At 35.4% G+C, this 144179-nt stretch overlaps 7 protein-coding genes and 1 long non-coding RNA gene across 8 annotated transcripts; 6 read left to right on the forward strand and 2 right to left on the reverse strand.

The window, feature by feature from the left end:
- Positions 1–12622: 12622 nt before the first annotated feature.
- On the reverse strand, positions 12623–31444 carry LOC138322518 (uncharacterized). Its single transcript, XR_011208413.1, has 3 exons — positions 31344–31444; positions 13538–13608; positions 12623–13068 (listed from the first exon to the last, which is right to left on the reverse strand). It is a non-coding gene; the product is annotated as an uncharacterized lncRNA (long non-coding RNA).
- A 3226-nt stretch (positions 31445–34670) lies between these two features.
- On the forward strand, positions 34671–36808 carry LOC138322305 (alpha-2C adrenergic receptor-like). Its single transcript, XM_069266341.1, has 2 exons — positions 34671–35474; positions 36701–36808. Exons 1-2 carry the CDS (start codon positions 34671–34673, stop codon positions 36806–36808), a joined length of 912 nt encoding a protein of 303 aa, XP_069122442.1.
- Positions 36809–40764: 3956 nt separating this feature from the next.
- Positions 40765–42117, forward strand: LOC138322306 (uncharacterized). The gene has a single exon (XM_069266342.1). The coding sequence runs from the start codon at positions 40771–40773 to the stop codon at positions 42115–42117; it is 1347 nt and encodes a 448-aa protein (XP_069122443.1). The 5' UTR covers positions 40765–40770.
- A 4873-nt stretch (positions 42118–46990) lies between these two features.
- On the forward strand, positions 46991–48558 carry LOC138322519 (uncharacterized). Its single transcript, XM_069266541.1, has one exon. The coding sequence runs from the start codon at positions 47003–47005 to the stop codon at positions 48338–48340; it is 1338 nt and encodes a 445-aa protein (XP_069122642.1). The 5' UTR covers positions 46991–47002; the 3' UTR covers positions 48341–48558.
- Positions 48559–53442: 4884 nt separating this feature from the next.
- Positions 53443–89834, forward strand: LOC138321723 (peroxiredoxin-6-like). The gene is made up of 6 exons (XM_069265629.1): positions 53443–53616; positions 79842–79998; positions 81801–81944; positions 85956–86029; positions 86728–86800; positions 89451–89834. The coding sequence occupies exons 1-6, from the start codon at positions 53531–53533 to the stop codon at positions 89574–89576; spliced, it is 660 nt and encodes a 219-aa protein (XP_069121730.1). The 5' UTR covers positions 53443–53530; the 3' UTR covers positions 89577–89834.
- Positions 89835–97654: 7820 nt separating this feature from the next.
- LOC138322307 (uncharacterized) lies at positions 97655–118353 on the forward strand. The gene is made up of 4 exons (XM_069266343.1): positions 97655–98321; positions 98561–99218; positions 117859–117894; positions 118218–118353. Exons 1-4 carry the CDS (start codon positions 97907–97909, stop codon positions 118351–118353), a joined length of 1245 nt encoding a protein of 414 aa, XP_069122444.1. The 5' UTR covers positions 97655–97906.
- A 4477-nt stretch (positions 118354–122830) lies between these two features.
- Positions 122831–130917, forward strand: LOC138322521 (proton-coupled amino acid transporter 3-like). Its single transcript, XM_069266542.1, has 8 exons — positions 122831–122905; positions 125657–125745; positions 126737–126829; positions 127281–127365; positions 128023–128298; positions 128829–129007; positions 129743–129918; positions 130239–130917. Exons 1-8 carry the CDS (start codon positions 122831–122833, stop codon positions 130502–130504), a joined length of 1239 nt encoding a protein of 412 aa, XP_069122643.1. The 3' UTR covers positions 130505–130917.
- Positions 130918–139000: 8083 nt separating this feature from the next.
- On the reverse strand, positions 139001–140320 carry LOC138322308 (neuronal acetylcholine receptor subunit beta-3-like). Its single transcript, XM_069266344.1, has one exon. The coding sequence runs from the start codon at positions 140318–140320 to the stop codon at positions 139001–139003; it is 1320 nt and encodes a 439-aa protein (XP_069122445.1).
- Positions 140321–144179: the final 3859 nt, after the last annotated feature.

A 144179-nucleotide genomic window follows, 5' to 3' on the forward strand; every position in this document is an offset into this window, starting at 1 on the left:
AATCAATTAAGTAAATACAGGTCTGAGTACATTTTATATGACCAATAGAGTAAAAATAGAGATTAATTTGACAGTAACAATAAAATAAAATATTTATACTATTTAATGTTTATATATATTCTCCCTCTGGAGAACTAGTATTTGAAAGCATATTTTCATACATTTCCAATTATTTTTTGCATGCATATTTTATGTATTTTGAGTGTAAATTTCATCTCTTTGATTGAATAAAATATAATTATCATTGTTAAAAAAAAAAAAAAAAAAACCAAGAATAAAATAGTACTGATGGCAATCTGATTAAAATGCAGATCATTATAACCACTTCGTTCAATAGAGGATCTGACAACATTCCATCAGGGGTCATGTTCGGATGACCTTTTTACCACATGTACTTCAAATTAAATATATTGATTCCATTTTTGAACCAATTTTTCGAAGGTCACCTGAACATGGCCCCTAATGGGATGTTGCCAGATCCTCTTATCCAACGTAGTGATAATTAATGACATGTATTTTAATGAGATTGTACTGACGGAAACGTGTATCTATATGTACTTGAAACGATATCAAATTGTTGTTTTTTTTAACATTATACTGATCGGAAATATTAGTACATAGAGTAAAATCATAGTCATGGGGTAGGTTTCTAATACATAGCTGTCTTGTTTGTTGATAGTTTAGACAATGGAGACTGAGGAAATGATTCATCAGATTGGGTAAATGAGCGGCTAGGATTAAACACAAGATTGCGATGATGTAGATGAGAGTTAAGGGAACTGCATTGTATTCTAAGACGGAAGGGATTAATAGAATCTTACATGGGTCTGTCAGGTGGACACGGATAACTCAACTCCGAGTGAAAGATTTTGGTTGTCAACCCGAAGCTTGCCGAGAGTTGATGGTCAAAATCTTTCACGAGGGTTGAGATATCCCTGTCCACCTGACAGGCCCAAGTTTGATTTTTTCCCCCATACTTTAACGAGAAATAGTGAAACTTTAGTTGATTTGAATGTCGCTGTGCGTAAAAATGGTCGCCGCATGTATTGATGACGTCACTGTCTAGCGCGTGTGAGATGTCATGTCCCAAACCCTGGTAAAAGACAGAGTTATCTTTTCCCTATCAACTGCGGAATAACCCTGTCAAGTAAGGGAGAATAATCTATCCATGTCTAGTTTTACAATGATAGTAGTAGAGGGTGACAGTTGGGATATCAGTATTGAGAAAGTTCTTGAGACTGGTAATAGAAGGATTAATTCTATAATGCCCGGAACAGAGTTAGCACTTAACATAGGCTAATTTATTCGAGAGTGTTATATTACAATTATCCCATACTTCGCAGGCATATTCAAAAGTGGTCATAAAAACAGGAATATTTTTATGTTTTTTTTCTTCTTAGGATGTATTTTAGTTTCCTTAGAAATGTACTTGGTAGAATTTGTTAGTATGTGTTCAATGTTTTGTTAATTAAAGTTCATTAGCCAAGCCCGAGATACTCTGGCCCTGACACCAGACTTAGACATTTATGACAGATAGATGTCTGGTTTAGGGCCAGGCGCAGTAGTACACGAAAACCTGGAATAAGCCGACACCGTTTGGTATCGGGCCAGGTACTCTCCGTTTACTTAAAATATTACCACGAGAATCGCCACTTACCTTGGTCTTTTCAACAAATGAATAATTTATCTACTGTAGCCATCCATTTCATCACGCATTTCCTTAGTATTTCTTTTCCGCAACTTTAAATTTCCCTCGTCGTCATCGCCATTTTCTCGTATGCAAATCATCTTTAATCTCGACGGATTGCTATATTTGGGTAGATATGATATTCATTTGTTGTATAGACTAAGGTTAGTGGTGCTTCTCGGTGGTCAATCTGAATCGGAGAGTACCTCGCCCGATACCAAACGGTGTCGGCTTATTCCATGTTTTCGCGCACTACTGCGTATGGCCCTAAACCAGACATCTATCTGTCATAATGTCTAAGTCTGGTGTCAGGGCCAGAGTATCTCGGGCTAGCCATTTCTGTGACCAGAGGTGTAGTTGTTCAATGTCATAGTTTATTACTTGTGTTATATCATGTACGTTTTTAGAGCAGTATGCTAATGTGGTGTCGTCTACAAAAAGTCTAGTAATTGATAATAGTGTATTTGAAATATCGTTAATGTAAACAAGAAAAAGAAGTGAGCCTAAAACTGAGCCTTGGGGGACTCCTGCTTTGATAGATTCTTCAGAGGATATAATATAAAAAGAAGTGTTTTCTTAGTCTGTTACTACGTTTGATTTCTTTCCTTATATCTTCGTTCATCCATGGTTTGTCGTTTCTGTTAACAGTTACATTTTTTAGGGATATGTTTTTCTAAAAAAGACATTTTTATGACAAGTTTATCTGAGAACAATTTACACTTATCGCTTACGTTATCCGTTTGAGAAATTAATCAGTCCAATTTGCATGCTATTCCTCTGTTTTTAGATTAAGAATATCTGTTTTGTTATACAACCATATTTTCCTCTTAAAAGACTTATGCATAGGTAGACAGGATGACAATGACACAATAATAGCTCTATGATCACTAATAGTTTCTAAAACCGGTATAACCATGGATGATTCGGAGGATACAGTATCACTAATGTAGAATGGGTCGATAAGAGATTGAGTTATATGTGTTTTTCTAGTTGGGCTGGTTACAAGGTTAGTCAAATTATATTGTTGTGCGAGATTGCTAAGATCATTATTTGTTGCTGTTAATAGGTGAATATTTATGTCCCCTGTTAGTATAACCCGAGGCTTATATATAGTCAAAAGCTTTGTCCAAAGAATATTTCAGTCGTGTCCAAATTCCGGAGTTAGATTTCTGCCACTTTTGTTTGTATAATAAACCTAAAAGATACTTCTTATTGTCAGTAAAAAATTAGATCCACATTATTTCGTCATTTGGTGATTCTAGGTCAAGTCTCCGTTTAGTCAGTATGTCGTTAGAAGAAAAATCATAATACCTCCACCAAAAGAGTTTCTGTCCTTTCTGTATATTGTTGAAAAATTGGTAAGAAGAAGATCAGAATCGGGGATGGAAGGGTCGAGATAAGTTTCTGTCAAGCACAATACGTCTATGTCGTCGGTAAAACTTTCAAGAAAGTGAATTTTGTTTCTAACGTTGCGGATATTTAAGTGCATAATTTTTAGTGAGTTCTCTTCAGAAAAAGAAGAAGATATATTGTCGGAGTCGGAATCGTTAAATGAAGAAAAACTGTCCACTGGCCCTGGATTTTATGTATGTCCCCTGACAAGAGTAAGATGAGGATTAGTACTAGGGCAATGTTGTTAGGGTTACTTTATGTCTGTAGGAAAGTAAGGAAAACGAATGTTATAGGCAAATGTATGAACTGTAGTTTGAAGTTACCGTAGTAAGAGGGAATGCTGTTATAGAATATGTATGTTATGTATATACGAGTTTGCTTAGAGTAATATAGTCCGATAGAACATCTCCATGTGGATACAGAGCACCCTGTCATGGGGGATCGAAAGTGTAAAGTAGGAAAATGGAGACAGCTAACGGATAGGTTTATTGTTGTTACGTGTACATGTCGGACAACAAAGATAACTAAGAGGTAGGAGCGAGGGTTAGAGAGAGAGGGGAACGGAAAGGAAAACAATAGGTAGAGAACACTATATATATATTTCTTTCATACCTACGAGTGTAATACTGGCTGGTCCAGGGCAATACACTCATGTCTCCTGAGGCTGTATTGCATGGCTACCCATGCAATAAAGCCTCGTGACGTCACGGCGTCAACAAAATCTCTATTTCCCCGGTAAAATTTTAAACGTTTTTTCACAAATATAACTGGCTTTACTATAAAGGATGCAAATAACGGAATTTGGTATGAAATTATCACGTAATTTTTCATGTATGGAAAATTGACTTCCAGTCGTCGATTTCTTCGAATTTATTTCAAAATGGCGGGATATTATATCTGTAAAATTGCAATAAAACATCGAGGTATGAAAGAAAAATACTCTTTCATAAGTGGCTATGAAGGATAGGGATATTCTACCCTCGGGATCACAAAATGTTGCAAAACCCTCGGCAAGCCTCGGGTTTTACTACATTTTGTGACCCTCGGGTAGAATATCCCTATCCTTCATAGCCACTTATGAAAGAGTCTTATAATATAGGACATGGTTATACAACATTGGAAGAAAAATAATGCAGTTATGATACTACAATAACGTGTCAGCGGGTGATCAATATGAGTATGACACTGGAGAAAAATTTGCTTGTTGATATCGAACAATATGAACCTTCATGAGGCAGGCATTACTGTACATATGGTTTTGGGTAGGTATGGAGGAGCCAGTAATATATATATATAAACGATCTACAAAACATGAAAATATGAATTTTAGAGTGTCAACAAGACACATCCAGGAGCCATAATGATGTTAACATAGTCTGAGGGCTGAAAAGGTGTAAGAACTTATTCAAGAATATGAATTAGAGAAAAAAAAATATATATTTATGTATATAGATCAATAGGCAGGTGTTATATACATATGAGCGGTAAAAACATGTGAACAATGATAATGCAATTTATACGATTTTTCTCAATGTTATCGACATGGATTTTGAAAATACACCAATAAAATTTTTCCATGGTTTTAAGGAATTTTCAACATGGAAAATTAAGTTTGGGGAAGTATAAATCCTGGTGGCCATGGGCAGGGATAGGAAGTGTAAGACTACATATATATATAGAATTCGATTATCACAATTTTCTAACAAGTTTGTTAGTTATATGTTCAAGTATAGAAACAGAGCTCCGATACTCAGGGAGGACCGGTGAACTGATAGGTACCCATAGGAAACCTTAGTATTGGAGCGCAATTTAATATAAAAAAAATGTACAAGCGCGTGCTCACATTCATAAAATACAGGTGAAAAATTCCGGTCCCCTCTGGAGCGTCGGGTAACTGTTTCTAGTATAATGTATTCAGTTTATATAAATAGCATTATTTCATGTCGTTATGGACAAAATAGATTGCACGTATTGTAACTAAATGCATTTCGAAATTCATGTAGGAATTAGTATACTTCACTACATACAGAAGATAAATCAGTTATAAATCAGTTATTTTTTGCGGTTGGGAGATTTTGTGGCTGGTTATATGTTGCTGCTGCTGCAGATGTTGCGGGGAACAAATCTCGGTTTTCCGAGAGGTGGCTGGTTTTTTTTTACAAAATATTCGACCATCAGCTGTCCTGAACGAATGGATGTTGCCATCTTTGCGTAACCTATTAACACCTGTCTTGGTCGCGTAAGACTCTCTGTTATAAGGATGTCATCTCGGTGATTTTTGAGACGGAATCTACCTTCGTAGACACGTTGTCTGTCTGTGTAATATGGTGGCTGATTACGGCCATCTCGTGTTTTGTTGTGTTGTCGCCTTGTCGTGTTGTCGCCTTGTCGAGTTGTCGCGGTCTCAAACTGCGACAACCCGAGATTTAACAGTTAAAATGTCTACTAGTCGCGTTTTCGAACCGCGACAAGTCGACAACACGACAAGACGACAAGTCGACAACACGACAAGTCGACATTTCAAACACGCTAATTAGCGCGTACAGAATCTCGTGTTGTCGCGATAAAATGTCGACTTGTCGTGTTGTCGAGTTGTCGACTTGTCGTGTTGTCGCCTTGTCGTGTTGTCGACCTGTCGTGTTGTCGAGTTGTCGACTTGTCGCCTTCCTGTTACACATGCGCAAACAATGGATAACACTCGCAATATTGGATTGCTAACGAAAATAATTGTGTGCATGTGTTTGTAGCTAGATGAAGATATTTGATAGCATTTTCTTTACCGAGAGTTGTAAAAGTATTTTTCTCTGAACTATGAATTTCAATAATATGTTTATTATATGATAATCGTGTAATAATGGTCTGGTCACGCCGTCTGATTAGTACGCAGTAATCGTCATCTGTTAATTTTAAGGTCACTTGAACCGCTAAGGCCTAATATTTCGAAGGCCCGTTAATCCGAAAATTAGAAAATATTGCAATTTTCATAGTATGGTGGCATATTTCTGCCATCGAGTTGCCGACTTACGACTTAATGATGTCGACATAATTAAGTCATTAAGTCGACATCATATCGGAAGATGTCGACATAAACAGAAGAATATGTCGACTTACCACATGAACCTGCCCACATGATGATTCCAAGATAATTATGTAGAAAGTCAGTAACTCGGCGATTAATCGTGTTTATGCTCGGGTGTGACACCGACTCGTCAGTTATTGATGTCGACATCTAAACTAAAAGATGTCGACATCTGGTCTTGAAAGTGGAATTCAAAGGCCACCCTTTCATAGGGCACTGTGTATATGCAGCAAGGCACCATAAAGCAGAGTTCGACGTTGATTTTGTTAATTCAAAAAAGTTTTTATTTATTTGATTTCAAAATTAAAAATTGTGATCCTGCACATCCCGGCCATGCAGCTGTAGCCTGCGTGTACGTACACATTGTAGCTGTTAGTCCGAGCTGTGGAAGTTAGAGTGCAAAGACTCTGCTTTGTACAACGAATTTTCATCCTCTTGGCCATAATCATTTATTAATCATGATATATAACCGTGGGTTGAAAATTCGTTTAAAAGCTGTGTGTGTGCTTTGTGGATTGGCATTCATACATGTACCAAGTCCATTAGGTACATACCGTACTATACTATATTACAATGATTTTTTCAAGATTTCATTTTTTTGCGAATCACGAAAAATACCAGTTAGTAATTTAAAAGCCAAAAAGGTCACAGTACAGATACACAATACCCATTTGGAAACCAGCTTTACTTGTTAGCTTAGCATGTCCATATATATACATAAATATTTGCAGCCCTCGATACACTTAAATAAAGGCACAACGATTTTTTGTTACGGTCTTAATGGCCAGATTCAATGTTTGGGCTAAAAATCCTCCCGCGGGACGCGGTTTTAGCTCCAAACTCGGGATATATCTGCATCTATTTTTTGTAGTAAAAACGTAGTAAAAAAGTCACGTGCTTATACCTCATTCATGCCATTGGCCGGAATATACAATTGTATCATGGGTAACTAGTGATCACGTGATTGTGTGTTTACTTCCAAATATGGTGATACTTTGCTTGCCATTTCTTCGGAGAAATTGATTTATTTGAAAATATTTAGACTCCAAAATGTTATTAATATTGCATGCATATCATTTTCACTTGCACATATGTATTATTTTACTATAAATAATGAACTGAAATGAGTTATAAAACTGTTATTTCCACGTTTTGTAAATAAATGATATAATGCGAATTGACCAATTCAATAGGTCTAACCGTCTAATCTAGGATCAGCGAAGATCGGCTTCTCCCGGCTAAATTCGTAGAATTCTAAATTTATATTTATATATATTATTACCTGCTTTAGGGTTCAGAACATATACATATAACACAGAGAAAATAAGATCTTCTTCAAAAGGCCTAATTATGTATAAATACCAGGTCAGATAAATCACTCTATTTGGAAGTAAACACACACTCATGTGATCACTAGTTACCCATAATACAATTCCATATTTATTTCGGCCAATGGCATGAATGAGGTATAACACGGGACTTGTTTTACTTAAATGTTTGACTACAAAGAACGCGTGTTTTGTACCATTATTGGGAAAATCCCCCGCGGATCGTGATTTCATTTCCACCATTTGAAACAGAAGGCTTAGAATAGACTTTGATTGTGAAACATTGATAAATTGAAGATTACATGTTGTGCTATGGCAGATGTCAAAGTTCATGTATACAACTCGACAATTACTTGAAACATCATCTAATAAATTTGTGTTGAAATTATAATTGATGTTGACCAGGAAATGTACCAGTCTAAATTTTGGTTGAATAATGCATGGAAAGTGAATTAATCTTAACTTTTCCACTTTGTGGAAAATCCTTCAAAACGGATTTATCTCCCTTGTACCATGTACCTTTGCTATGATATAAAGGTTTTTTTCATTTTTTTTTCAATTCAATAATGAATGCAGATCAAATATATTAATCAAATATGTGTATTAATTTAATTTGAAACATGTTTGTTTTGCTGAAAATTTGCAAAAAAATTAATATCAATACAAAATATTCATGATTGTAATTTGATTGTTGTTGTTTTTGTACTTGCTGTAAAATGAGAAAAACCGTGTTGGGAGAAGAAGTTTGTTAAAATTTGAATTGTTTACAAATGGATGAGAGTTGAGAATGAGCAGAAGGCAATAAGGATATATATGTCTAACAGTCACCTGAATTCCAATATGCACAGTTATAAATAATGTTTTGCTTTTAAACAAACAAATAAATATGTCTCAGCCCTGTGACTTGGCACATAGGTCAAGATCATTGATTTGAACAAACTTTGTATCCCTTCATCCCAGCATGCTATGGCCAAATAACATGTCCATGTATGAGGTTCTTGGTTATTAAGAAGATTGTAAATTGTTTACAACAGACACTGGATGATGCCGGCCAAAAGACAATTGCAATAGGTCACACAGGAGGAGATTAATTCAACACACAACCATATATACTTTATATACTTTTTCTCATATATCATTACATATAATCCTTGTACACATCTATATCAGTGGCGACACTAACAGGAAATTAATGAATATGCAAAATGGCGTGCAAGCGTCGAAGGGTCGAGATTTTGGTGTTTGGAGGTCCGGGGGTCTCTCCCGGAAAAAAATATTACGATTTAGAATGGCTGAGATAATTTTTACGATGTATTTTGATGATTTTGCGAACGCCGAATGCGCGAGATTTTGGTGTTTGGGGGGTCCGGGGGTCTCACCCGGAAAAAATATTACGATTTTGATGATTTTGCGAGCGCCGAATGCGCGAGACTTTGGTGTTTTGGGGGTCCGGGGATCTCCCCCAGAAAAAAATTACAATTTTGATGATTTTGCGAGCGCCGAATGCGCGAGACTTTGGTGTTCTGGGGGTCCGGGGGTCTCCCCCGCGAAAAATATTACGATTTGGAATGGCCAAGATGAGTTTTACGGTGTATTTTTAGAATTTTAATGCGTTCTTAACGTGGTAATTTTTCGATTTACATTTACCTGCATTTAGAAATTATAATTGTGAATGTCGTCATATCATTATTCAACCCTGCTCGATCTGAACATACGACTTCACACCATCAGCACATTGTTGTTTAACTAAAAAAAATAATGAATTGATTTAATTGTCTTGCTTAGACATATAAACAATTTTATATTTTAAGAAACATTTTTGAAATAGTAGAATCCCTTAATGGACATTTTTAGTCTAGTTCATGTGTATTGAATTTTTATTATTAAAGGTTTGAACATTACGTGCTTGAACTTTTAGGAAATGCGCCGCAAAGCGGCAAAATTTTCTAAAATGAAGTACGAAAAATGTGCAGGAGGACCCTTTTCTTCCTACGCCCTGCAGTTGCACATTTAAAAAGTTTAATGAACTTGGTACCCACTACTGACTGATGTAAATCATGCCAATAAAAGATGGATATTTTCTCTATTTCTGTAATTCTTTACCTTTTTCTTTCCTCTTGGAAATGTTTTATAACATGGGAAAACTAAAAATGAAGTCTATATAGCAGGAATAACAAAACACATAGCCACCTGTCAGCAATGTTTTTTTTCTGATTGGTCACCCTAGTTCGGATACAGAATGAAACAAATACATACACTGTATATAAGCACCATATATTGGCCTATCAGGCCCATGAAATCAGCCAGTGATGATATCCATTTAACCTTTTAATATATGAAGAGTATTTGATTCCATTACATCTGTTTCCTATGAAAATTGAGCAAATAATGCTCATAAATGTGTTTCCCTATATAAACTATGGTAAAGACCCTATCCCCTGGGGAAAATTCCGAGACCCCAGGGCCATGAAATTCACAATATTGGTAGAGGGCCTTGAGACCTTTCAATCTATGAAGAGTAATTCTGACAAACAAAACGATACATTTTCGTACGGAACCTACCGAAGCATAATGAGTTAGGTCCTAGGTCCCAAATTACCAGGCGGGAAGCTGCCATGTAAGCACATAAGCCCGTGTTTGTATTAGATTCCCAAAAAGCTTAGTGGGCTATGCGGAAGCTTATAACTATTTGTTTGAAAATAATATGGAAAATAAACTATGATATGATAGTATTGCTAACAATTTCAAATGGTGGAAATGAAACCACGATCCGCGGAGGATTTTCCCCAGAATGGTACAAAACACGCGTTCTTTGTAGTAAAACGTAGTAAAACAAGTCACGTGATTATACCTCATTCATGCCATTGGCCGAAATAAATATGGAATTGTATTAGTGGGTAACTAGTGATCACATGAGTGTGTGTTTACTTCCAAATAGAGTGATTTCTCTGACCTGGTATTTATACATAATTTGGCCTTATTTTCTCTGTGTTATATTTATATGTTCTGAACCCTAAAGCAGGTAATAATATATATAAATATAAATTTAGAATTCTACGAATTTAGCCGGGAGTAGCCGATCTTCGCTGATTTTAGATTAGACGGTTAGACCTATTGAATTGGTCAATTCGTATTATATCATTTATTTACAAAACGTGAAAATGGCAGTTTTACAACTCATTTCAGTTCATTATTTATAGTAAAACAGTGCAATTGTGCAAGTCAAAATGATATGCATGCAATATTAATAACATTTTGGAGTCTAAATATTTTCAAATAAATCAATTTCTCCGAAGAAATGGCAAGCAAACTATCACCATATTTGGAAGTAAACACAAAATCACGTGATCACTAGTTACCCATAATACAATTGTATATTCCGGCCAATGGCATGAATGAGGTATAAGCACGTGACTTTTTTTTACTACGTTTGACTACAAAGAACGCATGTTTTTACTACGAAAAATAGATGCAGATGTATCGCGAGTTGGGAGTTTAAAACCGCGTCCCTGGAGGATTTTTAGCCCAAAGGTTGAATCTGACCATTAAGACCGTAACAAAAATTCGTTGTGCCTTTATATAAGTGTATCGAGGGATGTAAATATTTATGTACATGTATGTATATATGCACAGGCTATGCTAACAAGTAAAGCTGGTTTCCCAATGTGTATTGTGTACCTGTACTGTGACCTTTATGGCTTTTAAATTACGTAACTGGTATTTTTCGGGATTCACAAGAAAATACAACATAAAAAAATCTTTTTTTATTTTATTTTTTTTTTTAAATTTTTTTTTCATTCATTCTTTTAATATAGTATAGTACGGTATGTACTACATGGACTTGGTACGAATGCCAATCAACATAACACACACACAGCTTTGAAACGAATTTTCAACCCACGGTTATATATATTAATAATTCGTTGTACACTTCCTTAGCTCGTGCTAAGAGCTACGTACACGCAGGCTACAGTTTCATGGCCGGGATGTGCAGGATCACAATTTTTTTTATTTTGAAATCAAATAAATAAAAACTTGAATTAACAAAATCAACGTCGATCTCTGCTGTATGGCTTTTGCTGCATATACACAGTGCTCTATGAAAGGGTGGCCTTTGATTTCCACTTTCAAGACCAGGTCTCGACATCTTTCAGTTTAGATGTCGACATCAATAACTGACAAGTCGGTGTCACACCCGAGCATAAACACATTAATCGCCGAGTTACCGACTGTCTACATAAATATCTTGGAATCATTATGTGGGCATGTAGTCGACATATTCTTCTGTTTATGTCGACATCTTCCGATATGATGTCGACTTAATGCCTTAACGATGTCGACATTATTAAGTCGTAAGTCGGCAAATCGATGGCAGAAATATGCCACTACTATGGTACAATAAAGTGGCTATTTCATATGATTTGCGCATGTGTAACAGGAAGGCGACAAGTCGACAAGTCGACAACACGACAACACGACAACTCGACAACACGACAAGTCGCCATTTTATCGCGACAACACGAGATTCTGTACGCGCTAATTAGCCTGAAATGTCGACTTGTCGTCTTGTCGACTTGTCGTCTTGTCGACTTGTCGCGGTTCGAAAACGCGACAAGTCGACATTTTAACTGTTAAATCTCGGGTTGTCGCAGTTTGAGACCGCTACAACTCAACAAGGCGACAACACGACAAGGCGACAACAAAACAACACGAGATGGCCGTAATCAGCCACCATAGTGTAACGTACAAAGCGGGCAATAACAGTGATTCTCTGGTTTCTAGGTGTTCCGATCACATGGGATCGCGAAATGTCCGTAGCGCTTAGATTGGCTCCGATGTCGCTGGCTATTGATGACAATGCGCTGTATGGATCGAGGTATTGGACCCCCCGCGAGGGGAATTGGCACGTTACATATAAGGAATGATTTTTATTTCATTTTATTTTTTTGTTGTTGTTTACTGATGTGTAAACTGCATTTGTTGGACTGATATTTCAACATGATGCCTTAACGCGCTTAATTTAAATATCTGTCCAACAAATGCAGTTTACACACCAGTAAACAACAAAAAATAAAAATCATTCCGTAACACACCGCATACATGGGAGACCGTCCTTACATGACCCTGGCTGTTAATAGGACGTTAATTAATTCAACAAACAAGCAAAATGGATGTTGACAGAAAGAGTCGGCTCCCCTCGTGCTGTATGAGTTAATATTATGATGGCGAGATGGAAGCATGTTAGCTAGGAAAGAGGGACAATGACCATAAACAAGCTGATGGACTTCAATGATTTTGGGCTTTCACCTTCTATTGATAAGTATATCTAATCCAGATGCTGTATATAAAAGATATCGATCATGACTGATGGCTTTGGCAGCACCGGTTATGATCCAAGCTGCTTCAAGTTGAATGTTTCCTAAAAGATTTTTTTATCCTAATGTTATGTTTTTCCAGACAATATCTCCATATTCAATCAATGGTCTAATAAAGGATTGTTTTTTTTAATATTTTCTAATAATCTGCTGTCGATGATCAGACCAAGTTCCGTTAGCCGACAGGGTGATACCAATATGCTTCCACTGTAACAGACAATGATGTATCGTCAGCGAACAGTTTGATGGAGCAGCTGATACTGCTAATGATATCATTAATGAAAATTTACAATAACAATGGGCCTAGAATAGATCCTTGAGGAACATCCGCTGTAATATAAGCTAAATGAGATAGTATATCGTTAATAACTACACTTTGACAGCGATTAGCCAGATAATTTGAGAACCAAGAAAAATATTTCCTGTGATACCGATGGATTTTAATTTGGATATGAAACCTCGGTACCATTCCCGGTCAAATGCTTCGCTTATATTACAGAACACCAACCTTATTACGCTACCCATATCGAGGTTATAACATGTTTCAGGAGAAAGGAATGAAAGTTGATTGATAGTGGAATGACCTGATCTGAAGCCAAATTGAATGGGAGTAATAGAGACATATCAATAAGAAAATTTTAGACTTCCTTGTACACACTATTTTCTATTAACTTACCGACAATCATCCTCGATACTCCAGGAGTCACTGTTACTGAAGTTATACCCCTGGACTACCTCATAGTGAAACTGGAGGCATCAGAACAAACAGGTAATTTAGTTCTTTGAGGATTATCAAGATATAGAGGGGGATTATCTCATACCTTAATCCTTTGTCCAATTTATTTAAGATACCGTACGGTAGACCAAAATGTCCAATTAATGGTCATAGCCGTCTTCGGAATTTCAAAAGCATTTGCAAAAACAAAAAAATGAAAACACTCTAGAAGTCTTTACAGAAATGAGTCATATCAAGCGAACAAAATATATTCGGAGGATGAGTTTGACAGAGAAAGAATTATTTGACTCTATCATTACTCATTCGATTCCCTCATTATTTAATATTTTTTCGATTTTCTACATTCTAGAACGTTTAGAAACGCGTACAGTTACAAAGATAGGTTACGTTCCCTGACATCTGCGCCTAAGAACGTTCTCCGCAAACCAGTTTTCCTAGGCAATAAGTTATTGGTTTTTTCCATGTGACTTTCAATTCAACCAATTAGTTACTAATTGCATTATTATGTGTATGAAATAATTATGATTTAAGATATGTATCTTATAATTCAATTTTGCTTGTTACGAGCATTTTCATTGGCTTAAAAATTTACTTTATCAGCCCATAAAGGAAAACATGGCGTCGCCGTTTGAAACGTTGCTTCTGGTAGGCTGAGATGACGGCGTAATGATTTGATAGACAAAAGAGTCTCAAAATGAATTTTGAATATTGAGGAGATTATCTTTAGTAAATTGAATTATAAGGATTAATTTGAATAGATTTTTTTATGTTATGGAGATATATAACACAAAAATCTGAGTGTACTCTCATCATAAACCGGTTTATTTAGAGTACACTCAGATTTTTGTGTTATATCTTCATAACATAAAAATCTATTCAAGTTAATCCTTAAATACATTTCAAAAGAAAAATAAAGATCTCGAACTGATCACATGTATTAGACATGGACCAAATACATACAATCATGCAAATGGGGTCACTTATACATTATGTATAGCGAGAAATTATGTTATTCCATGTGTTTGAACGGACTCGATATTATAAAAAACATCCTTGAACCTTAAATGACTTAATAAGAAATAGCAGAGCACACAAAAACTAATCATTGTGCCTCTGTGACATCTATTGATCAGAAATGCGAATATTCACTATTAGAAATTCCAATCTCAAACTTCTATCTCACCTAATAAGGCGACGACAATGGAACCACTGCCGCATATCTTTATCAAGTCCAGAATGAATTCAAAGTTTTGCTAATGATGATTTATATTACTGTCTTAACAATATACCAGATATATACCAGATTTCGGTCTATTTTAAGCAAAGCTTCTTGACCACCTAAATCTATAGTCTGTACATAATCATAATTATATTTGCGCAAAACTCAAAAACTTGAACTAATGAAATATTGAGCACATCCAGTTCTATACCTTATATACAATATATACACTATATGTCCCTTGTTTTAGCCTGCTTATAGTAATGTCTTCAATAACAGCTAGGGTAAAACTTAATGTCACAGTTCTTCCAATACGTGTTTATGAGGGTCTTGAATCTGTTCACCGACTCGGCATTCACAATTTCCGAAGGTAGGGAGTTCCAGTCGTTGATCACTCTTATTGCAAATGAATGTTTCCGAATGTTAAGTCTCGTATGAGGTTTCAGTAATCTTTTATTGTGTCCCCTTGTTCTGTAATGGTCTTGTTTGGTCAGCATGCTTCGGCCTCTATCACTGGTTTTGTCAATTTCATTAATAATTCTGAATACTTGTAGAACATCAGCTCTTTTACGTCTGTACTCTAGAGATGGTAATCCAAGTTGACGTAATCGGTTTGAATAGGTTAAGTCGGAAAGTCCTTTTACTAGTTTGGTGGCCCGACGTTGCACATTTTCTAGTTGCTGAATATCCTTAAGTAGCAGTGGACTCCAAACTGTAGTAGCATATTCTAACTGTGGCCGAATGAGAGATTTATATAATGGCAGAAACATGTCTTTTTCGAGTGGACCAAACGTTCTCCTAATCATCCCCAGAAGTCGATTTGCTTTCTTGACACAAGTTGATACGTGTATGCTGAATTTGAGAGTTGGATCAAATATCACACCTAAATCCTTTTCTTCGCGTGTAATACTTAATATACTTTGTCCGTTGTTCCCCAACATACTGTACTCGGTTTCTGTGTTGTTATTTCCAAAATGCATAACTTTACATTTGTCAGCATTAAATTTCAATTGCCATTTCTGTGACCAGTTGTCCAATTTATTGAGGTCTCTTTGTAATTTTTTCGAATCGTCGATGTTATTGGCTGTCCCATACACTTTGGTATCATCCGCGAAAAGTTTTGTTATGGAATGTGTTGTTTCTGGAAGGTCATTAATAAATATCAAAAATAAAACAGGTCCGAGCACACTACCTTGGGGTACTCCACTTATAACCGGGATCCAGGATGATGTTGTTCCGTTTAAAACAACCCGTTGTTTTCTATCTGATAGAAACGCCTTTATCCACGCGGTCATTTTACCATTAATCCCCAGAGCTTTAAAAGAGCCTTTCCTACCGAGATATCTACGGGTTATCCTTAATAGCTTTTGGGTTTATGAAGCCATAGACAAACAAGAGGCCCAGAGGGCCTGTATCGCTCACCTGGTTTGTAATGTCATGTTCTGAATACAGGTTCATTATTTCTTTTCTGAAGGAATTTGAATATTTACCTCTTATTTCCCTATTGGGCCCCGCCCCTCCTGCCCCTGGGGGGGTCAGAGCCAAAATTTATACAAGTTCTGTTCCCCTTCCCCCAAGGATGTTTGTGGCCAAATTTGGTTACAATCCATGTAGAACTCTACGACAAGTAGCGATTTATAGGATTTACCTCTATTTCCCCTATTGGGCCCCGCCCCTCCTGCCCCTGGGGGGTCAGAGCCAAAATTTATACAAGTTCTGTTCCCCTTCCCCCAAGGATGTTTGTGGCCAAATTTGGTTACAATCCATGCAGAACTCTAGGACAAGTAGCGATTTATAGAATTTACCTCTATTTCCCCTATTGGGCCCCGCCCCTCCTGCCCCCGGGGGGTCAGAGCCAAAATTTATACAAGTTCTGTTTCCCTTCCCCGAAGGATGTTTGTGGCCAAATTTGGTTACAATCCATGTAGAACTCTAGGACAAGTAGCGATTTATAGGATTTACCTCTATTTCCCCTATTGGGCCCCACCCCTCCTGCCCACGGGGGGTCAGAGCCAAAATTTATACAAGTTCTGTTCCCCTTCCCCCAAGGATGTTTGTGGCCAAATTTGGTTACAATCCATGTAGAACTCTAGGACAAGTAGCGATTTATAGGATTTACCTCTATTTCCCCTATTGGGCCCCGCCCCTCCTGCCCCTGGGGGGGTCAGAGCCAAAATTTATACAAGTTCTGTTCCCCATCCCCCAAGGATGTTTGTGGCCAAATTTGGTTACAATCCATGTAGAACTCTAGGACAAGTAGCGATTTATAGGATTTACCTCTATTACCCCTATTGGGCCCCGCCCCTCCTGCCCCCGGGGGGTCAGAGCCAAAATTTATACAAGTTCTGTTCCCCTTCCCCCAAGGATGTTTGTGGCCAAATTTGGTTACAATCCATGTAGAACTCTAGGACAAGTAGCGATTTATAGGATTTACCTCTATTTCCCCTATTGGGCCCCGCCCCTCCTGCCCCTGGGGGGTCAGAGCCAAAATTTATACAAGTTCTGTACCCCTTCCCCCAAGGATGTTTGTGGCCAAATTTGGTTACAATCCATGCAGAACTCTAGGACAAGTAGCGATTTATAGAATTTACCTCTATTTCCCCTATTGGGCCCCGCCCCTCCTGCTCCCGGGGGAACAGAGCCAAAATTTATACAAGTTCTGTTCCCCTTCCCCCAAGGATATTTGTGGCCAAATTTGGTTACAATCCATGTAGAACTCTAGGACAAGTAGCGATTTATAGGATTTACCTCTATTTCCCCTATTGGGCCCCGCCCCTCCTGCCCCTTGGGGTCAGAGCCAAAATTTATACAAGTTCTGTTCCCCTTCCCCCAAGGATGTTTGTGGCCAAATTTGGTTACAATCCATGTAGAACTCTAGGACAAGTAGCGATTTATAGGATTTACCTCTATTTCCCCTATTGGGCCCCGCCCCTCCTGCCCCCGGGGGGTCAGAGCCAAAATTTATACAAGTTCTGTTCCCCTTCCCCCAAGGATGTTTGTGGCCAAATTTGGTTACAATCCATGCAGAACTCTAGGACAAGTAGCGATTTATAGGATTAACCTCTATTACCCCTATTGGGCCCCGCCCCTCCTGCCCCCGGGGGGTCAGAGCCAAAATTTATACAAGTTCTGTTCCCCTTCCCCCAAGGATGTTTGTGGCCAAATTTGGTTACAATCCATGTAGAACTCTAGGACAAGTAGCGATTTATAGGATTTACCTCTATTACCCCTATTGGGCCCCGCCCCTCCTGCCCCTGGGGGGTCAGAGCCAAAATTTATACAAGTTCTGTACCCCTTCCCCCAAGGATGTTTGTGGCCAAATTTGGTTACAATCCATGCAGAACTCTAGGACAAGTAGCGATTTATAGGATTTACCTCTATTACCCCTATTGGGCCCCGCCCCTCCTGCCCCTGGGGGGTCAGAGCCAAAATTTATACAAGTTCTGTTCCCCTTCACCCAAGGATGTTTGTGGCCAAATTTGGTCACAATCCATGTGGAACTTTATGACTAGTAGCGATTTAAATCAAATGTTGACGGACGGACGGACGGACGGACGGACGGACGACGGACGGACGGACGGACGGACGGACGACGGACGCCGCGCCATGACATAAGCTCACCGGCCCTTCGGGCCAGGTGAGCTAAAAACGGAAGGAAATTCTTCATAGACGCGAAGCGTGTATGGAAAAATAACCTAAAACCTCTAACCAATAGAAATGAGTGTAACGTATGAAATTTCGTTAATCTAGCCTATCATCTTCCAGGTAAGCCTCTTCTTGGAAATTTGAATTCTATTTTTTGTCTTTTTACGTAGCTCAACGATCACGTCACTAACTAGTTACCTACCAGCAACTGACGGCAGAGAACAGGTAAGAAAATACTCTTAACTCTGAACATTGTACGCTATAAACGTCGAAAACATCAGGAGGGGGGAAGGATTTAGAAGTTTAGAATCAGAATTAAATATCATCGGAATACGCATTTTTGATAGACATTCGTAACGTTCTTATTAAAAAGGCATGTTATATTCAATAGACATTTTTTAATTTTTTATGTATGAAGAACAATTGCGGGATATTTTAAGTAAATCTGTATATTATTTATGAGAAAAAGAAGCTCCGTCATAATAAATATTCAATAATGTAATACAACATTTGATTGTATATGGTAAAACCCGAGACTTGCCGAGGGTTTTGCAACATTTTGTGATCCCGAGGGTGTGCTGAAGAGCGTTCTATGGAAAGCTGTTTTTTCTTGGTTTCCAGTTATGTGTTTGTGCTTGTTAGAACCTAGCTGCAATATTGTAGCTCAAAAGACTTTTTGACAGAAAATGGTGTCGTCTTTAGAGCTACAATTGGTGCCTATTACTGCTAATGGAGCAAAGTAATGATTATGCAAACAATTATAAAACGTTTGTTTGCATTTTTATCGTACTTGTTTGATATCGCTTACCTACTAGGCAATAAAACTGAACCACATAAAATATCAAATTCTCATCTAGGCATTTTTTTTTACACAATACATATGAAGGTCTTTCTGATGAGAATTTATACGGCAAGTCCACAAATTGTGAATTTGACGTCTTGTGAGCGGTATGGTAGATATTAAGAATGGTAGTTATGTTTGTTTTGGACAAAAATAATCTGTTAATGCATGTATACGCATAAAATAATTCGAAACCTACAAAAAAGTATAGAAAACTATGCCCGAGTGATTTTCGGAGGCAGTGCTCCACTACGACACATAGGGACCAATTCGTACCCGGCCGAAAGGTATAGTAGGCCGGGTACGTATATTCGTTCTAGTTAGAACCATATTTTCAAAGGGACTTTCAATCCAACTAATTAATTATAAATTGTATTATTATTAATTTTAAATATTTCTGATTGAAGGTAAACTTACCATGTACTAGAGGTATGCTTGATAAGCTTACCATTTTTAAATTCGGGTACAGCTAAACAGAATGAACTTGATCAATTGTCAGCATGCATCGTATCTCATTATATATCTTGTGGTTGACGTGCATTAGTTTGTTAAGATGTGTATCGAATAGGATATAATGTATATAATTATACATTTCAAGAGAAAAATAAAGATATCATGCTCATCACATGCATTGCATGTGCCCCAAATACATGCAATCATGCGAATGGGTTCACTTGTACTTGTATCTATATTATATAAAGCGGGTACTTTGCCATTTGTTTGCCTCTGACGATATAAACATTCTTGAACCTTACATGGCTTTATAGAAATAGCAATACAATAGATTAAACAGCACAAAAACTAATTACCGTGCCTGTGTGACGTCTGTTGAACCGAAATGTGAATGTTCACATTTAGAAATTCCAATTTCCTATTTGTATTTCGCCTAATAAGGCGACGACAATGGAGAACCTACCGAACACCTTTATGAAGTTCATAATGATTTCGTAAATTGGTAATTACTTAAATCTTACTAATGATGATTTAGATCAGTATCCGTCTTAACAAAAGCCTTTCCTACGAAGATGTCTAACGGTTAATCTTAATATCCTTTGGGTTTATGAAGCCATAGACAAAAAACGGAAGGACATTCTTCATATACGCGAAGCGTGGATGGAAAAATAACCTAAAACCTCTAACCAATAGAAATGAGTGTAACACATGAAATTTCGTTATTCTGACCTATCATCTTCCAGGTAGGCCTCTTCTTCGAAATTTGAGTTCTATTTTTGTCTTTTTACTTAGCTCAACGATCACATCACTAACTAGTTACCTACCAGCAACTGACAGCAGAGAACAGGTAAGAAAATGCTCTTAACTCTGAACATTGTACGCTATAAACGTCGAAAACATCAGGAGGGGAGAAGGATTTAGAAGTTTAGAATCAGAATTAAATATCATCTGAATACGCATAAATGATAACCTACGAAACGTTTCTATTTTGTAAAACAAGAGGCCCAGAGGGCCTGTATCGCTCACCTGGTTTTTTGTTAGTAATTATCACAAGACTCTGACAATTAGAAAAATAAGCAAATTGACTCCCAAAGTTTAATTTTGAATCACAACCATACAATGATGCTATTGATACCATACAAATATGCTATCCAATACATAGGTTCAGAGACAAAGTAATTTATATGAAAATAGTAGCCTAATTGACCTTTTGACCTCGCATCTATTGCCGTCTAAGGCCCCGGGGGTCAGCCCTATCATTTGTACAATTTCAAATCCCAGCCCTATAAGGATGCTACCATTGCATTATAAGTGCTCTTCCATTCTTAGTTGCAGAGAAGAAGTCGTTTATATGGAAATAGCTAAATTGACCCCTTTTGACCCCACCCTTCAGGCCCCCGGGGGGTCAGCCCCATCATTTGCAAAATTTTGAATCCAAACCCTATAAGGATGTAACCATTGCATTATGAGCGTAATCCCATGTTAAGTTGCAGAGAAAAAGTCATTTATATGGAAATTGACCACTTTTGACCCCGCCCCTCAGGCCCCCTGGGGGTCAGCCCCATCATTTGCACAATTTTGAATCCCCACCCTATAAAGATGCTACCATTGCATTATGGGTGCTATACCGTGCTTAGTTTCAGAGAAGAAGTCGTTTATATGGAAATAGCCAAATTGGCCCCTTTTGACCCGCCCCTCAGGCCCCCTGGGGGTCAGCCCCATCATTTGTACAATTTTGAATCCCCATCCTATAAGGATGCTATCATTGCATTATGGGTGCTATCCCATGCTTGGTTTCAGAGAAGAAGTCGTTTATATGGAAATAGCCAAATTGAACCCTTTTGACCCCGCCCCTCAGGCCCCCCGGGGGGTCAGCCACATCATTTTGTACAATTTTGAATCCCCAACCTATAAAGATACTACCATTGCATTATGAGTGCTATCTCATGCTTAGTTTCAGAGAAGAAGTCGTTTATATGGAAATAGCCAAATTGACCCCATTTGACCCCGCCCCTCAGGCCCCCGGGGGGTCAGCCCCATCATTTGTACAATTTTGAATCCCCACCCTATAAGGATGCTACCATTGCATTATGGGTGCTATCCCATGCTTGGTTTCAGAGAAGAAGTCGTTTATATGGAAATAGCCAAATTGACCCCATTTGACCCCGCCCCTCAGGCCCCCGGGGGGTCAGCCCCATCATTTGTACAATTTTTAATCCCTACCCTATAACGATACTACCATTGCATTATGAGTGCTATCTCATGCTTAGTTTCAGAGAAGAAGTCGTTTATATGGAAATAGCCAAATTGACCCCATTTGACCCCGCCCCTCAGGCCCCCGGGGGGTCAGCCCCATCATTTGTACAATTTTGAATCCCCACCCTATAAGGATGCTACCATTGCATTATGGGTGCTATCCCATGCTTGGTTTCAGAGAAGAAGTCGTTTATATGGAAATAGCCAAATTGACCCCATTTGACCCCGCCCCTCAGGCCCCCGGGGGGTCAGCCCCATCATTTGTACAATTTTGAATCCCCACCCTATAAGGATGCTACCATTGCATTATGGGTGCTATCCCATGCTTGGTTTCAGAGAAGAAGTCGTTTATATGGAAATAGCCAAATTGACCCCTTTTGGCCCCGCCTCTCAGGCCCCTGGGGGGTCAGCCCCATCATTTGTACAATTTTCAGTTAGTAGCCCATAAGGATGCTACCAGTCAAATTTTGTTGAAATCCGACCAGCGGTTATGGAGAAGAAGTCGATTGTTGACGGACGGACGGACGGACGGACGACGGACGACGGACGACGGACGACGGACGACGGACGCCGGACGCCACGGTATGGCATAAGCTCACCTTGGTCCTTCGGACCAGGTGAGCTAAAAAAGGCATGTTATATTCAAAATAATTATTACAATCTTAGTATCATAGACATTGTTTTAATTTTTAATGTATGAAGAACAATTGCGGGATAATTTAAGTAAATCTGTATATTATTTATGAGAAAAAGAAGCTCCGTCATAATAAATATTCAATAATGTAATACAACATTTGATTGTATATGGTAAAACCCGAGACTTGCCGAGGGTTTTGCAACATTTTGTGATCCCGAGGGTGTCCTGAAGAGCGTTCTATGGAAACCTGTTTTTTCTTGGTTTCCAGTTATGTGTTTGTGCTTGTTAGAACCATATTTTCAAAGGGACTTTTAATCCAACTAATTAATTATTAATTGTATTATTATAAATTTTAAATAATTCTGATTGAAGGTAAACTTACCATGTACTAGAGGTATGCTTGATAAGCTTACCATTTTTAAATTCGGGTACAGCTAAACAGAATGAACTTGATCAATTGTCAGCATGCATCGTATCTCATTATATATCTTGTGGTTGACGTGCATTAGTTTGTTAAGATGTGTATCGAATAGGATATAATGTATATAATTATACATTTCAAGAGAAAAATAAAGATATCATGCTCATCACATGCATTGCATGTGCCCCAAATACATGCAATCATGGGAATGGGTTCACTTGTACTTGTATCTATATTATAAAAAGCGGGTACTTTGCCATTTGTTTGCCTCTGACGATATAAACATTCTTGAACCTTACATGGCTTTATAGAAATAGCAATACAATAGATTAAAGAGCACAAAAACTAATTACCGTGCCTGTGTGACGTCTGTTGAATCGAAATGTGAATGTTCAAATTTAGAAATTCCAATTTCCTATTTGTATTTCGCCTAATAAGGCGACGACAATGGAGAACCTACCGAACACCTTTATGAAGTTCATAATGATTTCGTAAATTGGTAATTACTTAAATCTTACTAATGATGATTTAGATCAGTATCCGTCTTAACAAAAGCCTTTCCTACGAAGATGTCTAACGGTTAATCTTAATATCCTTTGGGTTTATGAAGCCATAGACAAAAAACGGAAGGACATTCTTCATATACGCGAAGCGTGGATGGAAAAATAACCTAAAACCTCTAACCAATAGAAATGAGTGTAACACATGAAATTTCGTTATTCTGACCTATCATCTTCCAGGTAAGCCTCTTCTTCGAAATTTGAGTTCTATTTTTGTCTTTTTACTTAGCTCAACGATCACATCACTAACTAGTTACCTACCAGCAACTGACAGCAGAGAACAGGTAAGAAAATGCTCTTAACTCTGAACATTGTACGCTATAAACGTCGAAAACATCAGGAGGGGGGAAGGATTTAGAAGTTTAGAATCAGAATTAAATATCATCTGAATACGCATTTTTGATAGACCTACGTAACGTTCTTATTAAAAAGGCATGTTATATTCAAAATAATTATTACAATCTTAGTATCATAGACATTGTTTTAATTTTTAATGTATGAAGAACAATTGCGGGATAATTTAAGTAAATCTGTATATTATTTATGAGAAAAAGAAGCTCCGTCATAATAAATATTCAATAATGTAATACAACATTTGATTGTATATGGTAAAACCCGAGACTTGCCGAGGGTTTTGCAACATTTTGTGATCCCGAGGGTGTCCTGAAGAGCGTTCTATGGAAACCTGTTTTTTCTTGGTTTCCAGTTATGTGTTTGTGCTTGTTAGAACCATATTTTCAAAGGGACTTTTAATCCAACTAATTAATTATTAATTGTATTATTATAAATTTTAAATAATTCTGATTGAAGGTAAACTTACCATGTACTAGAGGTATGCTTGATAAGCTTACCATTTTTAAATTCCGGTACAGCTAAACAGAATGAACTTGATCAATTGTCAGCATGCATCGTATCTCATTATATATCTTGTGGTTGACGTGCATTAGTTTGTTAAGATGTGTATCGAATAGGATATAATGTATATAATTATACGTTTCAAGAGAAAAATAAAGATATCATGCTCATCACATGCATTGCATGTGCCCCAAATACATGCAATCATGCGAATGGGTTCACTTGTACTTGTATCTATATTATATAAAGCGGGTACTTTGCCATTTGTTTGCCTCTGACGATATAAACATTCTTGAACCTTACATGGCTTTATAGAAATAGCAATACAATAGATTAAACAGCACAAAAACTAATTACCGTGCCTGTGTGACGTCTGTTGAACCGAAATGTGAATGTTCACATTTAGAAATTCCAATTTCCTATTTGTATTTCGCCTAATAAGGCGACGACAATGGAGAACCTACCGAACACCTTTATGAAGTTCATAATGATTTCGTAAATTGGTAATTACTTAAATCTTACTAATGATGATTTAGATCAGTATCCGTCTTAACAAAAGCCTTTCCTACGAAGATGTCTAACGGTTAATCTTAATATCCTTTGGGTTTATGAAGCCATAGACAAAAAACGGAAGGACATTCTTCATATACGCGAAGCGTGGATGGAAAAATAACCTAAAACCTCTAACCAATAGAAATGAGTGTAACACATGACATTTCGTTATTCTGGCCTATCATCTTCCAGGTAAGCCTCTTCTTCGAAATTTGAGTTCTATTTTTTGTCTTTTTACTTAGCTCAACGATCACATCACTAACTAGTTACCTACCAGCAACTGACAGCAGAGAACAGGTAAGAAAATACTCTTAACTCTGTACATTGTACGCTATAAAAGTCGAAAACATCAGGAGGGGGGAAGGATTTTGAAGTTTAGAATCAGAAGTACAATATCATCTGAATACGCATTTTTTAATATTCAAAACAATTTTTACAATCTTATTATCATTTTTTCTATTTTTAATGTATAATTGCAGAATATTTTAAGTAAATCTGTATGGTATTTATGAGAAAAAGACGCTCCGTCATATTAAATGTTCAATGATGTTACAACATTTGAATGTATATGTATATATGTTATAGAACATGCGTTTGATACAATACATTTATTATCTATATAAAGCATGAATATACTTATGTGCGTCATAGGTCACTGTTTGCAGGACATTTTTATCTAAGTGAACACTCTGTATGTATTTAAATGTGTGACAGGAAAATAAAATACATATGTATTACTTATTTTCGCATTTCAAGACATTTTAACGTTAAAAAAATCCCCATGCGTCATACAACGTATTTTGTATATATAAGAAACTATAGTTTGTAAAAGGTGGTGTTCAAGCTAATGTTAAATATCCCATAGAAACTGCCCACAGCCCAATTTTCTTTAAACTTTGCATATCGAAACTACTACTAGTTATTTCTCTAAAATAGGGCCACTTTTTCCTTTTGTGATTTTAAAAAAACCCAAAGGGCCTGAAATCTGTTTTCATTTTCATTAAAACTACCTTCACAAATATGTCATATTAGGTCATCCTTTGTTAAATGTTGTTTTTTTTCTAAATCTGGGATAAAAGTTGTCAGGCTTTTTTGTACTGTTAGGTAAAATACAATCATAAAAATGCACTAATTTTATGGAAAAATATTAGTTTTACGTACATTGTAATTCTATTACTAATTGTTGTTTTATAATGGTAACTATGGCCAATTTTTAATTTACAGCCATCTAGGATATCCTGTTTCGCTACATTTCAGCCTTTGAAATACTATTTTCCCGGATTTCAATATTTTTATAAATGGGTATACAATAAAGAATGAAGTATCTTTCATTAACAAAAATAATAAAAAATGAAAAAGATCTTCAAAAGCTGGTCACAAGGGGTCTAATTGACACATATTTTTAGAAACATCATTTCAGGCTCATTATGCCTTTTTTAAAAAGTCAAAATAGATAAAAAAAACACAAATAAAGAAGTAATGACATAGACTTAAAAATTTGAAAAAAAAATCTGAGCTAGAGCAGATTTTGCAACCCCGCCTTTATCGCGAAAGTAACAATGTCGCGGAATGTTTACAACATATACATAAAGCAAAATTAAACACTCGAGATTTTCTCCATGTCTACAGCATGCTGATCTTTATACATTATACATCAAGACGGTACTTTTTGCTTACACATGGATTACGATCACGTATTGTCTCCGCCGATATCTGTTATATATATTTCATATATTATACATATGTACATTATTAAAGTAATTAAACATGAATAGATATAGATTTCATTTCATTTCAGAAATATTTTATTAACAATACAAATATACATAAATACAGAGTATACATATACATTATATTGTCAAAAGAATAAGACAACAGGCATATTGCCTATATTAGTCTTCTTCTGTTACCTCCGGTTAGGCTTGAAAGAAATATGGTATGTTTCACTCTATTACAAAAACATGGCATTACGTGTTTGGTATTGAACTCAGGAAAAAGGGATTTATGTTCATCGTGTAATTAAATGGACTATGCATTATAATTAAAAGGATAATTTCTACTAAAAAAAAAAAAAAAATCTTAGCAAGCAAACGAAGTTGATACATGTAATTAATAGAGTGAATGCAAAACACATTTCCAACAAGCCTTAAATGAAGAAATATACGTTTCAATATTTTTTTTATATAGAACTACTCATTCACGCTCTTTCATTCCTTTCCATTCATACTAAATGTTATATAAATTTATTATAGTATAATAATGACTTAATTGCTATAATATCATAGTAAGTAAATGTAAGTAACTGAATTACTACTACTTAGTATTGCATATACTTCAAATTATTTGTACATAGAAAAACGTTTTGAGGATTTAATATATAAGTTTACATGAGAAAGAATAAGTGTATTTATTTGATCAGGTACATGTACATTACGGATGCCACACAGTAGGCATTGTAGATTTACATAACCTAATAAATTGTAGATGGATAAAATGTGGTGCCTTGAATCATTATACAATGGACATTGAAAGAAAAAATGAACTAAATCTTCACTGGGAGCACCACATACACAGGATGAGTTATCAATCAGGTGATCAGAATATTTATCAAAATTAAGGTCACTTTTAAAATTTCTAAGTTGGCAAAGGATTATGTTAAGTTGTCTTGGAGAGGAATCCATGAAGACTTCTGAAACTATCATATCGTGAGCAATTTTCAATTTACATTTAAAAGAAGAAATTGAAACAGAGTCTCTAATGGAACTGTCAAGTGAGTTCCACATATCCATGGTTGACGGAAAAAAACTTTTCTTATAGCTATTAGTTCTTGACTGTGGAATATTAAATACTCTGTTATTTCTAAAATTGTATACATTGTTTAGATTTAAATATGGTTGTATAATATTATAAAGATACATTGGAGTATAATTATTAATAATTTTAAACATTAGTATAAGTTTGTGATCCTGTCTTCTTTTACTTAATGGTTCTAGTTGTGTTTCGTTATATAAAATATAGTGAGATGTACCTCTTCTAAGTCCTGTTATTAATCTCATAGCTTCCAGTTGAATGGATTCAAGAAGATCAGCTTCAGCTTGTGTACAATTGTCCCAGACTACATCAGCATATTCTAATATTGGTCTTATGTAGGAAGTATATAAAGTTTTCAAAGTTTTTCTATCAACTAAATTTTTCAATACACGAAGTAAACTTAATCTAGCGTTAGCTTTTTGATATATATTAGAAATATGGTCTGACCATGTTCCTTTACTATTGAAGGTAAGCCCTAGGTGGTTATGGAATTCATTTTGTGCTATTATATTATCATTAAATAAAAGATGTGGATAATCAATATTTTGTCTTCGACTGAGGTTCATAGCTATTGTTTTATTAGGGTTGAAGAGAATTTGCCATTTAAGTGCCCATTCTGAGATAGAGGCTAAGTCATTATTAAGCAGTGAAGATGGTGTTTCCAGATCATTATTATTTTGTATTATTACATAAAGAGAAGTGTCATCTGCAAATAATTTTATATTACTGTTAATATCATTAGTAATATCATTAATAAAGAGTAAAAACAAAAATGGACCAAGGACAGATCCTTGAGGGACTCCTGCCGAAATAGGTTTAGTGCTGGATTGATACCCTTCAAATATTACCCTTTGTTTTCTGTCAGATAGGTAAGCATTGAACCAATTATATAATTTACCTTTAATACCATAAGATTTTAATTTATGTAAAAGACCTAAATGCCATACGCGATCAAAAGCTTTACTTATATCACAGAAAACAAAGCGCAAATCTTTACCTTGATCTAACATACTACTTATAGTATTATATATATCAGTTAACTGATTAACTGTAGAGTCAGTGGGTCGAAAACCTGACTGATGTTCACTTAACATATTATTACTTGAAATATAATTAAACGTGTATTTAAAAATAATTTTTTCTAAAATTTTAATAAAGACAGAAGTGACCGCTATGGGTCGATAATTATTAAGGTCACTGGTTTCGCCTTTTCCTTTATAAATTGCAGTAACATTAGCAACTTTTAAAATATCTGGTATTTCTCCAATATTTAATGTTTTATTAAATAATAATTTAAGTGGATATACTAAAGATGGCGAGATATTTTTAATAATAACTGGTAAAATACCATCTGGACCAGCTGGTTTATTTTTATTTAGAATGTGAAGTTGGTCAATAATATCTTGTTCATTTATATTTATTTCTGAGAGTTCAACATGAGGCAGGGGAGGTAATTCCGGTAGATCAGAGTCTCTGATGTCAGAAGCAATACTAGTAAAGTGATTATTCAATGCCTCAGCTTTATCAAGTGGATGAATAAGAATTTCATTGTTGTTTATTAATGGAGAAGATTGGCTATTATTAATATTGATTTTTCCCATAGCTTTAGCAATTTGCCACCACTTTTTAGGATTAGTAGACTTATCAGCAAGAGAGCTCTGTAATTTTTTCATATAACTTTCCTTTGTTTTCCTAATCAAATCAATTACTTCATTCCGAAAGTTCCTAAATTTTGCCCAGTCCTGAACCCTATTTTTTTGTTTAGCAAGACGATGTAATCTGTTTTTTTTTCTCAATTTATGTCTAATTTCACCAGTCATCCACGGCTTATCATCAGGATGTACAATAACTGTTTTATGTGGTAAATGTTTGTTAGTAGCAGTGTTTATTTTCTCTAACAGAATAGAATATAATTCGTTAATATTATTACTATCATTAAAAATAACATCCCAATCAGTATTACGCAATTCACTATTAATATTTTCCCAATTTGCTTCATTGAAATTAAAAACATTTTTTTTATAAGGTTTGCTTCTACAAGTTTTAAAACAGATATAAGCTAGTATTGGGCAGTGATCACTACAGAGAGGAGAAAGTACTTGTGTTGAATTAAAAATAATCACATTATTGGTAATAAAAACCTCTATCAGTGTAGCAGTGGTATCAGTAATACGTGTGGGTGTTTGTATGAGGTTTATTAATTGATATTTAGTTAGTAGCTTAGAGAGATGAGAAGAAGTCTTCATTTTTAGCATGTCAATGTTAATATCACCAGTAATGATAATGTTATGAGTAGTATTGATAAGGTTATCTATTACAATATCAAGTTTATTCCAGTAATCAACTGCAGTATTGGGAGGTCTATACAAGCAACATAGAAGTATTTTTTTGTTTGAGGAACTTATCTCTAAAATAATATGTTCAATATTCTCAGTCTCTAAATCATTTCTGCGATTAACCTGAATATTACTTTTAGTATAAATCAAAATACCTCCACCATGTTGAAGCTGCCTATCTCTTCGATATAAATTAGGATGGGATTTCAATTGTAGATCAGTATTCAATACATTGGGGCCGAGATGAGTTTCAGTTAGGCATATGATATCATTATCACATAATTCAGCATCAATTAGATCAATTTTATTCCTGAGAGACCTAACATTTAAGTGTACTATTGATAAATCATTGAATAAATAATTTTCAACAGAAGAAGCTGAGGATGGACCTGGATTTGTGTGAATATCACCTGACATGATAAGTAGAATTACAATAATTAAAAGGTAATACTTTAAATTAGAAGTAAAGGGACATAAGATGCAAGTCATATTTAATCTGTTACATTCATACACACTCATACTTACAAAAAAAATATAGAAAATCATAATTAACTTTAAAGTACTTACTAAAAATGAATTAGAGAGGGAAGATCAACACAACGATGAGGACAAAGTTGCATATGTCTCCTCCGTGTACTTTATGAATTATATCAAGGACTTAGAAATATATACGGATATAATACATTATAAATGTATGTCTTGGTTATAAAATATAAGCAAGGTTTTATTTAATTTTAGTTGATAATAATTTGATCAAATTAGATATAATCTGTTGCGTACAGTACTGCATTGACAAAAAAAATATGTCAATCAATCAATAAGTTTAGGGGATTTACTAGAGAGAGAGAGATATAGAATTAATTCTTATACTGTAAGCTTATATATATATGTGTGTGTCATTGGGTAATCTATGCATTAGCCCGAGAGACTCTGGCCCTGACACCAGACTTAGACATTATGACAGATAGATGTCTGAAGCCAGACATCTATCTGTCATAATGTCTAAGTCTGGTGTCAGGGCCAGAGTCTCTCGGGCTATCTATGCATGAGGTACAGTACCGATTAGCAAACTGTTATTTAGTAATGTCATGGTATCAGGAACAAAACAACATCATAAATAAAAAAAACGGATATGTTTAAAAGGTATTTGCTGAACTTACATCTTGTCTGGAGTTCATACAGGAGACTAATCAATAAGTAATCATCAGGCAACACTTCGAAGTTCCCATGTGTTTACAATCGAATAACATGATTAATAAACGCACCTCACCCGTACAACAACGTGTTCAGGTTAAGATAGCCGATAAGACCATTGATATGTATATCAGACAAAAGTATCGAAAAATCAAACTAAGTGTATAAGAATTAAGCACATTACACAGGGACACGGCACATTAGCTGACTTTGATAAATATTGTAAAACAGTGTATTCGACTAGTATACACTATACGGTAGTCAATGAATGTGATATGACAATATATTTTAGCGTGTGATTCACATAACTTAGATAAAATATGTACTGCATTTAGCATACACGTGTATACGTATAATACAAGTTACAGACACAGTATTTTGATGAGATACATGTACGTGTACACATGCAGTAGATTTAGACTTATATATACTATTATTTATTTTATATTCATCTCTCAGTTCAAGTTAGACATAGCTAAATTTGAGCTATCAGGCCAAGAATTAGACATACAATGTAATATGGGTTTATAGTTATGGCCTTATTACGGTATGTATGGTCCAAAAAAATATATATATATTAAAAAAATTCAACAGCTCATCAGTTGCAAGGTTAAATATAGTTGCGGTACGTGTACATATATGAAACTCTGTTAATAGATCTACTATACAGATGTATATAGCAACATGCTATGAATGAAGAGAGGATCTATCGGATCAATTCTTAAAATAATATACCAAGTAGCACCCACATACAAGAGAAAAGTCACTATATTATTAATCAATGGAGAATCAGATAAATCCACATGTATATAAAAAGGATACTTAAATTGATTTTATTAGAAAGATTTTACCAACAAGATCGTATCCATGTGTAATTATACTGTTAAGTAGTAATAATAATGAAATATTTAACTGTCTCGAGTGACCAGTTTCAGGAAAGGAGCTTCCTTCCTGAACACAAGACGAGTTCTTTTTCTCTCGGATTCATGCATTTTGGATCTTTTATGTAAAAGTTCTCCCCTCAGTTTGGACAATGAAGGTGGCAGGTCAGTAATAACAGCTTTCCCACATCCTGGTCTAAGTACACTGATTGCCTGGTTCAGGACTGTGTCCCTGTCTATTAGGGACACAAATCGAACAATGATATTCTTTTTGTCGTCATCTCCAGATTGCAAGCGATGTATGGCTTGTACCAAAATGGAATTCACATAAGACTTGTCCAGCTTCAATTCATCGACAAGGAACTCACGAAATTTATCAAGGGTATCTTTAGGCAGTTCCTTACTGGTGCCTGGAATCCCCCTCACCACGAGGTTCCATTTCCTCCCCCAGAGATCCAGAGCTAAACGATCATTTTTCTCTTCCTCTAATTTGTCTCTTATAGACGGGAGATGTTTACTATGCAGATCATTAATTTCGGAGTTGACCCAAGTAGCTGCCGAGTCAAGCACGTCGACCTTTTCTTTCAGGACACTCACGTCTTCCTTAAGGTTCATGTAATGGCTTTAACCAGTGATATTTTGCAAGCCTAAAACGCATTACTGTGCTGCAATTGAACAGAACTAATTTCATTAATTGTTGGTATATACCCTGGCTAACTGTCAGTCTTACTGTTGATAAGTAATTTGTGAAGCTGCTTGTAAATTTCAGTAAAATAAGAGAAAAATGTATATTTCTGGAGAAGACATAGAACTCGTGTGAATTGCATTGATGGAACCAAATAAACATGCTATCGTGTTCAGTAGTGACTATGCCAGGTACTCCAACAGTTTGTTTGGCAAAATCGGACCAGCGAATAGCGCAGGAGCCTATTGTTGTAAATGCAAATGGCTGCTTTAAATGGCGGATCACAAATATAGCATATAAAAAGACATTTTAATTGATACAAGTGCTCTTATATACACTATAAGGTACTCTGAACATGACAAGAAGAATATTTACGAAAAAAATAGTTAAAATGTGGACTTTGAGGCTCTTTCCGGAAATTTGCATTTTTCGCCCCAAACAGATTGTTTGAACTATTTTTTTTCGTGAAGAGTCTTCTTGTTATGTTCAGAGTACCTTTTGGTGTCTATAAAAACATTTGTATCAATTGAGATGGCTTCTTATATGCGATATTTTCGATCCGCCATTTATAGCAGCCATTTGCATTTATTACACTAGGCTCCTGCGCTATTTGCTGGTCCGATTTTGCCAAACAAACTGTTGGAGTACCTGGCATATTCACAACTGAACACGATGGCATGATTATTTGGTTCCATCAATGCAATTCACACGAGTTCTATGTCTTCTCCAGAAATATACATTTTTCTCATATTTTACTGTATTTCACACGCAGCTCCACAAATTACATATCAACAGTAAGACTGACAGTTAGCCAGGGTATATACCAACAATTAATGAAATTAGTTCTGTTCAATTGCAGCACAGTAATGCGTTTTAGGCTTGCAAAATATCACTGTTTAAAGCCATTACATGAACCTTAACATTTTTTAATTCTTGTGAAAAGGAACGGTGAAGACTTTTAAAACACTCAGATATATCTGAGAAATTCTCACACTTGTACTCAGGTACAATACATTGGTTGGTATCCATACTAGCCTTGGCAAGGTATACTTCAGGAGCGCACGTGAAGAAAGTGACACGTGTACGTATAAATGTTACACAGGTGCGTGTCCAGGTAAGAACTATTAAATAGCTCTATAAGTCATGAAATTATGACGAAATTATATAATTTAGACAGTCAAACAGACATTCCAGTAAAATGATCAAAGTTTGAGGTGAAACACTTGCACAAATCTGGCTTTAAATTAAATCACTTACGGAGGCGATAACAGCACGTCCTCTCACCTGGTCGTCATAACCGGAAGACAATAGATATAGATGAAAAATTGAATTATAAAAGTAACTTTGAACAATAAAAGACATAATCATGAAGAAATCTTAATCAACTCAGAAATTGATACCGTGAACAGTATTACCTTACATAAAGCTTTATTTATAATTTGAGCATTGACAGATCGCCAGTTGTTAATCAGACCGGTTGGGTAACGCACGTGACTTGTACATTTTGTATTGTGTTGTATTGTGTTTGCTATAACATTGTACTTAACGCACGTTTTCAAGCACGAGCCGTGGTTACGTAAATTGCTTGGCGATCGGTGGATTTATAGTCATTCAAAATATGTACTCAATCATTACCAATTCCACCAAAGAATTTTCATGTTTGATCGTAACTTAATCAGAACAAAGAAATAAAGGTGCATTTTTTTCTTTACAGATTTTCACTGAAAATGAACAACACACTCAGAAACAGCACACCAAAGAACGAACCATTTTCGCTCACCATCAACCAGTCGGTGACGTTATGGAGTCTTGGCGTGGGTGCAGTATTTGCCATTGCTGAACATTCTACTATATTACTTATGACATGCAGGAGTAAAACCTTACGACAGAAGCCTTTTGTTGTGTCCATTCTGCTGCTAAGCTGTAGTGACATTTTACTGAGTTTGGCTTTGCTTCTTTATTCTTTGATTAATCTTGCATCATTGCGACAAACCTGGATATGCGGATCATTATGTTTCTTACCGCAGTTGGGACTGACATCGTCCCTTGTGCATACCTTGGTAATTTGTATAGAACGATATCTAAGTACGCGACCCATTCAAATGAGGGCTTTCTCCGTGGGCAAGCGTCAATTGCTGACAGTTATAAGTATGGGGATATGCTCTGTGATTCTTGGAATACCTTACCTGTTCACAGTTAAAGAAGCTACGGTAGTGCTACCATGTAAAATCACGACTTTATTTCAGAAGAACAGGCCGTACGCTTTAGTGCCTGTTAGGTCTATATCTTTGCTGATTTGGATATGTACGGTCATTGTTTACGGCGCAACTGCTAAGAACATTCGAAATGCTCAACGAAGAACAGAACAGCTAAGAGGAAATTCAACACATAGAAACGGGATCAATGCTGAGCGGATACATCGGAAATATGGTAATGGTCGTAATGCACACATTTCTCCTTCAACTAAAGATGCAGACGACATCGGAGCGAGTACATCGACTGAAACCAACAAACCAAGGCATAATTCAAAGGTAAATTTTGGGGAACAATGTACAGCTAAACCATCCTCTGGTAATATTATAATAAAGAGCGATTTTAGAACACGGGGCACGCTTCTAACGATACCAGAAAACAAGTTCCAAACTGATGAGAAAAACGTCGCCTATACACAAAATGCAACAGGTGTAAATAAACGAAAAGAATGTATCCTTGAAACGGACCGAATTGAAAACACTTCGGCCAAACAGAACATAACACGATCTAAACCATCAACCGACATACCAAATGATACCGATTCTTGTTTCAAGTCTGTTCGTTTCCAGAGGCAAATGAAATCCAAATTATCTCCCCCAGCGCCGGAAATTAAAGCTTTTCGAATCGTGTCGGTCGTTTTTCTGGCTTTCTTTATAACTATGACTCCGCAATGTGTTGCTGGATTTGTGATGATATTTTTTCCTGTGTCACAAACGGTCGATTTTACTTTCAACTTCCTAGCAGTTTCTTCTATTCTGACAAACCCTTTCATGTATGCATTCTTGCTAAAAGATTTCAGAAAAATCCTCAGATGCAACTAAATCTTAATCGGGAACCTTCGACAGTTCCTGTTTACGAGATTTTATTACAGAAAATGCTGATTCGAACGCCGATTAATCGATTTTCGACTGTTTTGTTTGGTCCCGAATGTCCTCGCTACATTGTATATAGCTCTACTAACGAGCCCATCCATGATTCGAATTTTATGTAAGGTCTATGTCTACCATTTTTTTTGTGTCATAGTGAAAACTGCTTAAGTGTTATACATATTTTTATGAGTCTGTCTGATTTTTAAACTTTCTAATTTTACCACTTTTTATAAAGTTGCAGCACTGGAAGTATATTTAATTATCAAATTAAAAAATCTTTTTAACGTGAACACGTGAAAAATAGGTTCGAAAGGTGCTGAATCATTCCGAACTCTTACGAACATCGTCGCGACAATCTCGAAGTAACACGAGAGTTGTGAAACCAAGAGAAAATGTCAATATTTTTTTATAAACAAAACATGTGGTCGACCTCAGCAGACTGGATCTTCAAAGAACATTATGCTCGCACATTACAATATTAGATAAACACAATATTTTACGGCAATGTGTGAATTGGATGTTTCAAATGCTCATTCTGTGGACATATACCACCATGATTGCCTCAAATTAGCCAGAAGGAAAACGTAAACAAACACATGTGCGCTTACGCTAGTTACCTGTTTCACCACCTGCAGGTCGTGTCGAACGTCAGTCACGTGATACGATTCGGAATCCGAGAAAACCCGAAGTCACTGAACATGGCGGTGATTGAAGGCGCTTCATTCAAAACCAGGAATGTATGATCCAAAGATTTCGGCTCTCGTGTAGGCCGACGTATACTTTTGGGAAGCTAAATTACATGTTACATGTCAATGTTCAAATATAAAATGTATAATTGACATATTGTTACAGTTAAATAAGCATGCAATATAACTTTAAAGTTAAATTGCAGTAAGAACGTTTTATTTACTACCGTACGTGTGCAGGTGAAATCAGCAGTGTCATCCATAGCTGATAGAAACAGACTTCATTAATACCTGAGGCCAATGTTGTTATGTCGACTAATATCTTATTCACTGATCAAAGTATAATGTATGGTCTATGGCGTGCTCTTTTATGTCATAGAAAAACAAACATTTAAAGTGTTATACATATTTCCCATTTATATTTTTTAAACATTAAAATGTATACTTCATTCAACATATCTCCTATCTCTATGTTATGTTGGTGCGTTCATGGATCTGAATCAGCATCGAAATACATCCATATTCACACCTTGTAGGATTTTACAACATTTTGTAAGAGTGACAATTACATGAAACTTGCATTGGACAGCAGAAAAGTGTTGATATTATGAACACTATGAACACTAACGTATGTTAGATGTAGATATCAAGACATGATTAATCATATTGGGATGTTATTAATTCAACAAATTGTAACTCCTGTATTGCTGTAAATTATTTTGTGTACATCATTAAAATGTGTTGCATTGTAAAGCGAAGTTTTATATTTTGTGACTTAACCATTTCAATTTTTTATCAGTTGAAAGTGTTTTTTTTATGAAGAAATATGCAATGTACAATCGATCATAAGAATACAACCGATTAGCCTGGAGTTTTCACCATCAAAATCCTTATCATGGTATATTTGTAGCTACCTCCTGTACACGATCTTAAGAGGCGACTAAATCTGGGATATTATTTTTTTCCTCAGTATGTATATCTTGCGTGTGATAAGTCCGTGTGTGATTTAGGAAACTGTGACGTAATCTATTTCTGGCTTCATTTCACAAGTGTGAAGTTTTAGTTTGTGATATCTAAGTGATTAGTGTCCCTATGATTATACACCTGTAGTGTTTGTATTGGTAAGATGAGTCTATATATGATGTATCGTGTCGGGTCAGTTTATGGTCGGTGATAATTGTATTAATTAGTCTCTAATTAACAATCGGAGAGATAAGAGTTCATGTAGTGCTCTCCGTGTTAATTAGTAGAGACAGTGTCATCAGTAAGTTCGGCTAATTATATGGCAGTGTAATTACGCACACAGAAACTTATCATCGTGCCTCTGTGACGTCAAACGATCAGAAATGTGAATATTCACTTCAAATTATAATCACATACATATATTTCAACTAATACGCCGGCAATAGAGAACGCCGCCGAATAACTTTATGAAGTCCAGAAAAAGAGTTTTACTAATGCTGATTTAGATTAATATTCGTCTAAACAAAAGAGCCTTTCCTACCAAGATATCCTCGCGTATCATCTTTCACGGCAGTATCTTATTCCAAATTAGACTATTAATGTTCTGTCTATATATACGTAAACCAACGCTCATCTAGTTACCAGAAGCTGACAGCAGGAAAAAAGGTAAGAAAAAACTTTTTAAAGTTCTGATTTTTTCCCGACGGCTTTTAATTTTTAAAATGGGAATGAAAACGAAACTGATAATTTTGTCGAGTCGCAAAATTTATTAGATTACTATTAATATTACATTGATGATAACTCTCTGAAGAATTTACTTATTTTTTATAACGCAGGTTATCTTATATGTTTCCCGAAGTCAACCTAATTAGGAGGTTAGTTGACTACAACTGCAACATATGTAGATAACGCAGGAATCGTGCATTTGTTTGGTGTTGTATTCCCATATAAGGCCATCGATGTAAATTTTTAATATCATTATTGTTTTAAAGAAACGTTTATTTTTTGTTTTGGAAAGGTAGTGGACCTTTAACACCGTATACTGTATTTAACGTCAAAAACACGAGGAGGAGATTTTGGAAGATTAGAATCAGAAGTATATTTGTTATGTGAGTTCGAATTTTATATAGACATTCGTAATTAATGTTCTGAAAAAGCATGTATTATTCAACCTTTTTTTTGTTTTTGTTTTTTTGTTGCTGTTTTTTCTTTTTTTCTTTTCTTTTTTCGCAGTTTTAGTCCTATATGAAATATTCAATGTTTAATGTATGAAGAGCAATTGTAAGATAGTTTAGGTAAATCTGTAATTATTGATGAGAAAAAGACGATCCGTCATTTAAGAAATGTTTAATAGTGTGATACAACATTTGAATTTATCTCTGAGGTTATCAAACATGCGACACGTTTGACATTAATCATTAATATGAATATATGTAATGCTTACGTATCTCACTGGTCATTTTTGGCTGGTTATTTTTTGAAGTACACTCCCTTTGTATTTGAACTGTGTGACACCATTATAAAATATGTATGTACAATAAAACATGTCTTTAATGAACACGCTTTCATCGAATTCATGGTTATAACGAAGTAAACTTATTTCAGGATTAATTTGAATAGGTTTTTTATGTTATGGAGATATAACACAAAAATCTGAGAGTACTCTAAATGAACCGCTTCGGTTTATTATGAGAGTACACTCAGATTTTTATGTTATATCTTACTCTAAATAAACCGCTTCGGTTTATTATGAGAGTACACTCAGATTTTTTTTTATGTTATATCTCCATAACATAAAAAATCTATTCAAATTAATCCTTATAATTCAATTTACTAAAGATAATCTCTTCAATATTCAAAATTCATTTTGGGACTTTATGAAATCATTACGCCGTGATTTCAGCCAATCAGAAGCAACGTTACAAACGGCGACGCCATTTTTTCCTTTATGGATTGATAAAGTAAATTTTTAACCCAATGAAAATGCTCGTAACAAGCAAAATTGAATTTTTTTCTGTCAACGTTTATATAATATTTTTGTAATAAGTGTATAACGAATGTGCTTTAAACAAAGTGATTTCATTGGTCTCCAGTCGGTCGTTAAAACCGCGTTTTACTGTATTATCAATTTACGCAAAGACATTTTAACACAAAAAACCTATATGTGATGTTTTGTGTACATAAGATAATAATTTGCATTTTATAAGATGATAATTTGCATTTTAAAGTGTTTTTATAGCTAAAATAACAACAAAAATCCCCCATGCGTAACATTTGTTATGTATATAAGAAGCCATAGTTTGTAAAATCTATCGCGAAGATAACAATGTCGCAAAATGTTTACAACATACATGTATACAAAAAACAAAATTAAACACCTGCGATTTTCTCTGTCAACAGCATACTGCTCTATATACAGTTATATTCTAAAGCGGTATATTTTGTGGTTTTAATATTCTTTCCTTTTAAAACAAAATTCGTTTTTAGAAGGATACATTTCCGACGGTAACTGATCAAGAAGATACTTTTTCTTATACATATCATTATACGTACAAATGGATTAAGTTCACGTATCGTCTCCGCCGATATATGTTGTATATACTTGATACATCAAACATATGTACATTATTAAAGTATTTAAACATGAATAGACATAGATGAAAAAGGTGAATTATAAAGGTAACATTGAACAATAAAAAACATAATCATGAAGAAATCGTAATCAACTCAGAATTTGATACCGTGAACAGTATTACCTTACATAAAGTTTTATTTATAATTTGAGCATTGACATATCGCCAGTTAGTAATCAAACCGGTTGGGTAACGCGCGTGACTTTACATTTTGTATTGTGCTTGCTATAACATTGTACTTAACGCACGTTTTCAAGCACGAGCCGTGGTTACGTTAATTGCATGGCGATCGGTGGATTGATGGTCATTCAAAATATGCACTCAATCATTACCAATTACACCAAAGAATTTTCATGTTTGATCGTAACTTAATCAGAACAAAGGGTTAATTGTGCATTTTTTCTTTACAGATTTTCACTGAAAATGAACAACACGCTCAGAAACAGCACACCAAATAACGAACCTTTGTCGCTGACCATCAACCAGTCGGTGGCGTTGTGGAGTATTAGTGTGGGTGCAGTATTTGCCATTGCTGAACATTCTACTATACTGCTTCTGACATGCATGAGTAAAACATTACGGCAGAAGCCTTTTGTTGTGTCCATTCTGCTGCTAAGCTATAGTGACATTTTACTGGGTCTGGCTTTGCTTCTTTCTTCGTTGATTAATCTTGCATCCTTGCGACAAACCTGGTTATGCGGATCATTATGTTTCTTGCAGCAGTTAGGACTGATATTGTCCCTTGTGCATACCTTGGTAATTTGTATAGAACGATATCTAAGTACTCGACCCATTCAAATGAGGACTTTCTCCGTGGGCAAGCGTCAACTGCTGACAGTTATAAGTATGGGGATATGCTCTCTGATTCTTGGAATACCTTACCTGTTCACAGTCAAAGAAGCTACGGTAGTACTACCGTGTACAACCGTCACTTTATTTCAGAAGAACAGGCTGTACACTGTTATGCCTGTGCGGTCTTTATCTTTCCTGATATGGATATGCACGGTTATTGTTTACGGTGCAACTGCTAAGAACATTCGAAATGCTCAACGAAGAACAGAGCAGTTAAGAGGATATTCAACACATAGAAACGGGATCAATGCAGAGCGGATACATCAAAAATATGGTAATGGTCGTATTGCACACATGTCTCCTTTAACTAGAGATGCAGACGACATCGGAGCGAGTACATCTACTGAAACCAACAAACCAGGGCTTAACTCAAAATCTAATTTTGGGGATCAATGTATAGCTAAGTCATCCTCTGGTAATATTATAATAAAGAGCGATTTTGGAACACGGGGCACGCTTCTCACGATATCAGAAAACAGGATCCAAAATGATGAGAAAAACGTCGCCTATACACAAAATGCAACAGGTGTAAATAAACGAAAAGAATGTACCATTGAAACGGACCAAATTGAAAACATTTCGGCCAAACAGAACATAATACGTCCTAAACCATCAACCGACATATCAAATGATACCGATTCTTGTTTTAAATCTGTTCGTTTCCAGAGGCAAACGAACTCCAAATTACCTCCCCCTGCGCCGGAAATGAAAGCTTTTCGAATCGTGTCGGTCGTTTTTCTGGTTTTCCTTATAACTATGACTCCGCAATGTGTTGCTGGACTTGTGATGATATTTTTTCCTGTATCACAAAAGGTCGATTTTACTTTTAACTTACTAGCAGTATCTTCTATTGTGACCAACCCATTCATGTATGCATTCTTGCTAAAAGATTTCAGAAAAATCCTCAGATGCAACTAAATCTTAATCGGGAACCTTCGAAAATGCTGATTCGAACGCCGATGAATCGATTTACGACTGTTTTGCCTTGGTCCCGAATGTCCTCGCTATATAGCTCTACTAACGAACCCATCCATGATTCGAATTTTTTGTTGTCTCGAACATTTTCCATGAACCGTATAATATGATAGATAATTGACAGTATTTGATTCGATCCAACTTAGATTTATAAAACCCACCAGACAGGTGTATGTCGTAATCAAAGTTGTAAGGTCTATGTCTACTATTTTTTTTTTTTTTTTTTTTTTTTTTTGTCATAGTGAAAACTGCTTAAGTGTTATACATATTTTTATCCGTCTGTCTAAGTTTTAAACTTTCTAATTTTACCACTTTTTATAAAGTAGCAGCACTGGAATGATATTCAATTATCAAATTAAAAAATCTTTTTAACGTTAACACGTTAAAAATAGGTTCGAAAGGTGCCGAATCATTCCGAACTCTTACGAACATCGTCGCGACAATCTCGAAGTAACACGAGAGTTGTGAAACCAAGAGAAAATGTCAATATTTTTTTATAAACAAAACATGTGGTCGACCTCAGCAGACTGGATCTTCAAAGAACATTATGCTCACACATTACAATATTAGATAAACACAATATTTCACGGCAATGTGTGAATTGAATGTTTCAAATGCTCATTCTGTGGACATATACCAGCACGATTTGCTCATATTAGCCAGAAGGAAAACGTAAACAAACACATGAGCGCTTACGCTAGTTACCTGTCTCACCACATGCAGGTCGTGTCGAACGTCAGTCACGTGATACGATTCGGAATCCGAGAAAACCCGAAGTCACTGAACATGGCTGTAATTGAAGGCGCTTCATTCAAAACCAGGAATATATGATCCAAAGATTTCGGCTCTCTTGTAGGCTGACGTATACTTTTGGGGAGCTAAATCATCATGTTACATGTCAATGTTCAAATATAAAATGTTTAATTGACGTACTGTTACAGTTAAATTAGCATACAATATACATGTAACTTTAAAGTGAAATTGCAGTAAGAACGTTTTATTTACTACCGTACGTGTGCTAGTGAAATCAGCAGTGTCATAAATACCTGATAGTAACAGACTTCATTTATACATGAGGCCAAATGTTGTCATGTCGACTAATATCTTATTCACTGATCAAAGTACAATGTATGGTCTATGACGTGCTCTTTTATGTCATAGAAAAACAAACATTTAAAGTGTTATACATCTTTCCCATTTACATTTTTTAAACATTAAAATGTATATTTCATTCAACATATCTCCTATCTCTATGTTATGTTGGTGCGTTCATGGATCTGAATCAGCATCGATATACATCCATATTCACACCTTGTAAGATTTTACAACATTTTGTAGGAGTGACAATTACATGAAACTTGCATTGGGCAGCAGAAAAGTGTTGATGTTATGAACATGAAAAAATTGCATTGCACGTATGTTAGATGTAGAGATTAAGACATGATTAATCATATTGGGGTGCTATTAATTCAACAATTTGTAACTCCTGTATTTCTGTAAAATATTTTGTGTACATCATTAAAATGTGTTGCATTGTAAAGTGAAGTTTAATTTTTGTGACTTAACCATTTCAATTTTGTATCAGTTGAAAGTGGGTTTTTATGAAGAAATATGCAATGTACAATCGATCACAAGAATAATACAGATAAGACAGGAGTTTTTATCATCAAAATCCTTATCATGGTACATTTGTAGCTACCTCTTGTACACGATCTTAAGAGGCGACTAAATCTGGGATATTATTTTTTCCTCAGTATGTATATCATGCGTGTGGTAAGTTCGTGTGTGATTTAGGAGACTGTGACATAATCTATATCTGGCTTCATTTCACAAGTGTGATGTTTTAGTTTGTGATATCTAAATGATTAGTGTCCCTATGATTATACACCTTTAGTGTTTGTATTGGTAAGATGAGTCTATTTATGATGTATCGTGTAGGGTCAGTTTATGGTCGGTGATAATTGTATTAATTAGTAGTCTCTAATTAACAATCGGAGAGATAAGAGTTCATGTAGTGCTCTCAGTGTTAATTAGTAGAGACAGTGTCATCAGTAAGTTCGGCTAATTATATGGCAGTGTAATAAAGCACACAGAAACTTATTACCGTGCCTCTGTGACGTCAATAGATCAGAAATATGAATATTCACTTCAAATAATCACATACATCAATTTCAACTAATACGCCAGCAATAGAGAACGCCGCCGAATACCTTTATTAAGTCCAGAATAAGAGTTTTACTAATTCTGATTTAGATTAATATTCGTCTAAACAAAAGAGCCTTTCCTACCAAGATATCCTCGCGTATCATCTTCCACGGCAGTATCGTATTCCAAATCAGACTACTAATGTTCTGTCTATATACGTAAACCAACGATCACATCACTATCTAGTTATCAGTAGCTGACACCAGAGAAAAGGTAAGAAATAACTCTTTAAAGGTCTGATTTTTTTCCGACGGCTTTTAATTTTTAAAATGGGAATGCAAACGTAACTGATAATTTTGTTAAGTCGCAAAATTTATTAGATTACTGTTAATATTACATTGATGATAACCCTCTGAAGAGTTTTACTTATTTTTTATAACGCGGGTTATCTTCCCGAAGTCAACCTAATTCGGACGTTAGTTGACTACAACTGCAACGGACGGTAAGGTCTTCACTGTTAGCATACACATGTAGATAACGCAGGAATCGTGCATTTGTTTGGTGTTGTGTAACCATATAAGGCCATCAATGTAAATTTTAAATATCATTATTGTTTTAAAGAAACGTTTATTTTTTTGTTTTGGAAAGGTAGTGGACCTTAAACACCGTATACTGTATTTAACGTCAAAAACACGAGGAGGAGATTTTGGAAGATTAGAATCAGAAGTATATTTGTTATGTGAGTTCGAATTTTATATAGACATTCGTAATTAATGTTCTGAAAAAGCATGTATTATTCAACCTTTTTTTTGTTTTTGTTTTTTTGTTGCTGTTTTTTCTTTTTTTCTTTTCTTTTTTCGCAGTTTTAGTCCTATATGAAATATTCAATGTTTAATGTATGAAGAGCAATTGTAAGATAGTTTAGGTAAATCTGTAATTATTGATGAGAAAAAGACGATCCGTCATTTAAGAAATGTTTAATAGTGTGATACAACATTTGAATTTATCTCTGAGGTTATCAAACATGCGACACGTTTGACATTAATCATTAATATGAATATATGTAATGCTTACGTATCTCACTGGTCATTTTTGGCTGGTTATTTTTTGAAGTATACTCCCTTTGTATTTGAACTGTGTAACACCATTATAAAATATGAATGTACAATAAAACATGTCTTTAACGAAGACGCTTTCATCGAATTCATGGTTATAACGAAGTAAACTTATTTAAGGATTAATTTGAATAGATTTTTATGTTATGGAGATATAACACAAAAATCTGAGAGTACTCTATATGAACCGCTTCGGTTTATTATGAGAGTACACTCAGATTTTTATGCTATATCTTACTCTAAATAAACCGCTTCGGTTTATTATGAGAGTACACTCAGATTTTTTTATGTTATATCTCCATAACATAAAAAAATCTATTCAAATTAATCCTTATAATTCAATTTACTAAAGATAATCTCTTCAATATTCAAATTTCATTTTGGGACTTTATGAAATCATTACGCCGTAATTTCAACCAATCAGAAGCAACTTTACAAACGGCGACGCCATTTTTTCCTTTATGGGTTGATAAAGTAATTTTTTAACTTAATGAAAATGCTCGTAACAAGCAAAATTGATTTTTTTTCTGTCAACGTTTATATAATATTTTTGTAATAAGTGTATAACGAATGTGCTGTAAACAAAGTGATTTCATTGGTCTCCAGTGGGTCGTTAAAACCGCGTTTTACTGTATTATCAATTTACGCAAAGACATTTTAACACAAAAAACCTATATGTGATGTTTTGTGTACATAAGATAATAATTTGCATTTTATAAGATGATAATTTGCATTTTAAAGTGTTTTTATAGCTAAAATAACAACAAAAATCCCCCATGCGTAACATTTGTTATGTATATAAGAAGCCATAGTTTGTAAAATCTATCGCGAAGATAACAATGTCGCAAAATGTTTACAACATACATGTATACAAAAAACAAAATTAAACACCTGCGATTTTCTCTGTCAACAGCATACTGCTCTATATACAGTTATATTCTAAAGCGGTATATTTTGTGGTTTTAATATTCTTTCCTTTTAAAACAAAATTCGTTTTTAGAAGGATACATTTCCGACGGTAACTGATCAAGAAGATACTTTTTCTTATACATATCATTATACGTACAAATGGATTAAGTTCACGTATCGTCTCCGCCGATATATGTTGTATATACTTGATACATCAAACATATGTACATTATTAAAGTATTTAAACATGAATAGACATAGATGAAAAAGGTGAATTATAAAGGTAACATTGAACAATAAAAAACATAATCATGAAGAAATCGTAATCAACTCAGAATTTGATACCGTGAACAGTATTACCTTACATAAAGTTTTATTTATAATTTGAGCATTGACATATCGCCAGTTAGTAATCAAACCGGTTGGGTAACGCGCGTGACTTTACATTTTGTATTGTGTTTGCTATAACATGTACTTAACGCACGTTTTCAAGCACGAGCCGTGGTTACGTTAATTGCATGGCGATCGGTGGATTGATGGTCATTCAAAATATGCACTCAATCATTACCAATTACACCAAAGAATTTTCATGTTTGATCGTAACTTAATCAGAACAAAGGGTTAATTGTGCATTTTTTCTTAACAGATTTTCACTGAAAATGAACAACACGCTCAGAAACAGCACACCAAATAACGAACCTTTGTCGCTGACCATCAACCAGTCGGTGGCGTTGTGGAGTATTAGTGTGGGTGCAGTATTTGCCATTGCTGAACATTCTACTATACTGCTTCTGACATGCATGAGTAAAACATTACGGCAGAAGCCTTTTGTTGTGTCCATTCTGCTGCTAAGCTATAGTGACATTTTACTGGGTCTGGCTTTGCTTCTTTCTTCGTTGATTAATCTTGCATCCTTGCGACAAACCTGCTTATGCGGATCATTATGTTTCTTGCAGCAGTTAGGACTGATATCGTCCCTTGTGCATACCTTGGTAATTTGTATAGAACGATATCTAAGTACTCGACCCATTCAAATGAGGGCTTTCTCCGTGGGCAAGCGTCAACTGCTGACAGTTATAAGTATGGGGATATGCTCTCTGATTCTTGGAATACCTTACCTGTTCACAGTCAAAGAAGCTACGGTAGCACTACCGTGTACAACCGTCACTTTATTTCAGAAGAACAGGCTGTACACTGTTATGCCTGTGCGGTCTTTATCTTTCCTGATATGGATATGCACGGTTATTGTTCACGGTGCAACTGCTAAGAACATTCGAAATGCTCAACGAAGAACAGAGCAGTTAAGAGGAAATTCAACGCATAGAAACGGGATCAATGCAGAGCGGATACATCAAAAATATGGTAATGGTCGTATACGTAATGCACACATTTCTCCTTCAACTAAAGATGCAGACGACATCGGAGCGAGTACATCTACTGAAACCAACAAACCAAGGCATAACTCAAAGGTAAATTTTGGGGATCAATTAACAACTAAGCCATCCTCTGGTAATATTATAATAAAGAGCGATTTTGGAACACGGGGCACGCTTCTCACGATATCAGAAAACAGGATCCAAAATGATGAGAAAAACGTCGCCTATACACAAAATGCAACAGGTGTAAATAAACGAAAAGAATGTACCATTGAAACGGACCAAATTGAAAACACTTCGGCCAAACAGAACATAACACGATCTAAACCATATCATACCGATTCTTCTTTTAAGTCTGTTCGTTTCCAGAGGCAAACGAACTCCAAATTACCTCCCCCTGCGCCGGAAATGAAAGCTTTTCGAATCGTGTCGGTCGTTTTTCTGGTTTTCCTTATAACTATGACTCCGCAATGTGTTGCTGGACTTGTGATGATATTTTTTCCTGTATCACAAAAGGTCGATTTTACTTTTAACTTACTAGCAGTATCTTCTATTGTGACCAACCCTTTCATGTATGCATTCTTGCTAAAAGATTTCAGAAAAATCCTCAGATGTAACTAAATCTTAATCGGGAACCTTCAGCTGTTCCCGTAAACGAGAAAATATTGCGTAAAATGCTGATTCGAACGCCGATGACGGTATAACATCAAGTGTTTTTTTTTTTTTTTTTTTTTTTTTTAGACATTATCGGATATTTATTAAGCATAATATACATGCAAAAAAAGCACATTAACAATAACTTGATAACGATTTTTTTTTTTTTTTTTTTTTTTTTTTTTTTGCATTAAAAAAGGTAATGTCGTACTTTTTGTAGAAGAGCAAGGGATAAAAAGGAACACCCTGTTGGACACGCACACGTTTTAAGCTTTCTCCAGTTATAATTGCTATTTGATATGATAAGGCTACAGTTATCTTCATTTTGTAAATTGCAATAATGTTTATTTTTGTTGATTTTCTTTACAATGTTGTCTTTTATACAACTACATATTTATTCTTTTACATATAGTGTAATTAGCTGTTGGGGACTTCCCCAATATTATTTACCAAGAAGTGATCCGGAATGGAAGGTTATAGTTATTGTTGTTCTTCAGGCCAACGGACGGTTGGCTTATGTGTTCATACGGGAACATTGATGATTATACTAGTCATATTAATTGCATGGTAGACTATACATGGAGCTCCTTGGTCTGGTTAATCTTTATATCCTAAAATAACGTTTTTTTTTTTTTTTTTTTTTTTTTTTTTTTTTACAAATTTGTAGTACTTGTCTTTGATATACCGCCTGAAACAGGGGAGCATGTTTCCAACATGAAAAATCATGGCATGTCCAGTAATTCACAGAATATATATACCTTATTTGTGACGTCATTAATTTGTTCTTTGAAAAATAAACATATTCCTGAAGAGCCATCATGAAATGGTGAATGTACAAGAGGAAAGTCGTTGACTTTTATTATATATATATATATATATATATATATGATGAATTTAAAGAAAAATCCCTACGGACGAAATCTTTAAGAAATAAAAACAATAACGACTGACTAGTTGATCAATAAACATTTCCTGAAGAACAGCGGCAGCTGGGAAAACGTTAGAGATCGATGGCAGATTTGTTTTATCTTTTGTTTTTTTTTCTATTTAAATTCCATCACAAGGATATTTAACATTTATTTATTATATTACTAAATATATATATCTAAACTGAAACAAAGGACAAGTCAAAATTAGTGATTGCATGAATTCAGATCATAATGAGTTGTGTAACATAAACTGAAAGTTATATCAGACAAATGTCAAATTTCAAAAGATGGGCCCAGATACGTAATTGATAACTTCATCTAATTATAAACAATATTTTCAATTGTCAATGACTATTTTGTGATGTTTTAAACTGCTGGAATTCTTGTTTAACATGTATTTTATCAATTTAAAAAAAGTCAATATCTTCGAAACTGAATTCAACAATATATTTCAGTATTTGTACAAAATATTTAATAGAAAATATAACATTAAAAATCAGAATGTATATAAAAATGAGACTGCATACCAAAAGGCTATACAGTGGCTCAACGATTATCCGGACGCCGATAATCCGGAAAACTCACAATCAAGACGGAAATGTCGGGGAATTTATTTGATTATTGATTAACTTCGTAAACTGAATCCGGCAGTCCGAAAAATAGCAATCCGGATGGTTTAACATGTCAGACAGTCCAATGCCTGTAACAAACGGTGATGAGAGTCAAAATACATTTCCACTTATATACAATATTCAAAAAGACTAACTTAAGAAGAAATTCAACCGACTTATTAAGAATAAAACAATAAATTTCAAATCAAAACATTTATTTTGGTATACAAAGTAGACACACATATATTCTTAAATGACATTTATTTAATGCTCCATCGCCGACAGAGCATAAATGATATTCATTATTTGAACAATAATTGGTGTTTAATTGTATATATAAATGTCTAATTAACACACACACACAAAATTACCATATGGCTGTGTGTTTTGCTCGCTCCTGATTGGCTGAAACTACACTTTCCCGCCAGGATACAACACGATATCCGCCAGAAAATTCCGAACTATGCATTGTGACGTCATCCCAGGTTGATATAAGATTCCAAAACCCCTAGGTCAACACAAATATAGAAATCTTGCATTGTGACGTCATGTAAAATGACGTCATAATCACTTCACAGGTTGATATCAGATTCCAATGGGTCGAGGACGTACCCAAATATATCGTAAGGGGAATTTCCGTGACGTCAAATATCTATTGTGACGTCATCATTCAGCGAGAAGTGATGGAGAGCAGCAGCCTTTACTGGATTCAATGTGATCCTGCCAATGTTTGTGTGTACATTTTTGTCAGATTTTTTCGAATAATAAGTAAAATGCATTACGGGATATTTTCTCTATTTTATTGATATTATCAGCCTTCATTTTTCTCTTCGAAATCATTCAACAGGAATATTGAGTATCGGTTAGACGGGCTGCTCAATACCATGAAGATGAAATACAAACATGTATAAAACTTCCTCGAGTTGATAAATCCTCGTATCCACCTGAAAACAGGTCGATATTTGTATAATATACAATAATCTATTTTGTGCTGCGGCGTGTACGTACAAGTTAGTATCTTTATTTATTTTTTTTTTATTTTTTATTTTTTTTTTTGTACGTACAAGATAGTATCTTATAAATACGTACAAGATACTTACTTAATAAATTGCCAACTGAACATGGAAGTGTTTCTCTATCTTTCTTTAATAAGAGTAGTCTCCCTTTACACGTATGTGATTAAACTAAATATGTAATTATAGCAAGCCGTTTTAACATTTAACGCTGTTTCCTCTAAGGCAAAATATGTTCTAAAATCATTTCACTTAAATGAAAAACTTTTAACCTCAAGGTTAAAAGACTTCTTTTTGCATTATGTTGTGTTCACTTATGTGAAAAAGAATTTCCCTTAAAGATGCTCCACCGCTGACAAATGGTATTTTTTCACTGTCAAAACCAGGAGCAGACGAATTAGTATTTTTCTTCAGTTAAAAAAAAGTTACTTACTTTACACCATTACCATCAGTGTTTACACCATTACCATCATTGAAAAGTTTGAGCTACTTATTTTACTTCTAATTGCACCCCCGAAAAATCCGTAGCACTACATGTATGTCCTATATGGAATGCAGTACTGATTGCGCAAGCAACGAAAGCAAAATAAATTACTTTACTAGTAAAAAATTTTTTGTATTAATCAGACATATATATACACGATTGAAAACCACTTAATGCTCTGTCGGCGGTGGAGCACCTTTAGGTCACGACCATTGCCATTCATGCTGGCCAACATGCTGGTTTCTGCCATAAAGACCTACATTATGTAATATGGTGGTTCCTTCTATTGATGACGTTCAGCGCTAGAATGCGCCTGAAATTCAATTTAGACTCGTTGTCACACAATCATAGGGGCCCTTGCGCGACTTAGGTGTATACTTGCAATGCGATATGCTCTAACTGCGTTCAGTAAGAATACTGTGCATTTAAAAAAATGCATTAAAACTGTGATCACAATTACCGGTTTGTAAGTTATGTAACACATAATAAAGACCCAATGCCTGTTGATGGGTAAACATGTACACATAATTGTTACAAAAACGCATGTTAAACAGTACCTGTGCGGAAATTTCACCATACATCGTTTTAATTTAGCTTATACACCTGCAATGCAACTTGTTAAAAGCGTATTTAGGGTGAAATTCAATACAGAAAAGGGCAAATTAATCCGTTACATTGACAACAATCTTCGAGAATATGTATGATAATATACTGGTATGCTATGGGTTTTTTTTATCTAAAACTATATCTTACATCAAGGAATAAGAAGGGACCTGAAAGTCGACTTCATGAACGTCGATGCTTGTATAAAGAGTAAAACAAATGAGGGTTATTAAATATTCATTAAAATGAACAACATTACATGGATAAGGATGTTTTGAGAATAACTCAGACACAAAACATATTACCGATATAATTCACAGGGATCTGACAATTAGTTACAGGTATATCAATTTGGACGCACCAGAGTGAACATAGACCATTTTTAGACGTTTTAGGGTCTAGGTAAAAAAATAAGTAACATCACAGGCCTATTCTACACATTTTTACATACAAACTGTCAGAGGTCTGAAAATCATTTATTTTTATATATACTCCTTAATGTCTAAAATAACCTATGGGCATTCTGGTGGGTTCAAATCCATATTCATTATAACTTACATAACTAATTCCCATATCCCTGTGTTATTTTCACAATATTCCTTTGAAATATAAATCCGTCACAATGTGCCGATGGTGTGATTCCGGTATATATATATAATACGTATGTTCATATCGAGCATGGTTGCATAATGGTATGACGATATTCACAATTATCATTTCTAAATTCAGGTAACTTTAAATCGAAAAGTTACCGTGTTAAGAACGCTTTAAAATATCAAAATACATTGTAAAACTTATCTCAGCCATTCTAAATCGTAATATTTTTTCCCGGGGGAGATCCTCGGACCCCCAAAACACCAAAGTCTCGCACCTTCGGCGCTCGTAAAATCATCAAAATACATCGTAAAACTCAACTCAGTCATTCTAAATCGTAATATTATTTTCCCGGGAGAGACCCCCGGACCCCTCAAACACCAGAATTTCGCGCCTTCGGCGCTGGCAAAATCATCAAAACACATCGTAAAACTGATCTCAGTCATTCTAAATCGGAATATTTTTCCCGGGGGCTACCCCTGGACCACAGGGCCATGTATAGTTTCTGTATGAAAAAATAGCCAGAAATATGTATTTCTGGCTATTTTTTCATAGAGAAACTAAACATTTACATGTATTTCTGGCTATTTTTTCATATAGAAACTATACATGGCCCTGTGGTCTATAGATGTGTACAAGGATTATATGTAATGATTTATGAAAAAAGTGTATAAAGGGTGTAGGGCGGGGGAAGGGGGTTACAAAATATTGAGAACAACAACTACTGGCTGGTTTTAAATATATATTGGCGGCATGAAAATATACACATACATGTGTGATGTGTGTATGGATTCTTGATCATATAGCATATAGCAGAGCTTGCATCCGGTGTATCACGTGGGCTCATTACACAAGATCGTGGGATAGCGTATAGTGCAGACGGCTCGGGACAGGACACACCTGAACATCACAGAAATATCAAAATGGTGAATCTAGGAGACGTTTTCCCAAATTTTAAGGCCGACACAACTGAGGGACCTATCAAATTCCACGACTGGCAAGGAGACTCGTAAGTTGTCAACTCGTAGTTTTCTAGATTTGCGCGGCTCGATCACAGACACATGTACCACAAAGTACCGTTATATGATTATATCAACCATAGGTATGGAGCACGCTGGCAGGTCAAGACCGGCGATATATAGTTAGATCTAGTGGGATTTGGACTTAGAAGTGTGGTTAATACCTATGTATGACTGAACTTATATTTTTCCTATCACTGACGCTGTCACTGACAGACAGACGGTTACCGGCGTTTTAGCAAAAGTGTATCTTTAAATTTATGTAAAACCTCGACTACATTTAAAATAAAATGATGATTCAACAATAAGATTGATACAGCGGTGCAGAATACAGATGTGATACATGTACTATGTAAAATTAATGTTACAATATATCAATGTAACAATGTCTTTAAAAACATCATCCATAAAAAAGTTACATTTTTGTAAACATTTCAGCATTTTGGATTTGCAAAAGATACACTGTATATCGAGAATAATTTTTCTCAATTTAAAGCATCTATATGAAGTACTCATGAATTACTGGTAATTAGGTAGTACATTTTTGTGTTTTTACTTATTATCAACAAATTGATTTTACATTAAAGACCCACTACTTTTTCAAAATTGCTATTTTTCAAAATGGTAATGTAAAACGAGATTGATAATTTGAGTTGCAAAAGTTATTACAGTAGCATACCGTTAATACTACACTTCCACCATCACCATCTAAACAATTTTATTAAAATAAAAACTGGAACAATACAATTGTCAATTGTCAAAATATTGTGAGGTATTCTACTCAGAATCTCCGGTAGTATTGTTTAGCATAGTCACATTTTATCTCATTCACCCCTAAAGATACATTTAGACTATTCTACTTTAATAACTTGAACTGTCCATTATTAAATTACAGGGGTGAATTGGGTAAAGACAAGAGTTTTTCATATCTGAAGGAGACAATATGATTACATTGATATCACCACGATCTTACTTTTTTTTCTTCTTTTTTTTTCAGGGAGGGGGGATTCCTTTTTGTGAATGCATCAATATAAGCCAAATCCTACTTATGATTTAAGTTTTTGTTTCATTGGAGCATATACCCGGGTATTGACATATACAGTTTGCGTACTTTGCGACTTTAAGCACTGGTCCGATGCCCATGACTAGTAATTTTACAGCCGGACTAGTGCCAATTAATTGTAATGAACAAGTCTGATCGGACCAGTGGTTTCCCATTCGATAAATATTGTTAAATGCTGCATTTACAACAGGCTTTAGATACTAACTTCACTGGAAATGGGGACCATCGGTCTCCCTAAAATAAGAAAAGGAGGGCCCTGGCAAAATTATCGGGGCCCAAAATCTTGACACCTTACTAATTTGAAGCTGATTGGTTATTTGTCTCAAAAAACATTGTTCAAATATAAGTCTATTTTTACAAATAAGTGAAACAAATAACAGGCAAAAAATTATTAGCCCAATGGGACCTCTGCAACACAAAATCAGAAAACCACATTTTTTAGGGCCTCTGGCCCTCAGTCTTACATCAGTGTTGATGGCTGTAACAAGAGCGATGGTCAATTGCATTTTTCAACACATTTTGAGTGCATTCTTAATGCGATTATTTTAGTCCTAATGCATCATATTGTGAGAATTTGTGTTCATAAAAGCATCCAGATTGCAGTTTAGGTGAAAAAATTGTAAACTCATCATGACTGAAATTGAAGTGCTGAAGCAAAACAGCTGTATATTTAATTTGGACAAATGATTAAATAGTCTAACTAGTAAAATTTTGGGGTTTACCAGTCCAAATGACTATCAGCGAAAAAAATTAACATAACAGACGGGTCACAATAGAACGCACAGAAAAATACTTGAACCTTCCAGTTTTTAAGTAGGTATGTTATGATTTCTGATCCAGGAAGTGCAACGACCAAAATCACCTTGAAATGTGCTTGTTGATCTTGATAACAACATGATCATGCACAGTTAATTTTGCTGTTTTGTGTGTTCTGTCTTGGTTGAGTTGTGATTTTTGGCTCCCAGCCATTTGCTGCCCCAAGTCACGTTTTCGCTGTTTTCTGTACAAGGAAAGTGCATTTTGGTCTTCTCAAGATACAGGGATCAAAAATTTACTTCGGATATCAGACAGTAGGTGTTGGTCAATTCTTGGAATTTACCTGCAAATGAATTGCAACTGCAACTCTCATCTGGTGCATATCAATGTTCATATAATTTGTGCTTATTAAGCACAAATTGCAAGGTTGCAAACGGGGTACATGTACGGACAAAAGCCCCTTGGACAAAAGCCCCTCCATACTAATGGAAAGAGGACAAAAGCCCCTTCATTTTTAAAAAAAGATTAAATTCAAAAATATAGTAAAAAAAAAATATTTTCTTGTATCATTTTTTTCTTAAAATATACATGTAGTTCAAAATAAGACACAATGTAATAATTAACTGGATTATTGGGATTTTACTAAAAAAATTGATAAATTGATTTAATAATTTATAGAAAAAAAATGTTAAAAAATATATTGATGTTAATCTAATTATGACATGTTCTATATGATAGAAATATTTTGTAATTAAACATACTTTCCTAATTATCTATATATAATCAATGCAAACATCAAGCTGTTTGCCTGGTAGGTGTGTTATTATAAAGAAAACATTAATGGCTTCTTGTATATATAACATTCTAATGTCTATGTATACATGTGTGTACATGTTTTTTATTCTTTCTTTGATATCAATAACTGAAAAATTAAAAGAATTCAAATGATCACATCATAATTATGCATTTTTGTTATGTTTGACACTCGATCTTCTCTAAAAATCTCTAATAATACCAAAATGTATCAAATAGCAAATAAATATTAAAAAAAGATAGAAATAAGAAAAAATACATTATTTTATAAAGAAGAGGCATTTGTCCGGAGGGTTTTTTATTCTAACAGGCTTTTGTCCAGAGGGGCTTTTGTCCTAGGGGCTTAAGTCCAGGAGGGGGGGGGGGGGGCTTTTTTCCTACACTCGTTGCAAACATGCCACTGACAGAATTTTTATTCATTCATAGTAAAATAATAAACAGAAATGAATCTTTATGAAACTGGGTTAGCATATTTAAGATTGTGTGTACTATGTCAACATTTAAATGTACATGTATATCAAAAACAGAATCTCGAATTTTTGGCCGTTATAAATGTTGTCATTTAAAACCAAATCTGGGATAACAAAACTAAACCTATTTTAACCTCTTCTCCGATGTCAATGGTTAGCCGAGTCAGCTAATTCTGGTGCATTTTGTGGTTAAATATAGAATCTAGGACTACTTTTCTTGCTAAAATTATATTTAGGATGAAGTTTGTTCACAGGATAACAAAACTACTAATTTTTATTTTGTAAATATGAATTCCGTATGTCTGACTTGTGAATGTATGGTTTAGAAATTTCTGAAAATGACATGTACCCCGGCCGGCGAACAGTCTGTACTCTAGCCAAGTTTGTTATTGGATAAGTAAGACCAGGGGAACGAGGCCCCTAAGTCTTGACAGCCCCCTAATTTTGTGCTACAGAGGGTCCACTGGTCATAAGCACTGAGTTTTTGTCTGTTTATATTTGGGTTTTTATTATAATTTTGTTGAAAAATAAATATACTTTCATTTGTTTCACTTATCAGTTAAAATAAACTTACATTTTCCCATAATGGCAAAAAACTTATAGGGACATAAGATTTTATTGAGTCAAATACGATTTGGTTAAAAAAAATTTACTAGCAGGCAGTTACATTTTAATATGAAATTGAACATAAGTCATGTAATAAAAAAAGTGAAGGATTTTCAGAAATAGAATGCAAATTTTGTAAATAGCTTCCAAAGTACTTTACTATTTTAAAGCTGGTTTTAAGCTTACAGAGATATATAATTTTGACATTTAATTTTGAAAAGTCGTTGAGTCGTAAACAGAATGAATCTTTATGAAACTGGGTTAGCATATTTAAAATTGTGTGTACTATGTCATCATTTAAATATTTACGACATCAAGGATAGAAGAATGTACATGTATATCAAAAACTTTGAATCTTAATTTTTAGGTGGTTATAAATATTGTCATTTAAAACCAAATCTGGGATAACAAAACTAAACTTAATTTTAACCTCTTCTCTGATGTCAATGGTTAGCCGAGTCAGCTAATTCTGGTGCATTTTGTGGTTAAATATAGAATCTAGGTCTACTTTTCTTGCTAAAATTATATTTAGGATGAAGTTTGTTCACAGGATAACAAAACTACTAATTTCTATTTTGTAAATATGGATTCCGTACGTCTGACTTGTGAATGTATGGTTTAGAAATATGTACCCCGGCCGGCGAACAGTCTGTACTCTAGCCAAGTTTGTTATTGGATAAGTAAGACCAGGGGAACGAGACCCCTAAAAGTCATGACAGCCCCCTAATTTTGTGCTACAGAGGGTCCACTGGTCATAAGTCACTGAGTTTTTGTCTGTTTATATTTGGGTTTTTATTATAATTTTGTTGAAAAATAAATATACTTTCATTTGTTTAACTTATCAGTTAAAATAAACTTACATTTTCCCATAATGGCAAAAAACTTATAGGGACATAAGATTTTATTGAGTCAAATACGATTTGGTTAAAAAAAAATTACTAGCAGGCAGTTACATTTTAATATGAAATTGAACATAAGTCATGTAATAAAAAAAAAAAGTGAAGGATTTTTAGAAATAGAATGCAAATTTTGTAAATAGCTTCCAAAGTACTTTCATATTTTAAAGCTGGTTTTAAGCTTACAGAGATACATGTATATAATTTTGACATTCAATTTTGAAAAGTCGTTGAGTCGTAAACAGAATGAATCTTTATGAAACTGGGTTAGCATATTTAAAATTGTGTGTACTATGTCAACATTTAAATATTTACGACATCAAGGATAGAAGAATATACGTGTATATCAAAAAACTTTGAATCTTAATTTTTAGGTGGTTATAAATATTGTAATTTAAAACCAAATCTGGGATAACAAAACTAAACTTAATTTTAACCTCTTCTCCGATGTCAATGGTTAGCCGTGTCAGCTAATTCTGGTGCATTTTGTGGTTAAATATAGAATCTAGGTCTACTTTTCTTGCTAAAATTATATTTAGGATGAAGTTTGTTCACAGGATAACAAAACTACTAATTTCTATTTTGTAAATATGAATTCTGTACGTCTGACTTGTGAATGTATGGTTTAGAAATTTCTGAAAATGACATGTACCCCGGCCGGCGAACAGTCTGTACTCTAGCCAAGTTTGTTATTGGATAAGTAAGACCAGGGGAACGAGACCCCTAAAAGTCTTGACAGCCCCCTAATTTTGTGCTACAGAGGGTCCACTGGTCATAAGTCACTGAGTTTTTGTCTGTTTATATTTGGGTTTTTATTATAATTTTGTTGAAAAATAAATATACTTTCATTTGTTTCACTTATCAGTTAAAATAAACTTACATTTGAACAGTGTCATGAACCTATATACGTCAGCTATGAAGAAGTTGAGTGTCCAGAGTTTGGGGTCCCAAAAGTTTTGCCGGGGTCCTCATTTTCTTTCTTTAGGGAGACGATCGGTCTCTGTGTCCTACATGTCTAAGCCTGTAGATCTTGACAAAAGATAGGATATTTGAGAATAAGATAAATCACATGGTTAGTGATAAAAGGTCAAAATCCATTATCTTCTCTATCTGGTTAGCTTTATCTTGCACAAATATATAACTTCTATAATGTTTCATAGGGATATCATACAATATTATAGAGAAGAATGAGGAGGATGGCGGAGGGGGAAAGGGGAAAGAGGTATGAGGATGATGGGGAAGAGGGTAAGGGAGGGGAAAGGAGGCACGAGGGAGGTAGGGGAGGGGAAAGGAGGCATTAGGGGTAGGGGAGGGGAAAGGAGGCATGAGGGAGGTAGGGGAGGGAAAAAGGAGGCATGAGGAGAATAGGAAGGGGGAAGGAGACATGAAGAGGATGGGGAAGGGGAAAGGAGGCATGACGAGGATTAAGGGAGGGGAAGGGGGCATGTCGAGGATTGGGGGAGGGGAAGGGGGCATGTCATAGGGGGGAAGGGGATATGATGAGGATGGGGGGAGGGGGAAAGGGAAGGAGGTATGAGGATGATGGAGAAGAGGGTAGGGGAGGGGAAAGGAGGCACGAGGGAGGTAGGGGAGGGGAAAGGAGGCATGAGGGGGATAGGGGGAGGGAAAAGGAGGCATGGGAAGGGGGAAGGAAACATGAAGAGGATGGGGAAGGGGAAAGGAGGCATGACGAGGATTGGGGGAGGGGAAGGGGGCATGTCGAGGAGGGGGGAAGGGGGTATGACGAGGATGGGGGGAGGGGGAAAGGGAAGGAGGTATGAGGATGATGGGGAAGAGGGTAGGGGAGGGGAAAGGAGGCATGAGGGAGGTAGGGGAGGGGAAAGGAGGCATTAGGGGTAGGGTAGGGGAAAGGAAGCATGATGGGGGTAGGAGAAGGAAAAGAAGACATGAGGAGAATGGGAAGGGGGCAGGAGGCTTGAGGAGAATGGGAAGGGGGAAGGAGGCATGAAGAGGATGGGGGAGGGGAAAGGAGGCATGAGGAGAATGGGGGAGGGGGAAGGAGGCATGACGAGGATGGGGGGGAGGGGGAAGGGGGCATGACGAGGATGGGGGAGGGGGAAGGGGGCATGACGAGGATGGGGGGAGGGGGAAGGGGGCATGACGAGGATGAGGGGAGGGGAAGGGGGCATGATGAGGAATGGGGAGGGGGAAGGGGGCATGACGAGGATGGGGGAGAGAAAAGGGAAAATGAGGGGGAAGGGGGAGGGGGAAGGGGGTAGGGGAGGTGAAAGGAGACATGGGGGATAGGGAAGGGAGGTGGAAAAGGAGATGGAGGGGAAGGGGGCATTAGGAGGTTTGGGGAGGGTGAAGGGAGGCAGGAGGAGGATTGGGGAGATGGAAGGGGACATAAGAAGGATGGAGAAGGGAAGGGGCAGCCATGAACAGGATAGAAGAGAGGGGAGGGGCCATGAAAAGGATAGGGGGTGAGGAGAATGAGGGCATGGGGGAGGGGGAAGGGGCATGAACAGGATGGGGAGTGTAAGGGGACATGAAGAAGATGTTTGGAGAATAAATGAAGAAGGAAGAGGGAGAGGAAATGGATTGTGAGGAGGAAAGGAAAAAGCTGAGGGGTTATTAAGAGATTAAGGGAGGAGAAGGGGGGGGGGGGGGAATTGGAAGAGGAATGGAGCATTAGAAGGATGGGGAGGTGGATGTGGGGTGAAGAAAATAGGTTAGAGGAAGGAAGCATAATGAGAATGAGGAGGGATTGTGACTGGGTGTGATTGTGCAATTGTCTTTTGAGGTATGGAACTGTAAAATGGGAAAGAATTCCACTATTAGAAAGAGACATAAGTTACAAACATACTGCAGCCTTCCAATTTACATTGACATCACACTGTATACAGGAGAGGGCATCAATGGCTGTTGGAAGGACATTTTCTATGATGATATAAATTCAAGTCAACACTACAAATAAGTTTAGTCTATAAACCCTTTACTTTATTGTGGCTCTTTTACCTGTCCCTTGCCCTGATCAGAGATGGAAAAACCCGCAGCAGATTTTATTTTGTGTACTAGAGTAGATAATGATCTAGTGTACCTGATTAAAGCTATATATGAATCTATACAGGTGTTGTCTCGACTGTTCAGCTTGTGTCTGCCTTTATATGACCTCTATATAGCTACCTGCTCACAATACAGGAAGTTTTATATTCATGAGCTCTGATTGGCTTGTTTAAATCTGTGTGTAGCGTCGTAAATCTTGTATTGGAAAGTCTCTATTTGTATGTCCTTTGTGAAGGCATGTTAGTTGGGGTGTTCCAATATGGTTTAAAATGAGGATTTTCAGTTTGAAAATGAATGTTTAGCTACATGTACTTACAATGTTGATAACATTTTGTTACACATAAAGATAGTGTGACCGACAGTGATTTTTTTTATCATCTGACTCAAATAGCCATGATGACCTATGGTCATTTTGAACATTTTGAATTTCTTTTCTAGTTCTGCTTGTGCAATATAGCTGAAACTTGTCTGAAATAATCCTAACTTAGTTCCAACTAAGTCTTGTATGTTTTTGGGAACCCGAACAGAATTTGTAGAAATTTTGGCTCTGACTCCTGTAGCAGAAAGAGTGGGGCCCAATAAGGAAATTAGAGGTTAATCTTTAAATTCCTTCAGAAAAGAAATCGTGATCCTGTATTCAGAACATTACTTGGCATAACCAACCAGGTTAGTGATATAGGCCCTCTGGGCCTCTTGTTATAAGTATTTTTACAAATTAAGAAAAACTCTACAAATGTACATGTTTCAATAAAGATGAAATTTAATTGTAGTGTTTTCCCAATTCAAAAGGTGTGAGGCCCCTGAAATTTCCTTGAATAAGTAATTTCATGCGTATAATCTGCACTGGTGCATAGCCCGCAAAATCATGCAATTTATATGATTTTGTAAAAAAAAATTATAAAAAAACAACCCATGCACACCGGCAGATTGCCCAGGGGTTATACGTCATTGTAAACCTTGGAAGTACACTATATATGTAGTATGTACTAATAATATATATAAAGTATGTAAGATTATCTGTTTTAAAATAGTGATGTCATTCAGAAAGGAGCACGTACATGTTTATTTAAACACACATATAGTTATCAATATCATATACATCCTTTATTTTGTTTGAAAATATGTTTTATTATAAATGTAAGAAATATGTAGCCCATATGAAAATACTTTGGCATAGCAGCGTGAAATAGTTTACTTTCTTTCATATCTACAGGTGTAGAATTGGCTGGTCTAGGGCAATACACTCATGCCTCCTGAGGCTGTATTGCATGGCTACCCATGCAATAAAGCCTTGTGATGTCACAGAGTCAACAAAATTTCTATTTCCTCGGTAAAATTTTAATATTTTTTTCACAAACTTGACTGGTTTTACTATAAAAGATGCAAACAACAGAATTTTTTTTGAAAATGTCAAATAATTTTTCATGTATAGATAATTGACTTTCAGCTGTGGATTTCTTCGAATTTACTTCGAAATGGCAGGATATTATAGTTGTAACATTGCAATAAAACGTCGAGGTATGAAATAAAAATACTCTTTCATAAGTGGATATGAAGGATAAGGATATTCACCCTCGGGATCACAAAATGTTGCAAAACCCTCAGCAAGCCTCGGGCTTTACTACATTTTGTGACCCTCGGGTAGAATATCCCTATCCTTCATATCCACATATGAAAGAGTCTTATTATATATAGCCTGCATATTTTTCAAACTTGGTAATAGTTTCCACAGACAGCCTGCATCAGCAGATAGCCTGCATTAGGCATTTTCTGACGTGAAAAATCGTATAGTCCGCAGGCAATATGCAGGAAATTATGGTATGATGATAATACCAACAGTATACAGTCGAATACTGGTAGTTATTTTTTGTGGCTATGCTGATGAGTATCTGTATCTGTGTGTTATAGTTAAATGCGGTCATCTCTTGGATGGATGACGGCTCTGTTGGTTTGGGGCCCTGGATAATAATTTGTTGCATATTAAATATATTGTCGTACATAGATTCTGAATCGTGTATATCCACATGAAGAAGGTAACAATTTACTACATGTGCATGTGTCACGGTACAAAAATAGTAATTTTCATATTTCAAACATTTGTTCAGATATTTCAGTATCAATTGTATTTCAAATATAGGAGATTATTATAGTTGGTTTACATTCAGATTTTGGATTTAGGATTAGATAATTAGATTTGAATAGAGCTAAGATTAGATAATTGGATTTGAATAGTGTTCATTAGTCCAGGTTGACCATGCAGTGACCAATCTTGGCATGTAAAGGGAGTTGACAGGTGACAAGCCCCTAAGCTGGCTCAGCCAGTCTAATTATATTGTAACTAGTAAAATAAACATGTCCATTTAATTTGTGTTCTATTGTACAATGTTGACCATAGGCATTTACTGTAAGGGTAGACAGGTGACAAGCCCCTAAGCTGGCTCAGCCAGTCTAATTAATATTGTAACTAGTAAAATAAACATGTCCATTTAATTTGTGTTCTATTGTACAATGTTGACCATAGGCATTTACTGTAAGGACATATTAGATTATCACTGTAATGTAAGATTTTTATGGTAACTCTGCCCACTAATTAATTGTATAGCCAATCAAAGTATAACTTCGTGTCTTTAGTAATTGATTGTAACATAGGGGATAATGATATGAAGTGTGTTAGTTAGAAAAAGAGTGTGGACCCGAGAGCAAGTGGTGTGCTGGCCTGTGCACAGGACCAATGGACATTATAGACAAATTTATAGTTCAGGCCAGCATCCCAATATGTAATGTGTGTTAGAATGACAATAACGGAAAATAAATACTGAAGAGGAAATCAACTGTGTTTTGTTTATTATCAACAAATCAAATGAACAGTTCACCAAGTGTATAGACCAAAAGGGAGGTTTCAGAAGGGTGTGGCTTATGCGATACCATGCTAATTCCCCAAACTAAACAGCCACATCCTCGAAGGACCTCCAAATCACAGAATTGGGGAAATACCCAAAACCCCAGCAAACAACTTGGTTACACATGTTTTAAAATGCATTTTTACCCCACAGATAATCTGCTTTGGATTTTATTGACAGATTTTGTATGTTAGTCATTGAAAAAGAATTTAACAGACAGGCCAAATCTGATATTAGCTTTCTATCTAGTGTTTGCTTTGACAATGGGGACAATGTTGTGCCAGGCATATTCTATCAAGTCATTCATCAAGGTGATCTAGAACTGTCTGATGACCCCAAGTTTTCCGTTGGTTTGACAATGCTACTGTAATACAGTCCTAGCTTTAGTTGACTATAAACACCCCATGTTTTGGACACTATGGTCGAGTGGTTAAGATGTCCTCAACATATTACCTGTGACAAGCCTTTCACTTCTGAGCCCCAAGTTTGAATTCCATGTGGGGCAGTTGCCAGGTACTGACTGCTGGTTGGTTGTTTTCCCCTTGTACTCTGGCTTTCCTCCACCATGCTGAGTGAGTGGTTAAGATGTCTCTACATATTACAACAAGCCCCCCACCTCTGGGTTGCGAATCTAATGTTGGGCACGTACCAGGTACTGACTGCTGGTCGGTGGTTTTTCTCTGGGTACTCCAGTTTTCCTCCAATAACAAACCTGGCATGTCCTTACATGACTAAGGCTGTTAATATGTTAATAGGATGCTAAATGTAATCAAACCAAATCCTGTTGCTTCTTCCGTCCTTGTAACATACAAAATTAATGTACTTATGAAGTTTCAAAATGGTATATATGTTCTGCTCCATTTCTTTGGTTAATTATAGCAGGTCTGGTTCTATCTCCTGTCAGTACTAACATATTCTACTGACTTGCACACTCTGTTTTCTTTTGTTTTGTTAAAGGAGGTGGGTCGATATGGTTTGTAAATAATGCTAAATACAGTCTCGGATGCTTCTTGAGGAGGGGGGGGGGAAGGGGGCATAAGGATGAGGGGAGGGGGAAGGGGGGAGTCATGATGAGGATATGGGGGATGGGGGAAGGGGGTTCATGACGAGGATGGGGGAGATGAAGGGGCAAAATGGGGGGGAAGGGGGTAGGGGGAGTGAAAGGAGACAATTGGGGATAGGGATCGAGGAGGTGGAAAAAGGAGCTATGGAGGGGAAGGGGGCGCATTAGGAGGTTTGGGGAGGGTCGAAGGGAGGGAAGGAGGGGATTGGGGGAGTGTCGTGAAGGGAGGTCAGGGGGGGGATTTTGGGGAATGGAAGGGGACATAAGAAGGATGGAGAAGGAAGGGGGACGGCCATGAATAGGATAGAAGAGAGGGGGAGGGCCATGAAAAGGATAGGGGGTGAGGAGAATTGAGGGCATTGGGGAGGGGGAAGGGGCATGAAAACACGGATGGGGAGTGTTAAGGAGGGACATGACTCAGATGTTTGGAGAAGAAAAATGAAGAAGGAAGAGGGAGAGGAAATGGATTGTGAGGAGGAAAGGAAAAAGCTGAGGGGTTATTAAGAGGATTAAGGGAGGAGACAGGGGGGGGTGAAAAAAAATTGGATAGAGGAAGGGAGCATTAGAAGGATGGGGAGGTGGGTGTGGGGTGGAGAAAATAGGTTAGAGGAAGGAAGCATAATGAGAATGAGGAGGGATTGTGACTGGGTGTGATTGTGGATAAATATTATTGTCTTGTGAGGTATGGAACTGTAAAATGGGAAAGAATTCCACTATTAGAAAGAGACATAAGTTACAAACTTACTGCATGCACTTCCAATTTTACATTGACATCACACTGTATACAGGAGAGGGCATCCATGGCTGTTGGAAAGGACCTTTTTTCTATGATGATATAAATTCAAGTCAACATTACAAATAAGTTTAGTCTATAAACCTTTACTTTATTGTGGCTCTTTTAAACCTGTCCCTTGCCCTGATCAGAGATGGAAAAACCCGCAGCAGATTTTATTTTCGGTGTACTAGAGTAGATTATGATCTAGTGTACCTGATTAAAGCTATATATGATCTATACAGGTGTTGTCTCGATACTGTTCAGCTTGTGTCTGTCCTGCCTTATATGATCCTCTATATAGCTACCTGCTCACAATACAGGAAATAGGCCACTATGGCTTGGAGGGTCCCCACATGCACCCCCCCCCCAACCTCCGAACCAATATTTTTCTGGAACCCTTATACCCACTGATCACAATCCAAATTTAACATTGCTATAAGTTGGGGATGAACTTCGGTTATGAACGTCATCAAGATGGCCGCCATCTAGAATTTCACTAAAAATTGAAAATTAGTCATAACATTAACATTTTTTCAACCCGAAGTAGACAAGATGAGGTACCAAAAAATGACCACAATAGAACAACATAATAACATATCAGGACATCGTAAAAAATCCATTATATATGTAGTGATTTCTACGCAGGAAATGAAAAAAAATCGGATTTAAAGCTTCAAAAAGTCTGGTGATTTTTCAGCAAATTTTTCATTATTTTGTTTTGACGCAGCAAAAATGTTTCCCAACAGCAATCTATTTATGTCTAATAAGTTTTTTGACACTTGTCAATCAAGTTTAAGCTGTAACAGAAAACAACCAAAACCAATGTTAACATCGTATAAGTTCCGGTAAATGACGTCATCAAGATGGCCACCATCTCGAATTTCACTGAAAAATGAAAAATAGTCATAACATTGGCCTTTCTTTTTCAACTGAAGTAGATAAATGAGGTATCAAAATGACCACAATTAGAACAACAAATACATGTCGTGACCAAAAAATAAGCCAATATATGTAGTGATTTGAAACGCAGGAAATGAAAAAATATTATATTTTAAGCTCAAAAATGGTAATTATTTCAGCATTTTTTCATATTTGGCATTGACGCAGCTAAAATTGTTTCCCAACAACAAAATTGTTATTCACAATCAGTTATTTGACCTCTTTATCAATCTGTTAAAACAACAACAACAAAAATATATAGAATGCAAAAAAAAGAATTATTATTTATTACCCTCATATTTGATAGATTAGCAGCGTCTCAAAAATAACACACAACACCTACTGATAGCGTAACAAATGTAACCTAAGCTAAGCCTGTGCATCCATTAATATCATTAACAGTTTCCAAAAGGTTTGTGTCTTTGAAAATGAGCACATTCATTGTAGTTATTTCCTATGCATAGCATAAGCAAAATGCAGCCATTATGGTTACTACAATATCACTAATATGTCTTTCACTGGTTCTCAATGATAACCATTATCATTGTGCGTGCTTTCTAGCCTCACTGACGCCTATCCACATGAAGAGACGCGGCATATTCTGGTAGCTGGTACATGCAGTCCGAATCAGAGTACTCGAGATATCAGTATTCAATTCGTCACGAAATGTGACACTGCATAACCCAGTGTTGTTCTAGCCTTTTATGACCCATCCATGACCAGAGTTTCATATCAGGAACAACAGGTTCAGGGATGTGGGGATCTCTTTCAGATTCTAACATATCGTTACGTATATGCTGTTTCAGACTTCTCCGGCATAATGGAAATTACACCAGATGCACATTCTTCAATGGTGGAATTGGTTCTCTTAAGCACATAACTCCATAATTCGTATGAAGTACTACTATTCATCAATCTTGTGGACCCTCGTGCAACCATAAATGGCACTGGTGATATCATCGAGGTCATTAATGAGGGCATAAATGTTAAATGTTTTTCATTGGTCTGACTTTTCCCACTCCCTTGAAGGTGCTGGTTGTGTCACATCTGGTGTATGCGCAAAGAGACCATTGAAGGGACTCTCCAGTAAAAAGTTTCTCTAAAGTGCTTTCCAGAATTGGCAAAGAGATGAAAACTTCACTGCAGACCTCATTTATGACCTCAAAGAATCCCCCACCACCTGTGCCACCTATGGTCACTGAGGTTCACAAGAATTAGGAAATTGTGCTTCATACGAATTAAGGAGAACCAACTCAACCCTCCACAGAATGTTGATCTGGTGTCTTTTCCATCATGCCGGGGAAGTCTGGAACATCATATACGATATGTGAATCTAGGTGAAACTAGGTTGGAAACAGGAAGAGCTCCCACATCCCTGAAGCCGATGTTTCTGATCTTAAACTCTGACCATGGACAGTTGGATGACAAGTTAGAAACCACGATGCTAACCCGGTAATGTAATGTCACATCAGGTCACCGAGGTCGAAGACGACACTCTGGCGAGAAAGCACGCACAACGAAAATGATTAGCATTAAGAACTAGTGAAAGAAATATGTGACACTGTAGTAACCATCTTATATCTTGCGTTATTTACACAGGAAATAAACAATGGATGTGCTCATTCTAAAAAAGACACAATATGTTTCGAAAAAGTGTCATGGTATTTACGGAACTTTAATTTGTATACCCTATAGCTATTAGTTAGCGTTTTGCTGTAATAATTCAGTTTGAGAGGCTACTAGTCTACAAAATTTCGAGCATGAAAATGGATTATTTTGAAGTCCCACTTAGATATTCAGCCAACTTTAAATTCAAATTTGTTAAGATATAAATCGTCAATAGCCAATGTTATATTCAGGAAATTCCAATACACCAGGAAACTGTAGTGTTAGCGGTTGGAAAAAAAATAACAATCATATGCCGCATCCAGTGATGTTTTGTAAACAAATGATGGTATAACAATCTCTGTTGCATATTTTCTATATATTTTTGTTGTTGTTGTTTTAACAGATTGATAAGAGTTCAAATACTGATTGTGAATAACAATTTGTTGTTGGGAAACAATTTTGCTGCGTCAAGCCAAATATGAAAAAATGCTGAAAAATTACCATTTTTGAGCTTAAAATATTATTTTTTTTTCATTTCCTGCGTTCAAATCACTACATATATTGGCTTATTTGGTCACGACATGTATTTGTTGTTCTATTGTGGTCATTTTGATACTTCATTTGTCTACTTCAGTTGAAAAATGCCAATGTTATGACTATTTTTCATTTTTCAGTGAAATTCGAGATGGTGGCCATCTTGATGACGTCATAACCGGAACTTATACGATGTTAACATTGGTTTTGGTTGTTTTTGTTGCTTAAACTGATTGACAAAGTGGTCAAAAAACTTATTAGAAATAATAGATTGCTGTTGGGAAACATTTTTGCTGCGTCAAACAAAATATGAAAAATTTGCTGAAAAATCGCCATTTTTGAGCTTTAAATCCGATTTTTTCATTTCCTGCGTAGAAATCACTACATATATTGGATTTTTTGGTCCTGATATGTATTTGTTGTTCTATTGTGGTTTTATATTCTACTTCGGTTGAAAAATGTTAATGATGCTATTTTTCAATTTTTAGTGATTGGCTTGTTTAAATCTGTTATACAATTTGGATTTGTGTAGCGTCATTAAGGGTTCGTAAATCGGAGGTTTGTATTGGAAAGTCTCTATTTGTATGAGCCTTTGTTTAAAGGCGTCGTAAATCTTGTTAGTCTCTATTTGTATGTCCTTTGGGCATGTTAGTTGGGGTTCCAATATGGTTTTAAATGAGGATTTTCGGTTTGAAAATGAAAGTTTAGCTGCATTTACTTACAATGTTGATAACATTTTGTTACACATAAAGATAGTGCGACCGACAGTGATTTTTTTTTATCATCTGACTCAAATAGCCATGATGACCTATGGTCATTTTGAACATTTTGAATTTCTTTTTCTAGTTCTGCTTGTGCAATATAGCTGAAACTTGTCTGAAATAATCCTAACTTAGTTTCAACTAAGTCTTGTATGTTTTTGGGAACCCGAACAGAATTTGTATAAATTTTGGCTCTGACTCCTGTAGCAGAAAGAGTGGGGCCCAATAAGGAAATTAGAGGTAAATCTTTAAATTCCTTCAGAAAAGAAATCGTGATCCTGTATTCAGAACATTACTTGGCAATTACCAACCAGGTTAGTGATATAGGCCCTCTGGGCCTCTTGTTATAAGTATTTTTACAAATTAAGAAAAAACTCTACAAATTTAATGTACATGTTTTCAATAAAGATGAAATTTAATTGTAGTGTTTTCCCAATTCAAAAGGTGTAGGCCCCCTGAAATTTCCTTGAATAAGTAATTTCATGCGTATAATCTGCACTGGTGCATAGCCCGCAAAATCATGCAATTTATATGATTTTGTAAAAAAAAATTATAAAAAAATAACCCATGCACACCGGCAGATTGCCCAGGGGTTATACGTCATTGTAAACCTTGGAAGTACACTATATATGTAGTAAGTACTAATAAAAAATATATAATGGTATGTAAGAATAGAGTCTTGTTTATAAAATTGTAGTGATGTCATTCAGAAGAAGTGGGAGCACCCAGTGTATATATGTTAAACACACACAGTAGTTATCGCTATATCATATAACATCCCTTTAAGTTTGTTTGAAAATATGTTTTATTATAAATGTAAGAAATATGTAGCCCATATGAAAATACTTTGGCATAGTAGCGTGAAATAGTTTACTATATATAGCCTGCATATTTTTCAAACTTGGTAATAGTTTCCACAGACACAGCCTGCATTAGCAGATAGCCCGCATTAGGCATTTTCTGACGTGAAAAATTGTATAGCCCGCAGGCAATATGCAGGAAATTATGGTATGATGATGATACCAACAGTATATACAGTCGAATACTGGTAGTTATTTTTTGTGGCTATAATGCTGATGAGTATCTGTATCTATGTGTTATAGTTAAATGCGATCATCTCTTGGATGGATGACGGCTCTGTTGGTTTGGGGCCCTGGATAATAATTTGTTGCATATTAAATATATTGTCGTACATAGATTCTGAATCGTGTATATCCACATGAAGAAGGTAACAATTTACTACATGTGCATGTGTCACGGTACAAAAATAGTAATTTTCATATTTCAAACATTTGTTCAGATATTTCAGTATCAATTGTATTTCAAATATAGGAGATTATTATAGTTGGTTTACATTCAGATTTTGGATTTAGGATTAGATAATTAGATTTGAATAGAGCTAAGATTAGATAATTGGATTTGAATAGTGTTCATTAGTCCAGGTTGACCATGCAGTGACCAATCTTGGCATGTAAAGGGAGTTGACAGGTGACAAGCCCCTAAGCTGGCTCAGCCAGTCTAATTATATTGTAACTAGTAAAATAAACATGTCCATTTAATTTGTGTTCTATTGTACAATGTTGACCATAGGCATTTACTGTAAGGGTAGACAGGTGACAAGCCCCTAAGCTGGCTCAGCCAGTCTAATTAATATTGTAACTAGTAAAATAAACATGTCCATTTAATTTGTGTTCTATTGTACAATGTTGACCATAGGCATTTACTGTAAGGACATATTAGATTATCACTGTAATGTAAGATTTTTAGGGTAACTCTGCCCACTAATTAATTGTATAGCCAATCAAAGTATAACTTTGTGTCTTTAGTAATTAATTGTAACATAGGGGATAATGATATGAAGTGTGTTAGTTAGAAAAAGAGTGTGGACCCGAGAGCAAGTGGTGTGCTTGGCCTGTGCACAGGACCAATGGACATTATAGACAAATTTATAGTTCAGGCCAGCATCCCAATATGTAATGTGTGTTAGAATGACAATAACGGAAAATAAATACTGAAGAGGAAATCAACTGTGTTTTGTTTATTATCAACAAATCAAATGAACAGTTCACCAAGTGTATAGACCAAAAGGGAGGTTTCAGAAGGGTGTGGCTTATGCGATACCATGCTAATTCCCCAAACTAAACAGCCACATCCTCGAAGGACCTCCAAATCACAGAATTGGGGAAATACCCAAAACCCCAGCAAACAACTTGGTGACACATGTTTTAAAATGCATTTTTACCCCACAGATAATCTGCTTTGGATTTTATTGACAGATTTTGTATGTTAGTCATTGAAAAAGAATTTAACAGACAGGCCAAATCTGATATTAGCTTTCTATCTAGTGTTTGCTTTGACAATGGGGACAATTTTGTGCCAGGCATATTCTATCAAGTCATTCATCAAGGTGATCTAGAACTGTCTGATGACCCCGAGTTTTCCGTTGGTTTGACAATGCTACTGTAATACAGTCCTTGCTTTAGTTGACGATAAACACCCCATGTTTTGGGACACTATGGTCGAGTGGTTAAGATGTCTCAACATATTACCTGTGACAAGCCTTTCACTTCTGAGCCCCAAGTTTGAATTCCATGTGGGGCAGTTGCCAGGTACTGACTGCTGGTTGGTTGTTTTCCCCTTGTACTCTGGCTTTCCTCCACCATGCTGAGTGAGTGGTTAAGATGTCTCTACATATTACAACAAGCCCCCCACCTCTGGGTTGCGAATCTAATGTTGGGCACGTACCAGGTACTGACTGCTGGTCGGTGGTTTTTCTTCTGGGTACTCCAGTTTTCCTCCAATAACAAACCTGGCATGTCCTTACATGACTAAGGCTGTTAATATGTTAATAGGATGCTAAATGTAATCAAACCAAATCCTGTTGCTTCTTCCGTCCTTGTAACATACAAAATTAATGTACTTATGAAGTTTCAAAATGGTATATATGTTCTGCTCCATTTCTTTGGTTAATTATAGCAGGTCTGGTTCTATCTCCTGTCAGTACTAACATATTCTACTGACGTGCACACTCTGTTTTCTTTTGTTTTGTGAAAGGAGTGGGTCGATATGGTTTGTAAATAATGTTAAATACAGTTTCTGTCACTCACGGAGCATGCTGGTTTGGCTAAGTCAGTAGAGCGGTGGATTTTCACACCAGAGACCGGTGTTCGATTCCTGGTCGGTCGGGGCACTTCACAGGAATCGTGTGTATTTTCCCTGTTCTTTTACAGTTTTATTAAGGGCTAGTACATCTCTAGTACTAACAACATATATAGCTACTGTAACGAATACCTCGATTCTGGTTGAAAAATTCTACAATTGTATCTATTTAGATAACTTGATTCATTGTGTTGGATTAAATCTTAAATACAAAAGAAGGAAAAAAACCACAAACACCACAAAACTGAAGAGCATGCAAAACTGCCATTTTAAGCGGCTAAGCAGGACTTTTTTTTTAAAGATTTTTAGCTCACCTGGCCCAAAGGATGTGGACTAGAGTTAATATTTTTCGACTTGAAAAATTAAGGCCAAATACTAGTCCTATCATATCTACTCCTTTGGCCACAAACATCCTTCGGGGAAGGGGAATAGAGTTTGTATAAATTTTGGCTCTGACACCCTGGGGCAGGAGGGGCAGGGCCCAATATGGGAAATAGCGGTAAATCCTATAAATCGCTACTAGTCATATAGCAGGGCTTTTTCTATAGGGTCTCTCAGTGGCCGATATTCTGCCCCATTCCTAAGGAGATTTAGACTAGAATTATCCCAATTTTATTGGGGTTTTTTCCTAATCAGAAAATTGTGGCAAAGTCCCGTGACTTTTGAGACTAATTGCGATCGAACGCGCCTGAAAAAATCAGTTACCTTTGCTTTTTATTTAGGACAGAATACTTTTCTTTTTAAAAAGGTTTTTTTTTGTAACATTATGCAGTTTAAATTACATGTTAAAGATATATGATGATTTTAGTATTTTCACCTACTGAAGAACATGGATTTATGAATCTTATGTGGATATGTCGATGATTTTTCCCAAATTCACTCAGTGGCCTTTTCCCACTTTATCTAGAAAAAGCCATGTATAGTTCTGTTTGGATCTTAACCAAATTTGGCCCAGAAACATCCTTGGTGTTAACAAAATTCGTATAAATTTTGGCTTTGACCCCCTGGAGCAGAAAGAATGCAGCCCTATAGGGGAATTAGAGGTAAATATTCAAATTCCTTCAGAAAAGAAACAATGAACTTGTATTCAGAACATTACTTGACATTACAAACCAGGTGAGCAATACAGGCCCAGAGCCTCTGGGCCTCTTGTTTCGTAGATGATGTAGGCTAAGACCTTGAATATCAAGACTTGTGAAGGTCAAAACTTTTAGTCAACTCTTTAAAGGTAACAAAAAACAAGATTGATCATTTTGCTAAATGAACATATATTTTAGATTTGGCAAATTGTAGAGAATTTCTTTGATACTAAGGTATGAACCATGCACGCAAACACAAAAACTTATTTGACACAATTGAAAAAGTTAGACAAGAAGGAAACTTAAGGTTTTACTAATCGTAAGTCGTTGCTTTTCGCGTTTAGATATTGCATTGGGTCATGACTTTTTAGCTCACCTGGCCCGAAGGGCCGGTGAGCTAATGTCATGGCGTGGCGGCGTCCGTCGTCATCCGTCATCCGTCCCGTCCGTCCTTCAACATTTCCTTTAAATTGCTACTAGTCATAGAGTTCTGCATGGATTGTAACCAAATTTGGCCACAAGCATCCTTGGGGGAGGGGGAACAGAACTTGTAGAAATTTTGGCTCTGACCCCCGGGGGCAGGAGAGGTGGGGCCCAATAGGGGAAGTAGAGGTAAATCCTTTAAATCGCTACTAGTCATAGAGTTCTACATGGATTGTAACCAAATTTGGCCACAAACATCCTTGGGGGGAAGAGGAACAGAACTTGTATAAATTTTGGCCCTGGCCCCCGGGGGCTGAAGGGGTGGGGCCCAATAGGGAAAATAGAGGTAAATCCTTTAAATCGCTACTAGTCATAGAGTTCTGCATGGAATGTAACCAAATTTGGCCAGAAACATCCTTGGGAGAATAAGAAGTGAGTTTGTATAAATTTTGGCACTGGTCCCGGGGGGCAGGAGGGGCGGGGCCCAATAGGGGAATTATAGGTAAATCCTATAAATCGGTACTTGTCCTAGAGTTCTGCATGGATTGTAACCAAATTTGGCTAAAAACATCCTTGGGGTAGGAGAACAGAACTTGTATAAATTTTTGGCTCTGACCCTCCGGGAACAGGAGAGGGGGGGGCCCCAATAGGGGAAATAGAGGTAAATCCTTTAAATCGCTGCTTGTCATAGAGTTCTGCATGGAATGTAACCAAATTTGGCCAGAAATATCCTTGGGCGAATAAGAACTGAATTTGTATAAATTTTGGCTCTGGTCCCCGGGGGCAGGAGGGGCGGGGCCCAATAGGGGAATTATAGGTAAATCCTATAAATCGGTACTTGTCCTAGAGTTCTGCATGGATTGTAACCAAATTTGGCCAGAAACATCCTTAGGGGAAGTGGGGGAAGGGGAACAGAACTTGTAGAAATTTTGGCTCTGACCTCTGGGGGCAGGAGGGGTGGGGCCCAATAGGGGAAATAGAAGTAAATCCTATAAATCGCTACTTGTCCTAGAGTTCTGCATGGATTGTAACCAAATTTGGCCAGAAACATCCTTGGGGGAATGGGAAAAGAACTTGTATAAATTTTGGCTCTGATCCCCTGGGGGCATGAGGGGTGGGGCCCAATAGGGGAAATAGAAGGTAAATCCTATAAATCGCTACTTGTCCTAGAGTTCTGCATGGATTGTAACCAAATTTGGCCAGAAAACATCCTTGGGGGAATGGGAAAAGAACTTGTATAAATTTTGGCACTGGTCCCGGGGGGCAGGAGGGGCGGGGCCCAATAGGGGAATTATAGGTAAATCCTATAAATCGCTACTTGTCCTAGAGTTCTGCATGGATTGTAACCAAATTTGGCCAGAAACATCCTTAGGGGAAGTGTGGGGAAGGGGAACAGAACTTGTATGAAATTTTGGCTCTGACCCTCTGGGGCAGGAGGGGTGGGGCCCTAATAGGGGAATTTAGAGGTAAATCCTATAAATCGCTACTTGTCCTAGAGTTCTGCATGGATTGTAACCAAATTTGGCCAGAAACATCCTTGGGGGAAGGGGAACAGAACTTGTATAAATTTTGGCTCTGACCTCCCTGGGGCATGAGGTGCGGGTCCCAATAGGGGAAATAGAGGTAAATCCTTTAAATCGCTACTAGTCATAAAGTTCTGCATGTAATGTAACCAAATTTGGCCAGAAACATCCTTGGGAGAATAAGAACTACTGAGTTTGTATAAATTTTGGCTCTGATCCCCTGGGGGCAGGAGGGGCGGGGCCCAATAGGGGAAATAGAGGTAAATCCTATAAATCGCTTCTTGTCCTAGAGTTCTGCATGGATTGAAACCAAATATTACCACAAACATCCTTGGGGGAAGGGGGATATAATTTGTATAAATTTATTGGCTCTGATACCCAGGGGCAGGAGGGGCAGCCCAATATGGGAAATAGCGGTAAATACTATAAATCGCTGCTAGTCATAAAGCTCTGCTTTGATTTTAACCAAATTTTGCCCAGAAACATCCTTGGGGTTAACAGAATTCGTATAATTTTGGGCTGTGACCCCCTGGAGCAGAAAGTGTGGGGTCCAATAGGGTTATTAGAGGTACATCTTCAAATTCCTTCAGAAAAGAAACAATGAACCTGTATTCAGAACATTACTAGGCATTACATACCAGGTAAGCGATACAGGCCCTCTGGGCCTCTTGTTTTATGGTTACACTCAAGTAAAGGAGTCGGTTACCGTAACTCTGTCAGGGTCACATGTATAATTCCTGACAGAGTTACGGTAACCGGCGGTAAAAGGTGTGCTTGACCAATTTAAGTCACCTGTATGGCAAAAATGCTATGAATGACTGCTTCAGTTGACCAGTCACCCATATTAAGAATTAAATGGATCTGTCAGGGTAACACTATAATTCCTGACAGAGTTACGGTAACCGACGGTGAAAGGTGTGCTTGACAATTTAATTCACCTGTATGGCAAAGGTGCCATGAATGACTGCTCCAGTTGACCAGTCACCCATAATAAGAATTAAATGGGTCTGTCAGGGTAACACGTATACTTCCTGACAGAGTTACGGTAACCGACGGTAAAAGGTGTGCTTGACCCATTTAATTCACCTGTATGGCAAAGATGCCATGAATGACTGCTCCAGTTGGCCAGTCACACATAATAAGAATTAAATGGGTCTGTCAGGGTAACATGTATACTTCCTGACAGAGTTACGGCGACGGTAAAAGGTGTGCTTGACCCATTTAATTCACCTGTATGGCAAAGATGCCATGAATGACTGCTCCAGTTGGCCAGTCACCCATAATAAGAATTAAATGGGTCATGCACACCGTTTCTTGAATAATGTACCGGTATGTCATATTTTGTGGTGTGTAATCCGTGATTTTTTAACTTGGAAATTTGAGAAATTTTGCATTAGTTTGCCATATGAATATGCCTTGTGAATATTTTCCCAAATTAAGAAATACAAATTAATGTCAGTTTTTTAGATATTTGATGTACATAGTTCATGGAAGAAAATACACTTTTCCCCAATATGAAAGGTACAGACTCCTGAAATATCAAGTAGGAAAAAGCCTTGTTGGAATGAAGTGTGTGAACAAAAATTAAAATCAGACGATGTTTGGAGGGAGCATATTTTTTTTTTTTAATCTCTCATTAAGCTGAAGAATTGTTGAGGAAAACAGAATGAAAGTGGGCAGAAATTATAAAAGGTCTGTGTCATTGGGCTGATCAATGTGTTTATATAATCTGGAAATCAATGGGTAACAAGAATACAAGAACCTGAGTGACCTACGTGATGTTTGTACACGTGTACCTCTGTACTTTTATCTTATCAAGCTGGTCACTTGAGATAGTTATAAGTTATCATTGGGCTTTACTACAGTAGCAGTTTATTCTTCCCAAAGATCTTGTTCTCATTTCCTTTAATGCAGGCACATAAAGCATTTGGATTTATAAACAAATAATTATAAAAACCTTTACAAAAACCCTGGAAAAACAATAAATAATTACGTCAAATATGATTAATAGAATAAAAAAAAACCTAGAATCTTTCACTGGAAAGTTGACAGACTTAATAAATTACAGTTCTCTATATACAGGCAATGTATTAAATTGTCATATGTTCAAAACATCTCTCTATAGGTTATTAGCGTATAGGCATACATGTACCAGGTAGTTAGTATGTACTTAAAGAAGATGAATTTGCTCCCGGATCTTTTCTTATTATATTAATAGAGAGAAGAACTAATAATTTGATTGCCAGGTATAAATTTTCCTGAATATGTCATAACTGTCATAAAGAGTTTGTTTTACTTTGTACGAGTGGGGTTCATCTATATGTTAGATGTCATTTTTGATAGGGAAAAAGTCCAGACTCCGATTTCTCGAAACAAAAGTCTCCTTATGTAACTTATGTTGATAAAATTGACTTAAGTAAATTGTTTCGAGAAATCGGTGCCAGAAGGATATAAAATCTTACAAAACTGGACTTGTGTAAATATTTGAAGATCGACCTAGGGTAATTTGCCCTTGGAAAGGACACTACACTATCTCTGATATAAATACGCTAATACATGTACTAGTGGTGGTGGTGTGTGTGTGAACATGTTATCATAGTCAGTGTAAATATTCATTGATAAATACACAGATCGTGTGTGTGAATTTGAACATCTTTATCTATCGGAAGGAGCATTGTCTAAATGATAAAGTTTTCCGATTCTCACGCATGGATAAAGACAGTAAAATATGCCTTAGTGACCACTTTTGTATAAAGTCTGCATGCTTGTTAATTAGGACCATTTTTTTATAGAGCTATAATCAAAATGGCCATTTATCATACTTTTTGACCTGTGTATAAATTTGTTGAAGTTGTTACTTTAAGTTTAAATTTGTAACGTTTGTCGAAGTTTTTATTTCAGGTATAAATCTGTTATTTTTGTTGAAGTTATTATGAAGTTATTATTTTACGTATAAATCTGTAACATTTGTTGAAGTCATTATTTCAAGTATAAATCTGTAACATTTTTTGAAGTCATTATTTCAAGTATAAATCTGTATCGTTTCTTGAAGTCATTATTTCAAGTATTATAAATCTGTAACATATTTGTTGAAGTCATTATTTCAAGTTTAAATCCCGACCCACCTAGCTGCAGGTTTTGATACAAGACTATGAGTGCTTTGTCAAGGCTCATCTGAAAACACTATAAAATCATCACCAGGTCTATCTTTAATTCATAAACAAACAACTAGGTCCAACAAGTCAAACCGTATAGTCGATAACGCGCCACTATTATTTTATCCCCAGGATTTTCTTTATATGCAGGTTTGCCTTTATTGCAATTAGTTTACATAAAACTGCTAAATTACTTTCAACCTTCTTGAAGAAACTGTTGACAACATCCCTTGTTAGCAGCAAGCTTTAATTTGTTCACTTGAAGAACTATCATATGATTGCTTCATAGAATAATACATGTATAACAGGCTCATCATTAAGGGAGAGGAACGGCTGACAAGTTTTATCACTAGTCATTAATATAATTCTATTAAAGTTTCCAATAAAATAAGATTTTTCAAACTTTTTTGAATGAAAGTACAATCTTATGAATTGTCACAAAACTTCACATATTACAAGTATTGGCCAATACTATGAATACGAAACTGATGGATATGATGTGGAAGATATATGCTAAATGAGTGTAATGAGTTTTGTTATCATCATGTAATGTGTAACATGTTGTTAATGTTGTTGATGGTAAAAGGATGATGATGTTGATGGTAAAAGGATGATGAGGATGATGATGATCACGATGACACTGACATGTTTTTACTGTTCCTCAGATGGGCCATCTTGTTCTCCCACCCGGCCGACTTCACCCCCGTCTGCACAACCGAGCTGGCCGAGGTCCAGAAAATGACACCAGAGTTTAAAAAACGTGGTGTAAAGCTGATAGCCTTGTCTTGTGATGACACTGAGTCTCATAAGAACTGGTCAAAGGTAGGTATATATCTTAGGTCAAAGGTTATAATCTTAGGTCAAAGGTAGGTGTATATATTAGGTCAAAGGTTATAATCTTAGCTAGGTCAAATATAGGTGTATATCGTAGATAAAAGGTTATAATCTTAGGTCAAAGGTAGGTGTATATCTTAGGTCAAAGGTTATAATCTTAGGTCAAAGATAGGTGTATATTGTAGGTCTAAGGTTATAATCTTAGGTCAAAGGTAGGTGTATATCTTAGGTCAAAGGTTATAATCTTAGGTCAAAGATACATTTGTAGGTGTATATCGTAGGTCAAAGGTTATAATCTTAGGTCAAAGGTAGGTGTATATCTTAGGTCAAAGGTTATAATCTTAGGTCAAAGGTAGGTGTATATATTAGGTCAAAGGTTATAATCTTAGCTAGGTCAAATATAGGTGTATATCGTAGATAAAAGGTTAGGTCAAAGGTAGGTGTATATCTTAGGTCAAAGGTTATAATCTTAGGTCAAAGATAGGTGTATATCGTAGGTCTAAGGTTATAATCTTAGGTCAAAGGTAGGTGTATATCTTAGGTCAAAGGTTATAATCTTAGGTCAAAGATACATTTGTAGGTGTATATCGTAGGTCAAAGGTAGGTGTATATCTTAGGTCAAAGTTTATAATCTTAGGTCAAAGGTAAGTGTATATCTTAGACTCCTGACTGTGTAGTCCTGGTACTGTTTGATCATCATTGACCATCAAGATTAATTTGTAGAATCTCTGGCTAGTGTTTAGAGGTCCTAGGTTCTGATGTCAGAAGGGGTGCTGATATTGGGCCTGTGACATGTTGTGATTAATGGCTACAAGGTTTGTTCAAATGGATGACCTTGACCTTCATTCAAGGTCACAATAGTCAAGACAAGAGGCCTAGACACCTGATATTGCAGAGTCATACATAGAAATTCTTTTTGACTCTCTTATGTCATAAGTATGGACCATGATTATCAAATAGCAGGTGAGTGATTCAGGCTCATTGGGCCCTTGTAAGTGGGAATTACTATGATGGTGTTATGTCACCATGGTAATCATTATAATGGTATCATGTCACCATGGGAACCACTGATGGTGTTATGTCACCATGGGAACCACTGATGGTGTTATGTCACCATGGGAATCACTATGATGGTGTTATGTCACCATGGGAAACACTATAATGGTGTTATGTCACCATGGGAAACATTATAATGGTATCATGTCACCATGGGAACCACTGATGGTGTTATGTCACCATGGGAAACATTATAATGGTATCATGTCACCATGGGAACCACTGATGGTGTTATGTCACCATGGGAATCACTATGATGGTGTTATGTCACCATGGGAAACATTATAATGGTGTTATGTCACCATGGGAATCACTGATTGTGTTATGTCACTAAGGGAATCTCTATGGTTGTGTTATGTCACCATGGGAACCACTATGATTGTGTTATGATTTTATGGGAATCACTATGATGGTGTTATGTCACTATGGGAATTACTATGGTTGTATAATGTCACCATGGGAACCATTAAGGGAATCAATATGGTTGTGTTATGTCACTAAGGGAATCACTATGGTTGGTGTTATGTCACCATGTGGATCACTATGATAGTGTTTTGTCACCATGGGAATCACTGGTGATGTTATGTTGCCATGGAAATCCCTATAATGGTGTTATGTCACCATGGGAATCACCATGATGGTGTTATGTCACCATTGGAATCACTATGATGGTGTTATATCACCATGGAAATCATTGTAAGGGTTTTGTTTTTACTCTATCTATACATTTACAGGATGTGCTTGCATACGGAAACTGCCAGGGTAAGGAGTTATCATTCCCTATTATCTCCGACTCCAATAGGGACCTTGCTGTCCAGTTAGGAATGGTAGATCCAGATGAGAAGGATAAAGCAGGACTCCCTCTTACATGCAGAGCAGTGAGTATCTTAACCAATATATTACAAAACCCATTTGTCACAACCACGGTTTCTCAACATTTATGTGCGGCATTTAAAATATCTGTACAAAAAATACAGTTTATGGACTAGTAAACAACATAAATAGAAATTATTCCTTAATTAACGATGTTTGCTCCCCATATGATATGTGCATTTCATACCATAACATCACAAAATAATGTACAAAGGTGACCACAGTGGCTGAGTGGTTAAGGTGTTCAGAGACCACTAGTCCTCTACCTCTGGGTAGCTACTGGAGGCTGTGTTAGCCAAGTGGTTAAGATGTTCAAAGACCACTAGTCCTCTACCTCTGGGTAGCTACTGGAGGCTGTGTTAGCCAAGTGGTTAAGATGTTCAGAGACCACTAGTCCTCTACCTCTGGGTAGCTACTGGAGGCTGTGTTAGCTGAGTGGTTAAGATGTTCAGAGACCACTAGTCCTCTACCTCTGGGTAGCTACTGGAGGCTGTGTTAGCCAAGTGGTTAAGATGTTCAGAGACCACTAGTCCTCTACCTCTGGGTAGCTACTGGAGGCTGTGTTAGCCAAGTGGTTAAGATGTTCAGAGACCACTAGTCCTCTACCTCTGGGTAGCTACTGGAGGCTGTGTTAGCCAAGTGGTTAAGATGTTCAGAGACCACTAGTCCTCTACCTCTGGGTAGCTACTGGAGGCTGTGTTAGCCAAGTGGTTAAGATGTTCAGAGACCACTAGTCCTCTACCTCTGGGTAGCTACTGGAGGCTGTGTTAGCCAAGTGGTTAAGATGTTCAGAGACCACTAGTCCTCTACCTCTGGGTAGCTACTGGAGGCTGTGTTAGCCAAGTGGTTAAGATGTTCAGAGACCACTAGTCCTCTACCTCTGGGTAGCTACTGGAGGCTGTGTTAGCCAAGTGGTTAAGATGTTCAGAGACCACTAGTCCTCTACCTCTGGGTAGCTACTGGAGGCTGTGTTAGCCAAAGTGGTTAAGATGTTCAGAGACCACTAGTCCTCTACCCCTGGGTAGCTACTGGAGGCTGTGTTAGCCAAGTGGTTAAGATGTTCAAATACCACTAGTCCTCTGCCTCTGGGTAGCTACTGGAGGCTGTGTTAGCTGAGTGGTTAAGATGTTCAGAGACCACTAGTCCTCTACCTCTGGGTAGCTACTGGAGGCTGTGTTAGCTGAGTGATTAAGATGTTCAGAGACCACTAGTCCTCTACCTCTGGGTAGCTACTGGAGGCTGTGTTAGCCAAGTGGTTAAGATGTTCAGAGACCACTAGTCCTCTACCTCTGGGTAGCTACTGGAGGCTGTGTTAGCCAAGTGGTTAAGATGTTCAGAGACCACTAGTCCTCTACCTCTGGGTAGCTACTGGAGGCTGTGTTAGCCAAGTGGTTAAGATGTTCAGAGACCACTAGTCCTCTACCTCTGGGTAGCTACTGGAGGCTGTGTTAGCCAAGTGGTTAAGATGTTCAGAGACCACTAGTCCTCTACCTCTGGGTAGCTACTGGAGGCTGTGTTAGCCAAGTGGTTAAGATGTTCAGAGACCACTAGTCCTCTACCTCTGGGTAGCTACTGGAGGCTGTGTTAGCCAAGTGGTTAAGATGTTCAGAGACCACTAGTCCTCTACCTCTGGGTAGCTACTGGAGGCTGTGTTAGCCAAGTGGTTAAGATGTTCAGAGACCACTAGTCCTCTACCTCTGGGTAGCTACTGGAGGCTGTGTTAGCCAAGTGGTTAAGATGTTCAGAGATATGACCACTAGTCCTCTACCTCTGGGTAGCTACTGGAGGCTGTGTTAGCCAAGTGGTTAAGATGTTCAGAGATATGACCACTAGTCCTCTACCTCTGGGTAGCTACTGGAGGCTGTGTTAGCCAAGTGGTTAAGATGTTCAGAGAGACCACTAGTCCTCTACCTCTGGGTAGCTACTGGAGGCTGTGTTAGCCAAGTGGTTAAGATGTTCAGATAGACCACTAGTCCTCTACCTCTGGGTAGCTACTGGAGGCTGTGTTAGCCAAGTGGTTAAGATGTTCAGAGATATGACCACTAGTCCTCTACCTCTGGGTAGCTACTGGAGGCTGTGTTAGCCAAGTGGTTAAGATGTTCAGAGATATGACCACTAGTCCTCTACCTCTGGGTAGCTACTGGAGGCTGTGTTAGCCAAGTGGTTAAGATGTTCAGAGACCACTAGTCCTCTACCTCTGGGTAGCTACTGGAGGCTGTGTTAGCCAAGTGGTTAAGATGTTCAGAGATATGACCACTAGTCCTCTACCTCTGGGTAGCTACTGGAGGCTGTGTTAGCCAAGTGGTTAAGATGTTCAGAGATATGACCACTAGTCCTCTACCTCTGGGTAGCTACTGGAGGCTGTGTTAGCCAAGTGGTTAAGATGTTCAGAGACCACTAGTCCTCTACCTCTGGGTAGCTACTGGAGGCTGTGTTAGCCAAGTGGTTAAGATGTTCAGAGACCACTAGTCCTCTACCTCTGGGTAGCTACTGGAGGCTGTGTTAGCTGAGTGGTTAAGATGTTCAGAGACCACTAGTCCTCTACCTCTGGGTAGCTACTGGAGGCTGTGTTAGCCAAGTGGTTAAGATGTTCAGAGACCACTAGTCCTCTACCTCTGGGTAGCTACTGGAGGCTGTGTTAGCCAAGTGGTTAAGATGTTCAGAGACCACTAGTCCTCTACCTCTGGGTAGCTACTGGAGGCTGTGTTAGCCAAGTGGTTAAAATGTTCAGAGACCACTAGTCCTCTACCTCTGGGTAGCTACTGGAGGCTGTGTTAGCTGAGTGGTTAAGATGTTCAGAGATATTACCACTAGTCCTCTACCTCTGGGTAGCTACTGGAGGCTGTGTTAGCCAAGTGGTTAAGATGTTCAGAGATATGACCACTAGTCCTCTACCTCTGGATTTCAAGTTTGAATCCCATGTGTGGCAGTTCCCATCAGGTACTTATTGCAGGTTGTTGTTTTTCTCCTGGTACTCCCGTATTCCTCCGTCTCCTAATCCTACTGGCTGGCATGTCCTTATATGGCCATGGCGGTTATAATAGGACACAGAATGCAAACAAACAAAAACAAACAAACAAACAATCAAAAACAGACAAAAAAACAAACACAAGTACAAAACTAATCTCTTGGTAGTTAAATTAACCAAGACAAAGCGATATAATTATAGAAATAAATCAGTCACTATGGTATAGGGTATCACTCCGTCACAAAATATTATACAAAACTAGCAAGACAACACTAAATGGGAATAATTTACGTACCATGTGAAACCTGATAACGTTTGTGGGGGACTAATAGAATCATACATGGGTCTGTGAAGTGGACAGGGATATCTCAACCCGAGTGAAAGATTTTGGCCGGTCAACCAGAGGCTTGCCATGGGTTGACGGCCAAAATCTTTCACGAGGGTCGAGATATCCCTGTCTACTCTACAGACCCATGTTTGATTCTTTTTCTCCCATACTTAGAAGAAAATTTGCTGAAATTCCCCTTGGTTTCCAGCTTTTTTATCGCGCCATTATCGCAGGAACGCCGTTATGCGTCAAAATTGATGACGTCATTTACAAAGCACTGCAGTTATGCCACATGTATTGATGACGTCACGTTATTGTCTAGCACGGATGAGCTGTCTTACACCCCCTGTGTAAGATAGAGATATCCTTTCCCTAGAAACCACAGGATATCCCTATGAAATATGGGAGACTATTGTTTCTTTCGGTGATGAGAGGACATCAAAAGATGATTTCCCGTGGTAACGTCATTTCAGCGGGAAGATTACAAATATTACGTTCCTGCACAAAAGTGATCTGGTATCACTTTACAATTAATTAGTCCCATTGCAGACAAACACGCAAGAAAAGAAGACGTGGGTTTCATTCAAAATCTATGAAAAACACCATAAATAAAGTTTTGAGAAGAAATTCATTACTGCGTGTTGATGTCCTCTTGTTTTGATTTTGTAACGTTGGTTGACAGGGTGCTGTACCAATAAAATGTTTTTGTTTTCTGTTTAGGTATTCATTATTGGCCCAGACCACAAGTTGAAGCTCTCCTTCCTCTACCCAGCTACCACAGGCAGAAACTTTGCGTAAGTCGAGATTTGGAAAATTTTTATATCCCCTGCAACGAAGTTAAGGGGAGTGGTGGGTATACTGGGATGGGGTTGTCCGTCTGTCTGTCTGCAGACACAACTTTGTCCTGTGAACTTCTTGTAAACTACTTGACAGTGTTTGATAAAATTTGGTACACAGAACAATATAAATAGGGTTCTGCAATGTCCCCTATTGATGGAGTTATTACTAAATTTGTGCAAGAGGGGTATTAGTCGTCCACTCTGGCGACGGATGTAGTTAATACTGTTAACAAGGCACATTGATAAATATAAATTAAATTTCATACCTGAGGATAAGATTCTTAGCTGACATTTGGCAAAAGTTTTGTTTGTCATCTAAGGAATCTTACCACTTGGGTTGAGATTTCCTTGTCTCACCATCTAGGGGGTGAAAGATTAAATTAAACAAACTACTTCTCATGTTCCCTGAAATTTCATAATGGACTAGTCCTGTCTTGATTTAGAAGACTAAATGTGTCCATAAGGGTGCAGGTACACTTCCAATTTTGTCTTAACTCATTCACCCCCAAAATTTCAAAATTGGACTATTCCAGCCTTTAACTAAAAGAGTCTACATGCATTTTGTAGGGATGAATCGGTTAAGAGAAGTAGTTTAGCAACAACAAGAAATCAAGATCTGACATACAGTAACAATTGTTTTCTTTTACCCACAGTGAGATTGTACGTGTCGTTGACTCGCTCCAGCTGACTGCTGTCAAAAAAGTTGCCACTCCCGTGAACTGGACTGTAAGTTATAACTTTAGCTTTTTTGTCCTTTCGACGGCCTCTTGACTGTTTAAGTAGGACGTAAATGTAATGAACCAAATATGTCTACCTCTAGGTCTACAGATGTCAGTGACTTCTCTTTCTACAATGACAATTCCGTCTTTGCATATTACAGAGTTAGCTCCCTTGCGGGTAGGTACATGTGTATTGATTATTACGTCATTATTTTGTGAGCGCAATTTACTTTGTTTTATCCGAAAAGTATGATGTTACGCTCGCAAACACATGACGTCACAATCAATACCTACCCGCAAGGGCAGATAACTCTGCAATATGCAAATACAGAATACTATATTATGTGACCTCAAATTGATTATTACTACTATGATTATTCTGATAATGTCATTTAATTACACATGTACATAACAATTGATATTGATAACATGGCTGATTGGCTCATGGGCTTATTGATTACCTCGTATATGTGATCAAATGATTTCATGCATGCATGTACAGTACTTAATGCGTCTAACATTCCCTCGAAACGAGCGCGAAACGCAAAACGCAAACGAAATGTTAAACGAAAACGAACGAAAACGCAAACGAAAAACGAAAAACGCAAACGAAAAACGAATAGCGTAAAACGAAAAACGCGTTTCGTCAAGCGCTAAACGCAAAACGAAAAACGCAAACGAAAAACGAAAAACGTAAACGAAGTGAAAGCGTGACCGGAAGACCAGAATGCAATCATAAATGTCGATCGGGACTCCGGTAGCTTAGTGATCCGGATTCTGAAAGCGATGTCTATTTTACGTTCGCAATTTTGATTTAGTACGATTTATCATTATGAAAAATATATATCTTGTCTTAGAAAATATGCAATTGTTATAAATATATTACCAATAAGTATATGATTACGTATATATATCCAAGCATTAATACATTTTTTAACTTATAAAGCGAGATTTTAAAAATAATTATAAAACATGCATGTGTACAAATAGTCAATCAATGCTAGTATCTATAAGTCTGCTCTGAATTTGTCACACATACTAGTACTGTTTTATAGAAATGATCAGTTTCAGAAAAGAAAACACTTTAGAAGAACTTCTTATTTTAGTGTAGGTATTGTGAACATGCACGTTTGACTACTGCAAGTATAAACTAGGTCTAGCGGTTAGGTAGTTATATATTACATGTACAATGTATATATATGACTCCAGAGGAGGTCCCCGTACCGTACCCGTTATATAGATATCAATGTGGACACTCATCTGTAGCATTTACCCGACCCATTTGGAGGTCTTATATAAATTTGCTTTATAATTCACGGACAACACATGTACAACACTCTACCCCTCTCCATCCCCACTCCCCCTCTCGATTTACCTGCTTTCATTTATACCATTTGTTATTTGACAGCGGCATATTTTGATTTTGTGTCAACTTGTATCACACCTGGTCAAGTGCAGTCACCCATGAACAATGGCTCACTGATCGCCTCAGACGCGCACGGCCCCTCACATGTTTATTTAGACTACGATGTATAATACGCATACGTGACACCGTGCATGTACAAAACCAGCTCTATGGTGTTTTATTCCTCGTGTGTTTTGTTACATCAACATACCAATAAAATACATGATCAATTATATCAATGGCGAATACGTGTAAATACAGAGATACAGTTGAATGTACATGTATCAACTGTCAGTTCCTGTTGGACGATTATGTATATATATATTGACGTCGGCACATTCTTAATTTCACATAAAATATGTAAAAAAAAAAGTATTCGTTTTAAATACTGTATTAAGCGATGGTTGAGATATTATTAATTGTGTTATTTTATTATTAGAATAGTGTGTATCACTAGAAAATAATGTGATCCAATGCTAACAGTGATGAGTCGGATATTATTTTTTTTTATAATGTATGCACCAGTGAGTTATATATATATTATGACCAGCAGTACGGCGTCCTGTGGCGTGAGTTCACACCTGTCTGTAATACTTCAGTCCACTTTATCGAGCCCCGCGGGTGTTACAAGTGTATATTGTACCTGCCCCCCTGTAGCACATACACGTGTATAGCTAGTACTATATAAGACCTTGCAGAAAGGTATACAAATGATCCTTACTATCAAACAATGTGTGTAGGTTATATGTATCAAATGTAATTAATGTCTAGATACAAAAGGATTTTTTAAAATTTATTTGTGTATGTTTACTACATTGTCCAGAACACGTAAATTTATCGGCCTACACCGTCGTTTGACTCCACTTTTAGTTTAGCTAACACATGCGCAGTCAACCATTCCTAATCAAATATCTATGAATAACATCCGGTAAACGAATTGGAACGCAAACGCAAACGAACGAAAGCCAAAACGAATTGGAACGCAAACGAAATCGAATCAAAACGCAAACGAACGAAAACGCGAAACGCAAACGAAAAACGCTCGACGAAACTAAACGAAAGAAACGCAAACGAATCTAAAACGCGTTTGAGGGAATGTTAGACGCATTAAGTACTGTATAATGTGATGGATGTAACAAATTAAGATTTTGAAATTAATCCATTATGCTTATCATTGCACAGACCAAAAAATCATCCCCATGAAAATAAGCAGGTGTACAGTAACTATATGTTTTTATGTTTATCATCATAGCCTGGTGGCGAGGTAATGGTTGTGCCATCGCTGTCACCGGAGGATGCGAAGGCCATGTTCCCCAAACATGAAGTTAAGAACGTTCCGTCAAGCAAGAACTACATTCGACTCACAAAAGAGTACTAATAGACCCATTGATGACAAAACCTTAGAGCCAAAACAGTAATGCAGAGAAAAGAGTGATGATAAATTCACACATAAACAAACATTCACTTCTACATGCATAACAGTACTAGTATTGCTATTGAACTGACTTCAACAGTCATATTGCAGTCGACAGGAAATTTGTATATTTTGAAATCTAACTTCTGAAATAGAATGATTTTGTTTTTGAAATATATATGTAGCCCTCTTTGATTTTGGAGTTAAAAAAATTGTACATTACTAGCTATTAAGTAAATCTTTTAAGCTATGATAAAAACTTTAGCTTGACTAAAAAGTACTTTATTAATTTTTTGGTATTGACCAAATTCCATACCATTACCTTAACAAGTTGTAATTAATAAGTTTGGGCACATACTGTACATATTAAAAGTGTTTTTGATAAAGCTGAGTGGTATTGATACTTTTATAACATTTATTTCATTTTATGATGTGGGTAGATCTATCCCTACTGTATCCCAAAGTACTAACCTAAGGGAGACTACTCTAATTTGTTGACGAACATTGTCATTCTTTTAATATTTTGTTTTATTCGTTATCATTGTATATCAACACGAGTTTTTATCATGAATGTATACTTTAAATTGTGCCTATCGTTTCTATATAGGATGCCATTCCAGATCTAAGGTTGATGTATTGCTGAATATATTGGAATATTTTTTTCTCTGTATACATATATTTTTATGACTGGTTTTAGATCAGCTGCACTGATAGCCATATCTGTAGCCTACAAAAGAAGATTAACATTTTGTATTTTAACAACTGTTATATGTGGTAGCATTTGTATTGTTAACAAGTATTATTCATGTATTACCTTGCTTTACTAATATAAAATAAAAAAAATTGCATACCTTACAATAAATCGTTTATGTTGTCTTTTTGAAATAGGAATCTTGATAAAGTTTTTGGTAGATGTAGTATATATTTTTTAGTATCAGTATTTAGATATATGATCTGTATATGTATTTTCATTTCTGTTGAAGAAATTATTTTTTGTGTGTAACATAAGCGTCTGACCAAACGGGGGATATTTGAAATGAACCTTTTTCAATTTTTAGCCCACCATCATCAGCTCTGGTGGGCTATTCAAATCGCTTTTCATCCGTGGTCCGTTGTCCGTCCGTCCGTCCATCCTTCCTTCCGTCCGTTAACAATTCTTGTTACCGCTATTTCTCAGAAAGTGCAGAAGGTATCTTTCTCAAATTTCATATGTAGGTTCCCCTAGGGCCCTTGTTGTGCATATTACATTTTGGGATCAATTGATTAACAAGATGGCCGCCAGGCAGCCATCTTGGATTTTGATAGTTAAAGTTTGTTACCGCTATTTCTCAGAAAGTGCTGAAGGAATCTTTCTCAAATTTCACATGTATGTTCCCCTAGGGCCCTAGTTGTGCATATTGCATTTTGGGACAGATCAGTCAACAAGATGGCCGACAGGACGCCATCTTGGATTTTGACAATTGATGTTTGTTACCGCTATTTCTCAAAAAGTACTGAAGGGAGCTGTCTCAAATTTCATGTGCATGGTACTCTAGGTTCCTGGTTATGCATATTGCATTTTGGTACCGATCAGTGAACAAGATGGCTGACAGGAAGCCATCTTGGATTTTGACAATTGAAGTTTGTTACCGCTTTTTCTCAGAAAGTACTGAATGGACCTGTCTCAAATTGCATGTGCAGGTTCCCGTTGGGTTCTAGTTGTGCATATCCCATTTTCGGACTGATCGATGAACAAGATGGCCAACAGGCTGCCATCTTCGATTTTGACAATTGAAGTTTGTTATTGCTATTTCACAGAAAGTACTGAATGGATCTGTCTCAAATTGAATGTGCAGGTTCCCCTAGGGGTCTAGTTGTGCATATTGTATTTTGAGACCGATCGATGAACAAGATGGCCGACAGGCAGCCATCTTGGATTTTGATAGTTAAAGCTTGTTACCACTACTGCTCAGACAATACTGAAGTGATCTACCGGTATCTCAAATTCATATGTAAGTTCCCCTAGGACCTTATTTGTGCATATTGCATTTTCGGACTGATCAGTCAAAAAGATGGCCATCAGGTAACTATCTTGGATTTTGATAATTGAAGTTTGTTACTCAGAAATTACTGGAAGGATGTTTCTCAAATTTCATAAGTAGCAATTCAATGTAAGTAGCAAAAGTTTGAAAAGCAGAGAAAAGATCCCTCTTTCGTTTGTCGGACATAGATCATTCTTTGGTAGGCGCCAAGATCCCTCTGGGATCTCTTGTTGAAATTTGATAAAAACTGATGGAGCGAGCAGAACGTGAATTCTAAATTAATTCAAAGGAATTAGTGGTAGCAATACAGACAGGTTATCCCCCTCCCTTACAGCATATACACGTATCCAATCGGGAACCTAATATTGGCCAAAACGAGGTTTACGGTAAGTACTTCATCTCTTATCGTGGAAGTTTGAACGCACCGAAGTATAGAACTAATTTATGTAGAATTGAATATTTTGGATAATGGATCCCAGATTTACGCTTAACTTTCTAGTATTATTAAAATTGAAAGGATTTAAACACACAAAAATAACATCACACTATAAAATGCAACATATTTTAATGATGTACACAATTTTTTTTTACATCAATACAGTAGTTATAATTTGATGAATTAATAATATCTTAATCTGATTAATCATGTCTTGATCTCTACACCGTGGCCGATGGAAGTGTCATCCGATTTTCACTATTCCAAGCTGTTGTGAAATTACACAAGGTGTGGATATGGATGTATATCAGGGGCGTAGCTAGAGTCTTTTACATGTGCAAGCCCAGGCGAGGGGTCTGGGGGCCGCCTAGGCCCCCAGCGGGTCCAGGGCAGCGCCCTGGTTAGGGGGTTCAGGGGGCGAAGCCCCCCGACGGAAAATCGTTTTAAGGAAATGTTTAGCACCGAAAATGATATTTGATAATGCTTGGTATTGCTAAACTATATTTATTAAAATCAAAGGTATAGGACTGTTTTCTACCTGTACCTGATAATTATGGGTTAATGTTTAGTACTTAAAAAGTATATGAAAATCTCATGATAAGTCCTGCATGTATCTTGAGTGACTCTAATGGGATTTGATGATAGATTGACGGAACTTTCTTACGTTATCGAATTTTTTTATGTGTAAAAATCGAATTATACATATATGTGAAAAAATGAATGAATATAAAAACAGCGCCTCATATTGTAAGGCATAAAAGTCGCACTGATTGAAAAAATAGTATTTTGTCTTCTTAAAGTCTTTCTTGACGGGAAGTTTTAATTCTCTATACAATGTATCGCTCCAACAAGAGTATGTGTCAGTAGATTGTGCATTTACTAAATAGAATCTTTTCCGCTAAGCCTGCCTATATTATAAGTTTTTTTTGGTCTAATATATAGACTTTATATTTGGCAAAAAATAAATAAAAAGCCTAATAATATAAGCAGGTTTTAGCGGACTATCTAAGTAGAATCTACTCTGTGTCACTATAATTTGCGAGGTGTCACTTTCGATATTTCATCTGTCGTCCTTTGACTTTGCGTGTCTTTCGTTTTAATATTGAACAAGCCATCTTGTGTCTTAGAAGATTCATATTAACGCATAACGTATATTTCAGTACTATTAATTTTAGATAAATCATCTACGTAAACGTTTAGGTTATTTTACTTTGATTTTAATTTACATTCAAGACTTTGACGGATCTACAATGTACATAGATGTTTTAACTTTACAAGACAATGAGTAACCCATACTAGGATTTTTTATGTGCAAGCCCGGGCTTTTTTTTTAAAGAGCAAGCTACGCCCCTGTATATCTATGTTGGTTTAGATCCATGAATGCACCACGTACGTGGATCATGGAGATAGGGAAAATATTGGATGAAATATCACGCATTTTAATGTATAAAGAAATGGAAAATGTGTTTAACTTCCTAAATGTTTGTTTTATAGACCATACATTGTACTTTGATCAGTGAATAAGATATAAGTCGACATAACAATTACAGCTGGCCTCAGGTATTAATGAAGTCTGTTATTATCAGCCATTGATGACACTGCTGATTTTACCTGCACACGTACGGTAGTAAATAAAACGTTCTTACTGCAATTTTTCTTTAATTAACGGTAAACACCTGTCTGGTGGGTTGTATAAATGCAAGTTGGATCGAATATCAAATGGTGTCGATTATCTATCATATCATTCTAAACGGTTCATGAAAAATGTTCGCGACAACAAAATATTCAAATCATGGATGGGTTCGTAAGTAGAGCTATATAGCGAGGACATTCGGCACCAAGCAAAAAAGTCGAAAATCGATTAATCGGAGTTCGAATCATAGAGATTTTACCGTATGATCAGAGTTTTTAATAAAATCGGGAACCTTCGGCATTTTCCGTAATATAATCTCGTGTACGGGAATTGCCGAAGGTTCCCGATTGATATTTATTTGCAATTGCATCTGAGGATTTTTCTGAAATCTTTTAACAAAAATGCATACATGAATGGGTTGGTCACAATAGAAGATACTGCTAGTAAGTTAAAAGTAAAATCGACCTTTTCTTGTACAGGAAAAAATATCATCACAAGTTCAGCAACGCATTGCTGAGTCATAGTTATAAGGAAAACCAGAAAAAACGACCGACACGATTCGAAAAGCTTTCATTTCCGGCGCTGGGGGAGGTAATTTGGAGTTCATCTGCCTCTGGAAACGAGCAGACTTAAAAAAAATCGGTATCATTTGGTTTGTCGGTTGATGGTTTAGGTCGTGTTAAGTTCTGTTTGGCCGAAATGTTTTCAATTTGGTCCGTTTCCAGGGTACATTCTTTTCGTTTATTTACACCTGTTGCATTTTGTGTATAGGCGACGTTTTTCTCATCAGTTTGGAACCTGTTTTCTGATATCGTGAGAAGCGTGCCCCGTGTTCCAAAATCGCTCTTTATCATAATTTTACCAGAGGATCGCTTAGCTATACATTGATCCCCAAAATTTACTTTTGAGTTAAGCCCTGGTTTGTTGGTTTCAGTAGATGTACTCGCTCCGATGTCGTCTGCATCTTTAGTTGAAGGAGAAATGTGTGCAATACGACCATTACCATATTTTTGATGTATCCGCTCATTTCGAATGTTCTTAGCCACAGGGACCTGACACGAAATTTTTTAACCAATAGTATACATATATATATTATAGTATCAAGGGTATGAACTCGACGGTCGAGAAAAACGGACCTATTTTTTTAAAACCGTGATTATTTTAATAAATGGATAATATACAACATTGACGGATATCTTACCTTAAAGAGAAATAATTTATATTTCCATTGAGTGCTTGATGAACAAAATTGGCCAAGTATTGACGAAGTTATGGCTTGATGAATCGGGAAATTTACGAAAAATATGCTAGGTAGACATTTCCCTGTCCGGTCGAAATGTCGTCTCGGCTCTAATGGGTACCTCAAAAACCAATCCAAAATCACAAAATCTACGCTTGTGGTGGTAAACAGTACCATAACTGTGTTCATCCACAATCTCCTTTGGAGGTGTCATGACCCGTACTTTGTAGAAACTCCATTTAAACATCGTGTAGCTCACTTACTTTAACCGTCACCGCCATGTTCTTTTTTCTCTCGGGACGCTTCTCGACTTTACATATCGTGACTACATTATGCAAATTATGTTATGTTGTGCTAATGCGTAAACTCGAGAAGCATTCCGAAAAACAAATGAACATGGCGGTGACGGTTAAAGTAAGTGAGTTACATGATGTTTAAATGGAGTTTCTACAAAGTACGGGTCATGACACCTCCAAAGGAGATTGTGGATGAACACAGTTATGGGTACTGTTTACCACCACAAGCGTAGATTTTGTGATTTTGGCTTGGTTTTTTGAGGTGCCCATTAGAGCCGAGACGACATTTAGACCGGACAGGGAAATGTCTACCTGGCATATTTTTCATAAATTTCCCGATTCATCAAGCCATACCTTCGTCAGTACTTGGCCAATTTTGTTCATCAAGCACTCAATGGAAAGATAAATTATTTCTCTTTAAGGTAAGATATCAGTCAATGTTGTATATTACCATTTATTAAAATAATCACGGTTTAAAAAAAATAGGTCCGTTTTTCTCTACTGCCGAGTTCATACCCTTGATACTATAATATATATATATGTATACTGTTAGTTTAAAAATTTTCGTGCCAGGTCCCTGTGTTCTTAGCAGTTGCACCGTAAACAATAACTGTGCATATCCATATCAGGAAAGATACAGACCGCACAGGCATAACAGTGTACAGCCTGTTCTTCTGAAATAAAGTGACGGTTGTACACGGTAGTACTACCGTAGCTTCTTTAACTGTGAACAGGTAAGGTATTCCAAGAATCAGAAAGCATATCCCCATACTTATAACTGTAAGCAGTTGACGCTTGCCCACAGAGAAAGTCCTCATTTGAATGGGTCGAGTACTTATATATCGTTCTATACAAATTACCTAGATATGCACAAGGGACAATATCAGTCCTAACTGCTGCAAGAAACATAATGATCCGCATAACCAGGTTTGTCGCAAGGATGCAAGATTAATCAACGAAGAAAGAAGCAAAGCCAGACCCAGTAAAATGTCACTATAGCTTAGCAGCAGAATGGACACAGCAAAAGGTCTCTGTCTTACGGTTTTACTCATGCATGTCAGAAGCAGTATAGTAGAATGTTCAGCAATGGCAAATACTGCACCCACACTAATACTCCACAACACCACCGACTGGTTGATGGTCAGCGACAAAGGTTCGTTATTTGGTGTGCTGTTTATGAGCGTGTTGTTCATTTTCAGTGAAAATCTGTACAGAAAAAATGCACAATTAACCCTTTGTTCTGATTAAGTTACGATTCAACATGAAAATTCTTCGGTGGAATTAGTAATGATTGAGTACATATTTTGAATGACCATCAATCCACCGATCGCCATGCAATTTAGGTAACCATGGCTGAGTTAATTATGTCATAGCAAACTCAATACAAAATGTAAAGTCACGTTTGATTAACTACTGGCTGTCTGTCAATGCTCAAATTATAAATAAAGCTTTATGGAAGGTAATACTGTTTACGGTATCAAATTTTGAGTTGATTACGATTTTTTCATGATTATGTTTTATTATAATTAATTTTTCTTTGTTTTCATACTTAATCCGACTTTCTGATTGGCCGATATTTTTTTTGCATAGAGTGGGGGTACGTAATTTCGCACACTTTTGGCATTGATTTTAATGAATTTCAAATACTTTCATTCCGAACCAAAAAGGCTGAACTTAAATCGGCAGACGTACAAGTGCTTCACAACACACGAGTATGTAACCGGATATGCGCAGACGTATCACTGCGCACGGGAGCTGTTATTAACTTGATGTTAACCTGTAGTTGAACGGGTTTGGGGGACGTAATTTCGCACACCCCTCAAACTTTCTTGTTTTTGGAGAAAATAATTATTTTCAAACATTTCATGGACCAACAACATCATAAACAAAGATTAAGTACAGTTCCAATCTTGAAATGACATCAAAACACAATTATATTTCTAAATGAAAAAGTGACATTTCGCCGCCATTTTCGTTATGAAAAATGACCGCTCCCTATAGTAAACAATGTAAACGAGGTCAAGAAAGTCATAGGGTGTCCGCAGAAAATATCTGTTTTCCGCTTATATTTGATGGATTTTCATACGGGTTTCGATATATTCTAAAAAAGGATAGTTTCTCTACATATTTGTACGTGAATCAGTTATTTATCACCCAGAATTATTTTATGTCAAGTGGTTTATTTTCTATAAATTTCTTTACGGAGATGGGCCGTATTGTTCCGATTTCATTTTTTCAAAACAAACTTATCCTGAAAAGTTTAACTAAATATGACAAAATCACAGTGAGAGGCCTCCTTTAGTCACAACATAAACAACAGAGCAAATCTTTCTGACATTTAAAGGAAGATTGCGAAAAATCGTCAGGTGTGCGAAATTACGTACTGTGCGAAATTACGTACCCTCACTCTACCTCTATGAAAAAAAAATAAGCGCCACCTACAAAATCTACGGAACTACTTTCGTCGGACATCCAATGTCGGTAAACATCAAAGGGATATGGATCCCTTTGATCTTCAACACGGAGCTTCCGTTTATAAAATTAAACAAAAAGAAACACTGGTTTAAAATTGTTTCAATTGAAGCAAAATTGTATTTTTTTAAAACTAAGGCAATAAAATAGTATTTGCCAAAAAAACAAACTTTGAATAAAGAAATAAAAGTTTGGTATGCGTCGTCTGCTAGGGCTTCTGTTTAGCTACTGTGCAAGCAGATTTGAGGCTCTCAAAATGGCAAGCTTTAACTTAGGAAAACCTAAAGATATTCTACAATTAGAAGAAAATATTACGGAAGTAGAGGACTTAGAAATGAACAGTGAAGAGTTGAACAACATTTTAATGACTTTGTTCGATATTCCGAATGGAATATCAACATCTGTTTCACCAGAAGAGGCCAGAGCCGAAATGGCCGAAGCCATGAATGTGCCCGAGATTGAAAATTTTGTACGATCAGAAAATCAACATGTTCCTACACCACAACAGAGGTTTAAAGAATATTCTGAAGAAGATCTGAAAGCACTGGAAGAATCGAGACAATCCAAATCTACCAAAAATAATACGAAATGGGGGATGAAACTGTTCCAAGGTACGTTAAAATAAAATAATCTCCTGTCATAATAAAAATGTTTTCTTCCGGCCAGGACTCGAACCTGGATCATTCCATAACGGAAAGTTTTTCCTTAAACTACCAGAATGTTGAAAACAATTTCATTACAAACAGACGATTTAATAAAATTCAATGACGTAAATAACATTAAATAATATCAATATTTTTTTAGATCAATTATAAACTTCGATTATCAATCAATATAATTACATTTTTAGATTGGAATATGGAGGTGTATGGACAAGAAGTTCCAATGGCTACAATCAATGAAGGAGACCTATGTCAAAAACTCCGTCAATTTTATGCAGAGGCCACACCCAAGACTAGGAATTCTGGCAGTGGACCTACTGAATATCACAAGAACACTTTAATAAATGTCCGAGCCGCTATAAATCGTCACTTGCACGATCTTGGACGCACAGAAATAGATATCGTGCGAAGCATTACATTCAAATCGGCCAATAACATGTTGGACGCCAAGTTAAAACACAATGTCCGCAGTGGGTTATCGCGGCCAACTCAGCACAAATCAATTATTTCGAAACAGGACTTTGAACTAATTAACACGTACCTTAATTCCGGTGATAATCCTGTCCTGTTGAGGTACCGGGTGTGGGTTGATCTCGCAATTCACTTTGTCAGTAGGGGACTTGAGTTTCATATCCAGCTAACTCCGAACTCCTTTCAGTTTCTGAATGATGAAAACGAACATACCTATGTTTCAATTTCCCACGAGACCACTCAAAAAAACAAACAAGGAGGGTTGAATAGCACAGAGGCACCATGCTCAGATAAAAGAATGTATGCCACAGATTCCGAAACTTGTCCTGTGAAGGCATTACGGAAATTCCTGTCCAAAACTCCTCCAAATGCTCCGTATGTTTTTAATACAGTTGGTAGTAGACTAAAGGTTACACATTGTGCACACGGTGTGAACTACGAGTGGACACGGAGTGCACGAGGTTTAGACTACAGGTAGACACGGAGTGCACGAGGTTTAGACTACAGGTAGACACGGAGTGCACAAGATTTAGACTACAGGTAGACACGGAGTGCACAAGATTTAGACTACAGGTAGACACGGAGTGCACTACGTGTGAACACGGTGTCCACTACAGGTGGACATTAAACATGCATCGTGTCCAGGTAAAATGTCCACTACATCCAGACCACAGACAGACTAGATGATGTGCCACAGAAATATGAGAAAATATGTATTGATTCTGCAGTCTATATGGACTTTGACAGATAGAAATAGTTATTGCGATCAGAAACATAATTTTCATTGCAACATAAAAATTGCCGTTAATTACTGGAAATCATTCATACTGTAATGTTTATTTGAATAGATACATATAAAGTAAAATTATTTTGATTAAAAAGAATATATTGATGGGCATAATAAAAGCAAGGACATATAAACATAAACAAATTAAATTCTTTATAAAATGTTTAACTATGTATGTATATGGAATATAGTTTTCTAAACGGCAAGGTGCGCGAAATAGTTTGTATAATATTTGCTACATGGAACCTGGCGCGTTGCAAAACATTGGGAAAATGAGAAATCGTCCATAGACGTTAAAAATCGGCATTAGAAATTACACTTTATTACACTAAAGCGATTGAGAAACCTGTAAGCACTGGCTTAGGAAAGCAAAAATTTATTATCGGGCATGTGGCTGCTCGTGATCATCAACACTGTTCAAAGGACCGATCGCTTAAATGCAGGTCACATGTCTGATAACAAATCAAACAGACAGAATCAAAATCAATCCAACTTCTACCCATTTAAACTGTAGATTCATAGTTGTTGATTAGATTCTTAATTTGTCATAATTATTTCAATTCTAGAAACCTTGATAATTTGACAATATCCTATTCTGACCTTCTTTTACAAACCGCGTGAGTTATATGATAACTATATATATATATATTAATGTATGATCCATACATGTAGTATATTGTACACTTAAATTTGCCTGCTCGAAAGGTAGACCCCTAGGCTAGGACTGCAGTTGCCATGGTCACTTGGACTTCATACTGTTCCATCAACCACACGGGTATGATATTCTAAATTACCTAACATTGGTCAGAGTGGGGCCAGGGGCCTGGGGCCTTCTTTGTGCACCCTTCAATATGTTCAGTCAAGTGTATCACAGACTAACAACACCTGTATACATGTACATGTAGTACCTTATCCCAACCCCAGGAGGTCCATTTATAGCTGTACTTAGGTGGCAGCCTCTCTACATACATACATTGTACTCATCACATAAATACGTACAGTTATACAACAATGCAAGTCAATATAGGGATATGTGTTTTAACTGGTAGTGCATTTTAATTTATTTGTTAATGAAGCTTTATATATTAAAATTAAAAATAATCTAAATAGGCCTACCAAGTGTATAGTTAACTAAAACATTTATTTCAAGATTATTGGAATATCATATTTCATCCAATATCTTTTCATTAATTTAATTTTGTACACTGGCTTTTTACATATATCAGAAACCTGATTATCATGACTATGTATATAAAATATCATATTACAAGGTTGAATAAGTGCCTAATCTACATTAATTTTGATTATAATATATACATGTATTATTGGTAAATTCAAGGTTGTGACAGACATTCATGATTTACGCATTGTACAGCTACCGTCAGCTCCACTTCACGGCTGCCTGTCATGACAATAATTGAGGTGTATTCAGCATCACTTACTATATGTTTTGCCAGCTAGTTTTTACCCTCATACCTCATCCCAATTCCCCCCCCCCTTCCCCCCCGGGAACCCGTGTACATGTTTACCCAGGCTCTACTCTAAGTATCTAATAAGAATGGTACTTGTGTGTTTCAAACTCATGAACCTATATGATTTTTAAACGGTAAAGTATATTTGTTTGTCTTAACAAACTTCCATAGAAACAATTCTAAAATCAAATATTATATAAAGATACTGCCCCCATTCTCATAAAGCCGTGCAAACACAGAAGGTAACGATTCTGCCTCTGGCCATCTATCGATGGTCACCTTGAGGCACCTGTATAGCTGGATACTGTGGCTTACCTGTATGTTTGACAAGTTATAATTATTGAACCATGACGCAATATACGATCAAGATAACTTGCGGGGTTGGGATCATAAACTTATTGTGTGTACCGGTAATTAAGAATCAAAACAAGCTGAATTGGGTACTTGTACTTGTAGGTAGACTAGCCACCAATATGTGGAGGACGTCCGACGTCGTATAGTTTGAAATGGATTTAATTCTGCATGATCTTTTAAAGACGTTCAGTTTTTAATAAAGAATATGTAATTAAGCTATTTTTACGTACAATACTTTTAGAACTAAAAATAGCAAGAAAAATATTATTAAAGTGTATATATTTTAATGAAAAACGATCTACAAGGGTATCGCTAGACAACTGATTGATAGGCACCAAATCTTTTTGTTTAAAAGCTATGTATTACCCGGTATATGATGGTATTACTGATAGCTTATTATAAAAGAAAAAGTGTCTCAAAAGCACATTAGGACTGGTTTTTGCTGCAATTCAAAGTTGATTTTAACTTGTGAAAATGCTTGATGTAAATTATATATATATACTTAATGAATATAAATCAATCTTTATTACTTTTGCAGTGAAAAGGTTTTATTCGTGTATACTAAACAATATTGTATTATATAGTTATGTCATGATAGTTATATCTACTGTACATTAAATTGTAGATGTTGTAATTAAAAAAAAATAAACACTAAAAAATTATAATTATGTATTATTTCAAATTGAAGAACTTATTCTTCCCCGATCCCTAACTGTAACACATCACCGTACCTTGTCTGTCTAGGTCTCAATGTACCTGGACACGATGTCCACCTGTAGTGGACACCGTGTTCACACGGAGTGCACTCCGTGTCTACCTGTAGTCTAAATCTTGTGCACTCCGTGTCTACCTGTAGTCTAAATCTTGTGCACTCCGTGTCTACCTGTAGTCTAAACCTCGTGCACTCCGTGTCTACCTGTAGTCTAAACGTAGTGCACTCCGTGTGCACAAGGGTGTAACCTTTAGTCTACTACCAACTGTAATTGCAACAAAACCGCAGTGGTCTCTCCGACGACATCTCCATTCTGGTACACCGACAAGCCGCTCAAACAATACCAATTTGGAAGATTTATGGGAGATATCTCTCGCAACGCTAAATGCACACAACACTACACCGCGCACTGTCTCCGGGCCACAGCTATACAAGCGATGAGCGATGCTGGTTTCGAACTTAGACATATTATGTTCATGTCCGGCCATAAGAACGAAAGTTCCGTTAGAAGTTATAGTCGTGGATGTACTACGGGTCAAAAGCACAAGCTAAGTACCGCTCTTTCTGCTGTTGTACAACCAAACAGCGATCCCAATGTCCAACACATCATGTCGTGATGACGAGCTCGTAATGGCCGCGCCCGCTAGCCTGAATCCGGGAACACATGTACAGATGGTCCCACAGCAAAACACAAGAGTTGCTTCTTTCTAACAACTTTTGTCTCGTCAGGACTTCTGACAACACTCCGTTTTCACAAACTGTGTGTTTAATCTTTGGTCAGCAACCGAATAACATGTAAAAGGCTGTCATGCAGTAGCATAATGTGCACCGCTTCCTTTCGAGCTGCCTAGCGCTCATGTCCAGTTTTACCTGACTGCGGTGCAATCGATTAATGCGCGCAGAGATGCAAAAAGAGTTAGTTTCGTTATTAAAATCAGTTAAAATGGTTATGTGTGTTTTTTCTTCTTAAACATAATGTCATTTAAAATTAATTATAAGCATTGATATCATTATTTTTTAATTTCATCGGGGTATGAAAAAAAAATTGTTTGCAAACTTTTGTGAGAATCCGCTACGCGGATTCACACAGTTTGCAAACAATTTTTTTTTCATACCCCGATGAAATTAAAAAATAATGATATCAATGCTTAAGTGTTTTATTATTTTTACTTTTATATTTTTTTTCATCTCAATCTATTCATGTTTAAATACTTTAATAATGTACATATGTAAGATGTATCAAATAATCACTAATCGTCGGAAATGTATCCTTCTAAAAACGAATTTTGTTCTAAAAAGAAAGAATATTAAAACCACAAAAATATACCGCTTTAGAATATAAATGTATATAGAGCAGCATACTGTAGACATGGAGAAAATCGCGAATGTTTAATTTTGCTTAATGTATATGTTGTAAACATTCCGCGACATTTTTACTTTCGGGATAAAGGCGAAGTTGCAAAATCTGCTCTAGCTCCGATTTTTTTTCAAATTTTGCAATGTAATAAGTGTATGTACATTACTTATTTATATGTGCTTTTTATCTATTTTGCCTTTTTTAAAAGCATATAGGGTCTGAAATGATGTCTCTAAAAATACTCCAGGTATGTGTCAATTAGACCCCTTGTGGGCAGATTTTGAAGATATTTTTCATTTTTTATTATTTTTGTTAATGAAAGATACTTCATTCTTTATTGTATACCCATTTATAATGATATTTACTAATTATTTTGACTATAAATAAGTTTTCAAGCATAAAATGTCAAAATTAAAATTAAGGGTATTAGGTTTGCACAAAATATTTGGCATATTATCGTTTTTTTACTCACTTTAAATCATTTTAAAACGTGTCATATGTATAATCTTATAGCAGATATTTTTTCAAAAATATTGGAATCCGGAAAGATAGCATTTCAAAGGCTGAAATGTAGCGAGACAGGATTTCCTAGGTGGCTGTAAATTAAAAATTGGCCTTAGTTACCAGTATAAAACAAAAATTAGTGATAGAATTACAATATAAAATTAGTGCATTTTTATTATTGTATTTTAACTAACAGTACAAAAAAACCTGACAAATTGATATGCTCTTGGGTTAAACAAATGGTTTCTTTTTTTAAAACCAGAAATCAAATAATAATTTGAAAGAAATGTATTTCCGTTAGTAATTCAAACTCAAAAGATACAAATTAAGATTAAAACAATTTGAAATTGAATTGATGAAGATTAAAGAGTGAAACAGAATTACATTTGATTTTCAAATAAGATATGTTTCAACTAAAGCGAATACCAAACCACTAAGGCTACAATCGTAATATTGACCAATCAGTGCCATTTATTTTGTTACCATGACAACAAGTATTTCGAAAATGTTACTATGGTATACGGCATACCTCATAACCCATATGTACCAATTTCACTCATATCAAAATTTCAACCAGAGTCGCTCATTTTGTTACTATGGAAACCAAGCAATTCGAAAGTGTTTCTATGTTATTCAGCAAACTTTAAAACCCTTGCATACCAATTTTCACTTAAATCTGACAATGTTTAAATTTCAACCAATCAGAGGCCTCTATTTTATTACCACGGCAACCAATCTCTTTTGAAAGTGATACTATAATATTCAGCATACCTCATATAGCCCTTTGTATCAATTTTCACTTCAAACTGACATCATCTTATTTTCAGCCAATCAGAGGCCGTCATTTTGTTACCATGACAATCAATATTTTCGAAACTGTTACCATTGTATTTAGCATTCAAAATTATTACTATATTCTAATTTTCTCTTAAATTGGACTCTAGAATCTTATACTCGAAACGTTTAGCTAGGTTTATTAACAAAACAGAGTTCTGTTGCTACCTGAACTCGCTATGTTTATATCACACAAAAAGTGTTTTTCCGGATTTTATTTTGATACTAATTTACACATAGACAGATAATGTCCTTAGAATATTTTTAACGCAGGGCAAAATTGTGGACATTTCGTTAAATAGGGTGAAATGAGATTACGAATAGCAATATTTCGGTTTTTTTTTTTGTTAAAATAATTTTCGGAAACAAAATTATCCGTTCAAAATATGAAAAAAATGACTGGGATATAAAGTATATGATCTACTCAAATGATCTATAAATATACTTTTAACAAAGGATGACCTATTTGGACATATTTGTGAAGGTGGTTTTATTGAAAATGAAAACAAAGATTTCAGGCCATTTGGGCTTTTTTTTAAATAACAAAAGGAAAAAGTGGCCATATTTTAGAGAAACAACTAGTAGTACTTTCGATATTCAAAATTTAAGAAAATATGGCTGTGGGCAGTTTCTATGGGATTTTTTTTACATTAATAGCTTGAACACCACCTTTTACAAACTATAGTTTCTTATATACACAAAATACATTGTATGACGTATGAGGATTTGTTTTTACGTCAAAATGTCTTAAAATGCGAAAATAAGTAATACATATGTATTTTATTTTCCTGTCAGACATTTAAATACATACAGACTGTACACGTATATAAAGATGTCCGGCAAAAAAATGACCTATGAGGCACATAAGTATATTCATACTTTTATATAGATAATAAATGTATTGTATCAAACGCATGTTGTATAACCTGATATATACATTCAAATGTTGTATAATATTATTGAACATTTATTATGACGGAGCGTCTTTTTCTCATAAGTAATACACAGATTTACTTAAAATATTCTGCAATTATTCATTAAAAATAAAAAATGAATGTCTATGATACTAAGATTGTAAAAATTATTTTGAATATAACATGCCTTTTTGATAAGAACGTTACGAAGGTCTATCAAAAATGCGTATTCAGATGGTATTGTACTTCTGATTCTAAACTTCTAAATCCTTCCCCACTCCTTAGGTTTTCGACGTTTATAGCATACAATGTACAGAGTTAAGAGTATTTTCTTACCTGTTCTCTGCTGTCAGTTACTGGTAGGTAACTAGTAAGTGATGCGATCGTTGAGCTACGCAAAAAGACAAAAAATAGAACTCAAATTTGGAATAAGAGCCTTCCCTGGAAGATGATAGGCCAGAATAACGAAATTTTATACGTTACGCTCATTTCTATTGGTTAGAGGTTTTAGGTTATTTTTCCATCCATGCTTCGCGTCTATGAAGAATGTCCTTCCGTGTTTTTGGTTTCATAAACACAAAAGATATTAAGGATAACCCTTAGATATCTCGGTAGGAAAGGCTCTTGTTAAGACACTAATATAAACCATCATTAGCAAAACTTTGAATTAATTCTGGACTTCATAAAGATATGCGGCAGGGGTTCCATTGTCGTCGCCTTATTAGCTCAGATAGAAATTTGAGATTGGAATTTCTAATAGTGAATATTCGTATTTCTGATCCATAGACAGCACAGAGGCACAGTAATTAGTTTTTTGTGTGCTCTGCTATTTCTTATTATCATTATTTCTTATCGAATCCGTTCAAACACATGGAATAACATAATTTCTCGCTATACATAATGTATAAGTGACCCCATGTGCATGATTGTATATATTTGGTCCATGTTTAATACATGTGATCATTTTGAGATCTTTATTTTTCTCTTAAAATGTATATTTTTGTACGTATTGTCCAAACCAAAACACACTATTAGATGTTACTGAGCGTCAATCACAAGAACTATAACGAGATATGATAATACTGACGATTGATCAAGTTAATTCCATTAAACTGTACCAGAGTTACGATAAGCTTGCAAAATGTCATAATGATACCATACTTTTCAAGTATACCTTTTGTAATTAAAAAATACATATCTTAAATCAGAATGAGGGAGTCTATTTAGAATTGAGGAAGTCATATAAATAATGATGAAGTCGAATAATATTTTGTTTGTCAAACTTATCCTCCAAAACTAAATTTTAATTAATACGACTCATTTCTGTAAGGGTGGTGTTCAAGCTTATGTTAAAAATCCCATAGGAACTGCCCATCGCCCAATTTTCTTGAAACTTTGCATATCGAAAGTACTATTAGTTGTCCCTTTAAAATGACACTTCTTTTTCCTTTTGTGATTTTGAAAAGGCCCAAAAGGGCCTGAATTCTTTGTATTTATTTTCATTAAAACTAACTGCACTAACATGCCAAAATAGGTTAACCTTTGTTAAATATTCTACATTTTTTCATTCATAATTCATTTGAGTAGATCGTGTACTTTATATTTAAGTCATTTCTTTTAAATTTGTAACGGTAAATTTTGTTTGAAATAATAGTTTTTATGAAAAATGAACACTTTTTGGAGAAAACGAAAACAAACATTGCTCTTTGTCATCTGATTTCACCCTGTTACGGGTTTTGTCCACAATTATACCCCCCCCCACCCCCTCCCATTAAAAATACTCTCATGACAATTTTGTCTATGTAAAAAATAAGTTTCGAAATTAAAATCCGGGAAAACAGTTTTTGGAGTGACTTGAAAATAGAGAGTGCAGGTAGCAATGGACCACTTCTTTGTTAGTATACCTAGCTATTACATTTCCATTTAATGATTCCAGAGTTCGTTGTAAGTGGAAATTAGTGTAAAATAATCATTTTAGATGCTAAACATCATAGTAACACCTTTGTAAATATTGGTTGCCATGGTAACAAAACGGAGGCTTTTGATTGGTTCAAATTTAGATTTTGTCAGATTTGAGTGTAAATTGGTATTTGGGTGTTAAGAAGTATGCTGAATAAGATGGTATCACGTTCAAAAAGATTGGTTGCCATGGAAAAAAATGGAGGTCTCTGATTGGTTGAAATTTAAATATTAATAATATAAGTGAAAATTGGTACATATGGGTTATGTGGTATGCCGAATGATAAAGTAACAATTTTAAGTGCATTGTTGTCTTTGTAACGAAATAAAGACCCCCTGATTCGTCAAAATTAAGATTATAGCCTTTGTGGTGCTGGTATTATTTTAAAATTAAACATATTTTACTTCATAATCAAATGTAACTCTGTTTCCTTCTTTTATCATTTTAATTCAATCTAAAATAGTTTATCTACGTAAGAAAAGTGTATAATCTTAATTTGTATTTTTAGAGTTTGAGTTGCTGACGAAAATATATTTCCTTTCGATAATTGTTTGATTTCTGATATTAAAAAAAGCTATTTTTTTCACCCAAGAGCATATCTAATTGTTAGGTTTTTTATATTGTTAGGGAAAATGCAAGAATAAAAAGCACTAATTTTACAATATTTATGATAGTATAGAATTTTTATCACTAACTTTTGTTTTATTATGGTGTCAATGATTAAAATTAGAATTTACAGTCATTTAGGGCAAATTTTGATTTAAGTCACCTGAGACGAGGTCTCAAGTCACCTATTCTAATTGCCTTTTGTCCGTCGTCGTCCGTCGTGCGTCGTGCGTCATATGTCCGTAAACAATTTACATTTTTTACATTTTCGACTTCTCCAAATGCAGAAGCAATTTCAATGAAATTTTGCACAAACCTTCTTAGGCATAAGGAAAATCTAAATTGTGAATTATATTGTCCCCACTCCCAAGGGGGCTGTGGGAGGGGCCATAAGGGGTAAAATTGACTAAATTTCATAAGGGGTAAAATTGACTAAATTTCAAAAATCTTCTTCTCAACTCACAAACGTGGTAGAATCAAATACTCTTCATAGATAGAAAGGTCTTAAGGTGAATAGTTTATATTGAGAAAACACATCTTTGAGCATTATTTGGTCATTTGTAATAGGAAAAGAGTCAAATGTTGTCAGAATTATCAGTATGAGATGGCCGTTAAATCCTATTAACTATTTTTTTATGATTGACCCCCAGGGGCCTTAGGGGTGGGGTCAAAAGGGGTCAAATAGGCTAAAACTTCAAAAAATCTTCTTGTGAAATTCTGGAAACAGTAGAATCAAATAGTTTTTATAGATAGAAAGACAGATTGTGAATTATATATCTCTGGGTCTATTGTTTCCCCATGAGGAGCAGGTCAAGTTTACTATATAGTCTATATAGGGAAAACACATTTATGAACATTTTTTGCTCAATTTTCATAGGAAATGAGTCAAACTTTCTTAGAATTATTAGCCTGAGATAGCATTTTTAACATCATATCCATATTGGTCCTGGCCGCCCCCTGGGGGCAGAGGGACGTGGCCAAAAAGTTCAAATATGCTTAAACATAAAAAATCTTCTTCTCAAATTCTGGAAATGGTAGAATCAAATACACTTTCTAGATGAAAAAGGTCGTAAGGTGTTTTATAAAAATTTTGAATTATATGACCCCGGGGTCTCACATTTCCCTTTGTGGAGGGGGTCAAGTTTACTACAGTTTATAAAGGAAAAACACATTGATGAGCATTTTTTATCGATCCACGCTGACCCCCTTTGGGGACAAGAGGGGCGGGACCAAATAGGGTCAAAATAACTAAAATATAAAAAAAAATCTTCTTAGTTCACAGGTTTGATGGAAGCAAACACTTTTCGTAGACTAAAAAGTCAAATTTATAAAATCATTGACCAACTTTAAGGCCAAGTATATAGTGTTTATATGTCTTTTATTTATTTCATTATATATTCAAACTCAAGTGACCGTAAAGGTCAATGGGCCTCTTGTTTTTAATTCTTCTGGCTTCATTTGAGACAATGAAATGCTTTTTTACCGGATTCAATTTTTTTTGAAAAAGCATGCTATAGGTATAATCTTATAACAGATGCTTTTTCAAAAAAAAATTGAATCCTCGAAAATAGCATTTCATTATTAAGAAACACATGTGCTTGACCTACTCAATGTAACATACTTGAAAGCCGCACATGTAAATGTAGATAATTTTATATTAGTCCAAATTTCAAACTCTAAAATTCTTATCATTAATATATTATACCACAGGACGACATTTTAGCTATATTAAGCGTACCCCATATTTTGAAAATGTCAAGTTTTCTAATTATTTGAAAGTTTTACTAAGATAAAATGATGAAGCAATACGAAATTATAACTAAAATTAGTTTCATTTTTTAAATAAGTGCAGTGAAAGTATTTTGAAATCTTTACAAGAAATATTGAAGAATAACAAATATTGTAACGGAACGAAAATCAAACACACTGACCAAGATTCTTAAGGCGGTTATGAAAGTACATGTAGCAACCTTTTTTTTCTTTAAGATGGCTGATATCAGAAAAAGTAAATCATCAGAACATTTTAAATGATCGAATCTGCCAAACGTTGTAAAAGACTATGTATTTTGAACATCAAATTATAGTTGGGTAGGGGTAAAATATGCTGTTATTCCGAGGGAATATAATGGGTTGACTGTGTGTTACCTTTATTTTTAACGAAACCACTGGTTTTATTCAGTTATGCAAACAATAATACTGCAATTTGACCTCCACTTGACAACTTACTGCTGTAGCTTGTCATGTGGAGGTCAAGGCAATACAGTTCCGACAAAATTACACATTGTCGAATAGTTTTATATCAATCAAACCACCATTTTATTTTTATTCTGAACTTTAGTATGAACTAATATTTCCAAAAACCTTTATTATAAAAGAAACAGTTAGGCATAAACAATTTCAAAATCAATCAAAGAATCATATTATTTTTATTCCAAATTTTAATATGAACTAATAGTTCCAATAATCTTTATTAAAAAAGAAACAGGTAGGCATAAATAATTTCAAAATCAACCAAACCTCCATATTATCTTTATTCTAAACTGAAGCATGAACTAATATTTCCAAAAACCTTTATGATAAAAAGAAACAGTTAGGCATACACAATTTCGACTTCCCAGCAGTGCAGAGGCGATCTCAATGCAGCCATATTTGAATCTCTTTCAGATTTACAATTCAAATTCATGTGGGACCTGTCAGGCGCGTGAAGTCTGTATTGAACTTAGCTCGGGTAAAGATATTTGTATGGAAGGTAATAAAAAAAAACTTCAACAAATGTCAGACATAGTAATGTTATGCTGTTTTTACAAATACGAAAGTAGGTAAAATTGATAAAAATCCTGATTTACGTAATATACATATTATGTTTTATAGTTCATGCACATTAATTTAAATGTGATCACGGATTGGAAATAGATAATAAAGTAATAACCCACTTTCACCCGAAATCTGCTTCAACTAAAAAACAGTAGCGGTTATCTAATCGTATCTACGTCGGCCTTTAATGATATTTTTGCAATATTTTGAAATCCTATATCAATAAGTTTCAAACGTGACCTCAATGTGTCAAATCACAATGTTTTGTCTCTTTTAATCTCAAAGGTGTATATATTGTAAATCCCTTTTCGCTTTATATATACATGTTCAGGTAATTTCATGAGATAATCGAAAGCAAATTCCAAGGTTTCGCTGATGATTGTGTAAAACATTACACGATTGCCAGTTAGAACCAATAACGCGGAATTATGAAATCGCAAATATGTTTAAAATTACTACGAAGCAATATTTTGTTGTATATTGTTTGTTTTTTGGGGTTTTTTTTCTTTTTTTTCTAGAATATGAAGTTTACTTTACTGCATATATTTATTATCCATTTGTTAAATAACCATACTTCTGTGAAGATATATATTCCCCGATATATATTTCCATTGCATTAAAATGTAACATTTTCTTTCAGTCCCTCGAACTTGCCATAACGATGACGTAATGTTTGACAACAGGTGTTATTACTTCAGCAGTTACATTCTGACATGGATGGATGCACAGGTATACTATTATATGAATGTTTTAACAATGATGTTAAACACATTTTTTAAATATCGTGAGTGAATTTGCAACCCGCATTTCGGTCCTATTCTTACTGCAAATTGAACTGAATATCTTTTCGTTATGCTTAATGAAAATATATTCAGAATTTCTTTTTTATTTAATCGATGTATTAACGAAATTTTGTTTGTTAGCTGTGTGAATCTGTGTTTAAACGTACGATCCATTTTCCAAAAGGATTTTTTTGCCAAATAGATACACAAAATCGATGCGTGTGACTTAATGTGAAATGTGAAAACCAAGAAAAAAAATATTATTACTATTCTAAGATTCCGGGCGGAAATTACCATATTAGTTTATTTATTCATGTGTTATTATTTCTGTCTCCCAGGTGATGTGTGGATACATGTATATGTATGGCGTCCTTGTTACCATAGATACACTGGCCGTAAACCAGATGTTGGTAGCTGCAAACATAGATGACAGTAAGTATGCCATGATATTCCGTCTTTGCATATTAAAGATATATCTGCCCTTGCGAGTAGCTATTAATTGTGACGTCATGTTTTTCAAAGAAAAGAACCAATTTCTCCCAGAATACATTGCGGTTTCCTGAATATGGGGACCGCAATGAACCATGGGAAAGATTGGAAAAGGACGTCTTATTAACTCACAAAATGATTACGTCATATTCTATGCCAACCCACAAGGAAGATAACCCTGTTTTATGCAAAGAAGGAGTTAGTCGATGCTAATATTGCTTGTATTTACTACAAACCTATATTGTAGGTTACAGTTGAGTAAATTGGTTTCCAATAGAACGCCTTGTGAATTCACACCAAGAAAAACACTGTCTTGTGCAGATTAAAACCAATTTAAAACCAAACATGAACTAACAAATGTAAGTTATTTTAGAAAATATCAAAACAGAAAAATAATTGGAACCACTAAAATTATCATCGTGGAGCAAATGATTCTCGATCAAAACTTTCTTTATTGATTTTTACTTATTAAATTCATACCAAGAAACTTTCCAGGTCCGTCGTGACATAAACAATGAAATGTATGTAGGATAAGTTTCAGCTTGATCCTAGAAACTAATTTGAAAACAAAACTATACTTTTAACTCCTATAAAATAGTCATGGAATTGTGGAATATAAAACAAGCGTTTATCAAAGTATGAATGTTTTGTGTTCTAACATCAGGAACTATGTGTGTTACCATCGAGTACGTACCGTCGACTCTTTCAAAAATAATGTCACAATAACAGCGTTGTTTTTATAATATTTTCCACATTAATCTCGTCACTATTGATATCATATTATCGTTCGTTTACACTACGAAAGGTGTTTGGATATTCAATAAATATTCATTTCTTTAACAACTAATTGATTGATTAACATTTCCAAATAGAAGCAATGTTCAAATTAAAGATGCTCCACCGCCAATAGAGGAAAAAACCCGATATCTATCATTTTAACAATAATTGGAGTTTAATCATATATACATATGTGTAATCAACACAAAATAATATATGTAAAATAATCTATCTTGCTTTTGGTGCATGCGCAATCAGTAGTTTACGTCATATAGGACATAGTGCCACGGAATTTTTTCGGGATGCAATTAATTATTTTTCATATTTTTAACTTGAATTAAAATTAGAAGCTCAAACTTTTCAGTGGTGGTAATGGTGTAAAGTAAATAACTTTTGTAACTGAAGAAAAAATTTTATTTGGCTGCTCCTGTTTTTGAAAGAGAAAAATACGATTTGTCGGCAGTGGAGCATTCTGAATGATTGACAATAATGTAAATTTTTTGTCTCTTTTTTTCTTAATTTTCTTTTACTGTTTCGAGATTTGATTTTAAGTTATGTTTATTATGAAAATAAATGTTTATTGTTTGTCAGACTAAGCAGATGATACAAATAATATTTTTCGATAAAATTGAGTTATCTGCTCATGAAATAGCGTGATCGATTGTTACATCACCCGATTTGATAAAAACGTCACTGATTCATGTGAAAACAACGTTAGTTTCTCGTAGAAACAGATGACGTAAAATACAAGTTGCTAACCAGAGAAATTAAACCTGAATATGAATACTAAATTTACGGTATTATAAATTGATTTTCTTTCCAAGTTTTGTAAAGCATATTTTTTCTTGCAGGATTCTACACAGGTGGGAACGACAGAGTAATAAACACAGAATACGTATGGTCGGAAAATGGTCAGCCATTCGGTTTCACAAATTGGTATCCGGGTGAGCCTTGAAATGCCACCACTCAGAACTGTGTAGTGATTAATACTAACACCGGGCTATGGAACGACGATAGTTGTCTTGGTCACAACAGGTTTATATGTCAGTACAACTTGCTATCTTTATAACATTATATACTGATCTCCATGGGTTATTATCACTGTTGTTATATCCACCACTAGGCCCGGCTATATCATAGTAAAACTAAGGGTATTTCAGGAGAAAAAACTCAAATCATAAGCCTATATATTTATATTCTTATATTATACGAATGAACCAAAGTACCTGTCTCAACTGTTGTAGCTCACGCAGCCTTCAGTTGTGTTATGGTATAGTTAAGAGGTGGATATAAGGACGGTTATAGTAACCACCTCTAGTGTCAAGGATAAGGCGGCATGGAGATGAAGGCATGGTGTTGACTAGAATGGTAAATCTTGTTAGTTGAGAGGTGCGAAATATACCCAATAGCCGAGTGATTAAGACGTACGATATTCTACAGCTAGTTTATACTTCACGTATGGAACGAATCCGGATAGAAGATTATATTTGAAGTGAGTGAATGACAGATCAATCAGACAGGACTCAAGGTTATTCTATCGCATATTTTCTGTTCTTAAACTTGCTTAATACGAATGAAGTTCTAAACGAACTTTACCTGGTAATGTTACAATTTTACAATTAGAAGATATGGAAATATGCCTCCTTGGAGGTATAGGATAACCTAGGGTCCTGTCTGATCTGACACTCTCTCGCTTCGAGTAGTACCTATATCCGGATTTGTTCCTATACAGTGATCGATTTGGTCGCGGGTTCGAGGAACAAGCGGTGAAATTTGTCACTCCATAAATGACTGTTTAATCAATGTTTATCTTAACAAAACCCAACAAAAACACATTAGGGGCAGCATTTTTATTTATTTCAAATGTTTCTACATGGATTAAATTTTAAAACTAAAGGTTAAAGGTTAAATATAAGTTTTCATATCCTTCGTAGAAATCGAATGAATGAATGAATGAATGAATGAATGAATGAATGAACGCACGGTGAGACGAATGAACGACGAACGTAATAACAACATTGAAAAATAATTTAATAATTCTCATTTACAACTGTTTACGAACAGTGTATCCTGGTTCAATGGGTCTACTCCAACCAAATTCGCCATCAAAATATAAAACACTTCTTCTAAATATACGATAATTGCAAATTAATCTGTTTTTTTTTTCATAATATGTATGACTGCAAATGTAATAAAAAGTTCACGCAATAAGTATCAAGTACTTTCAACGACGTTTCGTTATGGGAACAATTCATGTACTACGTAATACCCGATAATGTTTGTGCGGAACTATTGTTTCTATTGGTGATGAAATGACGTCAAAAGACGATATACCGCGCTAACGTCATTTCAGCGGGAAGATTACAAATAGGTGCGTTCCGTCACCACTGGATATACTAGTACCGCACAAACATAATCGGGTATCATGTGGTTCGTAAATTATTCTCATTACTCAAAATTATGCAAATCGTTTTAGGCAAGAAACGATATTCCACACCATTTTCAGAAATTTGAAGTTAAGTTAATTCTTTCGCAAACTTCAACAAAATATTTTTTTGACTTATTTGTTTTCATGGAAAGCATTGCAAAAAAGGACAAAAAGACAAAAACAACAAAATAGAAGGTTATTTAATTAGGGATATTTTCCCGTCATTTCTGTAATGTTTTCTTGTGAAAAAATACTTTTTGTTTGACGGCCTTTTAACAGCGTGGGTCATTTCAATGTATTAACAGCATGAGTCATTTCAATGTACATACACCTCCTTTTTGTTAGGAGGATACACCTCCTCATTTCAATGTACATTTGTTAGGAGGATATCACGAATGATTCTATCCGTGAAATTTAACAAACGCATTGTAGTTCGGGTTATGTACATACAGAACGAATCCACCCTCTAATGACAACAAATATAAACATGCATCTAAACATTCTAAAAATTAATTATAGGAATTACTGATTTTAAATGAAATTTTACGAAAAGAATTTTTGTTTGTGAACAAAATTTAAAAAAACTTCGCAATAAGTTGCAGAAAATTGTTATATTATTGTTATTATATAAATACAATATATAAATCTACTTTCTTTCCAATGTAAATGGAAATCAAAATGCAGCTATACGGTAATACTACTACTATCCTCGATTTCTGAAGTAATGTCAATATTTAGAGTTGTCATACTTATGTTCACAGACGTAGACTTCTTTGTCATTGCATTTTACAGTGTTAACTCCCTTGCAGGTAGGTATCCATTATGACCTCATTACTTTTGTCTACGAAACTCTAGCCATTTTCTCTGAAAAGTATGACGTCACGCTCGTGATTGTCTCCGTTTTTTGTCAGTTCGTCCATCTGTATGTCTGAGTTGATGTTGATTGGTTTCGAGACAATAACCTAAGAACGGATATTTTCATTTCTTTGAAACTTCTCACAACGTAAGCTTACTAACAGGCACATCATTTAACTGAATTTGGTAGTCAAAAAGTCAATTAAAAAGTCACGGTAGGTTAGGGATACTGGAATAACTTAAGGGGTTGGCAGGGGAATTTGTTGCTTCAACAGAATGTTTTCCATATGTTTTCATCGTTATAACTATCATAAAGAATACACAATGATATTTTAAATCTTAAGACTATCAAAGTACAGTAAAAACGTCCTTAAGACGAATCTGTCTGATCCGATATGTTTTTTTGCTTATCTGGAAGTAAATTCGAATTCCCGGTTTTGGTTCCTCTTTGAGAAACGTATAACGAATTTGCTTACAACGAACTATCTTCTGATACGAAATTATTTTTTTTAGTGTAATGTAAACAAAAATGAAATATATATCAAATGTACACACAACATATACAATACAACAAAATGCATCGTAAAACTCATCTCAGCCATTCTAAATTGTAATTATTTTTCCCGGGGGTGACCGCCGGACCCCACAAACACCAAAATCTCGCGCCTTCGGTGCTCGCAAATTCAACAAAATGCATCGTAAATCTCATCTCAGCCATTCCAAATCGTAATTATTTTCTCAGGGAGACCCCCGGACCCCACAAACTTGCAAATTCATCAAAATACATCGTGAAGCTCATCTCAGTTGAGTTATTCTAAATCGTAATATTTTTCCAGTAGAAACCCCGGACCCCCCAAACTAGCACGCTAATTTGCGTATTCATTAATTCCCTGTTAGCGACGCCACTGTCTATAGATGTGTGCAAGGATTATATGTAATGATATATGAAAAATGAAAAAAGTATATCAAGTATCTCTCTCACGCGAGGGGGAGGGGGGGGGGTGTTACGAAATATTGAGGACCTTTATTACGTTTCATCTTCCTACGCTACTGAGTATAAGTAATTCTGACCAAAACGGTATTTTTGGTGTTTGGAAATATTATACAGAACGACCACAAGACGGTCTTGGAAATTGGTGGTATTTCGTAGATTCCCAGTAAATTTCCACGGCAGCCGAGATTTCGGGACTTGTGGGCCGCCTTCCTTCAAAGCTATTCTGACCGATTGGATCGACGAGTGGACCATTCACAAATCGATCGTATTTATGAAAATTCTGTTTATTTTATTAAACGATTGCTGAAATTTATAATGCGCACGTGTTGTGTCACTTGTGTATCTTGTTTGAACCTGTTTGGACTGATGTTGAAAGCCGCATCGCTTTTGAAGTTACAATCGGCAATATCAGGTAAGTAGTTATGTATTTTACTTGTTAGGATGTTATTATTCGCTATCAAATATTTGAGATTGCTGTTGTTTATTATCAGAGATTTAAATAATGTTCTGCTGTCTAAATCTCTGTTTTAATGATTGTTTTTCGTATACCTACTGCAGTACCAAGTCTGATTATAACAGCGACTGAATTAAGCGTTAGGCTTCTGTAGGCTCCACTACATCAATTAAAAGCATCTCGTAAACTGACTGTCTATTGTACAGACTTTGAGGCAGATGCCGTTTTAATATGTTCTTCTAATATATTGCTTAATTGTATGATTAAATTGCTACCTACAGCAGTGTAATTAAACCATACCAGTTATCAGATGACACATGTTTTGTTAATCAGCTGCCGTCTAAAAATATCACCGAGCATACATGGGAAGTGACACGTCCATGCGACCATGTCTGGAAAGGAATAGCAGTAAACTAAATAAAATTGACAATTAAAGAAGACAAATCTACGGCGGCTGGGAGCGGACATATATTTGCGTGGAAGTGAAATATTATTGCGTGGGAACGAAATATTATTGCGTGGGAACGATTTATATTTATTTCATGTCCGCTCCCAGCCACCGTACACATCTGAAATATCTGCTATCTTGACAATGGACATGATTAACATTATTAAATATGCACTGCAGTTTTACATGACACCTAGGCTAACGTACACCATGAACATTACCCTGGAGTAGGCCTAAGTTACTGGATACTTGGGGGGCAGGGTTTGTCATAGTAACAAGAAGGTTTTAAAACTTAAATGAAGGCCTACTGAATATCATACACTCAATAGCCTGTTCAGTTTCGAGCATTTCAGAGACTAGCTTAATTTTTATTTTATTTTTTTTTACATTTTTTTCATATTAAGAATTGTTATCTAGATCTAAAAAATGCAAACGGCTTACATTCTGTATACGTGTGTACCAAATTTCTCGGTCCCTCGGTCAATTCCGGAACAAACAATAATTTACTAAACTTGATAATGTTTGGGAATAGATCTAAAAAAACATATGTCTCTCTCATTAGTCATTATATAGATACATTTTAAACAATTAAACCATTTTGGTTAAGGTACAATATATTGTACCGCTAAATACATTTAGGGTTGAAAAATGACAGCTAAATTTGAAAGAGGTTGCTTTCAAGTAAATACATCTGTACTTCATTCTTTATGTGTTCTAATAAAATGTTTTCACTGGGATTGAATAAAGGGAAGGTATTTACCTATTTGTTCTTTTTCTAGGTATATTTTCGCGCATAATACTAATTACAATTAAAAGAATAGCCAAAATAAAGAAATGTATGTATTTGTAACTGATTTCTTGTTTAGCCTGTCCGATATTGTCTATAATAACCACTTTCTTATTTACAATAATTATATGAGAAAACACAGTTTCTTTTTGATAAAATAGGTATAGTAGAGACTTTTACATGAGTATTAGTTTTATGTCCTATTAACGGCCAGATTTGTTGGTGGAGGAAAGTCGGAATACTCTGAGAAAAACCACTGGCCAGCGGTCAGTACTTGGCAACTGCCCAAATGGGATTCAAACTCGCGACCCAGAGTTGGAGCTAAGCTTATGGTAATATGTTGGGCTGGGACATCTTAACCAGTTGGCCACCATGTCCCCGACTTTTAAATGATAATTATATACAAGTCATTTCAAAATCGTTGATGACATGCCATTATTTAAATTAAATATCAGAATCAGTATTTATTACAGGGTCATTTAAGGTGATGATATATAGAGGAATGTCAGAGTACCCGGAGAAAACCCATTGACCAGAAGTCAGTATCTGGAATCTACCCCACATGGGATTCAAACTCGTAACCCAAAGGTAGAGGGCTTGTGGTAAATATGTTGAGACATCTGTAATACCACTCCACAAACACTGCCAACAGCCCCAACCAAGCTACTTCATCTTTTTCACCTTCTAAATAACCAGTGCGTCCTAATTAGTGACTAATATTGATGAATGGACAAAAAACAAAATTAATCATAAACTTGAAATTCAAGTGATTCTTGCTCTCTAAAATGTATGTTTTTTATAAAGTATTGAGTGTTCGACAAGGACGATATTGTCTATTATTACCAATTTCTTTCTTATATGAGGAAAAAGCTGTGTTAAGGTAGACTGGAGCATACTGCCAAAGTCAAACTGAAAACTGCTGATTTGATAGGAGTGACAGTGGTAACCTCAAGGAAAAACTATGAAAGTGAGGCTTTAAAAGTATCTTATTCAGAAAACATAAAGAAGAACTCACACTAGACGTCACCTAGGCATCCTCGATATCCCAGGGGTTGCTATCACTGTTGTTATATACACCCCCGCGTTGGGTAATTGTTTCACCGGAGCTTCTTGGTCAAAAGGTTAGTGCGCGCAATCTATCATGCCCTAGGGATTGACAGAGAAATCTCTTACAAATAAACCCGGTGACAAATCATTGAATGGTGGAACAATCTATTAATTAAGATGGTATGATTTCGCATAATGTGTATGGTGGTAGGAAATAACGGTCATTTTCGGATAATATTTAAGCAATATTAGTATTGTGACGTCACGATAACGTTGGGTTTTCGCGCTATTCTCAGATTATTGTTTTCATAGTGGTGTGCAAAAAATATTGGCCAATCAGACAGACAGATTTAGCAGTATAAAAAGAATGAAAATTGAATCATTTAATACTATGATTCCGTGTGAATCTATCAGGAAATGTTTGACAATCGTCTAATGGCATATGACCGGTGCAGGCTAAAAAAATCACTTTTTTATCTGTCATCAAACATGTCTAGCACATAACTAAATTAAGTACTTTTTCTGTCGTGTTCCGAATATAAATGGAAATATTAAGTCCTGTAATACATGTATACGCATCAACTATTGGTTTGTAACAGGTGTGATGTAGGAGTTAAACTAGTAAGGTTATCTGGAAACTATATATACTTATATACATTAATATGTATGTGTCTGAAGAGTATTGACTATGTCATTATTGGGATTATTTTATTCATCATGATGAACTATATATGACATCGTGGTATTGGTTGCGACGTAATTATCCTATTCAATTGTCATATCAAATAATTTCTACACCAGCTGTATCGTTCTGTCAATTTCAAACCTTTTTTTCTCAAACTGTTGACGTTCGAAAATATCGTTTTCAGATGTATCATTAACTTTTCAAAATGTTATTGTTAGAATGATATGCTGCATAAAAGTTTACAATAGTAATTAGCAATATCTAAAGATTATCGATATAAAAATATTATGATGATGTGAAAGAGTGTATTATAAGTCAGTTTATACTCCGTTTCACAAACCATAACGTACGTAAATGACAAAGAATGTGGAATACTGTTACACAGCGACGATTCTATCATACATTTACTATCATAAGGCGAAGGATAGTTGATATATGACGTAAACTGACGCGGCATATTCGATCTGCATCAACTATTACAGGACTCAGTATGATAGCATCTGTATCATACCACCTCCATTTCTGATAAGCGTCAAAGTGTAAAGCTAGTGTGATATAGATATGACGGGATCTTTAGAGCTTAAATCTCTCAACGATCGTTCACATGACGTTTGCATGAATGGTCTTGATAACTCATCTTTGGACGAACATCCGTCGTCAGCTGAAAACGACATCATTAAGAATCAACAAACGGAAGATCATGATACTCTAACGTAAGTCATCTCGAAACCTATTCTCTGTCGCATGTAATATCATTTCTTGGTTTTCGTGAGTTATTATTATTTACCTTCATAATTCAATATTTGCGTAAATAAAGCATTTTCATCTGCTAAAACATGTTTTAAATTTATAACGTAAAAATAGACGTCGCCGTTGGTAATTTCGTCTCCGCATCAATATGGTTTCAAAGAGAAAATGGAATCCTTGAGAAATTTAGTATTTCGCGAATTGAGATTGTATTGTAATGACAATGTAAAAGCTGGTGTACCGAAATTTGCATTTGTTTGCTTAAATAATGAATATAGCACTTTTAACATTGCACTAAAAGTTTTATTTTCATATCTTTTAACTCTAATTGTATTCTAAATTGCTTAAACTTTTAAGCATAAATGACATTTTAATGCAATTACCCCATATAAAACAGCGTTGTATTTAAATCTTTCATGCATTCAATACTATTTTTTTCAAAATCAGTTACCAAAATGTGTTTTATTGAATAAACACCTCACAAAAAAATGTTTTATTAAATGGACAATTCAATGAGGCTAATTCTGTTCCATAACCACGAAGCAAAATATGACATAAATGAATTGTTCTACACTCCTTATGAAATATATAACATGAAATTTTGACAAATTCAAAAACATTGTTAAGTATTTTAATTGATACCGTTGAAATTCCAAATCGTTGATCAATACGATCGAACAGGTACAGCATGTACGCTGTACTCATACCAGAACCAAAGTCACACACGTTAAACAAATGCATTGCATAACCACTGAGGAGTTGATGAAATTATTTTTAGACAAGAACATGTACCTTATAAGGTAAACACATGACTGTAAAAGCGCTTTCAGTAGTTCTAGACAAAAATTCTTCACTACACTGCCAAAGGCCATGTTTCGGCATATAAGACATCCGACCACTATGTGTAATGGCCGACAGTAAACAAGTTTGAAGATTTCACATACAATTCACTACAGTTGGCTTTTTCTGGCATATCACAGTAAAACCAACTATTATAATTTCTATTAGAACTGTTTTGTTTCCGAAATATGTGCAAATTTTAATATATTCTCAGACTGAATTGTCCCTTTCAGTTATGTTGTACATACCAGATGTTGTTATATCTGTTTGTCTAGATATTAAACCCATTTAAACATGTCGTGTATATTTTCCATGCCATTGTAGAGATTTCCAAGGATTTATGCTCCTCATGCCATCATATATCGGGGTTGGTTTCCTCGCCATTCCCTACGTTGTCAAGCTTCTTGGGCTGTGGGTAAGTGAGACACAAACGAGGCACAATTAGTCGTATGTCCGCTAAAGGTTTAATGACCATGGCAACAGTATAAACCAACTTATATCGGGTACTTTACTTCGCGTTATATGATTGATGACTTTTCAGGGAGATTTCATTTTCACGGAGAATTCATTTTCATAGAGATTTCATTTTCACTGATATTTCATTTTCACGGAGAATTAATTTTCACGGAGAACTCATTTTCATAGAGATTTCATTTTCACTGATATTTCATTTTCACGGAGAATTAATTTTCACGGAGAACTCATTTTCATAGAGATTTCATTTTGACTGTGATATTTCATTTTCACGGAGAATTAATTTTCACGGAGATTTCATTTTCACGGAGATTTCATTTTCACGGAGATTTCATTTTCACTGAGATTTCATTTTCACGGAGATTTCTTTTCCAAGAAGATTTCATTTTCACGGAGAACTCGTTTTCACGGATATTTTATTTTTACGGAGATTTAATATTCACGGATATTTCATTTTCAAGGAGATTTCATTTTCAAGGATATTTCATGTCGCGATATAGACGACTATATTTCTACTTCGCACGCGAAGTTTACAGATGTGACCTATTTTTAATTTTTACCATACGCAATCGCATGCTATTGTTAAAACTCAATTTAAATTTAGGAGTCTGCTCTTAAAAAGGGGACGTTTCGAAATTCAATTGTAAGTATTTTCGCTTCGTTTCTATGAAAATATTCCTAGTGTTTTCTTCATGGGAGATTTAGTTTATTTTTACTCTGGTGAAGTGTTGGCATCTCATCACTAAAACACATTGTGTAGATAGTATGGACGAGACATTACATCCTCTATCTAAGGCTAATCAATTCTATTACATAGGACTAATTGTGAAAAATACATGTTATATTACCTACCGTGCTAAATGCAAAGGAAGCGATACTTATAAGATTTCAGATATTTTATTAAACACGTTGAAATTTATGTTATTTATTTGAATCGAATTATACAGCATGCATAATTTTCAATAATTTTAAATAAATTATTTTCCATGGCGTTTATGAAGATATTCAATTATACATTTGCATCAGAATAGATGGCAATATATATGTACCTTGGTATGAGATTACAAGACGTGTATGCGTGGGTTCGTATCTTATTACAGTATAACTTACATATATGTCGACATTTAAGAGAACTAAACGACAATTTAGGTATAATCTGCAAATGTTTGCGCCAGGTTGTCATTTTTACTCTACTATTTTAAAAACTTAAAAATAAAACAAAAATATATTTACCATAATACACTATCAATTTTCGTGAAGATGTAACCTCTGAGAAGTCAAAATTTTCTTGTATTAAACTTTTTTTTCTCATATAGATTTTTGGAAAAAGGAGTTCATACCATAAAAGAAAATGGAAGAAAAAACATATGTCCGTTGTGCTCGTTTTTGAGCTTTTGTCACTCAAAGACACCTAGTTGACAAAATATTGGATTTTATGGGAATTTTGCCGTTTTGACCATATAAGATAGAGATAAAAGCCATAATTTCCTACTGTGGTATTTGATATGTATGAATGTTTTTAGAATTCATTTTCTAGTTGTCTTCTTTAAAAAATACCAGTTTTGATCAATTAGACTAATATTTTTTCGCAGAATAACAACATATGCTACCACTACCCCTTAATTTTGTGCTACCAAATGCACCATTTTCAGCCATTTTTGCCAAATTTAACCCTTTATAGAAAAAGTTCTGGTATTAAACTTTTGTTATTATTTTGCATATCAATAGGGAAACGGTTGTTCTTTCTAAATCAGGAGGGAAAAAAGGGGATCCGTGTGCTTACTTTTTTGCCCCATTTGAATTTTTGTTATTTTTCAGTATTTCAGAGTAAAAATTAAAAGTGCCTAAATTACCATTAAATGTAAGAATAAAGTCACAAAAGTGTATCGTTTCACATATTAATGCTTAATATTTTAATTACTACGAACCTAGTAACGATTTGCAGCAAAAATTAGCTATATACAGCTAAAAATGTTGGCGCAGTAATGATTTAAGTAAAAACAATTTCAGTAAAATATGGTAAAACTGTGGCTCTACTTGAAGCGAAAAAAGACACAATTTCAAAATGGCCGCCAAATGGGCCATTTCTTAAAATCCCCGTATACAAAAATCTACTAAAAATAGAAATGTAATTTTTTGACAAAATTTGCATCTGGCAACTTGCTACAGATACTGATAAATGATATTTGAAAATCTCATAACTTCTTTGATCAATGTTGAAACGAGACTTCAACAGGACTGAAACCTCAGAAGAATACATCCTTAAGTTGAATAAAAGAAATCAGTATCCATTTAACTCCCTTTTTCAAGCTTTCCAGATGACGCATGCCATAAAATCTGCTGCTTTCATGAGAAAAACCATTCTATTTTGACTTAAAACGACAAAAATTGATGTTTTACATATTAAATATCGTGATCTTGCTAGAACAAAATGTGATTTACCTACTTAATAGTGCCAAGAAATCACAAAAATGTCATTCTAGAGAAATTCATAATCTTACAGTTGATGCAAAACATTTTAATAAAACGAGTCGAAACTAGTGGACAAATTTCACAATAAACAAAATAACATGATATGTATTTAAAACATCTAAAGAAGGTTTAAAACTGTATTTTGCAACAAATTCAGGATTCAGTTCTATTTTATTTTATTTTTATTTTAAAGTAAGTATATGGTGTCTTATCATTGTAGACCGGAACTGCCGGACTTTTCCTGTACGGAATGTTGAATGAATTGGCATCTTTGGTACTAGTTGAAAGCACACAACGACTATCAGAAAGGTTATTTATGTGGAACATAACAGGTTTATGAAACAAGCGAGAGGCTTTTGTAAGCACTCCCCTCCCCCTTAGTAAATATCAACACTTTAGAAAATAGATTAATACGATTCGTCAATTTCAACGTGTATGATTAAATGAATTATCTAGTAGTTATACAGAGTTAACAACAAAGGTTACTGTTACTAAAAATAGATTGTTTTTGGCAAATGTTGGTTCCCAGATGATAACTTTAGAAGGGATTGATGGATTTTGTTGAAATTTTACACAATTGTATCTTATCTTATTAGGATAAACAATTTGAGTTTGAGTTTGGGGTTAAAATGTCAATTACAAGGTCATAGTTACTAAAAATAGATTGTGTTGGGAAATGTTGGTTTTTAGTTGATAACTTAAGAAGGAATTGATCGATTTTCATGAAACCCTTTAAATGGCAAGAGGTTACTCAGATTAGGATTGGGTTTGAGATCAAAAGGTCAACTATAAAGGTTAATGTTACTAAAACTGGATTGTTTTGGCAAGTGGTGGGTTTTCATAGGATACCATAAGTAGAGGTATTACAGACTAGGACTGATTTTAGGGACAAAAAGTTAACTACTAAGGTCATTGCTTTTTAAAATAGATTTTTTTTATAAATGTTTGGTTTCCTGCCAATAGGTTAAGAAGAAATTTATAGAACGTCATGCTATGATAGCCTGCAATGGTCGCTATTAGTATAATAGGCTGGGATGAATATGATAGCAGGCGGGGACCGGCAGGAGATATGTATTGCTTTAACAATGCTCTCAGATTGCTTCCTACATTTCTCATAGAAAAAAAACGTTCTGACATATATTATCGCATCTACATATATAGTTCTTGAAAAGAATTGAAGCGAATCGAAATTTAGTTTACAGGAATCTCAAAAATAAAAAGTAGGTTAAGTTGCCTTATAATGAGTTACGTTTATGTTTAAATAAATGCACCATTTTGATTATTTGATTTTTGATTGTAGAACTGGTGAAAGTTTTAGTAACATGGGAAAGGTAGCAGAAATGAGTATGAAGATGGGACCGCAATGTTTACAACCACACGCCGGTAAATTAAGGTCAGTTTCAACAAACGACAAATGAAGTAGCGCGTGATATAACTATCTACTAATCGATATACTAGCAGTAATATGAGTTATATTATCGACAAACACTCACATTTCTGCCTGTTAGCATCTAAGAATATATATTATTCAGAGAATAATCTGATGAAATAATTATCATTATCAAATAACTGTATTTTATATTTTAATCTTGATTTTTTCCACATACCGGAACTAATAGGAAAAAAACTATTCTTTCTTTTCTTTGCTTTAACGTTAAGTGGAATACAATTTTAATTATTTTGTCATTATGATCTTTCCTGTATTTTGCGTATCGTGATGTCGAGGTAATATTTCACATAAATGAACAGGAAAATAAATGTTTATAATCAGAAGAATTTTTTGATAGGTAAACCTTTCCCAATGCTATGATATAAAAATAATCGTAATAGTTTCTCTTTTTCAGGTTCCTTATTGATATCTGTATATCTGTAACGTATGCTCTGGTTATGCCCGACTTGTTGTCATTGATGAATCTATTTGGACAAGATGTAAGTGTTCTGTTTTATTTAAATACCTTTTACACAAAGAAGTTTTGAATTTGCTTCTATTAGTTTAATGTCATTTTAACAGCCATGGTCATTTAAGGACGTACAAGGTTTGTTGATAGAGTAAAGCCTGAGTACCCAGGAAAAACACACCGACCAGCGGTCAGGACCTAGCAACTGCCCCACATGTGATTTGAACTCAGAACACCTAGGTGGAGCGCTTGTGGTAATATGTTGGGACATCTTGACCACCTTGCCACCGCGTACCCGGATGTTTTGAAAGAAATCAGTTATTATCATCTTTATTTATTACGTATTTCTTCATCCTCTTGACTATTTATTCCACTAGACAATCATTTACAGTTGTTGTTTTTTGATCACTTGTTGTAATTCCTATCTGATATTTGAATTAATTTGATACTTATAAAAATATTAATCAGTGTATCCGAACATTAAAACATTGATAAAAGATGTCGTCTCTAAATAAAGCAGTCGAAATACGGCTCGGATGTGACATTTTCCGTTTACTGGGGCAATCATGCGACGTCATAGATAGCGTGGCCATTTGACATAGCTGGACGGGCCATTTATGTGATAAAGATACTTATATTCCAAACGTGCTGATTCTTTATTGAACGAATGCGGCCTTTCTTATTGCAGATCCTTCGACAGTACATCTATATCAACGATACAATTTCTATACTTGCCATATCTGTGCTCCTGCTACCCATCTATATGACAAGAAGAATAAAGTTGCTCTCCTTTCTTGCTACTGTTGCTAACATCGTCCTCGCCGGTCTATTTGTAATATCCTTCCAGTATATTTGTCAAGACTTGCCCGATGTCAGTTCAATTCCAGCTGCGAAACGTACCGATTTTCTCACGTTCACATCATTTACGAACGACGTCATGTTTTCCTACTGTGGAATAGCGATGGTAAAGTTCAAAAGATTTTACATAGAGGAAATGATATCTACGGAAGCTTATTGGTGCCAAATTAGATATTAAAACTAAAAAAACGTATTGCTAATAAACGCAATATTATTGCGTTTGTTCGCCATAAATATTGCGTTTATTCGCAAAAGTATTGCGGTTATTAGCAATACTTCTTTATTTCTCATATCAATTTGGCACCAATGGGCTTCCGTAGTTATCTGGCATTTATTTATTTTTTTATTATCCATATAACAATGCACTTTATATTTGCCGCTTTTTAAAATATTGTAAACCTCTTTTTCAAAGAAATGAAATGTTCTGGTATCGCGAGAATGCTTGAACGCGAATTCAAATGTACCGCAAAAGTGTTTATAAAACGCGTTAGTGAATACACGATTGTCAGTTTAAGGTCTTGACCTATATATTCGCGAATATGCTGACAATAAAGAAATATTGTTACTTTTAAAAGTGGTTTACTGTGCACGTAATGATTCCAGGAAGTGTTATGACGTTATGTTGTTAACACCTAGATTTTGCCAGTACGGAACAAGATGAAGAATAAGAAGAACTTTGGCGGTTGGAATGGTGTACTTGGACTTCTACTGATAACCGTGACCTGTTTCCATGTTTTCTGTGGTTTCTTCGGGTATCTAAAATTCGGGGAAATGACTAAAGTAAACTACCTTTTGAACCTTCCTGATGACACATGGTTAGTTGTAACATCTATCTTAAAGTAACATACACCTTTTAAATACAAATTATGGTTAGTAAACCATGATTCAACAAACCTAATTAATCGGTAATTATGAAGTTATCGATGCCACAATTCCGTCTTTGCGTATAAAAGTTTCCACCCTTGCAGGTATTATCTGTTGTAACGTCATAATTTTGTGAGTGAACGCTACGTTTTCTTTTAAAAGTATTACGTTACGCTCAAAAACATATGACGTCATAATCAATACCCACCCAAAAGAGCAGATACCTCTGTAATGTGCTAAGACGGAATAACCATCGATGTAGATATTTCTGTAAGAATTACACTGTATGTAGTTTTCTCTTGAAAAAAAATCTGCACTTGTTCAAAGAAAATTTACAGGTTTCCATGAATCAATGCACTTGTAAAACTTTATTTGATTACGATGTACTTATTGATTTATTAACAGCCGTTTAGGAATCTTTTGATACAAAGCTTTGATTCCATATTTACATATCTATGACGATAGTGTACCGAGATTTTTATGATGGCTGGGAAAGGACATGAAGAAAGTAACAGCGTGTGAACGTAATGTCATTGCGTGTGAAAGCATTAATTATTGAATTGAATTCGCACGCATTTTTCATGCTCAGTCCTAGAAATTCTAGTAATTTGCAGTAATCAAAATAAAACCATCATTGCAGCAAACTAGTAAATACACTAATAACACATGGATAACTCTTTTTACAGGCTTTACAAATCGTTGAAGATTCTGTCGTTTCTGACTCTTTATTTCACAAATGGAATGCCCGTGTATGTAGTTGTTGAAATCATATGGATACCATTTAAGAAAAAGTTTGTCACCAGTGAGCTAGTCCTTACCTATGGAGAATATGCTTGTCGGTTAATTTGTCTTATATTGTCATGTAAGTAATTAAAACATTTCGTCCAGTAACATAATGTTTTTATATAAATTTTAATTTATTGAATTTAATCAAAACAGAAATATGATTTTTTTTACCCGCATTACAAAAGATTGATTGTTCTTTCTATTTTTGAAGATTTAACAGCCAATACGGCGACAAAAACGTAACAGTAAAAAAACTTCCTCTTAAACAACGAAAGCTTAGACGTTCAAATTGTTACTGGTTATACGTTTTTAAACATAATTCATTGTTATTTATCAAATGATGAAAATTGTTTTTGTTATAATGGAATTCAAAAATATCCTTTTTTGTTTTCTAAGGTTTATTTACACTTCTGGTTCCGGAGTTCGAGCTATTGATGTCGCTGACTGGATGTATAGGAGTGTTGTTTACAACATTTGTTGTTCCATTTATCATTGCAATACTAACACTTTACGGTGAGACGGAGCCTTTGGTTCTAGTAGAAAAAGTGAAGAGAACACTGAAGCTTACTTGGTATGGATTAGCACTAATATTTGGGATGTATGAAACTGTTGCTGGGATCGGTGTAGCTGTTTACATGACAATATACCATATAATTTTATAACGCTACATGTGCATTTTGCATCTATAACAGTTGCAATTTTTGAACATGTTTCATAAAGCTATACTTTACGTTATTTCATCGATCCTTATAGACATCCTTGTCACAATCCCAAGTTTTTTCAAATGAATATCTGAATTGTGGATTTTAAATATAAAATATCAAAGAAACACAATTTAACAAAGCATGACAATTTATTGACTCGTGCCCTATCCGGGCCTCGAACTCACTATCTACGGCACCCAATCGCCTAGCCAAACATACCTGCGCCTTCTACCACTGCGCCACATCCACATCCCATTTACTATATTAGATATATGGTAAATTAATGCACAGGCCTTGAAAACAATGGAAGATGAGATTCAGTTATCAAGCGAAACTGTTTTATTTGTATGTATACTTTAGAAATCAATGGAATTATATAATGCTTTCTATTTATTGTGGATTTTATAATATTTTCATTATGCAGGATCATCGTCGGTTACCTACACTTAGTCTAAGTACTCGGTGTAAGTCGAACTTTCCATTACTTGGGAACAGAGACTGCATTTGCTGCGGTTCTTATAAAAAGCTAAGAAGGCTGTTGGTACGATGCTCCCGAGTCCCTAGCTGGGAGATGAGGTTATGATGTTTAACTGTTGCTCACTAGTTTTATCAATCAATTAAGCTTTGATATTGTGGTTATACAGAATATATATTCATAAACCATGAACTTAAATTGTCAAAAAGTGCGATATCGAAAACAAAATAATGGCGGTCATAAGAATCAGAAAAATATGTTTATTACAGAATAGCGTGATAATCGTTTTAAACCTCATTTTGCTCCACGCATGTATACATATGATATCTGGTTTATGAGATTCTGGATAGGTATGACTATGGTCTAATCGGAGACAATCTAATTCCGGAATTCTTTTTTTATTTATTAGTATTTACTATTATCCGGTTATTATTAGCGGAAACTATATAACGGTTATTAGAATGTCAAAAGAAGAAAGAATATTGAATCCGTGATATATTCAATAATTCCTCAAGACATCAATGTGAGAAAATCTTTGTTCAATAACAATTATAATATCTCGCTGACCAGTTTTTATTTCTCATAACTCACCAAACCAAAATACCGATTAAATCAAATAATAAAATAAACCATGTATTAGATATATGGTAAATTGATATACAGGCCTTGGAAACAATGGATGATGAGATTCAGTTATCAAGCGAAACTGTTTTATTTGTAGGTATACTTTAGAAATCAATGGGGGGAAATATTATGCTTCATGTTTATTTTTATTTTTTTTTTTATTTTTTTTTTGCCACATGTATAAGTAGGGAATGATACAATAGGTAATGTGTCATGTAAAATTCAATTGTTATATCATCATCTTTTCACAATGTAAAATGTTGAAATTAGAAGTGAACTATAAAATAAATAAAATAAACAAGTTAAACAAAGCAGAGAAATGCTCCCGTATTTGTTATCAAATGTGGAAAATTACCTTCTTTTAAAGAAGGATTAAACAGAAACAAGTATTAGATATACTACATACAAATCACAATAGCTTTGTTTTGTCCCCATATATATATATATCTCGTTTATATTACGGAATGGATATAAGTATCAAGTAAAACATTCACAATATATATATATGTGATATCCAGTGTTATATAGTAAACAACCGTTGATATTTCTTCATTGACATATATCAAATAAAACATTCATACATCTCATTTTACATACACGACGAGATCATCATTCATAACATTTCTCAATATGAACAGTAATATATCGTTTTATTATACATACACGTTTTCTGTAGCAAAACCTCAATATCAAAAACATAGATAAATGTATCATATACATTAATTTCATTATCGGAAGTGTATAATATTCATGTATATACAATAATTGTATTGAAGACAAATGTATTTAAAACAACCAAAGTGTTAAAATTGCTTAATCAAATTCAGTAATCAACTAAGATCTTGGTTCTCATATAATAAAAAGATAAATAGTGAAGCCCTTCAGTCAAAAAATTCCCAACAAGGAAGCCATGTTGAACGATGGCCGATTATGCACGGAAAAATCCTTAAAAAATATATATTTGTTTTACCCATTCATTATAATAACTGATATTTCGAACCTAATTTCTATTTTCACTTTCCAAAATTTCGTTATTATGGTGTACTTAAGGATAGGTATATGCCAGATTTTTTTTACGTACAAAGTTCATATTATTCAGCCAATCAGTAGCCGGGACAAAATTCTACTCGGGGTTAAGGGACCATTTCAAAGGTCTAATTTCCACGCAATGGATCGTTCTTTACTATTATATGAAGATTTCAATTGTAAAAACACGTGTCATGAAATGCATAGTATACAATACATCTATTTTATTTTGATATAATAGAGACATGAAGCCGAGTCAATTAACAAAATGGCATTATCAACCTGACATAAATACACAAGCAATGCATCAGTCATAATCATAGTATCCATACACAAATGTCTACTTTAGTTGTACAACTCTTAGAGAAAGTCAATTCATGGTTTATAAAAAAAACTCTTCATCAATGTCTTTTCCTGTCAAGCACCACTTTAGCCAATGCGAAGATGTCACTAAAACACACTGTATTGACCGCGGGCCACGTTTAATTGCAGTTTTAACGAAAGCAAACATATTTACTGCAATCCAAAGTTTTTCTCGGTGACTTAAGTCGCGTTTTTATCCTGAACAACATTTTCAAATTGTTTTTAATTCTCAATTAAGAATAAAATGGTTTTGCAATTCCTGTACTCTGGACAATTTCGTGGTTATTGATTTTCGCGCATTCCAATCGCTTTCGAAATTTTATAACACATGAAAATTTCTTGGTTTTAAGTATACCCAATGGCATTAACGACAATGAGAGCCAATAGTGAATATGGAAATGTATTGATATTTACTATCGCAACATAACATCAGTAAATTATATATACATTAGTGCACAGCTAATGTAAAAAATATCATATTAAGGTGACTTTTTTACACTAAAATTATCCCTTTTCGCTTCGAAATAAATAGGCATTACTGGACAATATTATGAGGAGAACAGTCGCATTATTCGAAGTCCAGTTTTATAAACATAAAATAGAAATATGTCTGTTAGACATTAAGTGATCGCTAAATAATTCCTAAATTTAATAATTTCTGCTATGAAATCATCCTCTGCAACAGGTTTACGTAGCACTTTCGCTCATAATCCTTGGGACTATTGCAAGGATATGGTTTACGCCCTTTATGCATTGTAATAAATACTGTCCTTTACTTTATCAGAACTTTAATTGTGAAATTACTTTGAAGTTCTTTGTTACATAAAAGTGTGTTTATTATCAATCTGATTAAAATACAGCTTCTTATTATCACTACGTTTGATAAGAGGATCTGAGAAAATCCCTTTAGGGGTCATGTCCAGGTGACCTTTTTAAATGGCCAATCAAATTGCTACTTGCAAAATTTTGACAGTGAATTTCAGGGGACGAAACTGTCAGAATTATTTTGGTTTACGTAGTCATCTCGCCCAAAAGAGCACAATAAAGCTTATTGTGTAGGTTTACACAATATTCTTATTTTTTTTCATTTCCTACGTACAAATCGCTTCATATATTAGATTATTTGGTCCTGATATGTATTTGTTGTTCTAATTGTGGTCATTTTGATATCTCATTAATCTCTTTCATTTGAAAAATGTATATGTTATGAATATTCTTCACTTTTTAGTGAAATTCGTGATGGCAGCCATCTTGAGGACGTCATTACCGTAACTTATACAATGTTAACATTGTTTTTTTTTTTTTTTTTTTTTTTTTTTTTGCTTAAACTGATTTATAAGTGGACAAAAAACTAATTAGAAATAATAGTTTGCTGTTGGAAAACATTTTTGCTGCGTCAAGCAAAATATGAAAAATTTACTAAAAAAATACCATTTTTGAACTTAAAAATCCTATTTTTTCACATTCTAGCGTAAAAATCACTACATATATTGGATTATTTGGTCCTGATATGTTTTTGTTGTTCTATTGTGGTCATTTTGATACCTCATTTGTCTACTTCGGTTGAAAAATGTCAATGTTATGAATATTTTTCATTTTTTTAGTGAAATTCGAGATGGCGGTCATCTTGATGACGTCATAACCGGAAGTTCATCCCAACTTATGCAATGTTAACATTTTGATTTGTGATCAGTGGGTCATAAGGGTTAAAAAAAATATTGGTTCGGAGGTTTGGGGGGGGGGGGTGCATATGGGACCCTCCTAGCCCATGGCCTAAAGAGTGTTTTGATTTATTTTACATGTTTACATATACATTTTCGTGTTTGTATACACAGATTAATATGGTTAAATGAATTTGTTTCCATGTTTTGAATAAATACAAAGTATTGACTTTCTAAATTGTTGGTTGTGTAGAGAATGCAGAGTGAGTGATCACGTATAACAACATTTAAATAAGCATTGATTTTATACAAATGTAGCTATAATTTCGGTATTGTTTTATTACTTTGAATTTCTATATCATTGTTTTACGGCATATAATATTTTCGTAGAACCTAAGACAGTCATTCTTCTCTTATTCAAAAAAAAATCGAAATAAATATAATATAAATAGTTAGATAAGTAAGTAAATAAACAAACAACATTTTTTAAAGATTTGTTTATTTATTATTAAACGGAGAATAATGAATGTGCAAGGATAATGAATTCTTACATTTTTGGTTATTTAAACCGGTGCAGAATTCCTGCCAGTATCCACAGGTGGATCGAACAGACACTGTGCAATATATATGCTATATAATAATGACCTCCCTTTATCACTATTTTTTCAAGTGAACGTGACGCTGTCGCAGTATTGCAAAGTACGGGCTTAATGCCGAGTATATTCAATAGTGAGTTCTGATAACATTTTAAAAGGCTGATATAAAATAACAAAATCATATCTTTAAACAGTCCTGTTATTTTGCAGTTCTTCGTTCATTCACAAATATATAGTTAATTCTCAATCGAGTAACGGTTATTATGTTTAGCAGCTATTCTACTCTCGTAAAAATTTTTATTCAATTTAGTATGAATAATGGGCATATCAATTTGATTTCTATTGTGTTTCCCCCACTACCTCTTCATTAAACATTGGTTACAGACAACCCATTCAAACAACTTTGTTACATACAATTCAATACAAGTTACAATAAAACCACTACGACAGTCTACTTAAGTTTTGATACATCACGAAATGTATTCACTCCACTTGATGGAAATCCGCTGTGAAAGACCGACCTATGGTCGAAAAACAATATCGGCAAATGCTTCTTATAATAAAAAATACTTTTATATAAAAGTTTAATTGAACACATGCATCAAAACCTTTTTAATCATTTTATGACACACTTTTTACAACGCCCCAAGAACAGCAGAAGCTGTCTTCAATTTTTTTTACTGCTTAAATTTAAAAAATGTGTGTCGTACTTATTTACGAATCATTCCTCATGTATCTTCTGTTTTTTATTATATACATTTTGACAACATTTCCTGCTAGCTGTTACGGGATTCCATCGAATGCTGTTACATCAATCGTATGACGATATTTTTTATCGGAACACTTAGTTTAAAACATTGGTCGGTCGGAATGAAAATAAAGGAAACATTTTTATTTTTTTTATGTTTACTGGTGTGTAGTCTCCATTTTTGCAATACGTTTCAACACGCACGTCATCTTACAGTATCTGTACAAATATTGCAGTTTATACACACAAGTAAACAAAAAATAAGTAAAACCATTCCTTAGATAAACTTATTAAATAACACTCAACTGAATTAACACTAAAACAAAACATTTTTTTGCAAATTATTAATTGGGAATAATACTCCCGAACCCCATTACCATCCGACACCCGAATTCACAAGCATTCACAACCATGTGAGATCATTCCTTAATGAACTAAGCAACTGATTGTACGGTATATAAACCAAGTTTAACCTAAATTAATTTGATTTTTCCCAATACATATGCAGACATCACGATTGCAATCATGGAAATGCGAAAACTCACGTTTGAACCCGTGTGATGTTAACGTATGTGTACTGTGGTGTAACGTTACGGAAGATCTGATATCGATCTCTATACAATCTCTCTCATTAGAAACCCTACCTTGAATAAAACAGGCTTTGTTTGATAATCATTTAAACTAATGACTTCCGATAGATATAATGCGTCAACTTAAAATCCCACATGTATAATTTGAATGTTTGCCATCCTAATGGTTACTGGGAACCATTTCATTTCCGCGTATAAGATATTTCGCGTATTCGATATTTTCATCGTATTCATTATTTTCAGCATATTCTTTATTTTCAGGGTATTCGTTATTTTCAGGGTACTCGTTATTTTCAGTGTACTCGTTATTTTCAGTGTACTCGTTATTTTCAGTGTATTCGTTATTTTCAGCGAATTCATTATTTTCAGCGTATTCTTTATTTTCAGGGTACCAATACCTACCCGCAAGTGTAGAAAACACTGTAATATGCAAATGCAGAATTTGACTAATGAAGCGATTTTTTTTAATAGGACTCTGAAATTTCGTGTAAAACATTTATCTATACATGCTTCACATAAAACTAAAAACCATGATTATCAGAAACTGACGTTTTATTATTAAAGAACCAAATATTAATTGTCATCAAAATTATATTTAAAACTTGATTAATACAAATGGTTAATGTGTTAAAGCAATAAATATCAGGCCCCGATTTCTCCATACAAACTCATGTCATTTTTCTTATAAGACACGTAAACGAAAAAAAAAGTTTTGACTTAATTCAATCTTCACTTCTGTGCCAGATATATTACCATAAAATACAACTTCACAAAATATTTTGCAACAATTATATGTTCTCAGATGGGACATCACAGAATTTAGATCACAGTGTAGACAAGCTGGGTAACCAATGGAAAGACATATCCAACATCCTACAAGTATCTGGGAAGTGGAATAAAATTTACAGTTTTTGCAGAAATTCAAAATTTATATTTTAAGTGTATAATATAGAACCTTTTCAGTTGTAAATCAAATTGCAAGCAGGGAAGGCCGTAAAGATTTTGAAACAATATTTAAAGAGAAAACTTATAATCAATATAACTCATATACATAATAAATTGTATCTAATCAATCATGTGTTTGTGAGAACCACATACTTAGGATGTCCATTACAAAATACACAAACTATTTCCATACATAAGTATGCTAAGGCAGGTTTTGACTGTACAAGTTAAACGATGTCGAATATAAATAGGTATATCTCCATATCTATTCTATGTAGTACGTTACCTTTACAAAACATACAAAAATTGTCCATTACAAAAGTATCAGTTAATCGATAGAATGTAAATAGATATATCTACATATCTATTATATATAGTACGTTATTCTTGTACGAATCCAAGAAGACCGTTTAAGTCAAGTACACAATAAGCATCTACGTGTATTTCTCTTCTCGTGTTACTAAAGCAAAGTCTGATGCATATTCTATGTTATTGGGTAGATATTGATTAATTCTAATAAACTTTGAACAGTAAGAACTGATAGAGCGAGTTCACGACACTCATACTGGTATATCTACATGTAAAGTGATGCTAAAAAGTTAGCAAAAGTAAATTGTGTTTCTTTTCAATTTCTATCATATAGGACGAAAATTAAATTTAAATACACGAAAACTCATGTTTGACCTTTTTCTAGAACGACATGTGTGTATATATATATATATATATATATATATATATATATATATTACATAATTTGTTTACACCAATCTATATATGAAGAAAATATAATATTTTCAACTATTACACCGACCGTTCAATAAAACCTTGTTATATTGCACGGTTCGAAGTTATATTGCACGCTTCCATGGAAACGTTATATTGCACGGTTCGAGATGTTATATTGCACGGCTTTAAGAACACCTCGCTGTTGTTGTTTAGTTTTGAAGAAAACTTCCGAGGAATTGCGAGTAACAGTGAGTTACGTTATTATGACGTCACAAAGGTTCACGCTCAATTTCGCGCTGGATTTATAGATCTCGAATCAAGCACCCTTTTAATATTTTACATCTGAAGATACTTTACAACTCTTTAAAGAAAAAAAAAACTTGTAGTAAAGGTAGATCTCTTTCTCAAAACTTTTTTTCAAACCCGATAATAAAGTTTAAAAGGCTAATTAAACGTTTATTAGTTATATTGATTTTTTTGTGTACAAATTTTGTATAGTATTAGCAAAAAGCTCATCACAAATCATCAAAAATAATAAAACGCTACAAATAAAGTATGTTTTTACCTAGGACGAAAATTGAATTTAAATACACGAAAACTCATGTTTGACCTTTTTCTAGAACGACATGTGTATATAAATATATATATATAATCATGTGAAATATAAAAATTAAATGCAAAAATAGCACTTGCCTTTCCTTTACATTTTACCATTTGCATGCATGGTAAGAAAAAACACAGCGATGTTTAAAATGTTCAGAAATGAAAACACTACGGTGCAGGTTTTATCGACAGCACCACCAACCTCCCTCCATTTTATCTTCTTGTAGATGATCTGATGGTTTTTATGGGCCTGATGGCCCTCTTCTGTCATATTTGTCTTGTTTTGTGGCTCGACGTTATCATCCAAATCCACAGCGAAGAGTTCTTTGCTGCCCAAAGCCACCGATTTCGACTCCGTCGTTTCATTCGAAATCTGCCGTTTTGTTCTTTTTCTACAAAGCCAGCCGAGATTCGATAATTGTGCGAATCTTTGCCAATGTTTTGGGACACTTTCAGATTCTGATGCGAAGTAGAATCGTAGGCTTAGAATGGTTGCAAGCAAAATGAATATGCTGATAGTTGTTTGGAAGAATATCATATAACACACAATTGATATGTGTGGACGCGATGTTTGTGGCAGATTTTCAGACATGATCGTGAGAAGAACGGAAAGTGCCAAAAACACAGTTATTGAAAACCCAATCCGCTCTCCTGACTCCGCAGGTAGGACGAACACAAATATGTTCACAAAGCTTATCAAACACAATGGCAGAATCAGGTTCAATACATAAAATCCATTGAGACGTTTGAAGTGAATCCCAAAGAAAATAAAATGTCCGAATTCGTCTTTTTCCAAACTGATCATGGTGTTTGTGACGTCCCACATAGGATTAATTACATAAAGTCCCAGTCCTATCTGTGATGATGAAGAAACAAACCGGAGAGATCCTGGTATCTGTGTCCAGTCGGAAAACCTGAAGGTACAGCTTTGATTGTCAAACGGGTAATAGGTGACGTCAGCTTCGCAGGGGGTATCATAATTGTCCCCCGGGGTCCACAATGCCGAACCGTCGGGGAAGTACGTGATTCCAAATGTCGGTATACCAATCGCCTGTACTACTGTAAATGGTTTTGTGTTGATCAGCTCGGGTTTCCAAACCACATCTTGTGGTATATTTACTCTGTCTATTCCGCCATAGTCATCTGGGTTCCAGGATATCCTCTCGTCTGTCCAGGACAATTCGAACACTCCAGTGATGGCGAATTTGTTTGTCAACTGAACGAACTCCCGAATAGATAAGAGATGGAATTCGACATAGACGTCTAAAGGAACCGTATAGTTATTGCCAGGTCGCGACCATTTTTGGTAGCCCTGTAGAAGGTCAGCTAGCAGGCGAGTGTTATTAAATTCGGAGCCTGAACAAGACTGCAACAATGAAATTATAATCAAACCTCCAAAAGTTGAAATGAGACTCATGTTGGCATTATTTAGGAAATAACACCCAGGGAGGTATCAAGCAAACTTCTAGGTTAAAACATATCTTTGCAAAAAAGCAAAGACGATATTGTCCAAAAAGGATTTATTGTCTAAAGAGCAGAGGAGATATTGTCCAAATAGCAAAGGAGATATTGTCCAAAAAACGTCAGTGATTGCTGTCTTCTTTTCGAAGTAATCTGATGATATTCTAACCGCTTAAGTACCTTCACACACTAACGATGTTAAAATCCTCTCTCTCTCTACAAATTGTCTCAGTAACTTCAACAGGGTGAGGTTGTTAGCTAGCAATACACTAAAGTTGTCGCTTGATCTGACGTAGTTGCGTGTTTTAATTAAAGAAGAGTAAACAAATCCTCTCATTTGATTGGTCAGAGACAAAGTACGTGTCTTCTCGCTTGACTGGTTTGAGACAACGTACACGTTTTACTACATCGATTTGTGATTAAACTTGTTTGTTTTGTTAGCGTCATGAAACCATTAGTATGTAACCATGTAACGAATGACTGGTCAAATTGATTTATCGGAGAATGAGGCGTGCGTTCGAATGAGAGTAACCATTTTTTATTTGTTGTATTTGAAACAAATCATATACATTGCTGACTGGATTCTTTTGTTTTCAGAGATGGCAATATACATAGCATATGTCAATGGGTAAAATACCTTTCTTGTTTTCTGTTCAATTTCGGAAATACATGATATGACATTGGCTGAGACTCATACGTCTTAAGTAATATGAAGTATTGTCGTCTCTTAATACACGCAAATAGTTAACATTGCTTAAAAAATAACACAAATCAATTCAAAATACTGTGCAGTGCCTATTGTATTCCAATACGGAGTCGCAGTTATTTCTAATTCCGCTATTTGTTTAAGATTATAGACTTCCAATGATTCATTTGAGACAGGGGGTTGGGGGGGGGGGGGGGGTGGGGGGTGTTGTTGTTGTAACAAGCATCGTGAAAACCCATCAAGAATAAAACAAGAAAGACTATAATATACCTATTGTTACAGTGTAATTAAAATATTAAAAATGCTAAAAAAGTGTTTCTTTATCTAATCTACATGATCGCTACCTTCTACAAGAGAAACAAAGTACCATTGCTTTGTTTGGTCTACATCAACGTAATGTACAAGGGATGTAGATTTAATGTTAAAACACCATATATATGGTATATACTACAAAACTAATTGAACAAGAATGTAAAAAACAATTTCTGTGATATTTGGGTATGAAAACACACGGAAAGTGTAAATGCATTTGTGCCATTTTTCCTGTGCTCAGAAAAGACAATTATTAAGAACCTAAATTCTCCTTTACGGGAAAAGACAAAAAGACGAAATGCATAAATCAGCCACCGTAGAAAAGAGAAAATAAGCAATTATCTGAGGTGGCGAGGCAGTGTATCTGTTATTAGTACATTGTACTTAACCCATATAGAGTTAATATAATTGACACCAACAGCATAATGCCAAGAAGGTATGGATACAACTTCAGACATTTTTTTTCTCCAATACTTACGAGTGTAATACTGACTGGTCCCATGCAATACACTCATGTCGCCTGAGGCTGTATTACATGGCTACCCATGGAATAAAGTCTCGTGACGTCATGGCGTCAACAAAATCACTATTTTCTCGGTAAAATTTTTACATTTTTTTTTCAAAAACTAGACTATAAAAGATACAAAAAAAACGGTATTAGCGTTGAAAATACCTCACAATTTTCATGGAGAATTGAATTACAGTTGTTGTTTTTTTCAAAATGGCGGCATATAATAATCGTAAAAATTACGATAAAGCATCGAAGCAAGAGCGTAGCTGCCATAGACTCCCGTATTCCCGTGCATCAACATCATTCTCCTACTCATTTTAGAATTAACACTGATAACGTTTAAATACTAAATTTGTACTGAATCGGAAACAAACATATTTAATACATCCTCTAAAAGTTGTAAGTCGATCACCAATACGTCTCCCATGAGTTTCTAAAATTCCCAACAGATTCATTGCTTGAGTTCAATAAATCATTTAAACATTGGCGTTACTGTGATATTATAAGGTTGAGAATGCAACTATATTGAAATGCTAGTAATCATTATAAGACTCTTTCATATGTGGATATCCCTATCCTTCATATCCACTTATGCAAGAGTATTTTTCTTTCATATCTCGACGTTTTACTGCAATTTTACAACTATAATATCCCGTTATTTTGAAATAAATTCGAAGAAATCCACGACTGGAAGTCAATTTTCCATACATGAAAAATTACGTGATATTTTCAACACAAATTCCATTGATTTCATCTTTTATAGTAAAACCAGTCAAGTTTGTGAAAAAAAACTGTTAAAAGTTTACCGAGGAAATTGAGATTTTATTGACGCCATGACGTCACGGGGCTTTATTGCATGGGTAGCCATGCACTACAGCCTCATGCTCAGGCGACATGATTGTATTGCCCTGGACCAGCCAGTATTACATCCGTAGGTATGAAAGAAAAGAATTATGGGCCTTTGTGGAGGGATACTTCTAGAATTGTCTCCCTGGAAAGAATTATTTTCTCGAGGGCGAAGGGGTTTACATCATGTAAATTCAATATAATAAAACAGATATCAACCTGTTTTCAGGTGGATACGGTCATTTATCAACCCTCGAAAGTGATATAGCCGTCGGCCTTCGGCCTCGGGTGATGTCACTATTCACCGTATCTAACTGAAAACATGTCGATATTTGTATATTATCTATGTTCTGATTTTCTACTTTTGTCATTGGCTAATACATTGTCATCTAGAGGTAGATACAGCATATTGATTCCGTGTTACCTATTTAAAAAACCTTAGAGTTAATATTACATAATTATGAAATATAATGAATTTCACTATCCATTGTTGAGTTCAACAGGGTGTTGTCCTATTGCCATCGTTTTTCTTGTAAGTTATATGCACCTGTTAAAAGAAATTCCATATCTAATGTAAATTAGGGACCTTGATTCGGTAAATATGATGTTATACTGCTCTGGTAGTATTAACCTCAACAAAATAAAGGTCCACACCATTGATATATATGCACCCATTTTTGAGACAACGTTATTACAACATTTTGAAATTGTGCATCATTTTTTCATAGATACATACATATCATGTATATCCAGAGTTTATTTTAATTCTATCAGGAAATGGTTGTGTTTCCATTGAGAATAATGGAATCGTTTTAATTGGATTATCCAATTTCATACTAAGTATATTTTCATATAAAACGTAATTTCGATCTCCGAATACCCAAAAATCACTATAGCAGATAGGATTCATAATAGAAGGGTGTGCACTAATTCGACATAATAGAAGGGTGTGCACTAATAACCCTGGCTACGCCCCTGCGAAGTATGTGAAAATACTCTTTCATATGTGGATATAACGGATTGGGATATTCATCCGTTCCTCAGGATCACCAAACGTTGTATAGCCCTTGGCAAGCCTCGGATTTTACAACATTTTGGGTAAAATATCCCTATCCTTCATATCCACATATGAAAGAGTCTCATCATCTTACCCGTGAGACAGTGAGATAAAACAGCACGAATGCTTTCATTTAAAACACAAATAAATAAATCATGAAACAAAAAAAAAAAAACTTTTAGAGAACATTTTTGTCGTTATGCATCTTCCGTGTCTCTTTGTGAAATCAAGTGTTTAATTGACACCATAAATAATAAACCTGATCGTGATCTTCACTCCTATCGATCTAGGGTTAAGGTAGACTGGATAATCGTGTTTAATGATAGAGGTTGTTCTGGTAACGCCTCTGTCTTTCATTGTGCAATAATATATGATTACTTATT

Source organism: Argopecten irradians, chromosome 4, assembly GCF_041381155.1.
Source record: "Argopecten irradians isolate NY chromosome 4, Ai_NY, whole genome shotgun sequence".
NCBI classification, from domain to species: domain Eukaryota; kingdom Metazoa; phylum Mollusca; class Bivalvia; order Pectinida; family Pectinidae; genus Argopecten; species Argopecten irradians.

What these genes read in the sequence shown, in the direction of transcription:
- LOC138322305 (XM_069266341.1), top strand. Translation starts at nt 34,671, where the DNA reads ATGAACAACACACTCAGAAACAGCACACCAAAGAACGAACCATTTTCG. An exon ending in AACCAAGGCATAATTCAAAG is followed by an intron (nt 35,475 to 36,700) that starts GTAAATTTTGGG and finishes CACCACCTGCAG; the next exon opens with GTCGTGTCGAACGTCAGTCA.
- LOC138322306 (XM_069266342.1), top strand. Translation starts at nt 40,771, where the DNA reads ATGAACAACACGCTCAGAAACAGCACACCAAATAACGAACCTTTGTCG.
- LOC138322519 (XM_069266541.1), top strand. Translation starts at nt 47,003, where the DNA reads ATGAACAACACGCTCAGAAACAGCACACCAAATAACGAACCTTTGTCG.
- LOC138321723 (XM_069265629.1), top strand. Translation starts at nt 53,531, where the DNA reads ATGGTGAATCTAGGAGACGTTTTCCCAAATTTTAAGGCCGACACAACT. An exon ending in CTCATAAGAACTGGTCAAAG is followed by an intron (nt 79,999 to 81,800) that starts GTAGGTATATAT and finishes ATACATTTACAG; the next exon opens with GATGTGCTTGCATACGGAAA. An exon ending in ACCACAGGCAGAAACTTTGC is followed by an intron (nt 86,030 to 86,727) that starts GTAAGTCGAGAT and finishes TTTTACCCACAG; the next exon opens with TGAGATTGTACGTGTCGTTG.
- LOC138322307 (XM_069266343.1), top strand. Translation starts at nt 97,907, where the DNA reads ATGCGTCGTCTGCTAGGGCTTCTGTTTAGCTACTGTGCAAGCAGATTT. An exon ending in GGGGATGAAACTGTTCCAAG is followed by an intron (nt 98,322 to 98,560) that starts GTACGTTAAAAT and finishes TTACATTTTTAG; the next exon opens with ATTGGAATATGGAGGTGTAT. An exon ending in AAAACTCCTCCAAATGCTCC is followed by an intron (nt 99,219 to 117,858) that starts GTATGTTTTTAA and finishes TGATGTTGAAAG; the next exon opens with CCGCATCGCTTTTGAAGTTA.
- LOC138322521 (XM_069266542.1), top strand. Translation starts at nt 122,831, where the DNA reads ATGCTCCTCATGCCATCATATATCGGGGTTGGTTTCCTCGCCATTCCC. An exon ending in TCAAGCTTCTTGGGCTGTGG is followed by an intron (nt 122,906 to 125,656) that starts GTAAGTGAGACA and finishes TTATCATTGTAG; the next exon opens with ACCGGAACTGCCGGACTTTT. An exon ending in TGAATCTATTTGGACAAGAT is followed by an intron (nt 127,366 to 128,022) that starts GTAAGTGTTCTG and finishes TTCTTATTGCAG; the next exon opens with ATCCTTCGACAGTACATCTA.
- LOC138322308 (XM_069266344.1), bottom strand. Translation starts at nt 140,320, where the DNA reads ATGAGTCTCATTTCAACTTTTGGAGGTTTGATTATAATTTCATTGTTG.